Source organism: Drosophila subobscura, chromosome O (genome assembly GCF_008121235.1).
Source record: "Drosophila subobscura isolate 14011-0131.10 chromosome O, UCBerk_Dsub_1.0, whole genome shotgun sequence".
NCBI classification, from domain to species: Eukaryota; Metazoa; Arthropoda; class Insecta; order Diptera; family Drosophilidae; genus Drosophila; species Drosophila subobscura.
This window is the reverse complement of record NC_048533.1, coordinates 7,460,317-7,582,212: the sequence shown is the minus strand read 5'-3', so window position 1 is coordinate 7,582,212 and position 121,896 is coordinate 7,460,317. Positions and strand designations below refer to the sequence as shown.

Sequence of the window (121,896 nt, the reverse complement as noted above, 5' to 3'; positions counted from 1 at the left end):
CTGTAAAAGTCCCAAGCGAACAGTTTATTACCCATATATTTGGCTGTACATGATAGTGATTACAGCTGGAGGAATTTCTTTACTTGGAGTTTTGAATGTCACAAACTGCAGTTCAATTGAAGATAAAGTTTCCTATTTCTTGGCTATCAATCAACTGTTTTGTTTACTTAAGTATGTGATAGCTGCAATGGGAAATAAAGATATTTATGATGGGCAAAGACATTGATTTTTATGGCTGGGGATCTTCCAGGCATTGCTAATGAGTAGATTTTACGATATTTAATTATGGAATTACCTGAAAGAAAATGGGAGTTTTCACAATCATGAAGAAAAGTGCTTTTTTAATTTGATATTGGTGTTGTTCTTATACTTATATAGCTTATAGTTCGTATATCTTATGAAGAGAACAAGAATTTAGAAAACAAGAAGATCCTAATTAGTTTAAATAGCACCCTCATAAATAGCAATCAAATTCTGAACAGTTCATCAGAATTCCGCTTAAAACTATCTTTTGGCTCGCAAAATTAAGCATACGACATGCCCATTAACGCACTCTTGCCTCAAGGGCAGGCCATTAAAACTTTAATGATTTATGTATACATCCCCGCAGAGAAGGCGCCACTGCTAATGACTTCAATGACTTCATTCACACCAACAGGAACCGCAGCAGTAGCACCCTCAACATCCAACCACATTTGAAACCCCAGAGCAACATGCAGCAGCAAAACTTCAGTTCAATTATGCGCGCAATCAAAGCAACTTAATTAGCCGCCAGCTGTCACAAGAGTCCTCAAGCAATCAGGGAGACAGAGAGATAGGCAAACTGAGTGAAGTTGGATGAGAAATTGGAGAAGGAAACCACAGTTCCAGCTCAAACTTATAGACACTAAGGAAGGACTATGCAAATGAGCTCATTCAAGGCGGCTCATAGGCAATTGGGATTACATCATGACACAGCAGACGAGCACCATTGTTGCAAATCATTTGATTTGATTAGAATCCCAGCCTCAGTCCTCCCCACGACAGGTGCAACCAATACCCCAATGGGCGGGTGCCAGTTCCTCTTCCTACTGGGGCTGCTCTGCCTGTGCCTTACCCTGGAGAGCTGTCAGGCCGAGTGTCGGGTTGAGCCGGCCCGTGACTGTGAATCCATATGCAATGCAAACGGGAAAAATTGCACCATTCGCGCTTTGGTCCTGCTGCCGGATGACAACATGTATCAGGCCTCATTGCCGCGAGTGCTACCCATCCTAAAGGTGGCCGAGCAGCAGATACGCTCCAAGGCACTGATTCCACCGCACATTGACTTTGAGTGGCTGGCCCATGACACCAAGTGCGATGCCTCGTTGGGCGTGATCAAGGCCATGGATGGGATCATCAAGCAATGTGCCCAGGTGATCTTTGGCCCTGTTTGTGACTACTCCCTGGGTGAGAGACATCTAAATTCTAACCCGAACTTTAGCTAATCTGAATCTCAAACTATTTGCAGCTGCTGTCAGTCGGATTACAAAATACTTTAATAGCCAGGGCACACCCCTGATCTCTGTGGGTGGATCCACTTACGACTTTGAGCAGAAGAAAACCGATTGCAACGACGAGTTCTATATGCTACTGCGCACGGGAATGGTCAGCTTTGAGACCATCTCTGAGCTAACTATAAATGTAATGAAACGGTAAGTTGTAAAAGCAAACAGAAAAGTAAAAGAGCTCCGAGCTTATCCCTTTAACGCTGCTTGTGACTCATTTTCCTTTTAATTTTCACACCATTTTCCAGGCACAACTGGTCCCACTCCATATTCTACTACGAACGCGATGGCCAGCGGAGTGTGGCTGGGATGCACACATGTTTCCTCATGATGAAATCCCTGGGCAAACAGATGCGCAACGAAAACATGACATTCGCACAGTTTCCACTGGAGCCCCATTTGAAAAATCGCACGGAGGAAATGCGGCGGGAAATTGGCAATAAACATTCAAGTGAGTAAGATAGCAACAGTGAATTTCCATGTTATTTGCAGTCTGCAATCTGCCATGTTAATGTAAGCGTTGCGAACAGAGTTATGTTAAGACTTTCAACAACAAATCGGCATAGCCGAGACAGCAACCAATGCGAGTGCAGCTAGGAGTTCCACCCAAAAATGTTGCTACATTTTAGCAAGCTTTCAAAGCCGTGCAGGACGAGGGTACCATTCCGTATACGTGTTATTTAAATACAGGAATAAATGGGAAAATGTTTAGAGCTAAAATGCGGTTCTGATCTCATTTGATAAATCTAATGCATCAGGAGCTGTGTAATCTAAAAAAAACAATCTTTTGACTCTGAAATTGTCATTATCTGCGCCTTGAAACTTTATAACCGTCTCTCTCCGCAAGTCTAAAAAGATAAACAAACCCACTCCACATTCCCCTAGGACCAGCCACCCCACTGGCAAGAGCTTTATGACGATGCCACGTGCAGCTTGCCACAGCTGTTTGGCTGGCCGAAAATGCCGGTTGCATATCGATATCGGTATCGAAACGAGGACCAAAACTCATTCGTGTCGGTCCCCTCTGTTGAAATGGCGCCAGAAGCCGGCGATAAACCGTTAAGTGAACAACAGTCAAGACGGAAAACTGCGGAAAAGTGCAATCAAGTGAAAGTGTGGGAGAGACTCAAGTTGTCGCGAATCCAGTGGAAATTAAAGTGGCCAAGTGAATGTAATGATTGATGGATTTATAGAGCATTACAAATTGCAAATACAAAATGTAGAATACAAGAAAAATATTGAATAATTCGCTGCATGCGGCATGTGGCATACGTATACCTCGAAGCAATTGCTTGATTGCATCCAACTTTGACAAGGAAAAGCTGCGATTTTGATAAATGATCAGTGGATGTGTGGACACAATGGAATAAAGGCAGCAAAAGAAATATTCTTTCACTGATGCAATTTTGCAGTATATTTATTTGATTCTCATTTTTTACTTAGTCGATTTATCAGTGAATTATGGCAAAAGATTTCGAATTACCCAGGGATTTACCATGATGCAATGGGAGAATGCAAACTATATTGCCAGCCATAAAAATGATTTAAAACTACAATTGGGAACCCCCTAGGGTCTTTTCCTTCCTTGTTTTCTTATCATTTATTGGGAAATTCATTTAAAAAGCATAGTATGTTATGTCATTATTGATGACATAATACAAAATATGGTTTTAATACCATCTTTAAAGCATCCTCAATCAGCTGTAAAAAAACTGTTGGCTGCTTTACTCATTGCCATGCAAGCATCGTCGCCATCTTTTCCGCTCTTAGCAGCCATTTCAGGCTGATTCCTTCCTTGGCACTCGACTGTAGCAAGGCGTCACAGCAGCTTTCAGGGGGTCATATATAAGAAAAACAGCAGCATCAGCAGCCTGCAACAACAATTAAAATGTGACTTGCCTTTGAAAGTAGCTCGTATTTTTCTCGTTAGTTGAACCTCAACAGAAAGCGGAAAACTAGCGAAACTTTAAAGAGCATTTCACAATAGATGCAAATCACTTAGCAATGCATGGCTCATAAATCACTCTCCTTGGAATTGCATTGTTTCAAAAATTGCAGTTCGCTTAGATAAGCTCTCAGAGCAGCACTAGCAGGTCCTTTTTAAATGGTTTGGATCCTGTCTGCAAAGAAGGCTACTTCATCACAACAAAAGCCATTTAACTAACTTATTTTTTGGGACAGCCAAAAGTGAGTCATAAATTTACATAAGTTGGCAGTTAGCCTCGGCAGTACGGAGCACAAGTGCACGATTAATGCCCCAATGTTTGGGCAATTTATTTTGGTTGCAAACCGCAACTTTGGTGCCACAAAACACTTGAGATCTTAATTAAACGCACACAAAAATAAAAGGAGTGCAAATTTATTTTTTGGGTAGACTAGAGTAAGAATTTAATTTTTCCAGCTCCATAAGAATCTCTAGCTCGTGAAATCTATTCTTTGCTATAGATTGTCATGGGAAGACATTGCGACAACCCCTTTGGGGTTTTCTTATTCATAACAACATTCTAAAATTGATTTTTGAATATTTATTACCCTTCAAAAAATGAACTGTATGCCTCCCCCTGCATTAGAAATCCAAACAAAAGGCCAAAGTTTACCCTGAACTAAATACAAAAAAACAAAAAGAAAGGCACAACTTTGGGCAACGATTGTTGGAGAGTTTTCGCTAAATTTCGTTTAGTTATTCGCAAGCAGGAAATGCAAACAAAGTGGCTTGGCTGAGTATTGGATTGGCTTTCAGTGGGAACACATGAGGCACTAGATTGCCATTGCAGTCTGGGTGGAGCTCCGGAGCCGAAGATCCCCTACTCAAAGCAAAGTTGCTCAATCAGAGTCGAATGTTGTAGGCCATGTTGCAGAAGGCACTGCGAGTGCCCAAGTACTATCAGCATGCAAATGAGCATATATCGGATTGTACGTTTCTGCATTCGTTTCTGCATCTGAACTCGTATTTTGGGTGCTAAGTGCATTTGCAATTAGCCATTATTTGCCTGACTGGGCCTCAGATGGCAGCCCCAAACGGAATCGAAATTGAAAATATAATCGAATCGAATTGGAAATAAAATTGAATTCGTTCGTAATTAAATCAGCAGGCACACACATTTCAATATTCCAAAAGCAATCTAATTACATTTTACTTTGGCATATTGTGATAATTGGAAATTTCAGCAAAACATTTTCCACTTGTTTTCGTGTTTGACTTTTTCCTTCATGCCTTGGGATTTAAAAGTTTCTACTGTTGTTGCGAGTTGTTCAACATTTTTTGGCTTCCAGGGAACACCCGCAAAAAGTAAAGTGCATATGTGGCTAACCCACACACAGACGGACGGACAGCCAGACGGACGTGGACCAGGACCGATTCTCACCACTATTTGGCCAACGTCACGTGCTCACTGGTGCTGCCCTAAAAGCCAAAAGCTGTTAACAGTTAAGAACACCAGAATACCAAATTGCTTTTTGCATTTTGCTGTGATTAATAGGGATTTCTCAAGCTCTCAGCCATCATTTAAGGCTTTCTCGTTGCCTCCCTCTCTCTCTACTGAGCGTGTTCTTATCACCAACTTGCCTGATTAGGAAGGACAACTTTTGCCCGCCTTATGACATAAACTTTCGTAACAAGTTGTCTGCGTGAAATGTTGGAAAAACAATTAGTCAAGGGAACATTTTGTGGAGGATGATGATGGTGACTATTTTGGGCAGCAGTCTCAGCTGCTGAATGCAAACAAATTTCTCCATTACAAGACTCTGTCACTTCTTCAAGTATTTGCATTGAAATTGATGTTGCAATTTTACACACTGATTCAAAATGCATGCGACGAGTTGAATCCCCTAATTGTTCCCACAAGTATGAGCAAACTTGGAGCTTAAGAGACCCCAAGACATCTTCATGCGACAAACGAGTACAGCAAGCAGCTTTAAGGCATCTGAGTCTGACAGCAAAGTGAGCACCAGAAAAAAATGTGTGAAAGAAAGGATAGCTGAAGCGAAACGTTGGGCAAAGGGTAAAACAAATGTTTGCATATAAGACTTGATAGAGAGATACGATAGTGAGATAGAGACAGCAAGACGGAGTGGAGGGAAAAAAACGGAGACCTTGTCACTGCGTTTGACGAACAAACAATGTTTTAGACTGTGCTACGGATATGTTCAATGTGCCGTGGAAAATCCCTTAGACTTCCCAGACCTACATTCGAGAGCAATATGTAAGCAGACATGTTTTTCATTTGCAAAATGGTTCGTCCCACCATCAGCGGAAATACGAGGGCGGAGTGTCCATGTTATTCCATGCAGAACCCAAGACAAAAACTGTTGCATACTTTCGGGAAGTGCGGGGGATAAGTGACAGTCGATTATGAATACAACTTCTCGTAAGAGGAAAATGGGTGGGTTTTGTTTTTACGGTGGCACTAAAAATGGCAGAGAAAGCTAAATGTCTAAATATAATTGTAGCAATGCAGGAGCGATTAACTGTAGAAAGGTGTGGGCTAAAGAAGGTGACGAATAGGTCCACACTTGGATTTAATTACAGACAATTACACAAGGAAAAACGACATGAAATTTTTTTAAATACATATCTCTCAAATGAGCACTTTGAATCCAATTGGTCTTCCATTTAAAAAACAAAGTGTGCACACAAAATAATTTACTTGACTTGGATAAAGTTTTTACCTCCTAGGATTGCCCACTGGCATATATCTGCCATATCGACGGCCAGAGAATAAAAAAAAAACTTAAACTCTTCAGCAAAAAACAAAAATAAAACTACGCCTCTTAAGGCCTAATTAGAAAAAGAAAATCTCAGTCATAGCTGCAAAGAAGAAACTTTGAAGCACACAAACAAATTTGAAAGGAAGAAAAAGTTGCAGCTTTGCAGTTAGTCAGTGAATTGAATGTAGGCGATTATAAATCTTCTTAGAGCACAAGAAGAGGACCAAAAGAGAAATCGTTTTGGTAATGCCTTGAAAGACATTAAATAAATAAAATAAATAAATAAATTTTGCATTTTCCAAGGACCACGCCTTCGGCTTGGCAGCAATATTTGTTGCAAGTCTGCATGTTTCCCTATCTTTTTATTTGTTGGATATAAATATGTACAATTCAGAGCCAGGAGCTTTGAAAAATAATTCCAAAAGAGTTTAGCTTGGCAAAATAAAACAACAAAGCAATTTTAGCTGAGCTTAACAATACCCACACTAAAATTGGGAATAAGTATTGGCAAAATTTAAAATTTTGGGAGGTTTAATTAGTTTTTCTGGTTTCATTAGGCGAATGCAGTCATAGTCGATTTTTTTGCTTAAACAAATTGAGAGTCGAATCGAGCCACATACAAATTAAAATTAAACTGGGCTACTCCCTGTTTTAGTGTAATGAATACAATTCTTGAGTGCATGATATCTGTTGGTGAAACATAACTTTATTGTTTCCATTGCCATTTATTTGTTGAAACGTCCTCTCCTGAAACAAGCAGACTAAAGATACCTTAGCTATAATTAATAGTTGTTTATTTTTTAATAATTTATATGATTTTAACATCTCACATTTTTTTACACACTTTGATAACTTGTCACAAATTCGAGTTAAATTATAATGTTTTTACATTAACTGCAAATACGCATAAATAAATCAAAACCTGGAGCGAAAATCATTGGTAAATTCCGCACCACCGGCGCACACGCAATTAATTTAGCATGAGCCGTGGCTAACCGCAGAAAAACCAGGAAAAAGTTAGTTCAGACAGACCTCCACCTTTTGCCGTCTGCTAATGTGCGAAGGGTAAACACATTTCATTCTCCTTTTCACAAATGAAAATTGCACTCAGTTGTAAATAAACAATAAAGACCGCTGCGTGTCACGTAGCACGAATTTTCTGTTTGCTCACTGTGTAATTTGTGGAATGGGCTTTTGGCGATTACGAATGCGCCAGGCGAATCAACAAAATCGAAAGCGATCTAGTGAAACGTGACGAAAATGATCCTTTAAATAGAAAGCAGTAATTTATTGGTACTTTAAATATGTACCAAAAAATTGATATACCATACTGATAAATCAGGCTCTTACCCATTACTAATCTCTACAATTTATAAGCCGACATCTGTTGGAAAAATCCATAGTTTTCGGTGTCCGTTGGACAATTCTTGAGTGAAGGTAGTTAGGCATGTTGCGCAAACACATTCACATTAGTCAATTGCTCCATTTATTTTAGTGTGTGCCTTGGCACTGTACAAATATGAAAATTGCCATGCTGGCCATGCAATTAAATAAAATAACAAGCTTTCGATTTTAGGTCTGTACCCTCTTCCTCTAGCCGGAAAGCAGAGGGCTTGTTAACCCTATTTAGTTTCCGTTCGTCTACTCTTTTTTGTTTTCTTTTATTTTGTTTACCGGCTTTTGCGCTTTTGCCTTGCATTGTCCGTGGCACTTTCCATGTATGGTACACTCGCATGTATCTGTTTTCCCCCTCTGTGTATCTATCGCTATCCCCAATCGCACTCCTATCCCTAGCCCCATCCTGTCCGCACGCCTGTCGTTAACATTGTGCTCAGGTCCACGACGAAGCACCTCCTGGAGGCGGGCCCCAAAGGAGTGGCCGGGCAGTCATGCTTGAAAAAAATTGTGGCCACAACTTGACGTTGGCCATAAAATGTTTTTTTTTTGCGCTGAGGTTTTCGTTGGCGCTCCGTTGAGTTTGCAAATTATTTGGAAAAGGAAAGTTCCATAAAAAATATGTTTAACAGCCTTAAAGCAAAGTAAAAAAATATATAAAAGATTCGTCTCACCAAAAATATGGTTCCCCATGGAATTCCCTAAAAAGTATGAACTCTTTCATACAGAAAAGAATTGTTTGGCATATATCCTAATTGTTGGTTAAAGGAACAAAGAGATTTATAGGATTAGATATCCCTTACACAGTTTGGATAATCTTTGCCCGCAAAATTAGATAATTTTTCTTTGTGCATAATGTCTAATTTTACTCACTTTACCCTAAATTGCCTTTTCCATCTGAGACTCTCTCTTTCATCCTTCATGTTTGCGAAAGTGAATGCAAATTATTTTTTAATTGCCTTGGCCAGCAGCCTCTTACCACGCTTTCCTTGCTGCATTCCCAGCAGCAATCTTCGCCCCCATCTTCTTTCTTGCGGAAACCATAGAAAGTGATTGCATGACCACTTCATTACTTTCGGCGAGAGGCGAGAGAACCCCCAAACTCAATTAACACACCGCACAAAAGTTCAGAATGCTTTTCTCGTCGTCTTTTCAGGCTTTAAATTTACCCAACTAGTGGAAAAAAAAACAATCAACTTGTGTATAAACATTGTTGGCGCTGACACTTATCACCGAACAGAGAGACTCTTTCGACTTTAGCAGGACCCTGTCTGACTGTCTGCGGCTGTTGTGAATGAGTGTGAGAAATTTATATGCCACCTAAATGCATTTTTCTGTTCAGAGTGCCATGAAATGCGTTGTATTTCCGCTTCCATTCTTCGGGGGTTTTCCTATTCGTTTCGTTTTGCTGTATTGCCTTTATTTGCCTTGGCTTTAGCGTCAGCTTGCAGAAAAGTCGTACACAGAGTCACACAAAAGCACACACAAATGCAGGGAAATCCCACACTACCCCTGCAAGCATGCAGTAAAACTGCGTTCAACATAATTTATTATTTTGGGGGCCATGTGCTTGCCCTCCGATTTCGTTCGACTTTGTCCCTTTCTCGTAGCTCAATGCCTTTTAAATTCTTTAGCGCTTTCAAGTGGTCTCCATTTAACACATTCTTTTTCCATTTTAGTAATTTTTTATACGCTCGTTGAAACAAAACGACAGTTTTTCGCACCATTTCACGTGTCAATTATATATGTACGCGTAGTTTTTAGCACTGGCACCTGCATCTGTCAGCGCGTGTGGAAAGCTGTCGCCCGTCAGCCAGCGGAAAATTGTATTTCCCCGTGCGAAAAATTGCTTGGCCAAAATCCCAGAAAATCGTGACTGCAAAATCCATAAAAAAAAATCAAATGATTTTTCTGCCTTTCAATTTCTGAAACAATCAAACCATCAAATGAAATTCTTATCAGTGCGGACACCCGGAAAACTTTTGTTGGTTCAGGGTGAAATACTTTTGACTCCAAGGAAAATGTAAGATATTTCTCGACTAATTGTGTTTGCAAGCACTTTGCCGACTGGAAAATAGGATTAAGTTCTCCAAATATTTGTCGGAAATTTGCAACTTGAACGGTGCTTCATTTTCATCCCTAATTGAATTCGTTCATTTTCGCTGCTATTGTAATTTTCCCTATTCAATTTTTTGGCACTCTGAAAAAGGTCTAAAATAACTAATTTGTTCCAAATGATTTGTCGCTTAAGGTGGAAACTTTTAGATAAGCCCCACCCAACAGTAAGAGGGGGGACAAAGCGTGTGAAAATAGGAAAAAGTTTCATTTTAATGCATACAATTAGAATCCCTGAGTGAAAAGTCATGTTTGCAGTTGATTATCCGTTGGTGCCGTCAGAAAGTTGCAAATTTTCATTCAATTTTCACTCAACTGAAAATGAGCTTAGTGCAAATTGCACTTCATATCCTTTAAGGAAATTCTTTCAATAAAAAAACGGAAATTTTGTACATTTATTTGCTGAGTTTTGAGTTATGAAATAGTACACAGTGTACCAGACCGCCAAGTTGTGGCAACAAAAGTACGCAGAATTAAATGCAACTGCCTGTAGCATGGAGCTGCAGAGGGAGCACGGTAAACCTCATTAACTGGCAGCACAATAGACCACAATGCCGGAGGACCCACTCCTGATGGCAGTAACCAACCTTTTCCATCTCTTTCTGGGCAAACAGAGACTGCCTGCCATGTATGCAAATTAGTTTTGCCAGCCACGCCATCGTTTTAATAATTTTTTATGAGACAGAATTAAACTCCAATTGTAACATTTTCTGACAAGGTGCGAGAAGTTTTAGATAACAGATATGTGTACATACACACACACAATAATGTAACTATAACATTTAGATAGCAGGCGGCAAAAGTTTTGTGGTCCAGTTTAGTAAACATTTGTGGACATCTGACTTTAATTAAACCATACAATTCCTTTATATTTATTTGAATGCATATTTAACAAGCATAAAAAGTAGATTAAATCTGAATAAAAATGAAAATATTTTGTTTGCCAGAGATGTTCTTTGGGGTGCTTTAAACTTTAATTATTTCACATTTTCGGAAAAAAGAAATCGATTTCAAACGAGCCTAGAAACATTGTTTCAATTTTCGCAATACACTTTCACAGTTTCCAGGATTGTCTGCTGTGGCCTTATGTGGTTTTCAAAGAGAAGACTGTATATAAGTAGATATAATCTTGTTTGCCACAAACCAAAATCCCAATGTCATCTTTGGAATTTTTCATTATGCGGCTGTCAGGCCTTTGCGTCCCACAGAGGCTGCAGCCACCAAGATAGATAAATGGTGGCATATGGGAAGACAAAAGAAGTGAGCCATGGTATGGGTTTGTTTGGGGTAGAACGCCTCCACTTTCCTTTCCACCACTAAGCCATAGTCAACCGTTCAGCTGGGGCACACAAAAGTTAAGCATAAATTCAATTAAATTTAACCCCAATTTGTACTCTGGCAGGGCCCAAATGGTTCCCTTTATGCATCTGTGACACTTAATATGTCTGCATAACTGCGCTGTTTTGGTTTAATTCAGAATAAATGGATATTTACCTAAAAAACAAGACTATCAATATGACAAACGAGCAGCTCTTGACCGGTTTGAACCCCAGTTACTAATCAATTATTTAAATTTGGAAAATCACACACTAAAGCTGTCTTCAGGAAAATGTGAGACAAGTTTTTCTGTGTTTTTGTTGACAGCCCCACCCCAGACCGTAACCTATTTAAAGGGCCTGCAACTCCACCCCTTAAAAGAGCTTAAGTTAGAAGGAGTAGCAGAGTCTCCTTAACCTATTCATCCATTTCAATAATTCCATAAAATATGGGCAACATTTCACCTAATTTCTTACCTACTCCCCCACTAGATTCCTGCGCACCGAAATTTATCAAATTAAAACGAAATCGGCGCACAAATTGCTCATCAATTATATAATTATTTTTTGTTAGCAGATGCACATTTCCACAATCAAAGGCAGCCGCCACAAAATGTACAACAAAGTCGGGCAAAAAGTGTAGCAGACATTTTGGCTCTCCGCGTTGTTTTTTGTGCACCTTTAATTGGCGACCGGAATTCACTTTTTTAGTTGTTCCGCCATAAGGTCATACAGCTTGAAAAATATTGAATTTTCTCATTGATTTTGCTAATATTGCAATTGAATTTAAAATTGCTAAAAAATATATTTAAATGTGCATACAATACACGTACATATGAATGTACGTACATATGTACATATACATACATATGTACATATGTATGCATACTGTAGCAAATATTTCTTTTGCACTCGATCTGCCTGATATAAAAATTTAAAATTTACTGGAATTTTTAGCCAATTTTTTGCCAGGTCAAATTTTTCTGCCGAATTTATCCCAAAGACATCGAGAAATTTTTGCAGCCACCGCAAGCTATGGAAAATATTTTTGCAACCGTAGCAGCCTTGTTCAATTTTCTTGACTAATTAATTGGCTGACCAAATGGTGTAGGCATATTGGCCAAAAAGAAATCCATAATGCCACAGAGTAGATGACTTTTTCAATTATTTGCATGCGGCTGATGCTGCTGCTGCTGTTTCTCCTGGGGCCACAGCAGTGCGGTTTAAATCGTTAAAGTGCCAAAACTATAAATTTCACAAAGCTCTCATCCATGTGGGAGAGACAGAGAAGCAGAAGGGAAGAACTGTTGCAGAGGGATATTTTGGGATGAGGGGGTGCAAAGGGAGACCGACGTATCACGGTGTGGTTGGTGTCATGGCCAAACTGCCTGTCAGACCGCCGCAGTGCATCATTAACAGGACTGAGAGCTGGGTAATAATGCCGACACCAGATGTGGCCATTGCTCAGCACTGCTCAGCTGGTGAAACACAAAAACCAGTGGAGCTGGCAATCAAATTTGGTCGAAACTAACGAACTGTAAATTCACTTGAAAGAAATTTAGACTTATCTCAGTGGGAAGCTGTAAAAAGGAAGGATTTTATTTTTAGAAATCATTTTTACTTTATTCTTATTCTTATTATAAATACTCAAGAGACTTACTTATTTCTGAGTATAATCTTTATTTGGCTCCACTGCATAGACAATATACCCTAACAGAGCATTCCCCTATGCCCTTGCAGTGTATTAAAGAGTCATATTTTGCAACCATTTTGGGGCTTTCGTATTAGTTTGTGATGTTCTGATGCGGTTCGCACAGTGGGAACTGTGATAAGCCACAGTGCCATTGCCAAGCTGCCACAACTGACACGAACACACCTAAGCGGGGGCACAGAGATACACAGAGAGAAGGAGACAGAGATGCAGTGATGGAAAATGCTGCCTAAAGGTTGCACCAAATTTTTCTCAAGCATAGAACTAAAAGTTTTGATAGACTATACCCCAAGACCCAAGACCCCAGCCGACTGGAAAAGTGTGCTCAGCACATTAGGTTAGTGCGGAAAGAAAAGTTTTGTGGAAAACTTTTCGTGAAAGACGAGGCAGAAGCAACCTTTTGATTAAGCATGCAAATAGAATTAATTATAAAATTCTGCCATTGTTCCGCCTTTTACCCCATATAGATTCTTCTCGCCAACTTGTTGAAAAGTTATTTGCTTTAATTACGTTGAAAAGTTGCACAGCAATCTCTGGCAGAGTACTAATAGGGTAAAATGAAACCTAAGAAAATCCTGAAAATCAAGTTCCAATCTGACAGCAGGCGATGCTGTTGAGTCATTTATCCATCCAGAGCTCAAGTTAATTACACAGCACGTACAAACAAATTGAACAATAAAGTCCACAACACATCCAAGCGATGTCCTGTCCTTTCTGTCATATGCAACTCCTTAAATCTCTCTTTCTATCTCTATCTCTGCATATAAGTACAACAATTGTTCAGACAGAAGCATGTAGTCTGATAAAAATGTCTGCTAGACAACGAGTTGTAAACGAGTTGGTTGTGAGATTTTATAGTTGGTGTTCTCCCTTCTCCCCGGAACACGCTGTGGAATCCCTTTGAAGTGGCATATTGCCAGACTAAAGCCGGAGATAACTTGACAGAGAATATGTAAGTCAGTTTGGGGTGTAAGTGGAAGATTTACAAATTGTTAGGCACAAGAAATGTTCATGTTCATGTTCTAAAACTATTTTAATATAAGCTTTTGCAGTTCAATTTGAATAAATTTATCAATTTTTAAGGTGAGTATTCATCGTGTGATTAAATTGTGGAGCGTATGCAGTTCTTTGGAGAAAACATTCACTGGTGTTACTTTCTGTGCAGAATAAATAGAGTATTCCCTATTCCACTGATTGCTCTCCCACTTGCAATAATAAAGATTCTGTTTTCCTTGTTTGCTATTTTCATTTACAGTTATTGCTTGGAGCTATGCTCACCCATACACCCATACTCATCCACAGCCATAGGGAGCTAAAGAGCAATGGGAAATATTGAATTCAGACAACGTTGCGTATGGGCAATGCAATATAAGGGAAGAGGAAAACCTCTGTCTGCAGACAGACAGAGAGGGAGGTGGAGGAAGCATTAACAGTCTTTTATGCAGTGTCTTTTATTTATTAATTTCAATAAGAACGATACTTAAGGAAATGATTTAAATGCGTTTACATTTCGCTCACTCAGACAGAGGGAAAAGGGCAAGCAACGGTGGCGTATGCGTGATGTGCCACAGTGTCTGTGGCCAGTCATTGTGCTGGTTCCGGCTGATGTCCTTGCCCGGTGCAATCAACATTGTCATTCATCAGCTTTCTCTCTCTATCTTTCTGTCTTCGATGGCATTCCCTTAGTGCTTTTTTCATCTGATGCCATTTCCAGTCCTCCGGAAGGAGGGAAAATCGGAACGGATAAGGAAAGGGACAGAGAGGATGCTTAACATTTTTACCAGACAACTTCATTTGAGTCATTTGCTCCTTTATTGACAATTTATATGGATTTCAGGGCAGAGCACTGTAAGCCAGAATCGACTGAATAAAATGTTAATGTAAATGTCCGCGCTGCATATAAAGATGAGTGGCAAAAGTGGCTGGGCGGCAAAGGAATAGGAATTTAATTTCAATTTCAAAAGGAAATGCTCTCCGTCTCCTTCAATAACAAACTGAAGCAACTTCTAAGGCCTTCCTTACTGCAGCCAGAAGTCAAACTGGGTAGATTTCCCTATGATTGCCATCTGCCACGGCCCTCAGCTATTTAGCTATCCATCCATCCATTTAACTATCTATCCATTTAGCTGTGTGAATGCCATGCCAGCCTCAAACAGGAAATTGCAGAAATGGCTGGCATTGAATACGATGCGTGGCAGGAAGAATCTAATTTATGGCTATCACACATACACAGAGAGAGACACACACAGAACGAGACCCAGACAGAAGGACAGACTGGTCTGACACTGTCTGAGTGTTCCAATTGTTGATGCACAAAGTGAACAGATGTACTCCTGATGCTAATCCTCTTGAAGGACTAGGCACCAGTCGGTTTAATTTCAAAATTTCTGACACAACAAACACGAAAACCTGAAAGGATTGCAAACAGTTATGAAAAAAAAAACAACATGCAGTTACAGCAACTCAAACATGTACCAACCCACAGATGCACACACTCTGACATGTAGAAATGAAACGCAAGGAACGCAAGTGATGGCAACAAGTGCATCTCATTCCGCTCCACACTCATTGCTCTCATTCTCTTAACCCAAAAAACTCGGTCTCATCCATGTGATTTATTAAGTTCAAGTGCTATGAAAAAGGAAGAAAGAAACATAGATAGAACGAAAGTGAGAATAAAACTGAAATATGAAAGCATGGGGCCAACAAGGAAATGGAGTGAACAGGCATGGGTGCACCACACGCACACTGAGCCAAACACTTTATGCGTGTCACGCTGGGGATGCGTATTATCTGCCTCCCATTTGTATGCATGTGTGTTTGCATCTGTGTAGTCTAAGCAGGAGCGCAGCTCTTGGACCAGCCCCGGCTGCGAATGTACTATCTCCAGCGTAGTTGAAATTCAAATTGGATTTGGCCATGTGAGAACGTAATGGACAACAGGCATATAAAATGCCAAAAGAGAACCAAAGAAAATCTGAGCACATGCGTGTTCTGCCCCAGGGTCTGGATTCTTTTTGTTGATTATAATTTCATTCATTTCCGATTGCAAAAATGCAATTGAATTGTTTGCCATGAAAATCAATAATTTGGTCTCTCTTCCATGGGAAAAAACTTGAATAAAGAAAAAGAAATAATTTTTGCCGAAGATGAATTAAAAATCAAATTAACAGAATGTTCGGTGTCTTAGCCAATGATCCTCACATGGAAATGAGATTTCACATAAATTAATCATTTCCCTCTCAGGATCCTCTACTTATTTTACATCTTCCTGTCTCCATTTCTCCCTTTGCGGATCACCTACGCAGCAGCTGACAGCGCATTCGCCGTTTAGCGCTGACGTCGTCGCCGACAAAGCTTTAGCGTCGCTGCCAAAGCTTCGGCATCGGCATCGCCATCGTCGTGTCGCATGCGGCTGCTTTCGATTCCTCAGTTCGGTTTTACGATTCGAGCGCGTTCGAAGCGCTGAGAAAATCGCGCACGAAACGCATCGAAAAAAAGAAAAGAAAAAACTCAATTAAAAGTACGCGGGTTTTTTCTAAAATTTGAAATATAAATTATTAAAATGCGACGGCTTTTTGTGTTTTTCACGTTGTATGCTCAATGATATGGCTTATCAATAGTAGCAACCGCACAGAAAAAAAGAGTGATAAGATAAAAAGCGCATAATTAAAAGTAAATAGAATTGAGATCTTGGCACAATGTGCAGGCCATAGAAATAAATCTATAAATAAATAAATATCATGAGAAAAAGAGAAATTAGAAAGGAAAATAATGAATGTTTTTATCGAGTGTAATGGAAGTGCTTAACCCTTGCGGACAATTAACACTTGTGCGACAATGGTGCCGAACCATAACGAAATTAATGTTAATCAATAAGCGACAAATCTGCCAGATACCCAGAAGCCAAAAAGATTCACAAATCATTTCGCGCTGACCACAAAATTGGATTTGTTTGCAAAATATTTGTGGCGTTTGCCATCGTTTATTTATCATTTCCGATTGTTTTGTAATTTGATGGGATCGCTGTAAACAATTAATTTTAATTTATGGCGCTAGTTTTGCCATAATTAATGTTGGTGGTCATATTTGGAACCACTAATTATATACACTGGACATAAATAACTAATTATAATCAGATTTTGTGTGTTGGGAACTTGATTCCATGACTAATTGCATATAGACAAATAATAAATAAAAGTGTCTACTAAAAATCGCAAACTGAAATATGAGCAAACATTTTTTGTTAAATGAACTCTGCTAAAGAATATTATAAGATCTGTGGCCCCGAAAACACACAACAATGTACGTTTTTTAAGCCTTTGCAAATTTAATTCTCAGATTATTTATTTGCCTCTTTCTTCATATTTATAATTGTCGCAAAAGCAAACAAATTGCTGGAGAGCCAGTATCCAGTAGCCAGTTTACAGTCGCAGTAGCCAGAAGAACGTGTTTGCTCCTTCAAACACACAACTTTTGGTTTTCTTTCTTTTGTGGGGCTCCGTTTTTGGGGCCCGTTTAATTGCTTTTAAACCGAAATATTTCACATCCATGCAAAGGGAGAAGGGTCACTGAAATCGGACATCGGAGAGAACTGCTAGAACAGACAGTGCACAATATTGTTCATATGTATATTGTTTCGATGCGGAGTGGACAGTAGTCCCCAGGGGAACTGAACTGAACAGAACAGAACAGAAAAAAAACGGCAGCAGTAGCGTGGGGTCAGTGCTGACAGACGTGTTGAACTTGAAATACAATTTGTAAAATTTTGCACTGTTGCTATTCAGCTATTTGAAAATGTTTCCGTTGGAAAACTTGTCGAGGGTACAGCAGCTTAGTTGAGCGGAAAAAATTAATGGAAAATTAAAGGGGATAAATACTAATACATTTAATGGAAAATTTATATGTGAAAATGTGTAAAGCTGTATCAAAACTCATAAAACTTTCATAGGGCAGGTGGCTAAAAATTTAACCATATGCTATTGAATGGAAACTCAACTCTTTAACAGTGCTTCCACCTTCATGGTATATGCTTGTCCATTGTATACTTAAAAATCTCTAAATATTCATTAGAGTATCTGAACTGCGACTTCTAAACAATTGTTTTCCATTCAAATCCCCCAATGGAATATTCAGCATCGCTTGCCTTGCATTTTTGGTTCCATTTTCGCATTTTTGTTTTGTTTTTCTATATTTTTGTTGTCGCTGTTTTTTTGTTGTTGTTTGTTGATTTTTCACAGCATAAAGAGTGCAATGTGCAAATAAATGTTTTCCCGTAAACATTTATGCATAAAGTTTCCACGGAAAGGGGAGGTGGCGGAATGAGTGTCACTCTGACGAGTGAATGAGCAATGAGTGTAATTAAAACGCCCACGAATAGATAGATGCATAGTGTAACTTTATGAATGCTTACACAGGCAGCTCATAGTCACACCTGTCTAGGGTGTCTCTGAGCGGATCAACAGCGACTGTGAGTGCCAGAGATGAATCAAGATATGCTAATGGCTAATTGAATTGATTCATGATTATAGTACGTGATGCAAATGAGTGCCTTGCGAGAGCAATGATTGATATGAGTTCATTAAGTCGATCTGCAGAGATCGTATATCTAACTAATGATCTTAACTCTGTGTACTGGCAGTGAGAGTACTTTAGAAATATTAATGGCCGATTCTGGAAAATGCTTTGATACTGTTTCCCGCTTTTTACCAATTACCTAACTCTCAGTATTACGCGCCATACGACTGTGTTTTTATTGTGTTCAGGTAGTGCTAAAAATAACAACAGAGCACTCTACAAAAAAAATGCAGCTCATATTTCGCTCTAGCTGAAATCTGCTTGAACAGCACCTACGAATAAGTCGAAAAGAAACAATTGAAAATAAACCATAACAAAAATATTAGCCCACAAATAAAGAGTAGTAAGTAGTAATGACCGTAAAGAAGGCTACATAATATGTCCAAAAAGATTAACAGCGACACAGGAATACTCTCCAATCTAAGAAATAAAAGGGGAAATTCAGAGAAGAAAGTTATGATAAATATTAAAAATATTTCCTTGGATTATATGATTTGTGTTCAAGGGAAATATCAGAAAGCTTCTTGAGAGTAGACTTGAGTTTTTTGATAGAAATGTTCTTTTGGGTATTCGCTTTAATAGTGGATATTTCTGTTAATCTATCTGTTTTTTTTTTTTTTTTAACCATAAATTATTCTGAAGAGATAAGCATCTTAGAGCAACTTCTTCTCATCTTGGCAGAGCTGAAATGTGTCTGTCTCCATTCTGTACTTTGTACATCTCTCTCTCTGTTCTTTATACATTAAACATTAAACTGTAGCAAAGTGCTCTGCCAGACAAAACCCTATGAATCATATTCTTCTCTTAATGAATTCTCTTTTAATAGTACACATTGCCCCTGCTGAATATGAATGTTTCACTAAGGTGTCTTGTCACACATAAAAATGGCATAAAAATGGAAGCTTAGCTAATTATTTAATTATCCAAATGATAAATCTAACGACTTTTGAACGGTTTTAAGCTGGTTGTTCAAATGGAAAATAAATCAGTTCCATTTTGCTACTTTGCTTAGTCTGTGGGTCTCCGAAAAGTAATTAAACAGCATGAAAAAGTCGATGACAGCAGAATCGCGAAGGGTAAGGAGGCGACAGCTGGACGGGGTAGCTGCTGGTTTGTTGACTGGGGTTTACGCTCTAAAAATAGCCATAAGCCAAAATGACAGGTCTCAAACACAGTGGGAGAGTAAGGTCTAACGGCATCCCATGATACATACCTCCAACCATTGCTACCTGATGGGACACCCCATGGACTGGACCTCCAATAGAGGCCCATAATGAGCTCCGAGGGGGTCTTTAGAGAGAGGTGAAGAAAGGGGGATCTGTTAATCCACGGCACGTGTAAACTCTTAAGACCCGCTTTGGTAAAAAATACTCAAATACACAAAACCGAAAAGCGTAAAAAATTAAAACCATTCAAAAAAACCAAAAAAAAACATCACAATTCAAACAATAATAAAACAAAGCAAAAAACAAAAATTTTCTATCTCTCTCCTTTTATTCATCCCTCTTTCTCGCTCTCTGACTGTCTCTCCTGTCTGGCTTGGTCTCAAGCCTCAAATTGACCCATATTTCTTCTATTTTTTTTGGCATTTGACGAATTGTTTGTCCGACAACCTTGAGAATGGAAGTTGCGCAGCAATGAGGTTTCTGTCTCCTGGCATCAGGCATCAATCAATCTTCAACTGATTGAAAGTGTTGCTAAATGTCAAATACATCGATAATATGTGAATTGTGCATATGTAGGTAAATATTTAACGCTTTCTGAATAGCGGTTTTGTAGGAGGTTCTTTTTTGAATAATATGTTACTAACCGCTAAAACTAATGGAAAAAGTCTAGATTTATGGAGGAATTGAATGGGAAAGATTTACATTTGATATCCAGTTCATTCATAGAACAGACAGCGTATTTCATTCAATCTCTTTTAAAGAATGGAAAGAGTATTTCTGGATCTTTGGGCAGCCAAAGTCCAATATTAATCTTTATGTATGCGCCACTCCAGGAAATTAATGCTCTAGGTGTCTACATTATTTCATGTTCGTTTTTATGCGCCAAACGTCATTTACTGCTAGCCACGATCATAACTGAACATGTTCCTCATATTTTACCGCTCCGAAAATCTTAAGAATGAGATGTGGTTATGAGAAAAAGTTAAACGCCAAAGGGCATCATTATGGTAGCATTATTTTATTTTTTATATAGATCTCTCGAATGGCGAATCCACTTTTTTCTTCATCGCATTGTGTTTATTACCATTGTTTGTTGTGTCTTTTGGCGCTTTAGGCCACATTGGAATGACTTGGAGGGGCAATTTTTTGTCTGCGGTTATTTTTAGATACAAAAGTATATCTTTGTGGCTTTGGGCTTTCGATGTTATTCGGCTTTGGATTTGAGTTTAATGAACGCATAGCCGCGGCATTCTAATGGAGTTGATGATAATGGAGAACGGAAAAATTGGTCAAGAGCTCAGAGTCCAGGAACTACACTGTCCCCAATAATGTGCTTTCGGAATTCTGTTGAATCATTCTTCAGTTCTTCCCCCTATCAAAATGATTCGCCACGTTCTTTACTTACTTTTCTAATTGCCGTTAAATTTGTAACGAATTCGGCAATCTTCTCAAAGATTTATAATATTCTCTCTCTTACTAAATTAATAATGTAAGCCGGCCGAAATACGTGTCAGTACAGAGTAAAACAAAATATTTATTCCCTCGGAGCTCAGGTGAAGGTCAAAAGAATTTTAAATACCTCATTTTGGATTTATTTTTAGCCCTTTTGTTTTAGTCGCATGCGTTGTCAGACATCAAGTGGGTCTTACACAAATTGTACGGGTATTACAATCAATTATTTATTTGTTGTATGTTCCAGAAGTCCAACCACAAAAGCAAAAGATGTCAAGCGGGTTTCTCTCACATCTTAAGTATTACTTCTTAAGAACTGAATCTGTTAAGATCCATTAAGAGTCGATTTGGATACGCCAAACGGTTCGTTTTGGACTGTTCCATTTTATTCGCCTCGCGTCTGGCCCTAACAAACATTTGCATAAATATATCTGTAATTCGAGTCGAAGCTAAAAATAGTCAAGAGTTTGTTTATGAGTTTTGTGGAGCTCTCCGTTGTGTATACCCTTTGCATGGTGAAGGGAAGAGTGCTCATTACATTGAAAGGAATCTTGAACAGTGGTTACCGATTTCAGAGAGCTCGAAGTATCAGTCAAATCCGAATGGGTTTTTCCTAATTTAACAGAGTTCCCTTAAAGCAAAATCTGTTACCTAAATCCCCCTCAAAAGCTTAGAGTATTCAAACTGCGGCTTTGCTTACAGCGAAACTCGATTATTGTTTGTGTGTTTTGGTGTTCATATTCTCCACAAGCAATTTGCCAGCACACACAAGTGTTTTACATGGAATGAAAATTGCAATGCGTCTGTTATTCGCGGCCTGCATTTACGGTACTCGTATTCATATTCGAGCTCGTACGCTTAAATTTATAAATGCGAATAGTAAATATTATTTTGGATTTTTGGCTTATCCTTCAATGGGAATCGGCGGCTGTGCATATTTGTGAATGCTTCAATAAATGGATGACGAAATAAAATAAAACGTTGCCTCCTGTAGGAACACTAATTAAAATTGATGGCAACCAAATAAAGGGAGGAAGAACCAGTTGGCTAATGAAAAGTTTCGCGAGGGGTAATTAAATTTGAACAATCGGCGATCATTAATAAAAATTCGAGGCAAACAAAACAGTGTAATTAATAAACGAAAATTCCAATTTCAATGCAGGTCTTGCTGCAAAAGTTAAATATATTGTAAAATCGAAAATGAATTAAAGAAGAAGCTGTGATAACAATAAAAGCACTCGCATAAATAATGCGATCAAAATCAGTGACAAAGTGCAACGCTTGACACAAACCCAATCGAGTATCCCGAGCCGAACATCTGAGAGAGTGAGAGCGAGAGATTCAGAGAGAAAAACGACACCGTTCCCCAGAGTGGAGGAGAGCTCGGAACAGATCTCATCCGAGATGCCCCCCGTTGGCAGATCGGTCCGGCCAACACTACGGGGACTGAGCCTCGGCCTGAGCCTGTGCCTGCTGCTGGTGGTGCTGCTGCCGAGTCGAGGACCTGCCCGGGCCTGGTTCTACGATGTCGAGGCTGTGGGTGGCGTGGCCACCATGGGATCGAGCTCCGACGAGCACAGCTTCAAGACACCCGAGACCAAGAACTCTCACAAGTCGCAGATCACGGAGCTGGTGCAGCACTTCCCGAGCATTCCCATCCATGCCATGCCCAATCACCACCATGTGGCCCATCGCCAGCTGGTGTTTGTGGCCCTGCTGCCCTCTGTGGAGTCCGACAACAAGAATGACTGCATAATGCCGAAGGTGCTGCCCGTTCTGGAGCTGGGCATTCGGCACATCCAGCGGATGGGATTCGTCGGTGACACCCACTTCGACATCAAGCTGATTTCAAGGGATACATTCTGCTCCTCGAAGTACGGACCGATTGGCTTCTTCGAGATCTACACCCAGTGGCCGGAGGTAAATGCGGTGTTTGGACTTCCTTGCGAGTATGTATTGGCTCCGATCTCCCGCTATGCGGATGTCTGGCAGGTCCCTGTACTCACCACCGGCGGCAATGCCAAGGAGTTCAACAAAAAGTCCGAGAGCTACTCCACACTTACCCGCCTCAAGGGCGCGCAGGTTAATAATCTGGGAAATGTGGTGCGAGCCATTCTAAACAGCTTCAATTGGACGCGCACTGCCCTGATCTACCAGAACGAGAACTCCAAGGTCAAAGGTAACTCTGTGTGCTTCCTGTGCCTGGCCGCCATACACGACACCATCGAAAAGCACTCGGTGTATCAGCTGGGATTCGATACAACCACCTGGACCCAGGCGGATATAACGCGAATGCTCAAGAATGTGGCCATGCAGACGAGAAGTAAGTGTCTAGAAATATTATTGTATAGCAACATGCATTCGTTTCCACTTCCGACACACACATTTTGTGTGCTCATCCCATATATTTTCTCTCTTGACCTCCTTGGCATGCAACAGAGAGACGACCTTGTCGATTTGTTTGCCCATCTGATGCACTTGCCACTTGCTCGTGCATTTAAGCTTACAGCCACCCTGAACTGTTTTAACCTCATTGCGTTCTCTGTCATTGAAAGCGAAAACGATTTAATTATAGACACGCAAAGAGCGCAAAGAGTGTGGCAAAGACAAGTTCAAGAAACCAGTCCAATAGGAATAGATGTTTGCAGTGCAAAGATACATATCTGATCAGGTTCTGCTTTAATTAGTCTCTCTGTCTTATTATAAATAGTCCCCACAGGCAGGCAGTGCTTGTGTGCACAGCGGTGCGTATGAGCAATGTTTGCAGTCGACTATAAGTGAATTCAAATGTGAAATGTGAACTGATTGGGCATGAATATTGGCAACGATTCGCTGTTAATTAAAATATCAAATTAGCAGCGGGCTAGTTATGAAGCCATCAGTTGTCATGGACACAAATGAGTGACAGCAAATAGTCGAATATCAGGCATCCGTGGTGTGTGCCTCTGCCTCTGCTTCTGTGAGTTTGATGCCTGTCTGTCTGCCTGTGTGGCCGGTCTCGTTCCATTTGGATTGCATGAAATTGTTTGATTACAGCTCATTTAATTTCATTTATTGGCAATTAACACAATAAACAATTACAATCGTTATGCATATTTTGTGTGGCATTTCGCGGCATTACGCTTCACACTTCTATGCTAATTGCATTTTAATGGGAGAACAAAAAATTCTTGGAAGTGCCTAGGGATTACAATTAATAAAGAAGTCATTAATTAAGATATGATTCTATTGTTTCCAAAAGTCATTGGAAAGTAAGGGAAATTAATCGGCATCCCAAAAACCAAAAGCTTTATCCAAGAGGACTGTGCTTTGATATATCATTCATCCGACGTACAAAGATTCCTTTATACATACATATATGCACCTTATGGCTGCTGTTAAACTCCATAAATCTTATATCTGTTCCCAAAAAGATTTTGTTTGCCATATAATACATTTTAATTAAAACATAATGATGTCGCCAAACGCTTTGAATGTTAAATGAGTCTGTTTTCTGTGCATTATAATTTTGGGTTTGCCGACAAAGAAAGTTAATTATCTGTTATGGTTGATGTCTAACAATAGAACTGAGTTCAAGGACAGTCCATAGGAGTACTTTCTTCGTCATAAATCTGTACGTGTAATTTTTATTTTATTGATTGTATAATTTATATAAGAAATAACTTAAGTTACTGCTCAGGAAATTCACTTTAAATCTTTTTGTTCTGTGCTTTGATTTATTCAATTTGTTATTTGATATCTTCCTGATGTCAATCTTTACACAATCATTATTTTTTTTATGGCACACAATATATTTTGTATATTGCTTTGGTTATTGATTTATAAGCCGAGGCAAAGTTCAGAGTCCTCGGCCACAACATTTATGCTTGAGAACACCTCCGTCTGACTCAGGGCACAACTTTTAATTACTTATTCATATCATGGCATAAAAATGCACACACTCATGACTTAACTTTATACTCGCAAACAACAGAACAAAAGTTCGAGGGGAGATGTAATATTTAAAAGACAAACAACAAGCAGCAAACAAATAAAGAAAAATAAAAATTGCATAATTAAATCAAGTCAATTGCAAGTTTTTTGCACTGAACTTGAAATTGAACCAAGCCCAGGGCCAGGGCTTGTGCTCTTTTAAATCTTTTAAGTAATTAAATTTCAGCAAAGAAAATTGAAAAGATGACGTTGAAAATTTCATTACTGAGCGGAGTAAGCGACTGAGAAAATTGCACTTGATTGTTCTGTGTTTGAGCTACGCATCATACATACATACATACATACATATGTATACATATGTAAATGTATTTACGTCTCCATATACATCCCTCTCTCTCTCTCTGACGCAGAAGTTTCAGATTAATATAGTTTATGCATTTGTTGGCAACACATTTGACATATAAATACCTTCCTGGGAGCCCCTTGTTTGCATATCATAAGTGCTGCATGTCGTCTGGGCAATTACATTGGCCAGTTTATGATGGCATATGGAGAGTGCCAGCCAGCCGAGACATTTGAATGTGTATTTATGAGTTGGCCTGACATTCAATTTGTAATTGATGAAATTTACATGAACTCTTGAGTGTCTGGGCAATTTCATTTAGGATTTAGTAGGTATTATATTAGCAAAGAAAGTGTGCTGCTCTATGTGGATCAGAAAACAATTATTGCCCACAATGGATACCTAAAATATATGATAAAATGATGTATGATAAAACCTCTGCTTTTTCCCCGAGTTGACATTCAATTTGTGGTTGATGGACTCCATTAGATCTATTGTGCGCGCATTTTAATTGCACATTAGGCAGAAATAATTAGCAGCCGTCAGGTATCTGTAGCTGTTGCTATCAATATTCTTTTAACGTTTCGGACATGAATATATATTGAAAAGTTTGTATATAAAATGTTGCCAGGAATGGATAACTTTTACAACTTATTTCAATAATATTATTCATGAGTTTGAATGGCATTCAATTAGTAATTAATATGCAAAATTCAGATTAGCTTGAACGGAGCTAATTGGAAAATTCTACAGAACCCAAACCCAATACAATAAACATGTATTAAAGGGATAAAATTATTTTTGGATTGCTTAGTTGTATTCTAAAGTTGGCTATAAAACATCATGAAAATGCCTTTCCCTATTCTCTACTCTTGCTCCGAAGACATATCGAAAACGAGTGCGGTATCGAGTGCTGTCAGACTCATATCAACTTGAGTGTGAAGCATCATTAAGATATTTTTGAGTTTTAATTTAAGAAACAATGTGTCTTTGTCTTCCTTACGCCGTTTTTGCATTCACTGACGTCAGAGCCACTGACAATCGTACCAGTCTCGTTTTCAACAGCTTTTAAATAAATTAATACATTTTTAATGACAAGAGAGCCACCAGCTCAGGCCATAAACATGACTATTTGTATTTCATATTTTGGTCTCTTTTCCTTTTGTTTTTGTTTTGCAGTTGTCATTATGTGCGCCGATCCGCAGTCGATACGTCAAATTATGCTGACAGCCGAGGAGTTGAATATGATCGATAGCGGCGAATACGTTTTCATCAATATTGAGTTATTTTCGCGGTGAGTAAATCTTTGAATTACTACACAGACACCAAGACCACAGATACTCGTACACAGATGCCACAGATACAAAAGGTGATCAATTTGTTGCCTTTCACTTTGATCAAACACAATAACACAAAATATTCATATGTACATATATCACAAACCAACGAAAAAGTACACCACGCGCACTCTCGAACAAAAATATTCTTTACAAACTGCGCACGAGGTGCGGGCATACGAATATGTACATACATATGTACATACATACATATGTACATACAATGTACAGACATTAGTCAAGGTTATTAAAATTATGAAATGTTGCAATCGGAGTTGTCCATAAATAGCATCTGCATTTACCCCTCTCTCGGCAGCCACAAAAACAAAAACTATTTTTAAATTGAGGAAATTCCACATTTCGGCACATGGCAGAGGCAAATCGATTAAAGCCATAAATCGACTGTAAGAGCACCTCAGACTGGTACAGGGAACTCGGACTCGGACTCTAGCTCGGGCTCGGACTTGGACTTCGATTCATTATGACTACCCGCAAATATTAATGCTGAGTAATGCTCTCGGGTCGGGTCTCTTTGTCTCCCAACGCATGCCCTCACCACAGCCTCACCCTAACACGATAGCTTTTTTTGTGTGACCCGCTTATAGAATAGATCTACTCTAAATATGGTAAATATTGCCAAAGGAAGTCGAGAATCATAAGAAAGAGCCAAGGGAGCGTTGCTCTTATATAGACTAAATATAAATATAAAAGAAGATCTTTCGATGATTAATTCTACGACCATGTTCCATGCGAAAGTGTAATCTGTACAAGTGATGAAAATGTTCTGGTTGCACTGAAAAGGCAGATGGTTGGACTCCTCCTCCAGCTACATATGCAGTTTCATATTTCTCTCGAAAACTCGTATATTGTTGCAGTCAATTTCTATATTAGCATGTGCATTAAATGCATTCTAATCGCCTTCTGACCTTCATGACACTCGCAATCTATGGAAAAATGTTGCGTTTATATATGTACATCAAGTGTAATCTATATACATACAACTACCCGCACTCGTATGCAAGTGCATTTGTCTGAATGTTAGTCTGAATGCCGGCATATACATTGGGATTAACTAATCAATTTCCTGCTTACAAAAATTATATTTGTTGAGATCTATTTTGAAATAAATAGTCAACAGATTCCCCCATGAAATTCTCGAAATATAAGTTACCATCATTCATTACTTTGTAATAAATTTAAGGGGAGAATGTGGTCTGATAACTGCTCACTCGATTGTGGCACTATACTTACAGATATCAGTACATTTAATAATAGATAGAACCTGAACAAGACTCTGACTTCAAATTTAAGAAATCTCTTCAATGCTTCGTCCTAATCTTTCCATCCCTCAGAGATTGGAATAATCTCTTTATTACTCCAATCGACTGCACCTGCATCTGCATCTCATGCATATAAACTACAGAAACTATGCATAAAGGATACCCAGTCATTGACAGATGTCTCCTACATCTATGTATCTTTTCTTTCCCCCATCTTTCTTTCTCCCAATCTCCTTTATCATGGGCATCTACTGTTTTTGGTTTTTCTGTCCGCAATCGAGTCTTTTACACCCCATTCATAAATGCAAGTCAGACTGAACCTTGAGCGAAACATGGATGTCTTGCAGTCTTCATAATCAATAATTGTGAAATGTATTCGCAACCAGGGACTAGTAGCATTGAAACTAGACCGAAGCACAGATAACGACTGTGTATAGAGAGTGAGGGTTATGTACTTTAAATACATTTACATGGAATCATCTTCGAATGGAAGTATCAGTAGCTGTAGCGGTGTGTGGGTTTTTTGGGTTGAGAGTGTGTGTGTGCTGTTTCCGCACACTTTACAATTACAAATCTATTTATAAACAATTTATGACGCATATCAAAGCTGGCAATAAACCTAACACGACGGCGGATAGGGCACAAAGGCAAATTAAAACTGCATTGATAAGGCAAAATGCTGTGCACATAAGTCAAAAATAAATACGAAATTTGAGGGCAGACTGTACGTAAGAGCAGGAGGGAGATTTGATTGATAATATTTTGCATTCTTTTGAAGGGTTCCCTATCTGACGTCGCAGCCGTGGTACGATAAGAACGATACGGATTTGAATAATGAGCGTGCCCAGAAGGCCTACACCGCCATGCTGACCGTCACCCCTAAGCAGCCCAACGACAATGAGTACACGCGGGTCTCCAATGAGGTGAGTGGGTGCGTGGGTGCTGGGGTGGGTGGATGGTTGATGCTCCATATTTGCATGGAAATGGATGTGGCAGCCAATTTGAACATTTTCTTTTCCCCCAGATTTCTTTTGTTGCTCTTTTGTAGTCACTTCGTTTGTTTCCTTCTCTTTTTTGTGTTTTGCTGTTGCTTTCATCTCCTATCCTCGCTTTTTTGGCCAGCCTCAGCCTCAGCCTCATGCATACTCAATGCCAGTGCACGTTTCCTCTCTTGGCCATAGCCTATTTTGCATAGGATCCTGCAGCGGAGCAGAAGTGGGGGCCAGAGGGGAGGAATCGTAAACATTTTTCTGTTGATACATGGTAAATTTACAACAAACAGAGAAGCTCCGACAACACCTGAGAGCCCATTTGTTGGCCCAACTTCACACTGAAGTGCCCTCGTAAAAGCCAACCCACAGAATCCCCTCAGAGCCAAACCAAAGGAAAGCAAATGAAAATGAGGCTGCAGCTGCTTGCGCTGCTGCATTTGCTGATAAGCAGCCAGTCAGAGAGCCGGACACTTGTCTGCAGATACACGTAGTTAGTCCTTAGAGACACACAAACACACATGAGAGGCGCCTGGCCTAATGAGCTGCCAACATTGACAGAGCCCTGAGCTCTGCCTGGATTTCTCTTTCCACATTTTCCATCAATACTTAGCCGAGAGGAGAGTCTTAAAGCTTAAGACAAGTTAGTTCTTTCTTGGCACCGCAACTCTTGCCAGCCAAATCCCTGTCAAGGTGGAAGGCCAAACCAAATTCCGCTCTTGGCACAACCTGGCCGGCGGTCTGCAATAATTTCCACATGGATTGTGACAAAAAGTCAGACGTTCCAGCGCAATCCTTTGCCATTTCCAAGCGAGCAAACGCGTAATTGAATTTTCACGGAGGAGCTGTTGGCGGCCAAAGCAATTAAAGGAGCCACGAACAACAATTGATGGTGCCCTTTGGCTAGAGTGGGGGAGAAGCGGCAGATATATAAGAGAGAGCGAGTCCGTTGAGATTAATGCTTTTGGTATGGGATTTCGCCTTTTACAGATCAAAGCCATTGCAGCCGACAAATACAATTACACGTTCAGCGACAACGAGCCGATTTCGGCCTTTGTCACGTCCTTCTTCGATGGGGTCCTGCTCTATGCGAACGCCCTGAACGACAGCATCCGCGAGGATCCCAGCATGCTGACCCGCCCCATCAATGGCACGGACATGGTGCGACGCATGTGGAACCGCAGCTTCACGGGCATCACCGGCAACGTGACCATCGATGCCAATGGGGATCGACTGTCGGCGTACTCCCTGCTCGACATGAATCCCAATACGGGCCGCTTTGAGATTGTGGCCCACTTTCTGCACAATCGATTGGAGTTCGAGTCCAACAAAGAGATTCACTGGGCAGGTGATCGCGAGGAGGCGCCATCGGATCGTCCCAGCTGTGGCTACGATGGAGCTCTGTGCCCCGATAATTGTGAGTAGATTCGTAATAAATATAAAACCAGAATACTTCATTCATTTTCGATGATTCTTTCAGCTCTTCCTGGCTATGCCATACTCTCGATTGTTCTGGGCAGCATGGTGATCATCATGGCCGTGTGCTTTTTCTTTGGCTATCGCCACTACATCGCTGAGGCGGAGATCAATTCGATGAGCTGGAAAGTCTCCTTGGAGGATGTCATGTTCCGGGATGCCGCCGAGCGTGGCCTGCGCGGATCCTTCCACTCGCTGGTGAAGCAGAGCTCGCAGCTGACGCTGATGTCCGAGGATATGGTGTCCATAAATGGGGATCGACAGATCTTCATACCCGTGGGCATGTTCCGCAAGAGCAAGGTGGCCATCAAGCCCATCGAGGTGGACAATGTGCAGGCGCTGCTCACGCGCAACCTCATGCTCCAGCTGAAGCGAATGAAGGACCTGCAGCACGATCATTTGGTGAAGTTCTATGGCGCGTGCCTGGACCAGAGACGCAGCTTTCTGCTCACCGAATACTGTCCAAAGGGTTCGCTGCAGGACATCCTGGAGAACGAGCAATTCCAGCTGGACTGGATGTTCAAGCTGTCCCTCATGCACGACATCGTCCGGGGCATGCAGTTCCTGCACAGCTCCGACATTCGCTCGCACGGCAATCTCAAGTCCTCCAACTGCGTGGTGGACTCTCGCTTTGTCCTAAAGATCACAGACTTTGGCCTCCACACGCTGCGACGTTCGCGCTACGACCTGGAGAGCGATGGAGGCAATTGCAACAGCCACGCCTACTGGAGCAGTACGTAACCGCAACCAGCTCTCAGTGCATTTCTCACTCTCACAATAAACATCCCTCGCCCGCATTGCAGACCTCCTTTGGACAGCGCCAGAGCTCTTGAGGCTCGAACACCACCGCGCCCCCGAGGGCACCCAGAAGGGCGATGTCTATGCCTTTGGCGTCATTGTGCACGAGATAACCACACGACAGGGCCCCTTCTTTCTCGGCAAGTGTGCGTATGAGAAATCGCCACAAGGTACGTACGTACGAGTATGCAATGAAATTGTTTCTCCTGCCTCCTCCTGAGTATCCTTTGCACCTCTGTCCTCTGTCCGGGTTAAGTATTTCTCTTCCTTGTTCGTGTTGCGGCTGATTTTGCTTGTGCGGAATTTTAATGCCAGATTTTTGCACATGTTGCGGTTGCTCCGTGGCTCGGTGCTGGACTGTTGCATGTGGCTGTGTGGCATGGCTTCGTACACAAATTAGAGCATGAGTGTCCTGCCTGGAAAATCTCTGACAGTGGACTGAACACCATCAGTCAATTGATGGTTTGCCTCGGGATTGACCTGATATTCAAGAGTGATTAAAGGCTTACCAGAAGTGTACCTTAAAGCTAATCCACAGAGAGATTTTATGCTTTAAAAGAAACGTAACATGATTAATGATTTAAGTCAGAAGTTCAGCTACTTTTTGGGGGTATAATATAGAGGAAGCTTTGAGTTTGTTCAATGAAATCTCCCAAACGATTAAACTAAAAGTAGCACTGACTTTACGCTGCTTAAACCATCTGCCACTTTGCTGCATTCTACCCAGTCTCTCCACCATCACAGCTAAATGCATTGAATGCCTAACCAAGCCTAAAGCGAACTTTAGACCTCGCACCGATTTCAATTGGCGCTCAAAACTTGGTCTACAACTTGCCACAGGCAGAGGGACAGTGCCACTCGTGGCAACCACTTGACAAATTCATCAAATTATGCACTGACTTGGGTTTGGGAATCGAGCGGCGTTCCCTCCTGCCACTTGCCCGCCACCGAGCGTAACTTTTGCAGACCGCTTTTGGAGAGTTCAGAGCTCAGAGTTGTGCCTGGAGAAGACGAATTTAATTGCGGTCTCAGAACACATTCACTCGAAATCGAAATCAAATTGCACGGCTGACCCGAAAAGTTGTCGACGAGCTGTTCCTGCTCCTGCTCCTGTCTCCCCCTGTGGAAGACGTGTCACAAATCACGAACTTGTCTCGCGGCGGCAGTGGGGCACGTCCAGGCTGTCCGTGTCGGAGTCGAGGCCCAGGCCGCAGCTGTGACGAAGCCAGCACCAGCAGCCTGCTGGATGCCGTCTGCCTCTGGTCTTGTTTTTGCTTTTGCTTTGGCCACGGATGTCAGTACTCTTGGCCAGGTCGATGGAGCCGAGCGGCTCTAGCCAGGCTTGAGTCAGCTTTTGCTGTCGCTCCAGCTGCCACAGCCACTCGATGCGTGATCGGCCCCAGCCACAGTGGGGCTCTGGCGGCAATTTCTCGCAGCGGCCAAAGACCACATCGGCATCGGTTGGTTCCGGCTTTGTTTTGTTGTCCATGCCACCGACTCGTCTGAGCACAGACGGCGGAAACTGCGCCCTTGACCTGGACACGGACATCATTAGACCCATAATTTGGCACTCCGTTTGCAGGTCCTGTGTGCTGTAGATGGAGCGCAGCAGTTCCTCCTGATGAAACCAGTTGGGATTCATGCTGTAGGCAAACCAATTGGGCGCTTTGCCCGGCAGAAGATCTGGACAAAACAATTGCAGATACCGATCCTTGGAGCACATGTCTGTGTGTAGCAGGTGTAGCAGCTCCCCAGCCAGAGCAGGACATAAAATGACATTAGACACTAACAATTTACATAGTTCGGGGAGCAATCGAAACTTGAATGAGAGAATGAAGTCTTACACAAAGCCTCTCCATCCATTTCTTCACAGAGATCATCGAGCTGGTGAAGAGCTATCATCCGTCGCGTATGCAGAAGCCATTCCGTCCCGATCTCGAACCCTTTGGCGACACCAAGGCCGACATCAATGGCATCATTCGACGCTGCTGGGCCGAGGATCCCGCCGAGAGGCCAGACTTTAACACACTCAAGTCCATGATACGCAAGTTTAACAAGTGAGTGGGGAGACAGTAGAGGGTAAAGAGGTCTCTAGCTAATCTCTTCTTTTTCCGCTTTCCAGGGATAATGAAACTGGCAACATTGTGGACAATCTGCTGAAGCGCATGGAGCTGTATGCCAATAACCTGGAGGAGCTGGTGGAGGAGCGCACCCAGGACTACCACGAGGAGAAGAAGAAATGCGAGAAGCTGCTGTACCAGCTGCTGCCGCAGAGTGTGGCCGCTCAGCTGATCAGCGGGCAGCCCGTGGTGGCCGAGACCTTCGACCAGGTGACCATCTACTTCAGTGACATTGTGGGCTTTACGGCCATCTCGGCGGAGAGCACGCCCATGCAGGTGGTGCAGTTCCTCAATGATCTGTACACCTGCTTCGACTCGATTGTGGAGAACTTCGATGTGTACAAGGTGGAGACGATCGGGGATGCGTACATGGTGGTCTCCGGCCTGCCCATTCGCAATGGGAATCAGCATGCGAGGGAGATTGCCCGCCTGGCGCTGGCCCTCCTGGAGGCAGTGCACAACTTCAGGATCCACCATCGGCCGGAGGATCGGCTCAAGCTGAGGATCGGCCTGCATACGGGCGCCTGCGTGGCCGGCGTGGTGGGCCTGAAGATGCCCCGCTACTGCCTCTTCGGGGACACCGTGAACACGGCCTCTCGCATGGAGTCCAATGGGGAGGCCCTGAAGATCCACATCAGCGAGACCACAAAGGTGGCCCTGGACGATTTCGGAACATTTGTGACGACCCGCCGCGGCTTTGTGCCCATGAAGGGCAAGGGCGAGATGCTCACCTACTGGCTGGAGGGAGAGGTGCCCAAGCCGAACGACCACCTCTCGCCCAGCAAGCTAATGCTCTCCCGTCGATCCTCCCTCAAGCAGCCACAGCGCCAGATCCACTCACTCCACAAACAATACTCAGAGCTGGCTGTGGCGGCGCCACCGCAGCTGCCAGCGGCCGCCGCCGTGCCGATCATTGCGCTGCCGCCGCCCAAGGAGTGCTCGCCCAACCTCCGGGTGAAGCGCAAGATCAGCTCCAGCTCGCCCAAGCTCAACGGCAGCAGCTTCGACTACCAAAAGACTGAGAACAACTACTATCTGGATGCGGAGGCCACACAGAAACCGTGCGACATCTACAGCAGCCGCTCGCTGCGCGACATGGAGGAGGCCAGCGATAGCTGGGAGCTGGCCCACTTCCGGCTGCCCCTGAGTGGGGCCCTCAAGAACCACAACAACAATCACGGCCATGTCCAGTCCAACTCGAACTCCAATCTGAGCGGCATTCTGCAGCCACCGCCAGCGTCCGGCCGCAGCCGGCTGAAGCCCTCGCCCACGATCTCAACGCTGCTGACGAGCAGTCGCAGCGAAGCCAATGCCAATGCCTCTGGCTTGGACACGGGCAGCCTGGGCAGCTCGCAGAGGATCAAGTTTGCCGACGGCGGCGAGACCTCACTGCTAATCGAGAAGCAGAAGGGTGTGCAGATGCAGCCGTCGGCAGTTGCCAAGCCCCTGGTGATGGGCAGCAGTCCCCAGCGGAGTGCGAGCAGCTGCAGCAGCCAGAACATTCCAACAGCCAACCTGGGCGCAGACGCCACTGCGGTGGTGGGCAGCCACCACTATGGCTACCTGGTGAAGAACTACAAGCAGCTGCTGTGCAAGCCGGTGACGGGCGCCTCGAATAGCCACGGCCATGGCCTGGCTGATCCACAGGTGGCGGGTCGCGGAGCAGGGGCCGGCAGTGCCGTGACACAGCCCCTGCTGGCCAAGATCAACTCGTAGTTGTAAGCGGGGGTAGAGTGCCCGCCCCCAAAGCCGGAGGGCTCTACTCTACTCTACTCGTAATTATATGCATATTATGTACATGTACTTGTTTGTGATAATAAGTTAAACCCAAGTTGAACAACCATCGACCTGGATGGATCGACACGCCTAGTCGATGGAGATTAGTGAGATGAAAATCAAATTCGAAATTTGTATGAGACTCTGCAGTGGAAGTGTTTGGCGTAGCTTTTAGTCCCCCTCTCCTTTCCTTTCCTTACTCGTAAGTAGTGAATTTTATCCATAAATCGTTGTAAATAGGATAGGCCCCCCCACCCCGAAACCGTTTTGATCTGTTCCTTGTGCTTTGAATATTCATTTCTCCAACTCAACTCAGAAGACAAGTAATTTAAAGTGAATGTAATCTAGAATCTAGCAACTAGAAACTAGCTGTTAAGTGTAGACAAAATTGAGACATTTTTTAGTATATGTGTAAAGTATTAAAGGAACATGAATATTTATTTGAGAAATTTACGAATAAAGAGGTTATACCTAAGAAATAGAAGAATTTATGTTGGACTTATAATTTGATTCAAATTCGTTTGCGGACGCCAAACGGTTAACAGCTGTTCCGGAAACGGTTAATGGCACATGTGTAGTTACCATGTAAAAAAGGGGACACTTTTGTTGACCATTTCTGCTTAAAACTTATATTGGAAACCAATCCTATGATAAGGAGTACTTGAAATAAGCCAGTCCTGAAGAAAAATAATACATAAATTTGATAAAATTATGTGTTCAAGGATGAAGATCCTAGCTAGTTATTAATGTTAAACGGAATATCAATATCGGGCATTAAGTTCGGTTACTATTAACGCACTCTGCGGTCACACTCTGACCGTTTAGGAGCAGGAGAGAATTTCCCATCAAATAAAAAATTAAAATCCAAATTTGTAAAATATAAGGTCATACAGTATACAATCCAATAAAAATGAGTATTTACAATAAGACAAATTGATTCTTCAATCGGATTAAATTATTTTTTCTGTGTTAAAAGGCTTTGCAAGCTAGTAATATCAACTAGAACATCAAAATCGAGGAATACAATTTAAAACAACGGTATGTTACGGTATATTTTTGAAATGAGATGGTATATTTTGGTATATTTTCGTGGCTCTGACGGTATATTTTATCGTTTATTGGTTTTTACTTAATAAAATTAATAAATATTAAAAATGTTGCCGCAAACTCTGTTGGATCAGCTGATACACTTCATCAATGGCTACAACAATCCACAGGGCTCCCCCATTGCCGCAAACAAATAAAATCATTGAACCTGGTCAATGGTGATTCAACCATAAAATACAAAAACAAATAATGACGCTACAATGCCGAGTCTGCGGGGGCGTCATCTACAATGCAAAGGCTAAGAATCTATTTCAGAAGGAGAACTTTAAACTGCTGCTGAACGTCGAGTTGGTGGTCGGGACTTTGGTGAGTTCCATCAAGCAAAGCAACGAAATGTCCGCAAACCCCTCCTAAGTCTTTACCTTAATTTGCAGCTCGTTAATGATCCAGAGCTGCCAAGATGCATCTGTGCTTGTTGTTTGCACGAGTTGAATCAGGCAATCGTGTTCCGAAATCTCTGCATCCAGACTCAGGAGAAACTGTTGGAGAAACAACTCCGCAGCAGGACTCCTTTAGAGTTAGCGACTGACTATGATGAGGACACAGAAATAAAGCGTGAGATTCAAGTGGAAGAGCTGTTAGACCCAGAAGAGGACGACAACGATCCACTAAGCAAAAACAATGGTGAAGCGGAGGATACTGCACATTATGCAGACTCTCTTATTACGAGTCTAAAGATAGAGCTGTCCGACTCAAGCAACTCAGACGGTGGATCCTCTCCCGCCGACAAGGTGGCACCAGTGTCGGTTACCCAAACCAGGAGTAGGGATCGACCCAAGAAAGTTGCAGCAGCCACAACGCCAGCTGGCACAGCCAAAAGTACACGCAGAAGATACGTGACTTGGAATAACTTGACAGAGGAGGAGATAGTCGAAAGGAAGCGTCAACAGCGTCGCCGGGATTGTGTCTGCGAGCAGTGCGGCAGGCACTTCACCGATCAGAGCAACTTCAAATTGCACATGCTGAGGCATACGGGAATCAAGAATTTTGCGTGCCCGGACTGTGGCAAAAAGTTCTACACAGAACATTTGCTGTCGCTTCACATAAGGATTGAGCACAGAGGCGAGAAGCCCTATGCCTGTAAATACTGCAAGAAGGCATTTAAAAATAGTACACCCCGCACCATTCACGAGCGGTGAGTAAGACTGAGCTGCTATAATTTTGTTGGTCTAATTGTAACCATAACCTTTCTGTCGCACAGAATTCACTCAAAAGTACGACCGTATCCCTGTTACTATTGCAGTAAAAGTTTCAGCGCGCCACAAATTCGCAAGGAGCATGAATTAAAGCACAATGGCGTGAGGGCATTTTTGTGAGTACAATTGTTTGTTCTTTTTTTGGCATAGGTCTAATTGGTTAATTATTTTTGTTCTTTGCAGCTGCGAAACCTGCGATCTAACTTTCAAGCGAAAAACACACTTAACGGTTCATCTTAAATCCAAGGCGCATGTCATGAGAGCAAAAAATAAAGATATTCCTAGTACGGAGAAAGTTTAAGCAATTATAAGATTAAAGTCATTCAATATTTCGTATGTATATTACTCTTCAACATAGAAAACTGGGTAGTAGCCCAGTCTAGTCTCAGCAATTATCCAAGATTCAAGCTAAATGATTCAACTTGTGAACAAAGCATGATTCCTCATATGAATCTTGGATTATAGCTGAGGGCAGAATGTGAGAAACATAGCTGAAAAACTCCGAGCGCATGACTTTGCCAAATATCTACATAAATCGATTTTATATTCTGTGAATCGTTGAGATTGTTGGCATCACACGTACACATGAATCCGCGATTCAGACTCATCGTCTAAACCCAGCTTAGCTTACGCGTAGTAGACCAAGTTCGTTCGTTCATTTTTATTCAGTAAACTAAGTCGTTCTTTTAGTTCGTTCCTTTTTGTTCTTTCTTTTTCATTAGTTCTTTTTTGGGAGCAGCACTGTTTTCCAACATTTGGCACGGAATACGCAACATTTAGTACCCTTGGAAGAATAGATATCCTCGAATTGAGGAAATTTTGGAAATCTCTGGCTCCAATCAATGCAAAATCAAATCAATCTGTATTGGAGCTCAACGAAATTTTGCAGAATACAGATATCGGGAATGTATCAAGATCAATATTTACATAAGTAAATCTATAGAAGGCATATGATAAGGTTAAAAACATGTCAGTCTAAGATAACGTCATTATTAATATTTGAGAGAAGCGTTGAAATTGTAATTTTATTATTAATTTATGGAAATAGGGTATACAAATGCCCATTCTATACTTACATACCTACTGATTGAAAAGCAACAAATTGTCAAATACGTAACAATCCATTCCCACTCACGTTACGTTTTATGCTATTTTTGTTGGTTGACCTTTTTCGTTTTAACCTTATATTGCAATCAATCAAATAAAGATAAGGTATGAAAATCAGCCAATCTTGTAGAAAATTGAATGATAATTTGGTTAAAATTACAGTTTTACTGCTGAAATTAATAACTAGCTGGTAATATTAAACAGAAGATCAAAGTAGAGAAAAATGATTTTAGATTGACAGTATATTTACAGTACATTTTGAAAATTAAAGGGTATATTTCCGAGGGTCTGTCGGTATTTTTGATCGATAATTCCGCGGTCACACTGGTCTTCTTTGTGTTGTTTTGATTTTAACCCGGAATTAATGCCAATTTCGCCCTTCTTGTCTGTTCATTGAGCAATCAGATCATTTAGCATTAATTATTTAGGCTATACTAGTGCGTGGCGTCAATAGCGGGTAAGCAGTTAAAGCCGTACAAGCGTCTCCAGACAGCATGCGCAACATTGCATAATTTTACATAGCCAATGGGTGGAATGAATTGCAAGTTTCATTGATTGAATATGCTGCTGCTCTCCCCCGTGAAGTGAACTTTGGTGCCGTGCTGGAAAGAGTAGGTGCTAAATGTAGAAGGTTCTACACCCTTTTGCGCGCAACGCACCCATATCCCCGTGTGCAGTGCCGTAGAGGCAAATGTGATTCCCGCTTGGTGCCGCTTCGGCGACTGATAATTTCGGAGATTAATTGTGAAACAGCCGCCCCCATAAAACAAAGGCAATTGGTCATAGAAGCATTCAGTCATTGCTTGCGCTTGATTTTATCTAAACGCACGCCAGTCGTCGGACGTGCTCTGCTATCAGGGCTTATCATAGTAGCCGCCTGCTTCTCGTTGTGTGTCAAATGAGTAAATAGTTCAACCGTTCAACAGGCAAAATGTTGTACTGCCCGCCGAATGTGACGCTCAGCGAAGTGTGGACCAATCATGGCATCTCCCACTGCTTCATGGACACTGTGGGTCCGTCTGTATATGGCGGATTTATACTGCTCTTTGGCTGCATCCAGTTGCTGATGTACCGAAAGTATGCCACTCGCATCACGGATCCCACACAGATCTCCAAGTCTCGGCTGTATGCCCTGCAATTGTTCCTGCTGCTCCTGTTACCCGTGCTGGCTGTCATGCGATTCTTCTTGAATGCTCGCATCTATACAGACAGTGCGGTCTATGGCTATATGGTGAGTAGATTGATGTCTGTCTCTCTTGAAACCATTTGATGACCTCTTTGTGACCTTCCTCTAGATATATTCGACTGCTGTGGTGTGCTTTGCATATCCATTTAGCATTTGTCTGACACTCAAGGAGCGTTTCTATCAACTCCCATCCGTGCCCACGCGTGGGCATGGACTTATATTGCTGCTCTTTTGGACCCTGGCCTTCATCAATGAGTCGCTGGCTTTTATTAACCTACGGCACGAGGATTGGTGGTTCAATCTTAAGAGGTAACCATAAAATACCCTCCCCAATTCTATAAATATTTTCTAATATTTCTTAAACTTCAAGCAACAAGGACCAAATCGAAATGGGTCTATTTGTCACGCGCTTCCTCTGCTCGCTGCTGATCTTTGTGCTGGGTCTAAAGGCCCCTGGCATTATGGCGCCCTACCATCAGCGACTGTTGGACAATGACTCCTCCGGCGAGTCGCAGGCAAACGCACAGTCGGGCTCCGCTTTTAGGAATGGCTGGCGCAAGCTGCGCAAACTCTTCCCCTATCTGTGGCCCAAGAAGGACTTGGCACTGCAGATTGCCGTCCTCATTTGCATCATGATGCTGATTGCCGGACGCGTCATTAAATTGTTTTTGCCGATTTATCGCAAGATGTTGGGTAGGTCATGGTTTTTTATGAGGAATTTCCCAACGTCATTTGGCTAATCTCTCGCCTCGCCTCGCCTTGCCATTTTTAGTGGACAGCCTGACCATCGAGCCGATTATCTTCCGTTGGGACTTTGTGCTGATTTACGTGGCTCTGTCGTTCCTCCAAGGCGGCGGCACTGGCACCATGGGCCTGTTCAACAACCTGCGCACCTTCCTCTGGATTCGAGTGCAGCAGTACACGACCCGTGAGATTGAGATCGATCTGTTCCGTCATCTGCATCAGTTGTCGCTGAGATGGCACCTGCAGCGCAAGACGGGCGAGGTGCTGCGCGTAATGGATCGAGGCACGGACTCTATAAACAATCTGCTCAACTATATTGTGTTTTCCATAACGCCCACAATTTTGGATCTCCTCGTGGCTGTGGCGTTCTTCATCTACGCCTTCAACTGGTGGTTCGGCTTGATTGTTTTCCTCACAATGTTCTTGTACATAGGTAAGAGATCTCATCACTCAGGCTGTGGCTGGTTTCCTCTAAAGTCTTATCCTTGTAGCCTCCACAATTGCCATCACGGAATGGCGCACAAAATACCAAAGACGCATGAATATGGCAGACAATGAGCAGCGTGCCCGCAGCGTGGACTCTTTGCTGAACTTTGAGACTGTCAAATACTACGGAGCGGAGAACTACGAAGTGGATTGCTATAGGGAGGCCATTCTCAAGTACCAGAAGGAGGAGTTCCTGTCGATGCTCACCCTCAACATGCTCAACACCGCACAGAACATAATACTGTGCCTGGGTTTGCTGGCCGGCTCGCTGCTCTGCGTGTATTTGGTGGTCCAGCATCAGACCCTCACCGTGGGTGACTTTGTGCTCTTCTCCACCTACTTGATGGAGCTGTATATGCCTCTGAACTGGTTTGGCACCTACTATCGGGCCATCCAGAAGAACTTTGTGGACATGGAGAACATGTTTGAGCTGCTGCGCGAGGATGAGGAGATTGTCGATGCGCCCGGATGTGCCCCACTGCTCACTGCTGGCGGTGGCATTGAATTCTCAAACGTGACCTTTGGCTACACCCCAGAGAAGATTGTGCTGCGCAACGTGAACTTCACGGTGCCCGCTGGCAAAACTGTGGCAATTGTTGGCCCCTCGGGAGCTGGCAAGAGCACAATCATGCGATTGCTCTTCCGATTCTACGATGTACAGACGGGCGCCATCCTGATCGATGGCCAAAACATAAAGCTCGTGCAGCAGCAGAGCCTGCGCAAGGCCATTGGCGTGGTGCCCCAGGACACGGTGCTGTTCAACAACACAATTTTCTACAACATTGAGTATGCCAAGTTGGGTGCCTCTGACGAGGCCGTCTATGAGGCGGCCCGAGCAGCCGACATTCACGAGAAGATTCTCAGCTTCCCCGATCGCTACGAGACGAAGGTGGGCGAGCGTGGACTGCGCCTAAGTGGCGGCGAGAAGCAGCGAGTGGCCATTGCCCGGACCCTGCTCAAGGCACCCATCATTGTGCTGTTGGACGAGGCCACCTCCGCTTTGGACACGCACACAGAGCGCAACATCCAGGCGGCATTGGCCCGAGTGTGCGCCAATCGAACGACAATTATTGTGGCGCATCGCCTGTCCACCATCATCCATGCGGATGAGATTCTGGTGCTGCAGGAAGGCAGCATTGTGGAGCGGGGCCGGCACGAGCAGTTGGTCCAGCGTGGCGATGGCATCTATGCGGACATGTGGCAGCAGCAGCTCAAAAATCTGGATGCAGAACAGAATGCCGCGGACAGTGGAGAGGCTGAAAAATCTAAGCCCGCCAGCAGTGGTGCGAGTGCGGGTGCTGGTCCAAGTGGTGGTGCACATTTTAGGGCAGGACATGCTCATGGTGGAGCGCGTTAATCGTAGCTTTAAGTAGGCAAATTTGTGTTATTCCTATATAACCCATGTGTGATGTGTGGTACATTTTTTTTGTTACACGTATTTGAGATATGAAAGCAATTTGTCGAAAGTCTAAGTTCGTTTATGCATAAGTAACCTTATACTACGCTACTCTTAAAATAAATAACGTAGATTTGTATAGACCAAGCGACACTTACGTCTGTTCTAGGATACATTTTAAGAGAATCATCATCTGTACATCTGAATTGTAGAGAGGAGAAAAGAGAGACCCTGGAGCGGCTCTTTTGCTTATCAGCCTAGCCACTGAACCTCCGGCAAAGGCCAGCCCTGAATCTTCGCTCTGAGCCTCAGTACGAGAGTGAAACGCGAGCTGAGCGGACGTGAAAATTCCCATAGAAAGACAAGACGCGGCGTTCTGCTGATAAAGGAATAGCGTCGGCTTCGAATCAGATAATACCAAATATATATAGTATACACACCATAAATATATATACAAATATCCAGAGAGATATTTTGGAAGCCTGTGAAAACTGAGCTGTGAAAAAAGAGTGGATCCAAAACGTCGCTGGCCATGAGGCGACTCAAGTGTTCCGTGTTTGTGTGTACGTAGAGTAACCCCTAATTGATAATCCCAAAAAACAAAACCAAAAAAAAACTATATCAGAAATTAATTCAAGAACATGACGTAATGTTTCATTGAAGAAGCTGAGGAATAACATTGATTAAAAGCGTTTCGCGAGCGTCATATGTATATGTGCGAGTAACGTATAAATCATCAGCATATATGCTGCTGCTGCTGCTCCTATATGCTATAAGCTATAAGGCATGCGCATACAATGTATTGTGCGGATGGTATATAAGAAAACGAAATTCAATTGATAATTGAAGAGTTTATTGCCCATCCAACTGCAAGAGAGAGCGAGAGCGAGCAAGCAAAGCAAGATCTCAAATTGAATTTCCATTTCCCCTCCAACCTGTTAGATCTATTCCTGATCTTCGATGCCGGGCATGCCTTCAACATCATTGGCCTCAACAAGCAGATGCTGTACGAGTATGTTGGCAATGTGCTGGTGGGTGCCAAGCCCCAGGACGAAGGACACCCATCGCCACCCACAACAGGCTGGATTGTGCGTGGCAAGCTCACGTTGCAGAGGCAAAGTGAACTAGTCATGGCCGCAGCGGTGAGTATTTCCCCTTGGAAATGTTTCTGTTTCTGTTTTGTGATCCCTCAGGCGACCCCCAGACAAATGTTAATTAGAATTACAAATAATAATTGCAAAAATATTATTGTTTATAAAACAGAAAACAGATTATGCCATATATAAGATTATATTTTGGAATATACTTATGGAAATTCCCCTAAAATGTATATTCATACTTGTACATACATATATGTACATATTTATGTATGTATGTACATATTTATGTATGTATCTGCAAGACAATTGAAAGTGAGTTAAAAATTCAATCAATTTATTGATTTCATTAACAATTCATTCAATCGAGATGTCAGATGAGCGAGATCTGTTGATGTGATGGCATTCCATACATGACATACAGTTTCCCATTCCCAGAGAACACTTCTCTCTGCAGACACAACAAATGGCATTGCAAAAGGAAGAGAATTCGCAGATGAATTAAAAACAATTTAACCTTTCACAGTGGCTCAAGTTTCTCAAGGGTGAGGGAGCAGATGGAGCAATGAAGTGAAGATGGAGAGTGGCCAGAGAGTACACACAATGATCTGAACTCGAGCTGTGAACTTCTTTCATTGTCAGAGATGCTGAGATGCTGCCTGCCAATACATGCATTCAATTCACTTGTTCCCTTCCCTTACATATATAAAATATTTACATATATCTCTGTGTGTGCTTGTTCGTAATCAGTTCTGATTGTTTTGACTGGAGGCAGCGGCTGACTGCTGTCCAATGCCTTATCAGCCACCCCGCCATGCAATCCGATGCGCTGCATTGTGTGTGGCATATGTAAAATGTTTGCTAGATAAACCCACTTATCCCTGTCTAACTCGAGGGGATTTCCCGCGATTAAAACCAAATATTTTGCAGCTGGTCATCGATGATGTAACGCTCAACAATTCGGGAGAGAAGTTCCTGCAGAACAAGGAGATGTATCCACCCTATAAGCCCTTCAAGATTGTGCTCACAGCAAACGGCAGCATATCGCATGTGGTCTTCAAGGAGGGGGATCCCATATGGTCGATGAATTTCAAGCGTGCCATTGCCTCAGTGCTGCAGTTCCAGATGAAGTCCAGCGGTGCTTTTGTCCTAGATGAGGTGAAGTCTTCCCCACCCAATTTATCGATGAACTTTCATTTAAATCAATTCTCTCTTGACAGCTTGGCATTCATGGCACCTGCCGCACAGAGTACTTTGTGTCCAACAAGACCAACTACATATCCATAAGGAAAACGCCCGAACTGAAGACCTGCACACCCTACTCGGAGGCTGTGCACATCACCAGGAGCAATGTGCCACCAAACACCTGCGAGTTTGATCACCAGAAGAGTGTGATCATTGGGAATGAGGCCATCTATGGCATGCTGCCGCACAACGAGACGGGCTACTTCCTGAGCATGGCCCATGCCAAGGGCACGACACTGATACACACCTTCGAGTCCACGGGCGAGGCGCAGTACATCAACTCGGAGCTGCTGTTGAACTTCCAGAACGAGACGCCCATCGATAATCCCATTGACATTGAGACATCGATGGCTGCGGAACCATCCAGCCTGGAGCTGCAGCCGCTGGAGCCCAACGATCCGACGGGCGGACGTAACCCGCAGCAGCAGGAGACGCTGATCGTGCAGGCAGCCGGACTGCTGGACAGCCTGGCCGAGGCTCTGGAGAGCACAGAGTTCAAGTTCGGTGAGCCCTACGACTCGACGCTGTCGGATGTGATCAAATTGCTCAGCGAAGTGGACTTTGAGTCGCTGAAGAAACTCTACCGGGAGGTGGACATCGGCACCTCCTACCGCCAGGAGACCATCCGGAATATCTTCCACGAGATCATACCCCGCATCGGCACCAAGGCCTCGGTGTTCCTCACCCACCATCTGATTGTGCGGAAGATGACCAAGCCGCAGATTGCCGTGCAGCTGCTTATACCCATGCCATTCCACATATTCGAACTGTCCGCGGAGCTGGTGCACGTGTGCGAGGACTTCCTGAAGATTGGACCCGATCGCCCGGATGTGCGACAGGCGGCGATCCTCAGCTTCGCCACGCTCGTGCACAATGTCTATGTGGCTCGGGGCATCGACAAGGATGAGTTCGAGGAGTACGTGCAGAAGTACTTCAATGCGTACTTGAGTGAGTAGCAATTCCATCCATTAAATCGGTGATTCCTCATGCTCATTCCTCCCCAGATGATCGCGACTTTGAGCAGAAGATGTTGTACCTGCAGGGTCTGAACAATCTGCAGCTGGGCAATGTGGCAAACTACTTGGAACCGATTGTGCAGGATCCCAATGAGAATGAGGACCTCAAGTTTATGGCTGCCTGGACCACACTGCCGCTCGCACCCACCCGGCCCGAGCGCATCTACGAGATCTACTGGCCCATCTTTGAGTCGCGCAACGCCAGCCTGGAGCTGCGGGTGGCCGCTGTGACCCTCCTGCTGATCTCCAATCCCACTGCAGCACGATTGATCAGCATCCACCGCATCATTCAGAGCGAAACAGATCCGCATATGATCAACTATTACCGCACGACAGTCACCAGCATATCGGAGACCACTTACCCCTGCTACCAGCATCTGCAAGTGATCCCCTCGCTGCCAGCTCTCAGTTCATCCGATTTGACTTTCCTTTCCTTGTGCTCTCCTCAGACGCCGCCTGCTCTCCTACATGCATCGCCATCTGCCGCAGAAGCCAGAGCCACGCTATTGGGTCACCGGCAATTACATCTTCGACTATCGCGACTCCAAGTTCGGCATCGGGGCCATGCTGCAGGTCTTCCTGGTGGGCGATCCCAAGTCCGATATGCCTGTGGTGGCCTTCTTCAAGTTCGACACGGAAGCTCTAGGGAAATTCACAGGACAACTGGCGGTGAGTGCAGCCCTAACATTCGCTTTGCTGTTCGTCATACCTTATCCATTTCTTCCCTTCAGTTGTACATCAAAGCGCGAGGCCTGCCGGATGCCATACTGAGCACGATGCAGTCGAGAAACAGCAGCGATCCATTCACCTACAAGAGCATCAAGAGTCTGCTGAGTCTGCTGCATGCACCAGCCATCAATTCGAAGAATCTGCATCTGGAGTTCATCCTGCAAATGGAGGGCAAGACGGTCCTGTCTTACTTCCTCAATCAGCGGATGTTTACTCAGTTGACCTACGAGAATCGTAAGTGGCAGGACTTCCGCTTGATTTCTTATTTATTCTAAAAGTGTTCTTCCCTTTAGTGCTGGAACGACTGCAGCAAATCATTCGCACGGATAGCCACATCAACATGCAGACCGTGCGCTGGCCATTTATGAATCGTTATTCGGTGCCCACGGTGCTGGGCACCTCATCGGATGTGCTGCTGCAGACAACGGTGCTCACATCGCTGCGCGGCAACATCACGGAGCAGCGCACGCCGCCAATTTCCAAGCATACGCTGGAGATTGATGCCAGGTACTCCTCGTATGCCTCTGTGCGGAGTCGCAGCTACAATCCGTTCTTGAATCTCGATCACGAGATAAACCGCGAGCAGGGCTTCCTCATCTACGTGCCGTTCAGCAATGAGCTGAACCTCAACATGAGTGGCAGCCCGTGCACTCGGTACTCCTTCTCGCGACCACAGAATCTCACCAGCGGCCTGTCCTTCAAGTCGCGGGCAGTGACCAAGACGCGGGGTCTCATTACGAAGACCGCAACGGCGCCCTTTGAGGAGATTATGCTGCCCGAAAGGAGCAATGATGTGGTATGTCCAGAGAGTTCTTATGATAAATAAAGTTCTACATGTTGTCTTGCAGTTTCAGTTCCTCACGTATTCAATGCCAGATCTGGGCGTCCAGGTGGCCATCAACACGAATCTCAACGAGCTGATCAAGTATCGTGGCATGCTGCTCAAATCAGAGTTCATAGAGAAGTAATTATCCACAAATAATGGAAGAACTAACCTCACAACCATTGATATATTTACCCTTCCAGTGGCTTTTCGCGTAACATGATTGTCAGCCTGCTGATGTACGTCTTTGGCTTTACACAATTGAGTTCCATTCATCTGGGGCACGATCGCAACTTTACGCTTCTGATGTACAATGAAAATGCCACCAAAGTAGGTCTTAGCTCTCCCCAAGCGAATCTCCAATTTATGATTCAAATATTTGCAGCTGGAAGGCAGCTTCTGTGCGGACGATGTGCTGAAAACGGCAGACCTAAAGGGCAGACAGATTGCCCTGACGCTGCAGCACACGGACGAGACACAAAATGTGGATGCGCTGCATAGCTGGAACATCACGCTGGATGTGCAGACTTCGACCAAGTCCAGTTGGTTCAAGGTGATTGGACAGATACAGCGCAACTCCAAGGATGACGAGGAGGACTGGAAGGTGAGTGCTTACCGGACTATTAGAATTATTTATTTGACCAAAAATGATGCATTGTTGAGTGTACTTTTGGGTTCAGCTTTCCTTTCGTGTTTTGTGTGTGTTCGGGGGACTGGGGGTGACATTATTTAACCCTCCTGTCCGGCTGTCTCGAGCTCCTCCTCCGCATTGATTAGGGCCACAATGCCGTCCTGCAGAGACTTGACCAGCTCGAATTCGGTGAAGCCGAGACGACGTCTGTTTGATATGTCCATGACGCCATCCTCGATGGCTGTGTGCTCGCCGCCAGTGCCGCGTATCTGCAGTTGCAGCTCATCGGCCAGAGCGACCAAACGTTCGTTGTCCTTGCTCAGCAGCGGCAGGCGAATGTGCACCGAGGCACGCAGGGTGGTGCCCAGATTAGTGGGGCAGGCACTGAGGAAGCCATAGCGAGGGCTGCGCGCAAAGGTCAGCGTCTTCTCGAGCTCCTGCAGGCCATTGACCAGGCGATTGTAGACATCGCCCAAGTCGCCGCACGGGGCCATTGAAATGATGCGCAAGTGATCCTCCTCGTTGACCCAGATCAGGAAAGTAGCAGCCGGATTGTGGTAGACACCACGGCCCGTGGGCCAGAAGCGATAGCAGCCGGCGGTGGTCAGATATGCGTCGCCGCGATGGAACATTATGTGACGCTTCACCATCTCCTGCTGGGTCTCGGCATCGATGTCGCCCAGGGTCAGGTAGGAGCCGATGTGCTCCCCATCCATGGTCTCGGTGGCGGCACGCACCTTCTCCTCCACCTCGATGAACTGCTTCTCCGTCAGCTTGGGGAAGAACGGGAAGCCCTCGATGTTGCGAGCGATGCGAATGCGCGCCGAGATGATGTACTTGCGCTCCGGATCCAGGTTCTCGATCTCATCCACATTGCCCCAGTCGGTGTCCTTCTGCAGCACATCCGACTCGTTGTCCTGCTGGGCGTGGTAGTCCTTGATAATCGGATCAAAGATCTTTGAGAAGACATCGTAGCTCTCGGGATCCGCGGCATAGATGCCCACCGACGAGTCGTGATGCTCAAAGCCCGAGACGGCGCAATCGTACAGATAGGCATCCACTGGCGCCGATGTCGTGATCAGCATGTACTCCTCCACCAGCTCCGGTGTTAGGTACTTGCGCAGCAGCGAACCAACATGCTCCTCATCGTCTGTGAGGGATTTGTAGCCAGCCAGGGTAAGCGCCTGGTACTCCTCGGGAGACTTTTTGCTGCAAAGATGTCAGTGGAAGGGTCAGTGTCCGAGAGTATCCCCTTTGCTGGCACTTACATTTGTCCACGCAGCCGCTCTAGCTCCTGCTCCAGGCGTGATATGCTCGTCTTGGCCTCCTCCAGATCGTTCTTCATGAGGTCGTACTGGGCATCATCCGGGCAGCTCTCGCACATGAATTTGCGCACAAAGCGTATGGCATCCTCGGGCTTGTTCTGTTCCTCGTACAACTTGATGAGCGCCTTGCTCAAGGCATCAATGACGCCGGCTCGCTCCAGATACTTGCGATATTGCACGCGTTTCGATTCAATCTGTTAATGGAAGGCAAATCTCAGGTTGGCTTCCTTCGTGGTGTGCTGTTCGCTTACCGAAGTCATGATTGCAATCAATTTTGCACACCGAAAACCCAAAATTTATGAACAACGCAAAAGGGAAATTCTCAAAAAAAAAAAATGTAAATTGAAGTTGATATTGAATTTTATGAAATTTTCTATTGGGACGAGAAATGCGTCCGAACTGTAGCGTAGCTGACTGCCTTCTGTTTGGGGCTTTGTTCCCCGTATTGATCAAACGTCGTACAAAGCCCAGGACTACTATGTTCGGTGCCGCACGATTCCGTTTCCGAGCTCCAAACGTCAGTCAAATGTGGGCCAACAATTGTGGCAAGGCAGGCTGGGAGGCAGGGTAGGGCACTCGAGTGGCAAGCATTGTTGTGCTCGTACACGTATAATAAGGTGGCAGGCACGAACGTAGCAGTCAGGTACCCACAGAGAGACAGACAATCAGGAAGCGTGTCAGTGTGTGTTCGTAGGAGCCCGCTAATCGTTGCCGCAGTTGTTGTGGGTTGTCGTTGCCTGTCTACCAGTTTGTCATGGTAATGTGTGGCACACACAAATACACACAGACGAACTGTCTCGTGGCCTTATGCGGATGACCCAAAGCGTCCACATACAGGGTGACAGCACTTGACTCGCTTCAAACACTTGTTTCTTCTTGACTTACATTTATGTGGAATTTTCTTTGGTTCCTCCCGCATGTAGGCCTGCACCAAGTTGACCTATGAACCGCTGGTCTTCACCAAGCGACCTCACACACTCAATGGCAACGTGGTGTTCGGCCTGGCCAGCGAGGCAGGCGCCTGTCCTGAGAACGGATCCACAGTGCAGTTCGCAGCACGTGCTGGTGTAAGTACATCAAATGTTAGCCTGCTGCCCACAGAGAGTGTTAAGTTCATTCCCATTGCAGCCATCGGAGCATGCACGGGCCTTTCTGCGCTCGGACAAGATCTCGCTAACGGACACCGACTTCTGTCCCAAGGAGGTGCTCAAGTTCTCGCCCATACCCACATCCAAGTATTGCAAGCGCAGCAATTTCGAGAACTTTACCTCGATAACGCAGTACGACATGGATCTGAAATTTAACAATGTAAGTGGTTTGTCGATAGAGAGTGAAATAATCTACATACCCTTATGATTTGATAGATGCCCGCGTGGTTTGAGCTGTGGTCGAATCGCTTGGATCATCTTGTCTCGGCATTGTCTGCCCACAAGGTGGACAGCCTGCACATGAGCCAGGAGATAAATATCACAATGCACACGCCCAACGACTACTTCTGGCTGACGGTGGAGGTGAATGGCGTCAACTGGCGCATCTACCACATACCCTTCCTGTACAAGCTGGACTCCAAGTTCGATGCCTCGCACGAGCTGACCTATGACTCTGGGCTGAAACGTTCGTGTTCGGTGATAAATGGAATGATCAACACCTTCGACGATTATCTGATCAATCTGGGGGAGATTGTCACGCAGCCCGAGTGTCTGACGCTGCTGGTGGCCGATTGTTCGCCGCTGCCCAAGATGGCTGTGTTCCTGACGCCCTCACCGGCCCATGGACTGGCCAGCAATTACGGCTTGCGCATCCACATTGGCCAGAACTACTTTAATCTGCACTCTCGGACGGACAACAGCAGTCAGCCGAACGATCAGCCCGTGTTCATTTATGTCAACCAGGAACAGACGCCGCACGATGTACGCCTAAAGCCCTACCAATGGCCACTCGAGGACAGTGACTACGATTTTCGGTTAGTTTTTTGTTTGCAGTCTTTACTTTGGATCAAAGTTCTTAAAGTCCTTCCTCTTGCAGTGTGGAACTCAATGAACAAAACATTCTGATTGTCGAGTGCGTGCAGATAAGTGCCACCATCCAGTTCGATCTGTTCAACATTCTCAACTTTGAGATCTACGGCGTCTACAAGCATCAGATGTGCGGTTTGTGCAGCAAGCCATTGAACCGTATGCAGAATTATACGCTCTGCGAGCCCGAACCGATCACCAGCAGCAGCAGCAGCAGCAGCACTCCTCCAGCAGCGCCACAACAGCATGAAAATTCCACCGAAAAAGTCGTAGTTGTATAAGCAAGATCTGTGTGTATGTGGTGTATGTGTGAGTGTCTCTAAAATAAAATAAATCGAAAAGAGTAGCCCCATTGGAGGAGCTTGAATCCTATTTAACATCAATCCAAATTGATAATTTTTATAAACAAAATTTAATGGGTTTAGTGACGATGGAGAATTACAACTGTCAAAACTTAGCATCGGTGTTTCTCATCTATCGATTTTACTTCATCAAGATAATCTTATTTCGAAAAGCTATCAATTAATTGATGTTTCTTTTAGCAGCAATTGATTTTTGATAGAATTTTTCGTTTTGCCATCTGTGCGGGAAGACTGTATTGTATGTTCCTGAACTCTTTAGTTCCTGAAAGTTAACTAACTCATCTCAACTTTCTATCTTATATTTCTGTTAACCTGTTGTCAAATGTTATCAAATAAATTCCTCGATTTTTCCAATCGAAACATGAATTACGTTCAGCAATGCACCCCTCGAAAGATACATTTCAAATTAATATTCCTGAGAATTCTTTAGTTAATCCTACATTATCCTGAACTAACTCATATCAGTTATCTGTCTTAGATTTCTATTAATCTGTAGTCAAATAAATGCATCTATTTTTCCTATCGAAATGTGAATGTTTCCAGTCGAAAAATACATTTTAAATTGAATTTTAAATGTGAAAAAAACTAAAAATAATAATACTAATCCATAGGACTAGAGACCATATTCATTTATGGAAAAATAATAGCTTCTGCTGCCTATAAAGTCAAAATAGAATGTGTCAAATGTTGGATAAATGTGAAAATGTTTGTCCCTTAGTCCATGCGGAAGCCGATCTGTTGCTCACGATCAAGATGCAGCTGGGTGAGCAGATGCATACGAAGCTCTGGCACCGTTTCCAGTGACTGCTTGCACAGCCTGCAGGTCATCGGATCGAAGGTGCCTTCACTGTAATTACAAGAGAGAAAATAGAGTTCGATATAGGGCACTCCTAATGTCACAGGAGACACTTACAAATTCCGATAATTGTGCAACTCCTTGCAGTTCTCAATCAGTGGAACGATAGTGTCATTGGTCTCATTGCGCAGCTCGAGAATGGTTTGGTGTGTGGGGAATATGGAACGTTTTCCATAGGGCTGACGATCCGGCACACGTTGCTCCTCCATCTTTTGCCACTCAAAGTCTGAATTACTCGAATGTGACTCAATGAAGCTTCGATTTTTGTTCAAAAGTCTGTAAAAGATGAACAACTCAATCGATAAAGATTTTATCAGCACACATAATTGTCAAAACATACCGATTGAGTGCGGAATACAGTTTATTATATATTAAAATGCGATCGGTAAAACCCGCAGATGGATATAAGGCACCATCAAGGTTGAAGAACGTGCTGTCAATGTAGTAGCGAATTTCATTGATCTGAAAGATTGAATATCAGAGAAGAGCTCCCCTTCAGTTTCAACTAAAAATCTTACCAGGGTAACATCATCCTCATCGATCTTGACATCCAAGTTAATAACCATATCATGATCTTCGTAGAAAGGTTGCATTGTTTCCGAATGATGCCCGAGCCCGGCTAATATTGCCACATAGCGGCTGTGTGTCTTGTTGGCTTTAAGCTGTGCACATGGGCAGAATATCATGGTCATAATTGCTGCAAAGCCGGGTATGTTGGGCATTAAGCTGGTGCCCCGCAGATTCAAAATGCGTCCGTTTGGGCCAGCCTCGTTCATGGTAGCGGCCACAATCATCTTGTCGTGTTGATCTTGGGGTTCAGAGTCCAGAAGCACAAAATTCACCGAGCCAGGATCCACTTTTATCGTCTTGCTGAGACCCGAACGCATGGTGCAGTATATGGTCGATTCTAGGGTGCTGAAGGGACCCTTGAGTTTCAGCAGTTTGGTGCACTCCTGTGGCGGTGGCGGAGCCAAGTCCATATCCTGCGGCAGCTGCTTCGAGCGCAGATACTCTTCATGCACCTGCTGCCTCTCTTGATGTGATATGTAGCCGCGGGACTCCTGTTTGCGCAACCGAAAATCATGATCCATGCGGGACATGTAGTCCTCATCGGTGCGACGTGCGAATTTCTGCTCAACCAACAGATCGTTGAGGTATCCCTCCTGCAATTGTATCTTGACTGCAGCCACATTCTGCACCAGCGAGTAGATCTCGAGTTGAACGCGTCCGCGTTTGGCCATGGCATGGAGCATATCGTCAGCCTGTTGGGGCCAGGCATTAAATGTGCTGGCCATCGATGAGGGTTGCACCAGGGCCAGCCGACACTCGAACACGCGCGGTGGCAAATCTCTGTACTGCTGCAACAATTCCGGGGACATCAGACGCAGCTGTTCCATGGGCAGCTTTTCAATATCTCCGTAGTCAACGAAGCGAACACAAAACAGCAAATGACGACTGTTCAGGGTATCCACACGAATCACAGTGGCTCGCTGGTACACGCCCTGACGCCTGGCCAGCAGCAGCAGCCCCTTGGTGATGGTGCCCGCATTTTTTACATGATTTTGCAGCTGCCGCGGATCATTGAAATGTTCCGACATGTTGGCAATGCAGTCACCAAAGGATTCCGGCTGGAAGTAGAACTTGCCACAGCTCACAATCTGCCGAAAATCAAAGAAACAGTAGTAAGCATTATTTAGTGGCAATCCCACTTGGCACTCACTTTTGTAATCCTTCCGACTATATTCTTGTCGAAGACAGACGGCAGAGCCAGCAGCTCCACAGCCACAGGCTTGGATGGGGGAATCCAACGACCCTCAATGACCTGCCCTATCTTGTTGTTCTGCACATACTTCAGGGCACTTCTTGGTCTGAAAAGGACAAAAAAAATCAAACAGATAGAACCAGGTATGGGACCGCCAACTCACTCCATTACAAGAATTGAGCGCTGAGCGATCAATGTTCGCAGTCTTAGTGCTTTGTAGACCTCCGTTTTGATGCGCCCAGGGACATGGATATATGTGGAGCCTTCGGGCTTGCAGCCATCATTCTTGAAGGTGACAAAAACCTTCTCCGAGCCTGTGCCAAAGGTAACCTCAATGTTTTCGGGCGGTATCTTTGCCTCGAGGAACAGTTCCTTGATTTTGCGCGTGTACAGCTCCCCCATGGTGCGGTCCGTGAACGAGGTGAAGTACACGGTGCGGCATGGATCCAATCCAGCGATCACCGAATACATACCCCGTTCAGCGCCTGGCGTTGACTTCGATTGCACAAAGTAGTTGGGATAGAAGGCACCAGCAATGACCACCTTGAGCATTAGAGCTTTCTCGCGATCATCGGAGATGTGGCGGGTGGGGTAGGTAATCGGCACCAGGGAAAGTTTACTGCAGCGACTGCGCAGCTCCTGCACCAGCAAATGCATCTCGCTCAACGCTCGCACCGAGAGATGGAAGCGATTGGCCCACTGCTTAGACGCATCCTTCACCATTCCATTCTCGCACATGTTCAGGTAGGTCTAAAATAATTCAAACATAAATGGAGCATGTGCTGTAGTGAGCAGGAGAGGGAGCGTCTTACCAAGTACATGCGCCAAATGCCCACCAAATCGGAGCCAGAGCCGTCGGCAAAGACATAATGCATCCAGTAGGTGTCGGCCTTCATAGATGTCCGGCCATCTACGTAAACGCCATGCACGCTCAAGCCAGCGGCGATGATGATCGTTTCCTCAAGGAGATTGAATACATAGCCCAAAATTATCATCCTACTGAGGTGCGTATCTAGCGGCAGCTTGGACATAATTCTGCCCCAAGAGGTGATGTCACCATCCATGGGATCGTAATCGCCATCGACGGTGGGGTACATGGCACCCACTTCCTTGAGCATCAGCACGGTGTTGCAAATATCCGACAGATTGGGCGGGGACAGGGCCAGGGCCAGCAGCTCCACCGGTGTGCCCATCTTCAGCTCTTTGGCCCTGAGCACACAGTTCTGCAATGGCTTGCGCAGCATCTCCGGCACGCTATACTCCGAGAGCTCTCGATTGTAGAATGATTTGGTGACCATGCGATAAACGCGACCATTCCGCAGACGACCAACGCGTCCGGCGCGCTGGCGACAATTGGTCTTCGAGGCCCACGCCAGCCGCAGGCTGCTGAAATTTGTGGACGTATCGGTGACCAGCACCTTCTCGAGGCAAAAATCAATAATATATGACACATCCGGCACGGTAATGGAACTCTCGGCAATGTTGGTGGACATTATGATCTTGCGATAGCCCGGCGGTGCTGGATCAAAGATGTCCCGCTGATCGTCGGGCGTCATCAGGGAATGGCAGCGCACCATATTGAGCTTCATGTTGGGACTGCAATGATGTTTGCAAATCTGAGTATTAATGTATCTATAAGAGTTGAATTGAAATCATTTTCTTACTCATGTTTCAGCATTTCCTTGAGCGTATCGCACATGGAGTTGATTTCCCCAATGCCTGGCAGAAAGATGAGAACGGAACCCTCGCGCAAGGCCTGCTGGTAGGTCTTGCCGGTAACTTTGTCGTTGCGCTCCATGTTGTCGATGACCAAAATGATTTTAATCGCTGATCTGTAGCCTTGATGGCTAATGCCTGGACTGTCTATATCCTCCATGTGGCCCTCCCAGTTAACGGCGTGCAATTGATCGCGATAGTATTTGTTCACAGTGTAGTTGCGTCCAGGGCTGGCGGAGATAATGGGCGGCACGGAGCTCTTGGTGGCAAAGTAATCGGATAGCTCGCGTGGATCAATGGTCGCCGACATCAGAATGATCTTTACGTGACGCGAGTTTGTGGCCAGAAGGCGGCGTATCACGATCAACAGGAAGTCCATGTCTTGGTCACGCTCGTGCACCTCGTCCAACACAATGTGGGTGTAGTGAGTGAGAGTCTTGTAGGTAATAAGATTGTTCAGCAGCACTCCCGTGGTACAGTATAGAAGTCGTGTGTCTTCCATGGCGCTGCGCTGTCGATGAAGGCCCACCTGGTAGCTGCACACGGTGCCCGGCTGCCACTGGCGCTCTTGGGATACACGATTCGCTATGGACATGGCGGCAATGCGGCGAGGCTGTGTTACAACAATGTTGCAGTATTGTTTGCTCTTGAAACCCTCATCCAAAATATATTGTGGCACCTGGGCGGGAGAATTACAGTACAGTGCTGAATAACGGGTGTATTTGAATATTAGGAACAGAAGAACCAGTTCCAGCAAAAAAACAGTGCTCGAAAATACTTTAACCGGCCATTTGGCTTCTTGTTTACATTTTGTATTGTGGAATGTGTGAATAAATCAACTGAGCTCGCTGTTCGATGGAAGTGAATGTGTACGACGACTGCTGGCTGCTGGTGCAACGTTTCAACCAAGCAGCCAACGACGAGCAGAACGGCGAGTTTCAGCTATTCTGCCGCTGCTGGCAGGAGCTGCAACTGCAGCATCTTTTCTCAGCGCAGACGAACCACATCGAGATAATTGCCACCACACTGGCCGCCCTGCACGTGGGCAAGCGTGTGGCCTGCGGCCGTCGCACCAATGGGCAACCACATCCAGCCGCTTCCCGCTACCAGCGCATTGCAGGATTCTATTTACTGTACGTGATCTACAACAAGCAGCCGACACAGAATTTTGTCAAGATCGAGGTGTCGCCAGACACCTGGCAGAGCCTGTGCGACTACGCGCTGCAGCTGCGACGTGACAGCCCGGACCAGAAGGACACTCAGCAAGTTAGCTACTTCTTCTGGCGCCTGGTCCAGCAGCAAGCTTTCCGCTTCACGGCCTTGGACTATTGCCAGGGCCTGGACGCCTTGGTCAACTATGACAACGTGGAGAGTGTTGCGGGAGCCAGCAAGCAAAGGAAGAGCGAAATGCTTCTAAAGCAGCACAAACCCAATAAGGTCAGCCTTATTTACGAACTGGAGGACCTTCGGAACTTGGACCTCGCCAGCGATCCGCTCTGTAAGCTGGAGACGGCCTATAACAAGCAAAAGGAGCAGCTGCTCGGGCAAGAACAGACTCTGCCGCCCACTCGTGTCTTCAGTCACCTTCAGGAGATCTTCAGTGACATACAAAGCATTTTAGGAGTTCAAAAGAGTCAGCAGAATGCTGATATACAGCCCACAACCTCCAGGAACCACCAACTGGAGCTGCGTGAGCGGGTGCGCTACAAAGCCATGTATGGCAAAGAAAAGGATGAGCCGCCAAAGACGGAGGAAGCGGAGGAGCCGGAGCAGGAGCAGGAAGCCCAAGATCCGTACCAACGACGCACATCGTCGGCCACTGTGTTCCTCCCGCAACTGCCCAAAGAAGTGGCGCGAGAGTACGAGCTGGAGGATTACACCGAGGATGAGGATGAGGAAGAGGAAGACTGTGAAGAGCTTACGGACAGACCAAAGAGAAAGCGAGGCTTAAATAAATAAGTTCAGATTCTCAATAAAAAATAACTGTAAAAAAAGAACTAGTACTGACTTCACACCTAACTGAACAAACTAGTTCGTTTGTGTTTCTTAGCTCACCTGCGTTGTCTTGCCGCAACCCGTCTCACCCTTCAATATCACAACGGGATTCTCATTAATGGCATTGATGATCTCCTCACGTTTTGCGTAGATCGGCAGACCCTTGTCACGATTCAGGTTGAAATTGTACTTGTCGTAAAACTCTTCATCGGTGCGAATGTCGGGAAACGCTTCGTTCTCATCATCGCTGTCAATGTCGTCGAGTGTCTTATTACGCTTTGCCGCCATTTCATCACAACTTAACAACTGTAAAACAAACATACGCAAAAAAGAGTTTACAGAAACGCAAATGTAGCATTTTTAAGGATCCGCCTCCCCCCTCTTACCCCATCCATACGCTCCTTCTCTTTTTCGACATATTTGTTCACATAGTCTTTGCCGATAATCTCGCGTTTGATGGGCTTTTTTGATTCGTGAGAATCTGTCTCAAAAGCGTGTACATCGCCCGAAACATGGCCGCGCGGGGCTTCTTCTCGCACGAAATCCTTGGAAAAGTCGAAGAAGTTCTTCAATTGTTCATCCATTTTGATTTAGGCACGCTTTCTTAAACTCGAAATTCTAAAAATATCACGCAATATCAGCGGGCTAGCCGCGGCGGAATCAAACGGTAAAAAAGTATGACTGTGCAAGTGAAACCGCGGAATAGTAAACAAATATACCAAAATATACCTACTTATTTTTAAAATATACCGTAAATGTATTCGTATTTCTCAATTTTGTTATTCTAATTAATATTAAATAGGACTCTCAACTACACACCAATTACCGAATTTCTATGGTCCAATCGACTAATTTTGTGTGAGCACCAAAAATACCCCAGAAATATTAATATATCAAATATTAAACATACCGATACTTTTCCGCGATATTCGTCTCTCAGTGCTAGTTTCGATAGCTGTTTGGGTTATCGGGGAAATAAATATCAAACAAAATCTTGAAATTTCAGCTGAATTGGGCCTCAGACATGTCGCTTACTATGCGAATTTTCACAGCATCGCGCAATGGTTAGTGGTTGGCAGTAAGCTTGCCTTGGACTCAAAGCGCGACATGCGAAATACCCGAATATTCCATCGCATTGAGTGAGGTTATATAAGCTTATGTCATAGCAAAACAAAGGACCAAAGCGGCCACACAAGTGCACAGAAATAACGAAATGTCTCCCCACAGGTCAGCGCATGTTTGGCACCAACGGTGCCCGCTTGCTGGCCGCCAAGCGGACCGAGCCCAAAGACATTGTTGAGGTGGCCAAGGGCTATGTGTACGTGAACAACAAGGAGCTGAGCATGGAGTTTGAGGACATCACCGACCGAGCGGCTACAACGATGTTCTTTGGCGAACTCTTCCGCGGCTTTGGCGTCACACTGGCCCACATCTTCAAGGAGCCGGCCACCATCAACTATCCGTTCGAAAAGGGGCCGCTGAGTCCCCGCTTCCGTGGCGAGCACGCCCTGCGTCGCTACCCCAGCGGCGAGGAACGCTGCATCGCATGCAAGCTGTGCGAGGCCATCTGCCCCGCCCAGGCCATCACCATTGAGGCCGAGGAGCGTGCCGATGGCAGCAGACGTACAACGCGCTACGACATCGACATGACCAAGTGCATCTACTGTGGTTTCTGTCAGGTGAGTTGCAATTGGCGCATCTTGCAGTCCCAGGTCATTGACTTTTTGCTTGCAGGAGGCGTGCCCCGTGGATGCCATTGTCGAGGGACCCAATTTCGAATTCTCCACAGAGACGCACGAGGAGCTGCTGTACAACAAGGAGAAGCTGCTCTGCAACGGCGACAAATGGGAGTCTGAGATTGCGTCCAATCTGCAGGCGGATCATCTCTATCGTTAGTGTCCGCTGTACATATTAGAATGTTTTGTTTAGAACGATTTTCCAATTAAAATATCGTTGCCGTGGCTGCGTCTCAATAGACATTTTGTTATTGTACAGTGAACACTACTGCAAAAAGGAGCGGGCGGAACGATATTAAATAATTTACGTGTATTAAATTTCTTTATAGAAGTGAAACTTTTCACCAGCAATGCTAAAGTGTTTGCAATTCGATATTGGAATGGATCGGGGCACGATGCTCTACTGTCCCGGGCCAGCCAGGCTCTTCTCCATGAACTTCTTCTTGGCAAAGCTCGTCCACCACTTGTTTGGCTTGCCATCCTCCGTGTTAAAGACCTTCTCCACCACACGATTGCCGGTCTCGTGGCGCAGCTGCAGCAGATACTGACGCATTAGGTCAGAGTCCTGGGCCGTTTGAGGCTTGGCATAGACCGCGTTCAACGGGAAGCCAGCGTCGCCGGGTATGTCGAACTTGGAAATGGCCAGGCTGTACATCTCCTGCTGTCCCTGGCCCTTGTTGGTGCATCGATTGAGCCGCTTCAGGCATTCGGTGATGAACAGCGTAACATAGATGAGAACGCGGTCTACCTCCGACTGCAATTGTTGGAGAATAAAGTCATATATTTATGTACATGTATATCTATGGAGCTAATATTCGTACCTTGATTTCGTATGTGCGAAAGAATACATTGGCTTTGAAAAAGTAAAGTGACTCATCAATGATGTCGTTGTCCACATTGGCACTGGGCGCTGGTCCGCGCACCTGGGTACGCAGCGGCAGGATGGCCATGTTTCCCACCTGTGTGGGGAACTCCTTGATCTGGGAGTGGTAGGCCTAACAAGCAAATTAAATCATTAAATGTATGTAAATAACATTTTTGCTGTGCAGGGGGGCGGCCCCTAAGAGTATCGACGCAAAACACACAAATCCTGAATCAGGGAAGACTTGTGACAGCTCAACGTACTCACCGGCATGGTATTTATATGGAAAACAGCAGGCTTTGTTATTAGAATTAAATTTGTATTGATATTTTTCAGAAAAAAAAAACAAGTCAGTGTGACCTCGGTTTAGATTAAATATACCGTCTGAAATCCACCGAAACATACCATTTAATTTGTAAAATATCGATATTTCTTTTGAAAAACGCCCATCCCTGCTTCGCTGTGATTGGTATTTGTAACGTCGCATGTATCGGAAGGCGCCCACCGTCACTTTGATATTTTGTTCGTGTGAGTCGGCGCGGCCGAACTTGGGTTTTAATTTTTGTTTTATTCGTTGAATTTGTGGTCAAAACGAAATATTTTGAGTCTGTGCGTGTTCGCGTAGTTGGGGCAATGAACATGATGAGTATTGAAAATGAAATTGTGGCATACAACCGCTTAAGCAAGGAGCCGCAGATTAAGAATGAAACTGAAAAGTTGCGGCGACTTGCAGGTGATCAAGACAATTTCATTGAACAGGTTGCAATGCTCCGTGATCAAGAGATAAACGAGGACGATAAAGAGATTGATGAAGGAGAAGACGAGTGCGACGAAGAAGATCACTATGAAGCTACGAATGAAGAAGATGGCGACGTGAATAACGACGAAACCGAAGAACAAGGAGACGATGAGAATGACGATGGCGAAAATGAGGAAGAAGAGGAGGACAATTATGAAGAAGAGGAGGAAATCGCTGTAAGTATTAATGGCCGCTAAGACTTTCTCGTCTAAATGTAAATTCTGAATATAAATGTGTCCCTTAGGAACTTCCACGTCACTATATCGACGGGCAGCGACTCAACCCCTATTCGTTTAGCTTCAGAGTGAACATGTTTGCATCCCAACAGCCACTGGCCGGCATGGACTCGCCGAGATGTGTCATTCAGAGACATTATCCAACATTTGACACCTCATTTGCTGATTGGTATTACAACAGAGGCCTCTTGGGTGAGGAGGGGAATGTTTTGATGGAAAATGCAGTTCAAAATTGTTACCCAAACACCCCTGGCGAGAATGAACTCATCGATCCAGCGTTTATACTCTGGGACAGAATGCGACGAGCAGGATATCTGAATGTGCCGAGCAGACCGCAACCCAGCGATCCGTTGGATCAGTTGAGGCCCAGGGCGCCGCCTCCACAATATTTATCTGCAGCCAGTTATCCATCTGCCGGAGCTACCTATAACCCTGTCGGAGGAAGTGGCGCAAATACGATGGTAAATCCCCACCACGGAATGATGTCTTTGGGGTATCGACCCACCTATCCGATTGCAAGTCCCAACGGAGAGCGCCACCCAGCTTTACCGCATCCAAACACCGCCGCATATCCAACAGCAAATCATTATAGAGACAATGTGTCCAATGCTCAAGGAGGGTATCCGGCATCTGAGCCGTTATCCACTTCGGTTTCTGGACCCGTTCTGCCTCAATCAGAGCCATCACCAAATGTACCTTGGCGGATCTATGATAGCTTGCCGGTACCCGGCCAACCTGTACCTTGTCGCGAGTGTGAAGTACCCGTAGAGAGGCATAGCACTCCAAGTCCTGGCAGCCTTTATGAAAGTCATGGAAGCACAGATCTTTGCCCGCGTTGTGAATATCGACTCGCTGCTGAGGCTGCGGCTGAGGCGGAGGCGGAGGCTGAGGCGGAGGCTGCCGATGGCAGAGACTTTGCCACTATGTCTCCCTCGGGCCACATTGTACCTCGATCCTGGTTAATGCAAGTGTTTGCGGTCTGGCAACATAATGAGCATTTGCATGGGCGGATGCAGGCAAGCCCAACGGAGCTACCCCACGAGCTGGGTCCACTATCACCAAGAGCACCCAGAGACCTGGAAAATGGTCAGCCACACTTTCGAGGTCCCTACGCGCCATTGCTGGCCCACCGCCTGGCCAATGCCGTGGAATACGGCCTCTTCACTGCCGCCGACTATGGACCGAACTCCGCGATGATGAACGATGTGCTGGATCAGATAATAAGACTGCGTCCCAATTTCATGGACCCCAACAATGACAGCGAACAGAATCAAATCACTCATTCGCGCGTGTCCCCATTGGACCAGCGTGAATTGAACATCAGAGAGGAGCAGAAGATATTCTGGGACGCGTCTCAGCGTCGCCGCACTAACAAGTAATCCAAAGGCTAGAACTAGACATTACGAATGTACAAAACAGTTTTTAAAACTACTTAGATGTACGGAAAGTTTCCTTATTTATATCAATCAGAATTCGAATTCAATTTTGATTTTCGAGTCAGTAACTTTTGTTTGTCGACAGAAAAATGGCGAAGAATAATAAAAAGAAATCGAAATCAATGCAAAGGCAGAAGAAGGTACAGCTGTGGTTTATGTTTAAAAGAATTTAATTATTGTGTTGCCTTTTAGTCGGTGCCCAAGGACGCCGTGGAAGGAAAAGCTGTCCAGGCAGAGGCCGTTGAGGCAACAGCAGCTGACGCTGTGGAAGGCAAGGCTGTCAAGCCACGTGTGGAGGAGAACGAAGAGCTAGCTTTGGCCGAGAAGCTTACTGCCGTCACTCTCGATGTTAAAGAAATTGCCGCCAAGCAAACGGATGATTCCATGCACTTGGGGGACATGTCGGCCGTTGCCACCATGTCGCTGTTGATTCACCAGCAAATTCAGCACATCCGTGTGGTCAGGGAGCAAATGTCTGAGCTGCACACCCAACAGGATGTACTGCTCCAGGGCCTAACCCTTTATCTGAACAAATTGCGTACCGCTGAGAACACCACAGTCGCAGACGGACAAATAGTTGCCAAGACATTTGAGACTGTGAATGCGCAATTGTTGGATATATTCAGTGACTGTTTGCCAAAACTTTCGCTGGTGGAAGAGGCTGCATTCGATGCACCTAAGTAGGCGCAGTTCCCGGAAAATAATAAATATTTAAAATTAGCTGAAATAAATGTGCAGCGCCATCTAGCTCCTTTTTTGTCGCAACTCTGTAACGATAGTATCGATATTCTTATCGAAAAACGACCATCGAATTCCAACTGCGGCTTTAATAATTTATAAATTTAACACATTAATCACTCAATTCTTGGACTTCCACATCGCTGTCCACATCGGGCCCATCATCGCTCAGATCCTCCTCTTCGTTGTCCTGCAACTCCTCGGGTACGCCCAGCAGGAGACGCTTCCGCTGCAGCAGGGCGGACCAACTGAGGCGGGTCTCGCACAGCGGACAATCGCCGGCAATGGGAATGTATTGACCGGGCTCATCGCCCAGCAGATAGCTGGCGAGGCACAGCATGTGGCAGGTCAGGCGGCAAGTGGGATTGGTGCAGCCCAAGCGGGAACGTTCCGGCTGATCGATGCGCTGCATGCATAGGTGACACTCGGGAGCCCAGGCCACAGGCGGGGCAGCGGATGCCTCCTCAAGTTTGCGCTGCGAGGCGGTGATGGACACCTTTCCGCTGACAATCTCCATGTGGCAGGGTATCGGGAGCTCAAACGCTCGCTCATAGTCAGCTTCCAGCCAGCGGATGGTGAGTGCCAGACGATGCCACGGTCCCACGCCCAGCATGCGATTGAGGATCCTAAAGTTGTAATCGAAGTGCGTCTCCTTGGGCTTCTTGCGCTTCAGGTCGGGGAAGAGCTTCAGGCGGGTGGACAGCGTGGGCTGCTGCCACGCCCACTCGAACTGCAGGGCCACAATATTGTTGGGGAAGCCATGGACAATCATGACCATCTGCCAGGGCCCCTTCTTGCTGGTCTTCTTGGCACCACCGAAATCGCAGCCGCGATTGTGCTGCCTGATCCGTCGCTTGGGGTTGACGGTGAAGCCCACATAGCACTTGCCACGATAGCGCGAATCGAGGCTCTGGCTGCACAGCAAGTAGACGCCATAGAAGTGTCCCTTGTGGGCGATGGCTCCATCCTCATCATGCGGCATCATGCGTGTGTGGCTGTGAATGCAGTTTAAAATGGGAATTACTAAGGCGATTCTTGGCAGTACCAACAAAAGGAGACGACTAGACGGAGGACAGACGAGGAAGGCTAAAAACGACTCTTAGAAGACTTAGGACTAATTTATTTTGTTAACTTTCAATTGCCATCGTTAGTTTAAATCTAATTTGATGTTCGACGCTGTGGCCAGGCCATTGATTTGTTGCTGTTGCTGCTGTTGTGGAATCACTGCCTGCGGCTGGCCAGGCTCCGCTCCCCCTCGCTGCACGGAGGCGCCCGATGGCTGGGCCTCTGCAGCGGATGCCGTGCCATTGCCGTTCGCTGTGGCCATCATACCGCCCGTGGCTGCCGCCTCGCCAGCTGTGGCGGCATCGCCTCCATTGCTTTGTTGTAGTTGTTGCTGCTGCTGCTGTTGTTGCTGCTGTTGCTGCTGCTGTTGCACTGCCGTGGCACTCTCCATGAGTTTGATACGCTTCCTGGTGTAGTGCTGCCACTGCAGTATGGCCTGCTCATCGATGAACTTGCAGCACTGCGAGTTGACAATCTCGCGGCGAAAGTGTTCGTACTGCAGGAGGTCCAGGAAGTACAGGCACATCGGGTACATGAGGTATTTGGCGTAGTCCGGCTCCTTCCAGTACTGCAAGTACTTTAGATAGTTGATGAACGATTGGTCCTTGAAGTAGCCACGTTGGGCCAGGACTAGAAAGCGATAAACATTAAGAAATGGAAGGTTTCTCCTCTGAGCTCTCAGCTTGACTTACAGTTGAGATAATTTGGATTGGAGAGGCACTGCACAAACTCGAGTTCTATTTGCCATCGTCGTTTCTGCTGCTCTTCGGACTCTATGGCCGCTGTGGAAAAAAGAATCGGAGCCATTAGACAGGACACAGGAATTGCTTTAGTTTAAATAATTTACTTTAGAGAGAGAGAGCATGCCTGCGGAATCGAATCGAAAAGCTTGTCAGTAGATGTTAGTTAACATTTAGTTGGGTATATTTATGTTAGAATTAATGTGGTGTTCTCTTGGCGTGTACTTACTCTTACCCTTTCCGTACATTTTGGCCATTTTGATTGTGGAAAGGGTCGTGGTCGTCTCGTTGTCGGTGTTTTTGCGTTTATTCTGTTTCAGTCTCAGTTTGGTACTGTTTCTGTGTGCTACTATATGGATGTGGCTGTGGCTGTATGTTTATGTGCTTCATCGAAATTGAAACGAAAATGTACAATAAACAATAACACACGAAATATAAGACACAAAAAAATGTATGATGGCAGAGGAGGCGGGCATACAAAGGAGAAACAGAAATTGTGAAACAAAAGCGAACCGAACACAGGGGCGGCACTCAAAAATATCAACTCGTCTACGGGGCACTGGTGGTATGGCTGTCGCTCCTTTTGTGTTGGTGATTTCTTGTGGTAAAGCAGTTTAAATTAATTTTGTAATTTCGTCTACAAACCGTAAGAGTTCATTTGGATTAGAATCAGTGTGCCCGCAGAATTTATCGATCAGATATCCTGCGTGACCCTCAAAAATATACCGTAGATATACATACTCATTTTCGAAGTTACGATATCCCGAAAACTATATAATACAAAATAATGGTAACTCTGAATGGAATACCGGAAAAGCACTGGTTTCAGACACCCAAGCGCCGCCAGCCAAGGACTCCACTGGCTCTTCATTTTTTCAATTTATAATTCGTATTAAATTGTTGGCATTAATTAAGCGATAAAGGGTTTTCAAATTTAGTTTGCTCCTTAGTATTTAGTGTAAGCAAGGAAGGAAATATTCTTAATTTTAGCGCTGTTTAGGTATAATATAGCGTGAAAAGGATATGAAATACAAGATACATTTATTTTCAGCGGTTTACCCAAGGTGGTCACATATCTCGATGTGTGTAGTGGGTTGAGTTTCTTTCCTAGGTGTTTTTGGTATATTTTGGTATTTTTCTGAGGGTTAGACCGTCACACTGGTTGTCTGTACACTATCGTTGATTTTGTAGCGTCAAGAAAACTCAGATTTCATCAGAATAAACATATCTTATCGCATTCAAACAACTGTACGAGCCAAATTCTACAAACAAATAGTTACTTGGAAAAGTAATCAAACCGAAACAGACTACATTTCTATCTGGAAAAAGTGCGTGTAAATTGAGACTTTATCGGAGATTATTTGCGCCTGTGTTGGTAATATTCACGCATCAGCGTGGGACATTGCCATTTAACGCTTCAGCAAGGAACTGGAAACGCCAAACGGAGTCGCAAGTGTAAGTAAAAATTGAAATTGAAATATTCTGAAGAATATATATGTATGTATACATATATGTGCATAAGAAAAGGCGTGACCCCATTTAATGGAATGAATCAGCCTCCCACGAATGTGTGTTTGTTGTAGTTGTTGTGAAAACTATAAATACAATACAGTGGAGACTCATAAAACGCCACCCCCTAACGCCTGATAATACAATTTCGATTGCGCACCCTAAAATATCGAGTGTACACTGTTTTGTCTGAATAACCCAATGCACGGCTGCAATTTGAAAATTCGTGACCAGCTGCATATTTATTGGTGGATTGAGAGACTGCCGGCTCGCGTGAGCTTAGCGTTTATGACCGTCAGCTGTCTTTTGCAATTTGTCTACCTGTAATCGAATCCTTTGCCTTTTACGTCGCTTTCTACCTGTCATAGTATAAATTAGATTTCTATTCGTTATTTAATTTCAGTTGCAAACCAAGTTTCAACCTCAACGCACACACAGTCTAACTGTTAACGGAAATCAGTGATCGATAAACCAACCAAGTTGCAGATTTATTAATTAAACACAAAATACTACAAAGAACAAACTGAAAATGGTTCAGACCGGAATATCGTTAAACGAACGCTTCACCCAGATGCAATCCAGACAGAAGCTGGAGCAGCAGGCAGTTAATGCACGTGGACGTCGGAGCCGCTCTCAGAGCCGCAGCCGCAGGATTGTGGACAGCAATGCGGCCATTCCAGTCGTTTCGGCGGCCAATTCCCGCCTGCTGCAGGAGTTCAAGCGGAAGCACACCGTGCAGACGGCCCTCAAACTGAAGCGCGTACGTTTCCCCAAAACCAAAATACAAACAGACAAGCCATGACAGATCAGATCCACAAGATATCATATAACTCTGGGACTGTACTCCATGAGGCAGCATTCGCAGTAGGAGCAGCAGCAGCACCAGCTTGATAAATAACTGACTTGGCCAGCAGAAGGAGAGTCGGACAATGGACGGCAATCATAGACAAATGGGAGCGGAACGCCTTCTGCGTTGTTCCAGGCCACACAGTCGACACGGGTTTTGAGTGTCCTGTGTGTGTGCGATGTGTCTCTGTCGGTTAGTCCCTCCTGTGGTCCAGCCAACACCAACGCAGACTCCCAAAACTAGACTCTCTAGAGAGACTTTCCAAGTCAAACTTGAACTCGAACACGCTCGCTGTAGAACTCCCACACAGATGCTGCGCGCTCCTTCAACTCCGATTGTAATCAAACAAAAAATCCATCCACAAACCTTATGCATCCTTACAGAGAAGCTTACGGAACACTGGCGGCGGCGTACGCGGAGCACGCGTGGGCGGCATCAAATCGGTGCGCCTGGCCCCCAATGGAAAGCCCATGCGGTCGAACAATGTGACCCGGGTAGCAACGTAAGAATCCTCGACTCTAACCAATGGCCAGACACCCACTGCAATGAAACATCTCTGTACATCTTCTGCTTCTACATATCCGCTAACTGTGCAGGATGCGTGCCGATCTCATCGCCAACAGCAATCTGACACGTCGTCGCAGCGGCAGCAGCACACGTCGCTCCTCCTCGGCAGTGGGCGGCCTTCGCCAGCGTCTGGGCAACCGTCGGCCCTCTGTGGGTGGCGCCTCCGAGCGTGTGGAGCGACATCAGCGACAGCTGATTAAACAGCAGCAGCAGCAGCAGTATCATATTCAGCAGGCCAGTGGACGCTCACGCAGCCGTTCCCGTTCTCGCCTTCCCCAAGTAAACGCTCGCAATGACCGCTCTCGCTCGCAGAGTCGCGGACGCAGCGCCGGCCCTCAGTTTAATCGCACACGCTCGCAGAGTCGCACTCGTGGAGGACGCGATCGTCGCCAGCAGTCGGGTACTAGGGCTGGACAACAAGCACCCCGTGTTTCGGTCAAGCAGCGTCTGGGTGTGCGGCCAGGCCAGGGCAGGGGCGGTGCTGGAGCTGGAGCTAGAACCAGAGCGGGAGCTAACCAGGCCAAGAATCAACGCCGTGCACCGAGCAAACTTCGTGGCGTAGCCGGCGGGCGGGTGGAGAAGCGTCGCAATGCCAATCCACCGCAGAAGGGAGTTTCAGCTTCCCTCGCCGGACGACGAGGACGTCCACGTGGAAGGTAAGTTCACTTGCAGCAAAATCATGAGAAATCAAACCGATACTAATGCAATTCTTGCCTTTATAGATCTGCTGCTAGGACCGCCGCTGCTGCTGGGGGAGGTGCTGCTTCGGGCTCCAATGGAGCCTCCACACGTCGCTCGCGCTCACGCAATCGCCCTGCTGCCGCTGCTGTCGCTGCTGCCGCCGCTACCCCGGGAAGGGCCAACAACACACGCAACCGCCGAGGCCGCAGCGCTGGCGCTGCCAAAGGTCCGGGTGCCAAGGGGGCCGCCGCCAACAAAAATGGTAACAGAAACAATAGCAAAAGCAATGCCAGCAAAGGCAAGACCAACAAGGGCCGCGCAGGAGGTGTTGGAAAGCCAGGGCCACAACAGCAACAGGCTCGTCGGGGACGCAGTCGTACTCGTGCTGGTCGTCAGGCTGCAGGTAAAAGCGTTACAAGTCATGAGGCGCACAGCTAAATGGACACCGAACTGGAACCGGAGGCTCTGCTGCAGCTGAACTTGGAATTTCTCTCTATACTTTTTATTCCCAATTCTCTCGAATCCCATTCTAATCTCATGTATTTTCTTGTACTCCTAGGTAAAGGCAAGGGAGTCCCACGGGAAGAGGTTAAACGCGAGGATCTGGACAAAGAGCTGGATCAGTACATGTCCACCACCAAATCCGAAATGGATTATTTGCTAAAGTAAACTCGACTCGTCGTTCTACCAAAGAAGTAGGGAGGCAGAATCAAAGGATTCAATGATAGAATAAAAGCAGCAACCACCGGCTTAAGCAGTTTATGTTTCTCTTAGTTTAATAAGTTACCAACTAGTTTATAATTATTTTTAATCCGATATACTAAAAAAGAAGCGCTGCCAGATGCACGCAGACATTTATGTTCTCTAAAGGAAAGCTAAGTTTTGTAAGTTTTTCGTGTAAATATACTATGACATAACTATGACTGTAAGTTAATCAAACTATTGAACTATTGAATGCTTGTTCGATGTTAATGTTAAACGCATTTCCCCGAAATACAAACTAATTCATTGCTCAACTAGAAACAACGACAAGTTTTAAGGGTTTTCCTTTTGTTTGTGCTTCCTGGAATCAACAATCGCATGTGTGCACGCCCCCATCGACGCCCCCAACCACTTCACACATTCCAATCAATTCCCTTCTTGTGGAACTCGAAGATAAATCTATTTATTTTGAAGTCACTTTTTTGTCTGTTGGTTTTTATTGCCCTCCTTTTTAGCTCAGGGATTTTTCTTTTGTCTTATCTTTCTTAACCCCCACGTTTTTTTCCTAGAACTTGAGTGAATATTTTTAATTTCTGTGATTGATTGCAGTTTGTGGCCGGGTGGGTTTAAAGGTAGTCGGAGGTATCTGTGGATTGGATTTGGCATTTTAATTAAATTTTCACAGCTCTCCCCAGTGGCTGACTCCCACTGTGTCTCTCTGTCTGCAGATCTTTTCGTTGGGTGCAGAAGTGCACAACTTTGTTGGTGAAAATGCATTTAGTTGGTTTGCTCAAGCCATTAATTGAATCTCAATCAGCTTTCCAAGCCACCCTGCTCAATCTTAATCAGAGCCTCAAGCCACAAACTCAATCTTAATCAGACACGAAGAAAATCTTAAGCATTCCCTTTTGCAAACCACTAACTAAATCGTAAGCAGAGCTTGCAAGCGATTAAGTGGCGAAACATGCTTAAACAACTAGACAATCCGATTAGTTGTCAATGCTAATCAACCGCAACACCCTCCCAAAATGGCCATTACTCCACACGTCCATCCAAAATTAAGCCCAAACCCAAACCATACCCAAACTGAACCCAACCATCCGAAAATGGAAGGCAATCCGCTAATTAACACTAAATGGACATTTGTTTCGTCTGCTAATTGCCCTGCCCTGCTCTGCTCTGTCCAGGATGTGCATATTACACCTCCCGGGATTCTGGATGCTATGCTGGTAGCCTCTCCGTCATTAACCCTTTGTCGCTGCCTGTCAGCTGTTTTGGCCAGCATTTAACAATTTATAAGCAATTAGCAAATGTTGCTTTAGCAGCGCCTAATTAGACAATTCAATTCCCGGTTTCGTAGAATTTATGAGGGAGCATACCACCCACCAACACTTTTTCTCCTATTTTATTTATTTTAGGGATCTACTTTTTATACCCGGTACTCGAAGAGTAAATAGGGTATATTGTATTTGTGCACAAAGTGAATGTATGTAACGCACAGAAGGAAACGTTTCCGACCCCATAAAGTATATATATTCTTGATCAGCATCAATAGCCGAGTCGATTGAGCCATGTCTGTCTGTCCGTCCGTCCGTCTGTCCGTCTGTCCGTCTTGTTTGTCGGCTAGTTCTCAGAGACTATAAGAGCTAGAGCCACCAAATTTTGGCTCCAGACTGCTGTATGCTCACACTGAAACCAGTGTATTTCAAAATGAGCCACGCCCCTTCCGCCTCCGCAAAGGGCGGAAACCTCCCAAATCGACAATTTTGAAGATAGCAGAAAACTAAAAACGCCATTCCGTAGGGAATGACCATATCTATCAGATCACCAATTGGGATCCGATTGGACCATTATAGCCAGAATGATTAATTTGCAGTAGCTAAACCCAGCAGCGCATCTTCTTCATCACCCCCCTTTTTACTGACAATTCCACAGACCGATAATCAAAGTGCTAGACACAATAAATGTACATCCGATTTGCAAGTAGGAGAGCGAGTCATAATCCACCAACACCAAGAATCCAATTGTCTTTCCTATTCACTCATATAAGGAAAGAAGAACGAGAGAGCTCAGTCTTGTGTTGTTTTTACAGTTACTTTGCTATCTCACTCTCACACGAAAACCAGAGAAAAGCAAAAAGAAGAAACGGCGCATTATGATGGTTTCTGTATAACAAATCTTAAATGTAACTCCCTTTACAATTTCCGAGTCAAAAGTAGGAGAGCGAGCCAAAAGCCACCAACACCAAGAATCCAATTGTCTTTCCTATTCACTCATACAAGGCAAGAAGAACGCCAGAGTTCAGTCTCGCATTGTTTCGCCGTTACTATGCTCTCTCGCTCTCACACGAAAACCAGAAACAACCAAAAAAGAAGAAACGGCGCATTATGATGGCTTCTGTATAACAAATCTTAAATGTAACTCTATTCAAAATTTCCACATTTTTCTAAGCATTTTCCGAACGAGATCACGTGAAAGAAATCTTTTCCGGGACGATTTATTTCATTTTGATTCAAGCCTGCACTCCAGCAGCGCATCTTCTTCTTCTCTCTCCTTTTTACTGACAATTAGTCAAAAGCAAAGAGAGTTTCGGCTTGCACCAAATTCCAGAAACGGAAGGTCAAACTGCTCTCTACAATAAATGTGCATTCGATTTGCAAGTAGGAGAGCGAGTCAAAAGCCACCAACAACAAGAATCCAATTGTCTTTCCTATTCACTCACACAAAAAAAGAAGAACGAGAGGGCCCAGTCTTGTGTTGTTTTTACAGTTACTTTTCTATCTTACTCTCACTCGAAAACCAGAGAAAACCAAAAAGAAGAAACGGCGCATTATGATGGTTTCTGTATAACAAATCTTAAATGTAACTCCCTTTACAATTTCCGAGTCAAAAGTAGGAGAGCGACTCATAATCCACCAACACCAAGAATCCAAGTGTATCTCCTATTCACTCATACAAGGCAAAAAGAACGACAGCTCAGTCTCGCAATCTTTCGCCGTTACTTTGCTCTCTCGCTCTCAATGTTTTCTTATTCTTTCTCCTCTTCACTTCCTCATTAGCTAAATGTAAAGAGAGCGCGTAGATTCACCCTACACTGATCTGGTCTGGTCGGCTAGCTCAAAAACCGAGAGAGCAGTAGGCCCAAGTGCACGTCACAATGTATGTGCATTAGATTTGAGAGTAGGGGAGCGCGGCCCAAGCCACCAACACCTACGCAGTTTACTTTTTTTGCAGCTTCCTCATCCCCACTCAGTACTACTGAGTCAGTAGTTAAAAATTTGTCAGCGCGTTCGGTCCGGTACGGATTCGGTCCGCGAAAAATCGAAAAAATCGGGTATAATCGGGAAATTAAGGGAAAAATCGGGAAACTAAACGGGAAAAAGTATCGTGCAGTTTGTGCAGTGTACAACAACAAGTGTGTGTTAGTGAAATCAATAAAAAATCAAGATCATTTGCGGAGGAGCACAGCAGCGAGGCTAGAAGCAGATCGTCGATGGAAATATGCGGCAATATGTGAAAGTGAAGTGTGTGTTAGTGAAGTGAAATAAAATGTGGTGCAATGGTTGAACATTTTGTGGACAAAAAATGCGAGATCATATGCGAAATCTACGACAATATGTGAAAGTGAAGTGTGTGTTAGTGAAGTGCAGTGAAATATGGTGAAATGTTTGAACATTTTGTGGACAAAAAATGCGAGATCAATTGTGAAATATGTGAAAGTGAAGTGTGTGTTAGTGAAATATGGTGAAATCGTTGAGCATTTAATGGGCAAAAAATGCGAGATCAATTGCGGAGGAGCACAACAAGGCTAAAAGCAGATCGGCGTTGGAAATATGCGGCAATATGTGAAAGTGAAGTGTTAAATGTGTTTTTTTTTTTTCGAACAAATGTACATACATGCGTACAAAGAGCTAAAATGTTCTAAATTTGCACCAAGGGCTTGCAATGTGTGTGTGTGAAAATGTGCCAAAAAAGGCGTGAAGTTGTCCCCTCCCTTTACCGTGCAGTCATCATAAAAGCGCAAGAAAAAAAAAAAGAGGCGCAAAAGCAAAGAGAAGAGCGAGTGTCAGCGCTCTCATTTCAAGTGTCCCCTAATAGGGTGAGGCAACCCAATTCGTGCAAGTCTGACTCTCTCTCGTTGAGTGTGTGCGTACGAACATCCGTCCCAATGCCTCACCCTAAATTAATGTGCCCAAAATCTGTGCTCTTATTAGAATCTCTCGCTCGATCCCGTTACATTTATTTCGTTTCGTTCGTTTCGTCGTATCGTCGCGCGGGTTACGTATGCATGTGTGTAAAGAGGACAATAAGTGCTTCACGGCACATGCGAAAAGAAGAAGCGCAATGAGGAAAAGAAGAATGTAAAAGGCATGTGAAAATTGATGTTTTATGTTTGCTTTACAGTTTATACTTTGTTTTCGCAAATGCTCGTATATTTTTCTCAGTGACGATCATTTTTTTTCCTTTACTTATTTTTTTGTTTTTTTTATTGCCGTACCCTATGGCTTTACGCTCTCGAAATTAACCAAAAACAATTCTCCTTACACTTGCACCTCTCGATAAGTGAGTGTGGGTGCACGCAAAGGCAGTTTTTCTCTCCTTGCATAATTTTTATACCCGGTACTCGAAGAGTAAATAGGGTATTTTGTATTTGTGCACAAAGTGGATATACATATGTAACGAAGGACACGTTTCCGATCCCATAAAGTATATATATTCTTGATCAGCATCAATAGCCGCGTCGATTGAACCATGTCTGTCTGTCCGTCCGTCCGTATTGTTGAGCGCCTTGATCTCAGTGACCATAAAAGCTAGAGCCACTAAATGTTGCATCCAGCCTTCTGTATGCTCACACTGTTATAAGTGTATATCAAAAATGAGCCCCGCCTCCTTAACAAAAAACGCCATTCCGTAGGGAATGACCATATCTATCAGATCACCAAAATGGGATCCGATTGGATCATTATTATAGCCACAATGGAGAAATTAATTTTCAGTGGCCAAACCCACCCCGTCCCGCAGCATTCACACTCTGTTTCGCGCTGTTTATGGCCTCTGCCCCTGACACATCTCTGCCGCTGCCTCTGCCGCTGCCTCTGCCGCTGCCGCTGCCTCTGCCGCTGCCGCTGCCTCTGCCTAAACTCTGCAGTGTGTGTCTATAGGGGAGGGTGGCGAGCTAAAGGAGCGTGTTGTCGTGAGCAGTGTTGTTGATGTAGATGACAGATGAAGAAAAAATGTAAAATTTGACAAATAACCGCTAAAGTGCAGATGTAGTACTGAGTGCCGGGTATAAAAGTTGTGACGCGTAAGAAGCGTCTCACACGTCCCTTCTCGTTGTTCTTACCTTAGGGTTAATCAGGGTTCAACGTCCCACCCCACCCACTGCCTTTCGGCAACATGTTGCAAAAAGGTATGCTATTCTTTTTCAGTGCCTCATGTTGCCAGTTGCCAAACCCCATACCATCCAATCCTGGTCGCCGCGCCGTTCACTTTGTTGCCATCAAAGTGAAGCCCTCAATTTGTCAGCGTTGGCAGCTGTGAATGGCTCTCGGGCGCTCCTGGCTGGCTAAGTAAGTAAATAACCTGGCCATCAGCGGGGGCCCCAAGTTGAGGCTGTCGCGGACTTGAATTTGTGGGTGGTGCCGGGGCTCTTCTTAGCAACGTCTCCCCAGGCAAAAACCAATTTGACTAATCCGCGCAGAGCACACGAAAAAGGTGGCAAAGCCATGGATGGTCTTCGAGTACCTGCATCCTTGTCCTTTTTCGGATTACAAGATGGGTCGGCCGGGGGAGCGTAAAAACCCATTTTGCGGTAGTTAATTCGTTTACTGAATGCCCAAGTTAAAACTGCACAGTTGAGTGGTCCCATAACCTTTGCTCTACCGCTTTATACATAAATTCCAACCAGATTTGAGGCAAATATTTACATTTGCCTGACTAATGATTGCAAAAAGAGAAGGTGTACGAACAGCTCCTCAATAGGGGGCTTACAAGCCAAATCCTTTTATCAATTACATACATGAGTGGGAATACCGTGGGTGAGAGTCATGGGTTTGGGCCACACGTGCAGCACTGACAGCAAACAACAAACAATGAGTGCAAGAAAAACACAAGAACCGTGCCAAAATAAACAAAGCAAACAAAAAAGAAGCCAAGTCAACCCGCTGTCCATCACACATACGCCCTGTTGCCGATGTTTTGTTGATGTTTGGCTGCTTCCTGTGCTGCTGCTGCTTCTGCTACTTTTGTTTGTACTACTTAGAGGCACACACGCCCAAAATCAGCCTTCACTTTGAAGTTTATGTTTAAATACAGGGTATCTGTGTGGATAGATGGGGGTATGCGTTTTCAATGGTTTGTAAGTGTAAACACAAAGATATTGAAAGCCATGGAAGAAAAGCATTAGTTAGGTATTCCAAGTATAAGTACTTTAATATATCTTTGCTTGAATTTATTACCTTGGGTTTTCCCCGAGAAAATAAACCAAATTGCTCTGCAGCAATTTGTGCTTTTTCAGGCCGAAGTTTCTGCCTCGAACACAAAATAACATTTACCCCAAATGACATTTGTATTGTAATCAGCCTTCGCTCAGCCTCTGCCACACTTGGTTACGGCTAATGAAGCGGCAAAGTGTTGAATGGCAGTCTGTCTGTGGCACACACCATATTACGAGTATGCCTGACTGAGTGTGTGTGTTGTGTGGCATAATAAATAAGCAGAATGTCTTTCTTATGAAAATGTGCTCGTATGGGCGAACAATTGAGCGATCTCAGCATTTTTGCCTGTGATTTGTGTTGAAAAGCAGACAATAAAACAGGCAAAAATTTGAATAAATTGTGATAAGCAGAGGGAGCGAACAGCAACGAATTGCCAACCTTAAGATGTTAATCAACGCACTTAAAGCGGAGAAAAGGAAAGCCAAGTGCATGCGGCCACGAGCCAGGAGCCACGAGTCAGGAGCTCTCTTTTCTCTAAGGAGGTAAAATGCCGGCGGTGCAATCAATTTCACGGTGAACCACAGACCTGCTCTGCCTCTATCTTTTAACTCTCAACTCTTGTGGCTATATCTGCTCTAAGCCATAAACAACCGTCAGTCAGTGGCAACTTAATTGTAAAAACACAACTTTGTTGTTGTCAGGCTCTGCTCTGCCACTCGCTGCTGGCCTTGGCGACTGGCTTTGGCGTATCGCCTTAGTGGTCTTAGCTGCCGTCTGCTCGTGCTGGTTCCCAGTAAGAGATATGCAACAGAGGGAATTTGTCAGGGCACTGGCAACTGCAACTTAAAGCAGTCTTTGGCACTCAGTTTCAGTTCCAGTGCTTTCTCCATCTCCGATTTCCGCTTCAGTTCACTTGAAAAACCAACAGCAGCAGCAACGAAAAAAAGACACCATAAAATGGGGTAAGGAAAATCAAAAGAAAATTATTTTTGGGGTTTGCCAAACTCTCATCCTCGAAAAGCATTCGAATTGCATTAAATTCATGGCAATAATGCAATTTTCATGGCATTTATGACAGAAGACAGAGCACCCAACCCCATCTACCATGTACCCCGCATGCGATTATTGCAGTTTCATCCAAAGTTTTGGCAGAGCTGTCAAGCATACCGATGTTCCATGTATGGGTTTTATCTCGAACTGCTGTACAAGAGCGTGTGGGTGTAAAGAGCAAAGACGGGAGAGAGATAGAGAGAGAGAGAGTGACAGAAGTTGGTGGGAGTTAGTGCTCTTGTGACGTAAAGCACTTAAGTCCGCATAACACTCACATATCTTGATTAGATACGCCCCAGGCAGGCCTGTGCTGGTGCTGTGCCACATTGTCGTTTACTCACTCTCTCCGTGTATGTTTTGTCTCTGTCTCTTGGTTTGCGGCTCTGCAAATGCAACCGACGGCATTGTCATTCCGGAACTCTAAGCTCTGCCCTCTGTCAACGGAGCCAAGGGAATTGTGTGCCGGAATTGTTGCTGAAAGTAAACACATCCTGGAGTACAATATTAAGTGCATATTTGTTTGTCATTTCGTGTGGTGTTTTGGTGGTGCGAAACTTCGAAAAGGCCAAAGCCTTTGTTTCGATATCCTGCAGCAAGTTTATCGGATGATCGGGCTAAGCTCTTGAATACGAAATATGAAGGAATCTAATAATCAGGAATGCACGATTTAAAAATTAAGCTTAATCCATCAAAGCATCTTCAGCTGCTCATCCTAGAAAATAAACCCATAAGAATAATATTTTGAGGAAACACAAAAGGTAACTTATAATTTCCGGACATGTTTTCCAAGAAGCTCAACATCAAACACTACCAAAATAAGCTTCTTATTTAACACCCCAAAAATGCTTCATGGAACAAGGATTTCCACTCCACAACATCATTACCATTTCAGCACTGGCAACAATTTAAGTTATGTGAAAGAAAAGAGGGGCACAGCTTACAGAGAAATAGTATATTTCCATTTAGTATATAATGTATATCAAGTATTGCATTTAACATTAAACTTATGCACTAAATAGACATACGCAGACATACTCGTACACAGGAAGAGGGAACTAAGGGGAGAACAGCAAGGCTGTCTGGACACTGGAATAGGCATCGAATGAGTGGGTGGGGTGGGGGCATGAAATTAAATTCCCTACTAATCGAACTATCAACTAATTCAACTATTTAGAGGCTTAGCATTCTAATGACTAACAAACACAGCTGCTACACAGGTAATTTCAAAAGGTTTCTCAATGCTTTTTCAACTCACTTAAGTTATACATTAAATTTAGTATTCTTTTCCTTTAATGATTTATATTTAAATGTAGTTTAGTTTAGGCTTAACTTTACAAATACAGTGTGTGTTGTTGTTTTTTTTTTAAAGCTAGAAAATGTTTGGCATGGAAATGAAAACACAGGTACAGTCACTTGATCATAAAGCACACACTATCTTTCTCTCACTCTCTCACGCTCTCTCACTCTCTATTCCTGTTGGTCTTTCCTCTATCTATCTATATCTTTCCCTCTGTCATACAATGATATGATGAGTTTACGTTTAAGTTTTGGTTTGCTCTTGCTGTAGGTACAAAAGCCATCAATTGTTGTCGCATTGATTGTGTTTGGAGTTTTGTTTAGTTTTGCATGCATCACCCTGTAGTTCTTTGTTTAATTAGCAGCTAATAAGTACAGTTGCCTCAAGTACGAGCTAAGATTTTGTGTCGCAGCTTCTTTGCTTCATTATAAATTCGTAAAATTTTTGTATGGTGAGAGAATGCTGGTGGGGTTCTCGTCCTCCTTAGCATTCGTCATCGTCGATTGTATAGCTGCCCTGAAAGTCACTCAGCGGCGTCGCATTCGCGGTGGATGGCGTCATGAGTGGTGCGCCCTGAAAGGAGATGGCCAGCGGCAGAGCGGATGGGGCGCACAGGCTGAGGGCGCCGCGTCCTTCGGTCACTGAGCGATAGCGCAACGGTCGACCGGAACTGTAAGGGATTGCAATAAAAATCGAATGAGTTTTTTTTCGGATTTTTAGAATCGGTTTTTTATACAGGGTATTTGAGGATATGAAGGTACATATATAAGAAGCAATCTAACGATCCTTAGAAAGTAGTCGAGTTGTGGCAAAATTCCATTATTCGTAATATCTGAAAGGGTATCCATTCTCAAATATTTGAATAAAAATATTCCATATTAAATCTCTCCTGCTCTCTCTCCTTTATTTTCCAGGCAAGTCCACCCCGCAATCCTGCTGGACAATGCTCAATAATCCTTCTTCCTAATGGCTGGTCATTCATCTGGCATCCCCTGTTCACTCCTCTCCAATCAAGAGAATACAAATACCCGAAAATCAATCATACGTCACGTTGCACATAAATTCCCAGCACAATACACTCTGCACAGCAATAAATTATGCCACAATGCCAAAATCAAACTTACCGCTCGCAATTGCATTTGAGCAGACGTATGAAGGCAGCCCGAAAGGTCCGATTGAAGATGGTATAGATGATGGGGTTGATCGTGGAGGATACATAGCCCAGCCAGAGGCAGGTGTTGACCACATGCTCGGGCACCTGGCACTCCGGGCAAGCGGCAAAAATTATGTTCAGTATGAAGAACGGGGACCAGCACAGCACAAAGGTGAAGAACACCAGGCCCAGGACCTTGGTGGCCTTCTGTTCGGTGGCTACTGCATTGGCAGACAAACTGTTTCGTTTGTTGCGATTGTTGAGGAATCTAAGAGATGGAGAGACAGATACCGTCATTGTTTTGGGGATTTTCTATTTTCCGGAGAATGTAATTATTGTTTCACTCACCGCAAATTGAGTGTGGGCGTGGCGACACGATTTAAAGCAAACTTAAAGGGACGCAATTTGTGTCGCTGCTGTCGTTCGTCAGCAGGCGTCGCTGTGGGCATGCCCCTCACCTGCTCCAGGTGGTGATTGCTTTCTCCGCATCCGCCTCCGCCTCCGCTCTGGTTGTGGTTCTGTCCATGTCCCTGTATGGTGGATATGCTCACCATGCTGGAGCCATTTCCACCGCCTCCAGGAGTTGTGCAGCTCGTTGTCGCAGCTGCTGTGCCATTGCCTCCGCCTCCCGCTCCATTGCCATTTGTTGGGTAACCCAATTGTGGCTGGGAGATACTCACACGCACAGAGGCTCGACGATTCGGATGGCTATGAGAAAGAGGAGAAGTGAGAGGTGAGAAGGTTTTCGGAGCATAACATTTGGGGGCAGGCAAGTCGCATATTTAGATTGTATTTTTTGTTTCTTTTAGCGAGTGTTTGATATTAGATTTGAGTCTTTTGATTGCTGGGGAGCCACCCGTTCCGACACCGAGCTCAACAGTTGATAAAATTGACTTTTAATGTAATGAAGCAGCAGGAGGGAAGGGAGCAAGTAGCGGCAGAGAAGCAGAGCACAGGAGTTGGTAGCCTTAGGAGCCAAATGTAATGACTTTCACTTTACTCTCGGGGTGTTGAAGAAGCTCCTGAACCGACCCTGAACCGCCAGCATGGATCTCCTCTCCATCTGCCGGAGCTTAGGATCTGGCACTTTAGCTAAATGCTTTGTTTTTCGGCAGATGGGCGAATGGAAATGGGTTTTCGTGAAACTGCACAGCGGAGTGATATATTAAAGTGAGTTAATGTTTGTGGCACAAACAGACAAATAAACGAATAAGAGGAATAGAGAGTTTTTAAGGAGGATTTAAGTGAATGAATAAACCTTAGACTCCGAATACAACAGAAATTGAAATGGAAATGCTATTGATAGACCAACTAACGAGCGTTTCCTTGTCCAAATGTGGCAGAACGAAACTGGAAACTGTGAAAAATAAATATTTATGCAACCGAGAATGAACAACATAACTTAATGAAACGTAAAACTTTCTTAGTTCTTCTTGTTCCTCTTTCCAACTAAACTTGCTGCAGGACACAGCGCAGAATGCATCTAAAAACGTTTGCCAGCAAACTTGGCCCTTAGCTCTCAGCACTCAACCCTCAGTCCATTCTTTCGAACATCCCCAATGATGAATTTGTAATTTTTACTTTCATGGGGCAACTTTGTCTCATTTGGATGACAGAAGTCAGGACATCGGAATAAGTGATCTCAACTCTCGGTGGGGGGCCAACAAATGCAAAGTGCAACTTTTTTGGAGGCCAACTATAATGTGGCAGCAGTCGCCTGCCTTGTAACTGTTGCTGCCTCAGCGAATAAAATGTAAAGTTTTTCAATTTCTGCCAGCAGAAACAGCAGAAGCATTTAAATAGGCAGCGCCCAAGTGGCGTCAAATGTCCAACTAATAATTTGCAAGCGAAAGCAAAAAGTTTTTACTCTAACGAAAAGTTGTCCAGTGTCCCAGGTACTCGGGGCTCTACCTGCGGGCTCACGGGGGCACGGGGCTCATTAGGAATTCATATATTTATGCGCCAACTTGTTCATCACATAATGCCAAAAAAGCGAGGCGCATAAACGTGACATTCGTCAGTGGCGGCGGGCTGACTGAAGCCCCATTCACAGCCACGGGGCGTGCTTAAGTCGAGGACTTACTTGGGTCTTGACTTTGGCTGTCCGTAATTCCCATGCTCCTCTTCATCCCCCTTCGTGCTTTGGGATCCCTATCTTTATGCTAAAATTCAGCTGACAACCGGCAAGCAAATGTCATTTGCAAATTTTTCTGCCATTTTCGGTTGCACTTTACTTCCATCTTTTGGTTATTTCTTTTTGTAGAGTGGAGTTCTGGGCTACATTGTCGGATGTGACATTCGTTTCTGGCGCTTTGTGTGGCTTCCCTTTTTGCATTTTATGTGCTATTTATTGCAGCAGCAACAGCAAACACCAACAATGTGGCAAGCAGGGAGCAGCCCGGGGACCATGCTGAAGTGCAAGGGCGACAAACCGTTTCGTGTTTCGTGTTTGCATGTTTTCCTTTTTGTGTTTTTTGTTGCTGTTTGCCTCGCTGCACCGCATGACGTGTGAGTGATTTATGTTCAGGGCAAGGCTGGTGCACATTATGTATACGCCATGTTGTGCGACAGCTTTTGAATGCGCATTTAATTGCAAGAAGATGATTGTAATTGATTGTTTGGAAGGGGCGGCTACTTAGGGCAGGGAACGGCCGCGGGTTCATCCTCTTTAAGCCCAAAACTAATGGCCACAAAGAAACGCTATAGAGGAAATAAACATAATATCGCTTCAGACCACAAGCAAAGTCAAACAACAAGGAGCGAAAACCGCTTGGCACTTACAATGTATTGTAAATTATGTAAATTTCCTCAAGGAAAGTAGTCGGAAAAACTTGGTCCAAATGGCGCCCTAAACCATTTATCCGGAAGGAGAAGTGGTGTAAAACAAATGTAATAAATATAAAAGCTTTTGTATGCTCGGGAGATAATAATCATGTTTTTATACCCGGTACTCGAAGAGTAAATAGGGTATATTGTATTTGTGCACATAACGGTTGTATGTAACGCACAGAAGGAAACGTTTCCGACCCCATAAAGTATATATATTCTTGATCAGCATCAATAGCCGAGTCTATGTCTGTCTGTCTGTCTGTCCGTCTGTCCGTCTGTCCGTCTGTCCGTCTGTCCGTCCGTCTTGTTGAGCGCCTGGATCTCAGACACCATTAAAGCTAGAGCCACCAAATTTTGCATCCATACTTCTGTATGCTCACACTGTTACAAGTGTATTTCAAAATGAGCCACGCCCCTTCCGCCGCCGCAAAAGGGCGAAAACCTCCCAAATCTACAATTTTGAAGATAGCAGAAAACTAAAAACGCCATTCCGTAGGGAATGACCATATCTATCAGATCACCAAATTGGGATACGATTGGATCATTATTATAGCCACAATGAAGAAATTAATTTGCAGTAGCCAAACCCACCCCGTCCCGCAGCATTCACACTCTGCTTCGCGCTGTTTATGGCCTGGCCCCTGACACGTCACTGCCTCTGCCGCTGCCTCTGCCTCTGCCGCTGCCTCTGCCTCTGCCGCTGACTCTGCCGCGACTCTGCAGTGTGTGTTTCTAGGGGAGGGTGGCGAGCTAAAGGAGCGTGTTGGCGTGAGTAGTGTTGTTGATGTAGATGACAGATGAAGAAAAAATGTAAAATTTGACAAATAACCGCTAAAGTGCAGATGTAGTACTGAGTGCCGGGTATAAAAGTTGTGACGCGTAAGAAGCGTCTCACACGTCCCTTCTCGTTCTAGTTCCCTTTTCGTTCTGTGGGGAGGAAGCTCTGGGCATTGATTGGGGAATTTCGGGTTTTTGTGGCTGAGATTTGTCATTGCCGATGGGTTTTGTCCGGTTAGACCGCAATGACTTTTAATTTCATGGATGATTTCGATTTGTGGTCGAGTCAGCATCGGACAGTGCTTCACCATAACTGTAGGACAACAGCAAATCCAATTAAATGGTAAATGGCCATTTGCAAAAGGCGTCACCGCAAATCAATGCTGAGGAGTCGAGATGGCTCTTCTAGTTCTAAGGGGGATGGGGGGAGTTCTCACTCTAATTAATGCTATGTTGTGGTAAGAACTTACCTGTCCATTAGATTGGGATTGCCGCCGTGTTTGCGCCAGAAGCTATTCGAGTGGGGTCGACTGGCACGAATTGAGGAGCCGGCGGAGGTGCTGCCCGAGGCGGGTGTTGACGAATGACGCAAGATGCCACCTCCAGAAAAACGGAAACTGTTGCGACCACTTAGTCCACCTCTGGTGGCGACTCCTCCTCCAGTTCCGCTGCTACTGCCACCACCACCTCCACCATTGGCCACATTGCGAAAGCTGACAGTGCCGATGCTGCGGCTGCTTGTCGTTCTTTGCTGCATCAATGGACGTTCGGTGGCATCCATGCTGTGGTTGCCTCTTGTTCCACCCACAGAATCTGAGCCGGCACCTGCACCTCCAGCATTGTTAAAATTTCGATTGCTGTCACTCATGGGCAGGAATTTGTTATTGCTGCTGCTGAAGCTGCTGTGCATCTGCAACTGTTGCTGGCTATGCTGCGGCCTTATGGTGAAGCGTCCACCCAGCCTATAAAGGAGAGACACGAGACAAACGAAAGAAAGGTGAATCGATGAAGCCTGATTGAGTTAAGGCTAATTTGCAGCGCTTGGCCCGGCTTTGATTGCCCCTCTGTCAGACAATCAGTGAATGAAAATTGCAACGTTTAAGGGAAGCACGGTTAAAAAAACGTTGACGGAAATTTGGTTCCGCACAAGGAAAAGTTCAGCTAGAGAAGGATTCCCATCTCCTATCTTCATGTGGAATAATTGATGGATATCGATTGGCTGGACACCAAAAGGGAGTTTGATAATTAACATGAAAGTTGGTTTTCATTTCCTTTTACATCTGCATCGGGTTCCGATTGTGTTGCAATGTCCCCGTGGACATGGCATTGGCATTTGGAGCACTTCTTCCTACTCACCTTCGAAACAATTCACTCTCTGGATGTTCGGCTGCAAATCGAGCCTTCTTGCGGAGCAATGGTATGGTCAGGGCATACGTAGTGACCATCATCAGCATGGGTATGTAGAAGGCCACCAGCGAGCCAAACACAAAGAACGCCCGATTGTTGATGACACAGATATTCGGCTCTGGCATAATGTTCTTCTCATTGACCAAACCTGTACACACACAAAAGATGGTCGTTATTAACTACTTAGCAGTAGCAAGGGGTAGCAAGGGGAATGTGCCGAATACTTACCCAAAACTGTTATCGAACTGGAGACCATCATGGCCATCAGCCAGACAATGGCTATCTTTATGCCAGCCAAACGTTTTGTAGATCTATGCCGGGACCCAAGCGGATTACGTATGCCCAGATATCGCCCCAGGCTGATGAAGCACATGTGCAGGATGCTCGATGAACAGGCCAGCACATCGCAGGTCACATAAATGTTGCACCAGGTAAAACCAAGTGGCCAATAGCCTACACAACAGAGAGAAAACAGGCGGAAAAACAGAGTTCAATTAAGGAGCAAAATGCAATGGGCAATGGCAGTCAGTGGAAAACCTTTCGTCATCAAACTGCCAGCACAAATCAAAGTTAATTGAAATGGCAGAGCTCCGAAAAACTCGTTAGAGAAACCATGAATGAAATGTTGAAAATGGAATTGTTTATTGCGGTTTATGTGCATCCAAAGACCCGAGCCCACAATCGTGGTCGTCAGGACAACTGCTAGAGGTTGCGCAGCAAGTTTGTTACGCTTGGATATGTCAATTTGATGGGCCTAGCCTGGCAAATGAAAGTCAAAGGGAAACTGAGTGATTTACTACATGAACGAATAGTCAGATGGAACTTCTCTTTGACTTTCAACCGAACTTTTTGAGTGAAAGTCTCTTTAATTGAAGGTTCGGATGATTAAACCAAAAGCAAAGCTTTAACTTGTTTTTTGAAATATCCAATATATCCAATATATTATCTGTCTAACCACTTTCCACCTTAATTCAACAACATTCTTATGTCAGCGATTCGTTTCCATTTCATTTTATTTCAGAGTCCGTTACAGACCACTCGACTGACTCATTCACCTTGACATCGATGGAGCTGGGCGACAATCCGGGCAGCTCGAGCACTCATTGGGGGGAATAACAGAACACAGAGCAAACTCGATTGCCGCAGCGCAGTCGGGGATCTATTTACGAGTAGCTCTCTCTCCCTCTTTCTCTCCACTCGATGGCAAATTCCGTATTAATTAGTACAAATTGCGCTTAAATGCGTTGGGCGTTGGTGAGCGTTGGGCTGGTTTTTACACGCTATTTGGCCAGAGACACAGACACATGAGGGTCCTTGCCACACAACAAAAGCATATAAGTAGAATAGAAGCTGCAGGAAGGAAGAAGGGCAGCGGTAGACCATCATGTCGTATTTAGTTTTATATGCTTGTCACTGACACAAACAGACCAACGAACAGAGAGACAGACAAACAAAAGTGTGTAAGGAAGTGTGAGGGCTTTGTCAATGTATTTATTACGCATAGGACATGTGGTACATTCGCTCAACCCCTGAAGTTGTAGAAGGGCAGACATAAGTGCCTTAAATAAATGTTAGAATAGCTTGAAACTGCAAATGGAAAAGGTCTGCCTCAGTTGTTGATTAAATCTATTGGAAAATATGGAAATTACTCGTATGAGCGAAGGAAATAATTTGCCATCAAACGGAAATGTATAACTGTATAACTTTGAAGAGCTTAAAAATTCTCCAAGATATCCTAGATACTGATAATTCCAACTACCGCGTATTTTATGGTCGCTACGGAACCTGAATCTGATTTTATTTTTATCCAAAAGCCACTCTCTTTTTAAATATAATATCTATAAAATAATTTTTAATGGCTTTGGACTCCCCAAAAAAACAAAAGTTAATGTGGCAATGGAAACTCAGACGGTGCAGAAGGCCAGACCGCAAGTCTGGCCGGAGTTTTCCACAAAAGTTCAAATTGTTTGGCAGTGGGGTGGGTGGGGTTCTAAGCCAACTACGATAGCACCGGCTACACAATAAGCAATGTTGATACAAACTAAAATCCACACAGAAGAATGCTGGCTGGCTGGCTGACTGGATGACTGGCCCCATTTTCAGCTTAATTGTTGGGCCAGGCACTTGGCCAGGCTAAAAACACACTTAAGGCTTTTAGTTACATTTAGTTTATTGTTGTCGTCTACTTTGCAGCCAGGCACACGAAAAAATACTCGCCAAAAAAATACAAACACAGAAAACTATGACAGATTTTCCTCAGCCCTGAGCCATGCAAAGTGGCACAATAAAAGGACAACATAACAAAAAACTGTTGCATAAAATGTGGCGTGGCCAAAGTGCAACCAAAAACCAACACTAAGAAACATGAATAATAAAAGATTAAGACCAGAAGCAATATGGAAGGAAAATATTTAAGTTAGGTGCTTTTATTTCGATTGCATTTTGGTCAATATAAACTGTAACTGGACTTGGAATAAACCCATTTAAAATCCCCTAAAGTCATAGAGCTATAACTTTGAGAATACATTGAATTATTTGTACTATTTATAGACGACTCCTTCTGTAATTTTAATAATGATTTAAATATGTTTCCCATTCGAAGTGTGCATCATCTTCTACCAGGACTAAAGCAGCTTTTGGAATAGCTCTCTCTCTATCTCTCTTTCCCGCTCTGCCTGCTACATAAATATGTACATACATACATTTATTCTCGTATATCTGCTGGCAACTCCCCCCCGTATAATGGCCAGAACCTAAAAGTAGACTTTACATAAATAAAATGTCAGCACACAGTGACTAAACTAATGCGCTCTATGAGCAAAATGAAATTTTCCCCTAATGTTGTTAATGTGCTTGGACTGGCACTCAATCCATTTACATGCGATGGGTTCTGGTTTTGGTTCTGGTTCTGGCTCTGATGGTGCTTCTGGTTCTCGTTCTGGTTCTGGTTCTGGTTGTGGGTTTGGGTTTTGGTTTCTGGTTGGGGATCTGTGCGATGAATGTACTTTGCATACGTTTAATTTATGCAAACGTTTGATCTGTTTATGCTACGTTGGGTTCGTTCCCTTCCCTGTGTTGGCTGCTGCTGTGGGTAAGGACTTTGTTTTGAGGTTTTATCAGTGTCATATGCAAATTACCCTGAGTTAGAATATGTTTACCGAACATTTTACATATTTAACAGGCCATGAGTAGGGATTTTTTTGCTCTATTTTCAATCAACAGACAAGATTTTTTCTCTTTATTAGAAAAAAAGATTTCATTGAAAGCTAAACGGGAAACAAATAAATTAAAATCTGTTGGCCATGTAGGAAAATATATTAAATGGCTGAAGTGATCTTTGGGGAAATGAATTCGTATTTTCTCAATCAAGTTTTTGCAGCTGCTGCTCGGGAATAATAAAATCCGCGTAAAAGGAAACAAATAAATTCCTAATTCATACGTCAGCCAACGGAAGTCACGCGTTTGTCAGCCTAGTTTGTTGATTCTGCCAGCGGTTCTGGGCTCTTTGCATTTGCCACTGCTGCATTTTGCTGTAAGTGAGCCAAAGCGGAAACAGCCAACGAGGCTAACAACTCATGACAACGGCTCTGAGTGGGTGGAGTGGGTCGAAATAATTCATGTGCAAATGCATTAGCCGCTGACTTGCATTGCCACTTGATTGCTGAAGTACACTCGAAGAATAGGGATGATTGAGTAGAAAGATATGTACTTGAGTAGAGGAAAGCATTGGGAGGGAGGACTAGCAAAAGCAAACACAAGAATATTTAAAGAATGGTAAGAGAAATCAAACAGGAGAGAGGAAAGTTCCGTATACTCACCCAAGAACGCTGGTATCGCTCCCATGGGCATCACAAAGAGACTGACCAACAGATCGGCTATGGCCAGCGAGAAGAGAAAATAGTTGGTAACATTCTGAAGCTTGCGATCCAAAGCGACGGCCAGGCACACCAGAATGTTGCCCAGGCCCCCGGCAAAGATGAAGAATACCACAAACAGGAAGAGCCAATCGTAGCCATGTGGACTATAGTCCAGAAAGCTCTTTGAGATTACAATGTCAGTGGAAGTGGTGCTGGCTGTTGTGGTTGTGGTCAGCGCGGTGTAGTTGGAGAGAATCATATCCAGGCTGGTGCTGCTGCTGCCATTGATGAGGCTGAATGTGTCGTTGGCAGCGCCCATTACATCGCTTAGGTTGAGAAAGGACCACAGACCGTCCACCTGTCTGTTGCCCAGCTCAATTTGAAAGTCACCGCTGGTGAAGGCATCCAATAGACTTTCGCCTGAGCCCTGTTCTTCCTCCATCCACTCCCTTTGCTGCATGTGGCATAGAAATGTGTCCTGCTCCTGGCCCACTTCACAGAGGAGCTCATCCGCATGCCCAACCCCATCCCCATCCTCACTGTTCCTGCTGCAGTTCGAACTATAACTAACTGTATCACTCGCATTATCACTGAGGGCCTCGTTGATTGCCAGTCGAAATTGCTCATATGCCTCGTGGACCACTCGCAACAGTCGTGCATTTAGCCTCGACGTGCAGGCCTCCGCCTCTGGCTCCCATCCCATGCCCTGGCATCTATAGAATGCTGTATGCTCGGCCCGATTAAATGTCTGCTTGGTGCACTGGAATGTATGGCTGCTGTTGCTGATGCTGTTGCTGATGCTGTTGATGAGGATGTTGCTGCCGTCGCTGCTGCTACTGCTGTTGGTGGGTGGGATATCTGGATAGCTAGTAGCATGATACGCTTTGCAGTTAATAAACGGCTGCCAGACCTCAGGCCAAGCCGCCTCTTCCAGGCGACAATTGAAAGTGTTCGGTGTGAATGCTGCTCCTCCTGTGGTTGCCGCTGTTGATGGTGTCGTTGGTCCATGACCAGAGTCGCTTTGCATCTCCATTTCATTCTAAAGCTGTGCGGCACACTTGACTACAACAACAACTCTCTCTGGAATTGCTGTTGTTTTCCCTCCCACGGCTGTTGTTTGCTGTTGCTAAAGGATTGCCTGCAACAAGAATTGAAGCCTTTTATTAATTCACATTTACAGAGGGGCTAACAGCCTTACACTTAAACTAAAGTAAGCCTTTAATAAAAGGACTTATACGGCCTGTAAAATACAAGAATTTTTCTCTTCACAAAGTGGCCCAAGGCCTGACAGCAAAAGCGTAAGAAAGTAAGAGCAAATATTTACACTTGCAGTTAAGTAAAGAAAATGTATGAGAACAACTCACAAGAACATGTTTTAATGCAAGCTTAAAGTACAAATATTTGCATATGCAGCTAAGTAAAGAAACTGTCTCGGAAACAACAGAGGCTGTACTTGTACTCTGGCAAAGCTGGACGATAATAATTTAAAACCCATACCTAAGCCACTTTCGAAAAAACATGTATGGGAATTAAATGTGTTTTACTCCAATTATAATATCTGTTTTTAAAACTTATAAAAATCAATGACTTTTTTTGAGAGCTTTAATAACTTTGTTAGTGATATTTTTCACAGGGAATTAGTGGCCAACTTTTCACAGAGTTGCTTAATTAGTCACACAAGCAAAAAAAAGTGGAGAAAAAAAACGAACGAAATGAAAATGCGCCCACAGAGAACAGAGAGAGCCATATTTTCAAATATGTTTTTGTTTGGCCTGTCAATAGCCGACAGCTGAAGAGTTGAGCTCAATGGAATGCATCGTGGGATGACCCTCCCACTGCCTTCCCTAATTCTGAGTCTGATGATGATGATGATGTTGATGACTGTGACTATAACGATGGCAGTGTCAACATGGCGATGCTGCTGACTCGAATTTGAATTCGCTTGAAATGCCACGGCCAACAAAAGGTCCCACGCTCGCCATCACGCTACGCTGTCTGCCTTTCAGACACCCACTTCTACAGTGTGTCAGGCGTCAGCCTTCACTAGAACTTTTGTAAGAGCGTCACTCCCACGCCTAAAATGGCTTTTCTTTCCCTGCGTACTCTGGTCGCCATTCACTAGAAAAAATACGCGTATGCTGCTGTCTCTGCTGTCCTGGTAATGAGTCTCACACTCGTGAAAAGTTAATTAAAAATGCACTGGAGCTCAAAGATTGAGCTGCATTTGGTTAACTTTTTACATGGTCAAACTAATTTAAATTATGCCCCAAAACTTTGACAACAAATTGCTTGCAAATTTTGTCACGCGGCATGAATACAAGGCCCTGTTCCATAGAATAAAGTTCAATCAAAATCACTATATTTTTTGTGCAAACGTGTTGCCAAGGGAACAGGAGATCGTGGCCTGAAAAAGTGCAAAAATCGCAGGCAAGTGATTTGGCCAATCAACCACAACAGTGGGGGATTTTATAGTGTAGTGGCATTACAGCCACCGACGGACCTTCACCCACAAAACCACACACACACAAACGCATCCGCAATGCTGCCGCCATTTGCAATTTTTGGTGTATGGTGAAAATGAGAATTTTTTTCTTTGCCTAACAAAAATGAAAATAAATGGGTTGCATTCGCCTTGTTGTGGCTCTTAAGCAGGTAATGCGATTTCAGATGGGATATGAAATATTTATATAATTATTTATGGGTTTATTTCAATGCCTTTTGGTTCAGGGAGTTGCAGAAAAGTGTCCCATTGTGTTAGAAGCTGATTTATTCATACGAAATTTGCTCTTTTGCAGTACTTCCCCTTAGAATGCCTCTCCTTTCGCTTGGGCAACCCTAAATGATCTTTATACCCACAAAACGCTATGAAACCTCTTCCTTTTTTCGCTTCATCCATGAGAACATATCTCTAGTGGATGTCTGTTATGCCCCGACACTCATTGCATCCTTTGACTTAACTCCTCGGACACTCTACACACCCTCAGGGCACTCGTTCTTCGGTCTGCTGAGGATGGCACTAGAAGCGCGTACCATCGCAGGTTTTTTTTTTTTTGGTTTTTTGAAAAGCGCAGAAATTTTACAATTTTGGTTTTGGTTTCCTTTATGATTTCCCTGTCAGCGTGAGAGGTATGTTTTGAATTGGATTTGTCGCCTGGGTAACGTCAACCGATCCAGGCCCCAAACTGGGCCATCCACCACACACACAGAGAGAGGGAGAGAGAGAGAGACTATGGCAAAAAGAGGAGATATATGTAAGGTAGGAGCAGGAGTCCCTTATGCATATGAAACGCGCTTTGACAGTGCACTTTGCCGACTTAATTTGAGTGGTGACTCACACAGCGGCATCACTCTCTACCGCTGTTCCATATCCATATCCACCTTTTGCATTCTCATGCCGAGAGAGGCTTTAATGATGTCGCTGCAATTTAAAGTCGAGTCCCAGCTCCGGCTCGCGGGTACGGTGAAGTCCCTATAATGACAGTCAACACTTTTTTCCTTTACATTTGTGTGTGTGTGTTTCTGTGTTGGGAAGGGCGCGTAGGACCTGGCGGAGTGCCATAATTAAAGTCTCTGTTTGCAAAAAAAATAATGACTTCGTTCTGTGGACCGCGACCAAAACAAATCTTTACACAATCTCAAGCACCAAAGAGAGGTAAAAGTCTGTAAGAAATTGACAGAACTGAACGGGATGTCTAACAAAGTAAAATACGTATCTCTAAATTGTGAGAACTGGTTTGAAGTAGAAGAAAGAACTCATAATAATTAATATTACAGTTCACAAAAAATGTAATTTTGTCACTTTAAATACCCTTTTTGCAGCACTGCATATCGTCATTATTTGATATTCGACAAAACTCAAATTAAAGCCACAAACAAGCAAGCAAGGCACGGAAAAACTTGCTCAAGTGCCAACTTTATTGGACCATGACTGCCACGAGCAAACATTGAATGCAAAACTACAATAAAAGCAGGAAAAATAATATTTACTTGTAATTCAATATTTGTCTTACGGCTTATGTGTCTCAACCACACCACAGCACCGCACTGCACCGCTCAACTGATGAGCAGAGTATTGATTAAAAGTGGAATGCTACTCGGACTCGTACTGCCCTCAGTGATCTGTGACTAACAACCTGGTCTCTATTTCTTATTGCTTCTAGTATTCTATTTTTACGAGTGATTGACCAACTGTATTAACATTGTTTCCTTCGACTGATGTCTATTGTTCGAGTTACTGTTTCTGTCGGCACTCGTGGGTGTGGTTTAACTTGCGGTTAATTATGCAATTAATTATTAACAGGCCGTTGCATTTTGCTGCATCTCTTTCACACTTTTTCTCTGGTTTAAAATTTCACTTAATTTATAGAGAAATACAACATTTAAGGGTTATGTTTACTGAATTTTAATACTCTTTCTTGTGGATGGGGGTATGGCCAAGTGGGCGCATCGTATGGTATTACAAATAAATTAATTGCAACACATTTCTGTTGACTCTGGCTGTAACAAAACACTTTTTCGCACCCGCTAGCACACACAAAAGATGATCCAGAAAAGATGTCAACTTAATTGGAAGTAGTTCTGGTCTGAGTGATTTGTCAAAAGTGTCGTTGCTCCAGTCGTTCTTAGAACCTAGCCTACTGAGCCACCACTCCACGCATCCCTCATCATCAATTACAGCATGTCGGACAATCGAGTGGCCGACAAGAATTTTCGGCGAGAAAACTTCATTAAGCGGTTTCTTCGTTGGCCTACGGCTACAGTACTCACTCCCCAGATACACAAAGGAACAGCGAAATCCTAGCAGATGAGTACGAGTGCAAAGGGGGCAGGAAAATGGTTAAGGACGAGCTCCTCGCACTGCTGGCTGACTCGCCTGGTATGCAGTTAATGAAGAGAAATGGCCAAAAGTGTTTTATAAATGTTTGCCCTTCAAATTGTTTTGGCTATGCTTTGAGAGTATCAAGACTATGGGTTGGCGTTTGGCCAACTAATAAAAATCGAACTCTAATTTAATCGATTTCTAAAAAAAAACAGAGCTCCCTGCGATTGTTTATCAAACTTTCTATATTGATGTTTGGATTAGAGTATCAGCCATTCCTCTATAGAACTTTCAGTGAATTTTTAATGTTGTTCTTTTGCTATTGCTCCAGCACATGGCTTCCTGTTGTTGTTGCTGCTACTGCCGCTGCTCTTTGGTGTCGGGCTGGCTGGCTTTTGCGGTTGTGTTTTGCGGAAGTGTGCATCAATAAATTTTCGTTTTTTACGTGTTGGTATTTTCGGTATTTTGGGTATTTTTTTTCGGTACATCGCACCACACGCATTTTCCTAATAACTTGTGGGCTTTAATGGCGATGCCAGCACTAAGATATGGAACAAGTCCCCTTCTCCCCAAACAAGTATATAGAAGGAGATGAATGCTAGGCTATTAATCTGGCTGTCTGGCGACGGCTCGACCAACCCCCGAAATGTAAATGAACCGAAAGAGTGCACTAAAGTTGAACGGTAGATATTCACCCTGGAAACATGCCAGGCACGTTGCAAACCAACAACGAAATCGAAAGAAATGAACCCAAAACTGCGGCGAAAAATAAGTGGCGCAGATATAAAAGATTTGAATTGTGCAACGAGCATTGAACCTGCCACAGAGCTCTGTTATGGCAATGCGGGATTATGACAATGAAAACAATACGTGGATTTTCGACTGAATATTTTAACAAATGAAATCAATTTTTTGGCATTGTACCCTGTGGTGAAGAGCTAGAGGGTGTTTTGGATTCAAGCCAATGGAACTAAGCATTTGCAGCCATATAAAGCACTAAATGTTGGTGTATTAATTTCTGACATCGCCGTAGAGCTGCAAATTTCACAGCAACTCTTTACCAATTGGCATATCAATTATTTAATAGACAATAGAATGTGTGTAGAGGGAAACTCATACTCGTAAGACCCGTTTGCTTTGCTTTTATCTGCATTCAACAACTAAAAGCTGTCCATGCATTAGTCACAGATCAAGTAAATTAAAATAAACATATTTGATTCGCTAATATTTCAATTGGTTTCAGTTCTTCCCAATAAATTTCCACAAACTGTGGAAACTGCTGTCAATGAGCCAGACATACATACATACATATGTATGTACATACATACATATGTACATATGTACGAGTAGGTGAATATAAAAAATCTACATGGAAATTGCATTTAAAATGCGAATGCTGGACGACACTGACAGCTCTCAACTATTTGCCTGGTTTATCCAATAGCTCAATCAAAAACGCATCAGATATCGCTTGGCAAACGATTCTGTCATTGGGCGCTAATAGCTGGCTGCCACTTGACCTCTCAGCCACTTAACTCTAGAGGGAACGATGAGGTTTGTGTGTCATCGAGAGATTCAGGCGAAAGCTTCTCGTATTCACTTTTCTTGGCTTGAATTTAATTTGCATAAATAATTTCAAAACTGTTCTGTTTGCTTTAGGTGTGGTATGCTAATTTAATGTTCAAAATCCAATTTCCCAAAAACGGGAAACAACATCATTAACAACTTCTGGCATTCCAGCTATGCGATATGAGAACATTTGTTCAGCAGATTTATGGCGGCATGTGTAAGGCCCAAATATTATAACATGCACTGGTACGAGAATGTGTGTGGAAAATCAGTAAAAGGAAAGCACAAGCAACTATGGCCTCCCGCAAGAAGTTGGAAGATGATTTAGGTCCTTGGCATTGCATATGGAATGTGTTTTTGTGTTTACAAAAGTTTCTGGGATAAACGGAAGAGGGAATACTCTTACAGGATTTTGGGAGTCTGTAAACACTTGTAAGTATATTCCAATGGAGACCATGGAGACAATGCAATGGAGATGCAATTGTCATGCAATAGTAGATTAAGAGGCTAACCAAATCTGCACCACCTTTTTCACTTTATGATGCACTAAGCATTCATATCTCTATTCTATTTTTCTATTACAAATCTTGATTTTATCCGAAGCCGTTAAATTGAGGCGAGACACTTGCATACATATGTATAATAAAAACTGGACTGATACTCATAATAAGGCTTAACTGACTAACACATATAATATTCAAAACGAAAGTAAACTTAACTTTCAGCTTAAGTACATTCAAAAGGTGGCTTTCATCCACTGAGAGTTTAGATCCCTATATCCTATGGCCACAGAGAAAGAGCCTCCGTCCTGTTTGTGTCCTTAGCCGTGTCATTTGGTAGGTGGCAAGTGCAAGTTGCACTAATGCACATTGAGCCAGACATTGTGGCGCAAAGTAGTTCAAGGCTCGCCGCAGCCGCAGAGCCAAGTCTCGTTCTCTGCCAAAACCTGGTACTGCACTTTTCGCCTCCCCATGCACCACCTCCACCCTTACAGCGGCCGGGCCACTCACTTAGGAGAGCATTCTCACCTGAGATGTGTTTAAAATGCCAGGTATGAAAAGCTGCAAGCTGCTTCTGTACTGTAACATTGCCCATACGTCACATTGTGCACAGAAATAGTTGTTCATAAGCAAACAGCCAGACAGCAAGAGTCAGAGAGGGGGAAGAGTGAAAGAAACGCGCGTTGGTTTTTATACCCGGTACTGGAAGAGTAAAGGGGTATATAAGATATTATATTTGTGGCCGAAGTGATGTGCGTAGCGCACACAAGGAACCGTATCCTACCCCACATTCTTGATCAATATTAGTAGCCGCGTAGATACATAAGTATAGACGAAAGTCAGTGCAATTCGCAATTTTAAAGATACGAGACAAAAGGTACATACCAAAACAGTAGTATCGTAGAGAATGACCATATCTATCTGACTGCCGAAGCTGAATACGATCGAATCTTTATTATAGCCAGAAGGAAGAAAATAATTTGCAACTACTAACCCAATCCCACACACTGCCAGGAATGCAACGGAAACTAACTCGCTCTCTCGCTCATGCACTTTGCCTTATGCAGTGCGCGCCTTCTGGAGGAGGATAAAGGAGCGCTCATGTGGGAAGTGACGTAGATGTAGATGACAGGCCTAGCAAACAAATGTAAGCAAATAAAATATTTTATAATTCGAAAACTAAACATAAACTCAAAAATATACTGTCTGAGTACCGGGTAGATGCGCGGCCAAGACGTTCCTCACAACGTTTCCTCTCGTTTATTTATGCATATTTCACGTTCTGGCTTTCATTTCAGCCATGTTGTTGTCATTCAGTTGTTTGACAACGTTTTGTGTTTGCTGGCAGTCAGCCAAGGCTAATAAAAGAACAGCCTATACGTCGGACATAAGCCAAATAAAATCATTCTCACCCGACTGCAACTAATTTTCGTTGAATTAAGTCAATTGCTGGTGTTTAACGCATTTTATTTATAATTAAGTAGAACTGATGCGAGTAAAATTGAAGCCTTGTGGGGAATGTGGCATTTGTTTGCTCAAATAGCTTATATTTATGTGATTGGACAGTCTCTTGGCTTCGATTGTCAGATTATGACAAGGACTCGCATCGCATCGTTCTTGGTCAGTTCTCTATATCCAAAATAGGCTCAGAGCTGTTCTACTTATTGGCTCCGATCTGGACGAGCTCTTTGGGCACTCGAGACATCTTTGGTCTCGGCTCTTTTGGTTCCAGCTTGGAGATGGCTTTGAAATGGTTAGTAAAAATAAATGAATGATACTGCTTGGCCAGTGCTTCACACTGAAGGGTCTCGTAGGGATTCTCCCTGTAGCAAGTGGTCAATTCTTTCTCCATCTCTTTGACTTCGCCGTCGATGTCCTGGGACCACTTCACCGGAGTGCCAAAGATCTCCTTTACACGCTTCACAGATTCTTCAAAATGGTCCTCCTCCAACTCCATTGCGCGCTTCTTCCAGGACCAGGCCACTGTTTCAGCCTCCGGAATTGCCTTCGACTGGTGTTCCAAGGTGGATGGAGCATCACCCGAACTGGAAACAGACTGGCACTGCTTCTTACACTGCTCGCAAGTGTTAGATCTTTCTAAAGTCTTAGCCTTTTGCTCCTGGGCCTGTTCAAGGCGCTCCACCACCTCACGAGTGATTTGAAATGGGTGGGAATTAACTATTTCTGCGGAGTGGGGCTTACTGTTGGTAGCACCCATTTTTTTGATATTGTTTTGTAAGACTTTTCTGTTATAATTTCTACGAATGTTAGGTATTTGATTAAAAACACTAAGGGGGAAAGACTAACTACATTTTAGGGTAGTTATGATAAATAAACTCAGAATGGACTGATTGTTTGCCTCCCGTGAGAGCTGTCCCCTCATTAGTGACTTGTAGCTTTTCTAAGAAGATGTTAGCAGCTGCTTTATGGGAGTGCCATTGCAAATTGAATGCAGTTTTCTGTCAAAGAAAGTTTATGCATGCCAAAAAGTTTGAATACTCTTAAGGGTTATGGAAATAGTCTAAACTTGTCCGCGAAAGTTTTGTCTCCAAAGTTTATCTGAACAAGACTTGAAAGTGTGTTGCTGGAAGTAAAGGATTCCTTACTAAAAAGTGTATTCAAAAAGTATAGCCATCATGGCTCTTAGCTGGGCAGTTCTTGATTTTCAGTTCCGCATCTCATGAAGCTTTTAATCTTTCGTCGTTAAAGAGCATCCAATCTTCGTTGCAATATAAACCGTTTTCATTTCAAATTAAGCATCCATTGTCTAATGTTACATATGTTCTGTGACGCGTTTAAATAATGAAAACTTTTGCAGCCATATAAGGTTGCAGCGTGCCCCTGTCTCTGCCTCTGCCTCTGCCTCATGCCTCGTGCCCCATGCTCTTACCCAGACAAACTCCCTCGTTGGCGGTGTCTTAATTGTGCTGTCAATCATTTTGCATATTTGCACAAATCCAACAGAGAAAAAAAGGAAACAAAAATGAGCGCGAAAAAAAGTGAAATAAAATAAAATGAAAATGTTTGATGGCCATCGGAAGCATACAACAAATTCTGATGGGAATTTCATTTAAATACAGTAAATGGAAAATAAGGAGGCTGAACGAAATGACAAATCATGGGAAACCTGCTGACGGGCAGCAGCAAGAGGTCACACTTATTGAATAATTTATTAATAATATTTATTGATTGCTGATGCTCGATTGGTCGAGCATCCAATTAAATGATAAGCCATCAATTAGCCAAAAGGCAGGCATACATACTCGTATATCTTTCAACTACCAGTTTGGCATAAGAATGTTTGCACAATTGCTCAAAGTCAGCAGTAGGCAAGACGATTAATTGCTGGCGTCAGTTCATCGATCTAACGGATAGATAGATGTCGGAGGCATAGACCCAGACCGGGACCCCAACACTTAAACCAACCCACAGACAACTTGTTGTTTGGCATTTCGAGAATGCCCAACTAAAACAAATTTTTGCTGTTAAACAAATTAACAAGAGGATGGAATCAGTGGAGGAAAATGTTTTATAAAAAACCATCAAACCATCTATGCATGTACATATGTATGAATAACAATTTCAATATAATAAAAACTATATTCAAAAATATTTCATAAGTATAACTAGCATAGAAAAAGGTACTTGTTAAATATTGAAGATGATTGATTTTTGCCTTTCTCATTGCGGTCCTCCAGAAAGAAACAAAATTCGAATTCGATTTTAAGGATTATGTACTTTGGTGTGCCTTTGTAAATCAGCCTATTAATATCAATAGATAACTTTGAAGTAGAATAAAGTTAGAATGAACCACTTTAAACAACAGGGTACACCACACTTCCAATCTCCAGGCCTTAGTTTTCACATTTGTTTGTTCTGAATTTATGCATCACATTTTTGATTGGATCTAACTCAAAAGTTGGTAAAAAAGTTGTTTGGGGCATTAAATTTTTTGCACCGCCGGAGAACAGTCATAAAATATACCACTTTACTTTAAGGCGATTATATAGTCAAATCATATGGCTATAGGTATGGGAAGGGATTGTGGGGGATAGCCATGAATGAATTTAAATTGAAGGCAATATCCACGCTCTGGGCTCAAAAATGTGCTTATTTTTTTTGTTCAATTGTTTCAGATTGCGCACATACAAATAGGCACACATAAATCTATAACGAGTACAAGTATCTTTCGATAAATAGAATGGAATGAGGCCCCCGAGAGAGATAAATGCTGATACTTGTGCTTGAATTTATTTATTTTTGCCTGCCGCACGCCCCAGTCTAGCATGAAGACGATGATGGGATGGTCAAAATATTTAAGAAATTTGATTGCCATATAAAATATGGTTTGTGTTGATTGAATCTTGATACATGTATGTATAAGTAAGTCCATGCGGATATGCCTGATCGATAGCCATACGAGCAATGTAAATTTGCAGTTGAAAGACATGAATATATCCATCAGTATATTGTGGAAAGTGTTTTTGTAAATCAGTTTTGCATTTGTGTATCGGCGATAAACAAAAGTAGATAATAAATGGAATCAAATCTGCTGAAGTGCATAAAAAATACAAACATTTGGAATAAAATGAATGAAACAATTTAATGGGAAATTTCAAGAATTTTTTGAATTACGAATATAAATGTAGAAATCTTGAATTTGCGGCACATTTAGTCCTATCATTTAAGGCAAGACATAAAGGGTATGCTTGAAAATTAGACCCATCTCCCACCCATCTTTCGCAGCAATTTCATTGCCAAAGTCCTTACCTACGACCAAACCTCTATGGCAATGTCCTGCACTTGAGTCAAAAGTGTCATAACTTTGCTGCCTGTTGCTGACAGACCTCAAATGCGGGCACAAAACAGGCTTAAAGATGACTCAAACAGTCTCACACGGGGAGTAAAACACCTCAGAAGAACTAGAAAAGCGACAAAACAAAATAGAATTACAGTCAGGTAATCTGCGGCAGTTTATGTTCATTTGGTCCACTAAACTTTTACGGCCGTTTCACTTATCTGGCCGAATTTGTCTACGGGACCCACAGAAAATGGCATTCGCTTCATCTTAATGACAGCTGTGATCCTGATAGCAGGATCTGTCCCTGGATCTAGGCATAATTTCGTCCGTGTTCTTTATGTCTCATTAAAAGTTTACGCACATCAGCTGGAACTGGTGCTGCTGCTGATGTCCGGGCAACTGTAGCAAAAAAGCCTAATAGTTTAATTTCCTGACAAGCGACCAAAAAAAAAAAAAAGCAAATGAGCATGAAAAGGTGGAAAGATGCAATAAGAAAGCCCTAGGTCCTAGAGGGGAAAACAAAAGGTAACCGAAAACAAAGAGAGATGGCAAACATTTGGTTTTCGGTTTCTTGGCAATAAATCTTCTTTTTCCCTTTTGCTGACATGTGAGTAATCATGTGTGAGTCGTCGGTCCACAAAAGGTTTCGGGGGCTAGATCTGAGATACGGGATACGGAAAAGGACGGACGGATACCGTTGAGGTAGGAACCTAACTTTAAGTTAATTTTCTTCGTTTCGCTTTGATCCCTCACAAAATACGGTTTCCTTGGGCAGTTTTCCACATTTGTCATTTCGCTGTGTGACTTACTGGAAATTGTTCCTGTTCATGCTATTTGCTTTTCGTTACTAATCGTTCTCGAGGGTGACTCATGGTGAGACGGATACAACCAGCGTGAAAATTTACATTTAATTACATAATGAGAGGGTTGGTGGGGGAAGGGAGTACTTTTTTCTACACGAATTTAGCTTTGCTTTGATTTCCGGCGGTTCTTCCTTCCACACACTGTTTTCGTTTTCCATTTGGTAATGCTAGTGAACAAAACGCACACAGAAACACCTATATCTTACACCTGCAAAAGCCCTTGTAGCTATTTTTTTAAATTAATTTGCATTTGAAACCATTGCGTGCCCTGTTTTCTTTGTATTTAACTTATTGTTTCGCTTTAGCTTGATTAAACTAGCACGAAACGTGTCGGGCTTTTAGCTTTAACAATTGAAATCTAGGGAGCACCTAAAGAAAACAACGAAAACTAGTACGGTTTTTTGGGGAAATGAAACTTCCTTTGAGGAGGTTCTAGGAAGTTCGAGGCAGCCAGCCAACTGCATTCAAATTGGTCACAATAGAACATTTTGTGAAAGAATTGTAACAAAAAAATCTTGACAAAAATTTGATAAATTTAAAACGAAAAGTACTCTGAAAAGAAATTCTGAACGAAGGTGTTCCACTTTCTTTCTCTACTATCACTTCTGAGGAAGTCATAAAATATCATAAAAAGGTTTTGATCTACCAAAACCACAACCTACCGTTTTATAGATTCCAAAGATTCCAATTTCTGGCATTTAAGAACTTCTTACAAAAAAAAAATATATTCACTTTAATAAATGTTGATGGGAATATGTGTGATGTTTATTAATCATTAACTTTAGCCTAAAAAATCACAAACACTAATGGCACACGTGTTTGAAAATATTTTCTCATTATTTGTGAATTTGCATTTTGTTTTTATTCATTCATTTATATTTTCATTTTTCTTTTGTGTTTGTTTTAGCAGTAACTTTTAGTGGTTGATTTTAATTTATTTACGGAAAGAACTGCAGTTGACAGGTGCCGCTGAATTGCAAACAAACATTTTGCACATTTGAACATGTGTGTTTCTCCATCGCATTATTAAGTTTTGCGCACAAAAAAACATATTTGTTATAATTTTATATCAACCATGAAAGGTGTGGATAATCGGTTAGACTATTTTGCACAAAGCGATCGATCAGCTTATTTAATCATAATTTTTATATTTTTGTTGTAATATATATTTTATTTTTATTTATTTGATAATTAGAACGAACTTTGATATTTGTTCGAATTATTTTTTATTTTTTTGCGGGAGGAGCACGCTTTTGGTGGCGAACGCAACGCGGCAAAATTTCAAAACAAACTGATTGTGCGAATTTTCCAAACTGGTCCATTGGGCCTGAAAAGCAAGTGGAAAACAGTCGCAGTCGAAGCTGCTGTCGGCGTTGGCGTCAGCCAGCTCACGCTCTCTGGACGTGTCTCTCACTCTCTGGTGTGCTCTCTGTTTGGAAAACAGTGGGAAATTCTCCTGACTTTGTTTGGGAAATTTTGTATAAAGAGTGACGCCGCTTTTCCTGTCTTCCTCGAGGGTGTCCGAGGGGAATGGTGCGGTTCCGTTGCCGGGTTAGATGATGTCCACGTGCTTTGGCTCCATGGCTGTCAACATTCGGTACGTGGCGCTGCCATTGCTCCCTTCCTCTCTTTCCCATGAATTCGTGCGTATTTTATGAATGAATTATATCCAGAATGTCAGAAAAATAATCATTAGTTGTCAGATGGGAGAACCTATGGCAGAGGTCTCTCTAGGAGTGACTTTAGTTAAGTTAGGACTCAATTGAATTTGTTTAAGATTTGTTTTTAATGAGCTTTTACTAGACATATCGATTTTCTTGGCACTAGTTCGAGCTTAGAGCAGCACCATTTTCGTTTCCCCTTTTCTGCCTATTCTTCGTTTTATTCGTCTTATTTTGCTCTTTTTTATACATATATTTTAAATGTAATTTATGGAAACGTGCACTGGTTTCTCTATATGTGGCAAATGGTAGAAGTTTCTGTGTGTCAACGAAAAATAAACATACACTCCCACATAAAAGTATCCACATAAATGTACACATATATATTGTATGTTGGACGTGTTTCGAATGTTTCATGTTCATGTTCGTGGGTCGCTCACCACTTTGCCATTGCTCCTGGGTACCAAAAGATGTAAACATATTCGTATGGCTGCTTTACAATGTCGATATTTAATAGATGGCACTGATTTTCTCTGCTGACTGAGCGGTACACGCCTGGAAAATGTGTCCATGTGGTCCAGGTGGAAAGGAAAACTTGGCCATAGCTTTTGTTTGTCTATTGATATAGAGATGGAAATGGAAATGGGGAGAGAGCGTTTATGCTATTGATTGTTGAGCCCTAAGATCCCATCGAAGACTACAACTTATCCGCTTCATCATGCACGTCAGTTTAACGTGCCTGCCATTTATTTACTGGTTTATATAGAGCCCTCTCTCTCTATCTCTCTCTGTCGTTCCCTCTCTCTCGCTCTGTTGGCAAAAACTTCGCTATATGGAGGTTAACTGTGCTTACTCTTGGCTGCACATTCTCCTTGCATTGCATTGGCAGTGCGACACGTTTCCCGCTGGGTACCATAAAAAACGGTGTAGTGAAACAAAGCTGAAAAGTTGTTCAAACGTGCCACCGCGGAGTATGCGTAATGTGAGATGCATTTCCACTGTCTTTCCCTATCGGTCTCTGCCTGTCTCTGTTTGCCACACTCTCATTCTCTGTTTGCCACACTCTCAGTATCTTTCTCTGTCATTTGAAGACACATTTCAATGCCAGGGCTGGCAACCGCAGAGCCAACAACAGCGACGACCATTTGATGCGGTCGAGAGCAAGTCTTATTTAATTGTTTCTATCTTGCCTGAATTGCCTGCACACAAACATTGACACCTCGACAACTGTTTGCACAACCAGCTAACAGATGGGGGTAAACAGAGGGAGGTTTTGGCCACTTTAGTTATTTATTTCGCCATACCGCCATTTGATGCTAGTCTCGTAATAAATTTGAAGCCCGCCAATTCAAATTACTTTTGAAATAGCCAGTTTTGCCATTCCTTTTTGTAATATTTAAGGGTATGGTGGTGGTTAAGGGTGAAAGTAGATGGTTAGGTCGGTGGTTTGGGATTCCTGTAACTTCTGTTTTCGATGTCTTTGGTTTTGTTTTATTTTGCCAACAAATGAACCAAGCAGCTGCTGGTCTAATGGTCGAGAGGAGACCAATTTAAATGCAGCAAGGGATGGCTTAATGACGTCAGATGTCTGATAAATGGATGGAGAGGGAGAAGGCGCCTATAAGTTAATGTCGGAAAGATGATTTCGAAATCTCTAAGAAATTACCTGGTAAAGGAACTTTATAATAACTTTCCTGGCAATGGGCATTTCAAATTCACTTATATTTATAACCATTCCTAAGCACTTTTTGTCAACCAATTTAGACTTAAATCAGAACTCAACAATAGATATTAACGCATTCTCAGAAGCATCGCAAGTCCCCCTACTATACTTATAACTTTCAGTGTCAATTGAGAACTTTTTATGGCGCCATTGAATAATTTTGGCTTCATACTTTCCGTTCATGCCTGTGAGCTTCCCCAATCTTTACCTAGAAGTCCATCAAAGCTTACAGAAAAGTTCTACCAAATATTTATTTAATAGACAATCTGGCATTGGAGAAACAGCAGCAAGCAATACAAGCAGAATCAGTAGCAACGGCAAATAACTTGGACAACTTTCTACGGGAAAATTTAATAAAAAAGTTAAAATACTAAATAGAATACAGTGAGATGAGCGTCGGAAGAAGTTTTACTAAGTGAAAATATAACTTTATTGGAGGCACCAGAGTGAGCGGGTATTCAAAAAATAGAATCTGAAATAGGAAAAAAAACTGAACTGAATGCGTAGGCATTAATTTGATAATTCAAAACACCGCACGTTACTCATACGCCCCATTAAACAATCTGTGAGCCATTTCTGTGTCTCCTCTTCACTCTGTGAGCCCTCTTTTCGAGTGCTGCTTGTTGGTTAAATGGCCTAAAAGTAGACAACAAAAGCAACAATGCCAGACTGTGTGTAAGTAGCTCCCTTTAAGCATCCTAATCATCGACATTAAAAGCAATTGCTTGTCTGCTCGTCTCTTTTCAGTAGATTTCTTGTTTCCACTGCCACTTTATCTGTGTTCGTTTTTCAGCGCTTCAACCTGTAGGCTATTTCTCGGCAATATCGTCAAAGTTAGTGTGAAAATAAATATTTGCATATTTGTTGTGATTTTACTTTATACTCAAACTTATCGCTAATCGCACAGGAAAACAGCTAATTTGTTTGAGACCGGAATTAGACAAGACAAACAGCTTTTAAATTTACGTTTGAACAGAACATTTAGAAGAAATTGGCTGAAAACATGTATATTTTTAATTTTGAATCTGTCACGATTTGTAGAGGCAGCTGTACTCATGAGGCATATTCATGAGCACTTTTGTTACTGATTGCATTTTGCAGTTACTGATTTTGTGCATTTTTTTAGCTCTGCTCATGAAAGAAGCCTAGAACCTGATCCTGATTGAAATGAAATGATTCTGAAATGCTTCAGAATATTTTGTTTATTCTCAATATTTGTTATGTTAATATGTCTAAGGGATTTTCCCATGTAATGAATAATCCAGTTTTTAATTTTAACTTTCAGGACTTCCATCATCAAATGTAAAGCTCTTGCCAACTTCTCAATTAACCTTTCAGCCGCTCAGTCCACCTTATTGAATCGGATTCTCCCTGCCTTCGGAAATAATTTCCACTGCCTTATCCATTGGCTTACTTCCTTTGACGGAATAAACTAATGCATCATTATTGTTTGCATTCGTCTCAAATTGTCCATGGTTAATTAGCAAAGTTTTCGATTGCAAAAATCCAAAAGTGAAGGAAAAAGTTTTCATTGGGTCTCTCCCGCTGTTTTAGTCAATTTGAAAGTTTAAATGAATTTTCCCAGTGAAGGCAATTAGTTGCACTGTCTACATACGGAGATAATTATTTTTTATTGCCAGTTTTTTAATTATTCACATTTCCATGGCAGATGCCAGCATGCTTTATTTATATTTTTGTCGCGTTGTCAAAAAATAGGCAAAAATGCTATTAAATGGAAAAGATAACAATGGGGAAAGCCGATACTTTTTGTATTTGTCTTCATTTGCATGAAAGGCACAAAGGCGACCACAAACACACATGCAAATAAACTCACACATGAGCTTAAATATGTATGTGAATACGTGTAAGAGCCACAGACAAATCCCCAGGCGCAACAGGACGACACTGAAACCAAAATCCAATGCGACACACCAGAAGCAGGAACAGAAGCAGCCAACCTGAACAAAAACAAATTAGGCTTAATGGAATATGTATTAAATTAAATTGTTTTATAAAAAAATGAAAGAAAAAACCTCGAGTCGTGTAGAATGGGGTTGAGCAGGAAGCCACCATCTCTGGAGTCTGCTCTGGACAGAAGTATCAAATTGAAATCGATTTTGTATTTTGTATTAATGATGCAAATTGAAATGAAGTACAACATATAAGGGTGGCACATATGTACATTATGCACAATGATATATTGATATGGAGATTTCATTGAAGCCGAAGGGCTAATCTTTATTGAATGGATTTACGCGGTTTGCGAAATATATTTACATAAGTTCATATGTGTCAACAGGAATGAGAACAAATTTTTCAGAGTTTGAAAAAATCTTTGAAAATGATTTGTTCATTTTGTAAGATCAGTGTACAGAGAAATATTTTATTAACCTTTTAAAATTCCGTGAAAATGAACAAGGTAACTCCGTTTGCTTAACTCCCAATCAAAAAAATAATATGAATAAAATAAAAATATAAAAAAAAATCCCTTAATATAGTTGTCAGCGAAGAGTTTTCCTTTATATTTCTGCAGCATTGTCACATGCAATAATTTCCGGTTGGCAATTTCCGTTGACAAGTGGGAAATTTGCCTGGCAAATGGCCTATAAACGATGGAAAACTCAAGCCCTGCCTCGGATTTTTACGGTTTATTAAGGTCACAAAAAAGCTCCTACCAATCCCGCCAGAATATGGTGGCTCATAAAAAAATTGTAAGAATATTGTTTGCTATTTCCGCTTTTGGGGGAAAATAAGAACACAACAAGTAAAGGTTGACACTACAAGGACAAGTCATGTCCTGGGCGAAACGGAGCCTGCAACTTATCGCTTTGAGATGGGTCATGTGTTGCTTTCGGTTCAAGGACTCGCGATACAATTAAGGGGGAGAAAAGGTGGAAACACAAAGATATTGCGCATACGCCTAGTGGCTACTTGTCCTCAGGGCCCGTCAGCCAGATGAAATGAAACGTAATGCGCTTAACAAAAAGTTGAGAGCAGATCCAAAAGGTAACTTTATTTTACATGTTTTATTCTTATTTTTTTGGTTTCCTTATGTGGCTTTGCCTGAGGTCCCAATTAGCAGCTTGGATTTCACTTGAGCCAACCAGATAAGCCACAAACGTATAAGTAGTTGGCTTAAATCCCGACACGTGGCGAAAATGTGAAAAGTTTAATGAAAGTAACACAGTTACTGAAAATTTGAGTTTCACTTGCTTAAAATATCAATCTCAGTTACTGCAAATATGAGTTCCAGTAACAGAAAATCAAAGTAAGCTTCTGGAAGATAACCAACAGATGAGTCACTTAAATCTGATTTACTTTGAATCAAATGTATTTGGTTGAAGCTAAGCCTAATTAATGTCACACTTAGATTTAAGAGAAATGTGGTTTGTGAGAGTTTAGAACACGATTTGTCACACAGATTCCACTGACAGATTGCAGACCCTGTTCATATATCACGTCAAGAGTGAATCAAGGTCCACAGATCCCAAACTATTTCTAACTACAATCCTCTTATCGTACAAGTGTTCAGGCGTCTGTCTAGGGAAATACTCTCAATGAAAAAAAAAAACTAAACCAAATTTCACATTATTTAATAGCTTTGTGATATGAGAGCACAGGGCGAAGGAGCCAAGAGTTGGCGAGCTTTTGTCCCAGAATTTATGAGCTCGTTAATATTATATAAAAAATCAGTGTATATATGATATTAAGTTTTTCTTTTGGCTGCACTTTCAGGGCGGACTTTTAGTGGGTTGTAAAATTTAAAGCCAAATTATATCTCATCAGAATTTTTTCGAAGGCAGCTTTAACAAGCGAATTATGTAAGAAAGGTAATCATTTACAGTTGATTTAATAAATAATGAAAGAAGGTAATAAGAGGTTGATAAAGGAAAAAAGATGGAAAGATATGAAGAATCAGTAGGAGAAAGTGTGGGAGCAGGACTGCCGCAAGGGCAACGCTCTTGAGCGTCCAACCAGCTGAACATTGGAGAGCACCCCTCTCTGTTTAGAAGATGACTGCCAACAATTTCCGCTACATTTAGTTGCTTGAATGGCTCTCGTTGTGTTGCTGCTCCTTTGGACAAACAATCCATGTTCGCACTCAGCTGCCCCATGTCACTCTCTCTCGCTGACACGGGCTTAAAGCCTTTTGCTCTGCTTGACTTGGCTCGACGACCTGCAGCTGAGCTCTTGAATTATGGAAGCGCATTAAGCATACGCCGCGTGTGACGAAACTAGCTTTCTGACCCTCTCCTGCTGGTCGGCCTCCGCATGCGACCGCCATAAATAATAATGGCTCATTCTCTTTTTATCCTTCAACTATGTGGCAGCACTTCCGCTTCCGCTTAAAGGCCAAACAGTTTCTGGGTTAATCGCTTGATTGTTAATGTTGTTCTTTATGGGTAGTTTAATTGTGGAAAGTGGTACAAAATGTATATTAATGTATGTACATATGTACATATATGCAGGTGTAATTCAGTATATTTTTATGAATAAAGATGACTCAAACTCTTTCCTATTTGCATCTCATCTGAGTAAAGATCAGTGTGGAAACTACATTAGATATTCCCACTTCAGTTGAATCCCCATTTTCCCAGTTCGGTTTGTTTAATTCCATGAATTAAACAAATACAGACATGTACAGATATAGCTTACTGACCGTCTTTCACGGACAATTAATGGGTTGTTAATGTAAATTAATTGTATACCACCGCAAATTCATGATTCTTGTGGGGAATGTTGATGATGAAAGTATATCATTAACCTCATTCATTGTTAATGTTATAACGATTGTTAGTGTTATTGTTGGTGCTGTTTGTGTCGGTGCAAATTAAATTTCATAATTGAAAATTTATAATGCCAAAGATGAGACGTTTTACACCCTTTTGATGCCGCCTCTCACATTGCATTCGCTTTTCATTAAAAGCTTAAGCGGAAATGTGCTTAAAAGCACACCTACACACACCAATACATGTACCTTTTTTAATAACTTCATGTGTGCGGGGACATAAAAATGATTATTGTTAATTTTGCAGCTTGGAGGCGATAATGAAAAGTAAAATGCCGCAAATTGAATCACTGTGCGGTGTACTTGTATTCATTTTTAATGCTCTTTATTATCTTTTGCATGTGTGTGAGTGTTGGAACGCGTGAGATGTATCCGTGTATGTCTTGTTGTATCTGCAAGGTAATAAAGTAAACCAGCGACAGGATATGTTGTACATTGTTGTCTGGCATCCAGATGCCCCTGAGGCCCAGTCAAAGAAAGAGAGAGAGAGAGACAAAGAGAGGTTCTAAAGTAGATTTATTCAGACTGAAAGGCAGTTCCACCTTCATTTCATAATCATTATCCCTGGCTGTATGCAAATGGTAACTGAATACGAGCCCCATTGTTCCCCTAAATATCAGTGTAAAATCCAAAAAAATATACACATTTATTTACATAAAGTACACACAACAAAATATCCTGCTGCATTGAGGAGAGTGTGTGTGGCAGGATAATAATGTCTGTGCCGCATGATCCCAACAATAATTTAGCTGATAGCCGAATTCCAAAAGCTGCTGACACTGCGGCTCAGCAGTTGCGCGTAAAATTAAAAGCCAATATGGGGCATAAAATCCGCAAACGTGGCGCAAAAACCTCATGCGGGGCACAGAAGATGAGTCTCGGGCCATATACGAGTCTGGGTATACAGTGGAGACAGCATTATTGTATCGTTACAATGTATGAGCAGGAGTGTTAGGAGTAGCAGGAGGAGTAGGAGTATCACGTTTGATTGCCTCCTGCCACTTGATATCCTGGAGAAATAGTAGGAGGCCCTTACCGCGTGTGCTAGCATTCCCACGGGTTCTTTGACAATATTTGCCTAGCCCATACACCTGTCGTACACATCCATACCACCCACTAAAGCCATCTACCGGAATCCTGGAAGTTCAAAGACATATACACGGCGCTGTATCAAATATTTGCACATCGTGCCCGCGCTTTCCCCCGTCACGTACTGCCTAACAAGTTTAGTTATGGGTATTCATACTTATTTATATTCATATGGATCGCATGCTTAGGCATCTCCTTTGCAAAATAAGTGCGTTTTATTGACATTTGTTCTTATGCTTTTATTGGGGCATATCTTTGGGGAAATAAAATTCTATTGGATTGTCCAACAGACAGCTGGGGAGATAAAAGGTCAAGCGTGAAGTGCCTCAAAAATATTCATAACAATCATTATTGTATGCTTTGTACCGGGAGAATCCAATCAAAATATATTCAAAAACGAATAATATTTGTGGCTTAGGCATATGCTTCAGAGTTTCTTTCAGTTATTGCAAGATGGTGGGGTTGTTTTGGTGAAAAATGTAATACTCGGAATACCGTACGGCTACCGTGAAAATACCTCATACCTATGTATGCCACATACTCTTTTCCGAATAGTGTCAAATGGAAGTACAATCTCTTTTTATCTGTACGGAAGTTTCAGTGAAATGGATAAATCATTATACTCAGTAGATAATTTCAAACTACAACTTACAGCCGTAGCAGCCCCAAAACATCAATTGGCTTCCACGCAAGTTATTACATTTGCCCCCACGTGTCCCCCTCGAGGTTTGCTGCACAGAATTGGTAGCATACTTTCCAGCTCAATGACTGCCTTATGGATCACTCTCTTACCTTGATTGATTTTCACTCATTTGCAGTTTATCTTGCGTGCGGCGGCATCTGTGATGAAAGCTGCTTTCCAGCAGCTCAAGGGAAACCTCCATTTGGGCCAATCCCTCGCTCCCGATTAACGTATCTCGCACAGAATGCCAGGCAATTTGCGAGCACCGTTTGGTAAAACTTCGGGGGAAAACTCGACGCGGAAACCCAAACCGCGACCACCTTTTAAATACTGTGAATAAGTCGGTAGTAAGGCGGGATGATGTTCTGTATTGTGCTATACTGTTGCTGTAGGTTTTGTTCTGTCCTGGTGCTGTTGCTGTTGCGGCTGTTGGCGGCAGCTGGCTGACAGGCTCAGATTTATTACCTGGCACGAGGCTGGCTAACGTTAATAGCCGGGGGCTTCGTTGAGGTGCCTGTTTCAGAGCTGCTTCTCGTGTCTCGTTATTGTTTTAAATGCTTAAAAAATTCTAGGGAATTTAGCACGTGTCCTCGTCCTCCTCGAGGAGGACCATGTAACAGCTGCCAGGGCCAGAGTGTTATTTCTCTGGCATCATGTGACGACGCCGCTCCGTCTAACCCCATTCCCCGTTACCGTTCTCCTCCGGTTTTCTTTTCTTTTTTTGCCGCCTTGGCATTAATTAAATTTCGTGTTGACTTTAAGAAGTCCTTGAGGATGACAAACAAATGATAAGAGTTGCCTTTGATAGACACCCGACCCGAACTGAACTCGGGATCCTCTTGCCTGATTGACATCTTGCATTGTGCGGCTCCTGCCGCATTGTGTGGCATCAGCCAGCTATTGTCTGTCATGCATTGTCAATGTTTTACAACTGCTGTTCCTCTCTATATCTACTCTCGCATGTCTTGCCGTCATTGTCCCTTGCCTTCCCTTCCCTATCCTTTCCCACAATCAAATCATGTCCTGGTTGCGTTGCCAGTCAAATTCCATTAACGAAATTCCTTTAAATATTTGCATACGCATGACAGCGATTACAACGGCAGGGAGTTCCTGAATATATGGGGGAAAAAGTCTCTCTCTGTCTCAGCCTGTCGCCCTATCTGCATCTTCATTTTCATAATTTTGCATGCCATATGTGGCAGGACCGGAACGCCGGACGCACGACTCAGGAGCAGGAGGCCAGACTCGGGTCCAAATCAAAGCAACAGAAACTTCCACTTATGTAAATTTCTGAGCGATGGCGACGACATATGCAACTATAAATTGTGCAAGCAGTGGAACAAAAGTGCATATTTTCATACATAAAACGCTTCTAAAATAAATCGGAATATTTTCATAACAATCCTAGATTATTTTTCCACTGTTTTCAAGATATTTCCCTTCGGTTTGGGCATGAAATATGTGCACCATGCATTCAGGCGCATTTGCAACTTGTCTCTCCCTTGGCTGCTGAGAGACAAATGTAATTTAAATTGTAGAAAAACATATAACTAAAATGACACAGAAAAAAGGTCATACATGAGAGAGAGGTATATAGAGAATACGAAAGGAGATAGAGATGAAGATAGTTGACATGCATGAAGCTGCTTGGCAGGGGATTATTGATTGAAAACTGTTGGCAGGAATAAATGTACGAGTAATGAAATGACATGTTTGTGTTGCACATGAGATGGATCTTAACTAAAGTGCAATGGAAACTGGGGCTTAGGCTTAGGCTTTGCATCAGGAAAATGGTAAAGGAAACACTTTTATGTACATATCTCTCAAGAATACTCCCATCACTGCCAAAAACTTAATGCAATTCATTATTAAAACGCACAAGTGGCAATCATTTAAATATAATGGAAGAAGTCCTCAGCAGAGCTAGCATCGCCTCTATCTCCCCCGTAATTCCCCCGAAAATTGTTCATTTAATTAAGTCAAATAGAAACAGTAGCAAAACACGAATCACTTTTGAATTTAATTGGCCACAATTCCAGTCCATGCACTGGGAGGCAGAAACACTTTTCATTTAAATTCTAATTGACAATGTCATGTTGATTGCAACAGCAGAACCAGCACCAGCAGCACTCGGAAAATAAAACAATTTTGAACATTTCCTTCCGCTTATGGGAATTTCTCATTTTAGCTGTGGGTTTTCAATTATTTCCCCTATTTTTTTTAGTATTTCGTAACTGTTGGAAATCGTGTTTCGGGCCTGCTGGCAATCATTTGCACTAAATCTCACTCTGGAATGTGGACAATGAGGTGCGGACCTGCGGGCACAAGCAGACAGTGGGGCAGGAAAGGACAGGGAACGGGAATTTTCCCTCCCACGGCAATTGCGTGGATTTGCATAATCAGTTTGAACATACTGCAATTAAGCAACTTAATTCGAGCGGAGTGAAATAAAGAATCGAAAAATGAACTAATGCCAGAAATCGGAAATGAAATGGAATGTAATATGCGTAACAAAGAGCTGGTCCCGTGGGGTGCTCCTGAATTCTAAACAGGCGGCAACCGGGCAGAACAAAACTGCAATGAATTTTAATTGGGGCATAGGTTGTGTGGAGAGGTGAGAAAAGATTGCAAATGCAATGGCAATGCCAGACAGTAAAAAGCTATTCGTAATTTTTAAAACCACTTTTGAGGCCCTTTCCTGACCATTCAACGTTTTTAATCATTCTCAGAAAAGTTCAGCTTCAACATTGAAACGATTTTACATTTCATTTAACTTCCCGCCAAGAAATCAATTTCATGCAATACTTTTTAATACACAGATCTTTTGTTATGATTGCAACAATGGCATGGGGTATGGTATCAAAGAACTGTTTTGTGATATTTAAAAGACCATTAGGCTAAAAGCTTTGAATTAGAAAAACCAATCAGATGATGAGTGGACAAGTGGCGGAAGGGGAATGATAGAGACGGAATGGAAAAAATTATAAATCAAAACTGAACAATATTTAGCAGACTTTAAGGCGCCCAACAGTTGATTTATTTGCTTAGCATTAAAGAAGGAATCTTGGAGTTTTGCACCATTTCCCCTACCCTGTCGGACTCCTCATGGATGCTTCGTTGGGCTCGAGTGGCCATGTGGCCGAGCACATTCGAAGCATTCATGCAGCTCGATTGGGTTCATACCGGAAACGGTTTGTATTCTGTTGTAAAATGAGAGGAAAATGGAAAAATTTAAGATCTTTAAGGAACAAACATATGGCTAGAGTAGGGGTCTGTGGTCATTAGCATTCTTGAGCAACTGCAGCATACATAAAATGCACTTAATTGTGCCTGGCCATCAACGTGCTGGCACTTGATGAAGGCTGTGTAGCCAACACACACACACAAAGCACAGAAAAAATATGTTGAAAAAACAGCAGTCAGCCCACATTCTACCCTTAACAAGGCCACACAAAAACATACACACAGACAACCAACCAACCCACCCATTCATAGAGCGACAGACAACCGAGAGCTTTAAATGTTTCATGACGGGGCTTAGGAGGCACACAACAATGGTCTAGCGCCATTTTCATGGGGAATATAAACAGTATAAACAGCAAATTAAAACCTTAAATATGCATGCGACACGGAAAAACAGGCAATTCCATTATTCAGGACAATAGCCAGCTCTTTAAAGTCAGCGCCACAGTCACAGTCAGTCAGCATCATCATTTTTAGGGCAACTCATTGGGCACACAAAATGTAATGCACTCAAATAAAGGGGCATAACGATTTTGGTTAACAATTTCATTTGCATAAATCACTCATACGCCAAGGTAAACGCAGGGTGTTGAAGGGTGAGTGTGTGAATGTTGGCTGGAAGGATGCGGGAGGATGAAGAGTTGTTCCGGATCCGGCGGCTGCGGCTGCTACTGACTGGCAGCCATTTTGACTGGAACACGCAACGAGCAAAACATGACACGACCAAAATTATGATTTATGAATATTCTTTCAAGGCGTCTAAGGATTGCATGGTAGTGGAGACGGTAAATTGGCTTAATCTGAGGGTGGATTACGTATAAATACAATTTAAAGTTCCCTGAAAAAAACTTCAAAAAAGTAAACCTGAAAAGAGCTATTTTCCTGCTGAATACAAAGTCTGCTTTGAGTATTCTATTATACCTGTAATTCCCCTGCACAGTTGCTAAGAAAGAGATTCCATCAACTTCCCACAAATGTCTGAAACAGAAGGAGATTTAAGTTATTACAATGACAATATAACATGACAAAGATAACAAAAGCATTAGGGACTCTAAGAATACACCCCATCTGTAAGAAACAGTCTAGCAATATCCAGAGTTGGACCACAACTCACTCTATTCCATATAAAACAGACAGCAGCCTCTACTGTAATTAAAGCTAGTTGAGTGAATGTTTTGTCTTGGACATTTCAATTTGACCCAGACAGAGAGCCAAAGCCAGACCCAACTTATAATTCACCGCACGTGAGCTGAGGCCCACACGTCCAGGGTGCAGGATCCTTGGGCTTGGGTCCCAGGATTGAGGTTGGGGCTTTCTGGCCACAAACAACTTTTCCTGCAGCGCGAGAGATCGAAAAAGTTTTAAGCTTTTCTCCTGAATGTTGCTCTTGATTATTCGGGGGGTAGTTTTGCCTTTTAGTTTTTTTGGGACAGTGGTAAGTCCGCTCTCCACACCATCCCCTACTCTGTCCCTGTATTATTTTAATGTGAAAAGTTTAATGAGTATGTAAATATTTATTGTTGTGCAGTTTGCAGGAATCCGGAAACGTGTCGAAAAAAATTGTGGACAACTTAGAGTAGATTCCATTTTTTGCTTTGTCTCTTGTGTCAACAATTAATTAAGCTGATGCCAAAGGGGAAATATTTACCAATTTGTGCGTGGGTTAATTGTATTCACAGGAAAATAATCCAACACTGAGAAAAAAAGGGAGAAATTGTTTGTTAAACCGACTATAATTGACACCTATACCATTCCCCTTGGAAATGCTGACCCAACAGAATTTCAGTTGACATTTTGGTTGCTTTTTTTTTGACAATTTACTCAACACAATTACAAGGAAACTCCTCTGTTGGCCAAAGATAAACCTCTCGAAACGGAACAAAAGCCAAACAATGGACCTTCTTGGGGATGCCAAGCACATAGCTTTGGCAATGGACACAATTGGTAGCACTCTCTGGTCAGCAAATTTGAAATTGAGTGACCTGGTACAGCAGTTACCTTTTAGGCAAATTACAAAAGCAAAGAAATGTTGCATTTGCATGAGGATTGGAACTTGCCGGAGAGGATTAGGCTACCCCGGACCCTGCCACAGATACGTGATTCAGGTTCAGAGTAAAAGGGGTTTCCAGTGGTTTTTGGGGAATTGATTTAATGGGCCTGTGCATCCGGCAGTGCTTTGGGTTTGAAGAACTTTATGTGTGGGCGATTTTCCTACAATTTTTCGTAAGCTTCCATGGCTCATGCCTCCCACCCAACAACTGACCAGAGAGAAAACACACCCAAAGTTTGGAAAACCAAAATGCAGCCAAACTAAGCACGTAACAGATTTACTTACTCGTTTACAGTCGAACACTCACAGCGACAGGGAGGGGAAACTCTCTCAGAGAAATGTCGCTACTCGTTCAGACACTCTCCATTGGAATCGGGTGGCCACATCTTGCCGCAATAAACATTGACATGCACTTAGAAACTTTGTCGACAAACTGCATAAATAAAACCACCAAAAGGCAGGGAGAGGCCGTCTCCTTCGAATGGGAAAATCACATGCACACATTAGCCACAAGATTTACGAGTTGTAGAATGTGTTCGTGTTTGTAGGAAAATGCAATTTAGCAATGTTTTGGAAAAATGGTTGCAAAATTACAATTACGAGTGTCGACATTTACCAAAAAGGATCTCAGCCAAAACGAGACACGCACCTGTGCGGGGAAGGTCGAGTGCCAACGAAGAGCACACAAAAAGTTTATTAGCTACTAAAATGGGTGTAAAAGTGGCTCGGAAAATTGTCAAGACCGCAGTGGTTTACATAATTTCGTCGGCAAGGAGGGGATGCGGGGGGTTTAATTGTAAGTTATTTATACACTTGAAGGCGTTTCCTGTACACGCGGCGTATACGCAGTAATTGTATAGCCTTCGGACGTTGTTCTCTTTTGTTTTTGCTGTTGTTTCTGCTGCTGCTTGGCTGCCTGTAACAAGCTGTTGGTGGCTGATAATGCAGCTTATTACGCAGTATGCAACGGAAGAGCATCAATGCAATTAAGTAAAGCCTCCGCACACACACACGCACAAAGGAGCCGCAATTTGGCCTGTAATTGAATCACTTGTACCCTTCGTAAGTATTGGGCTCACACAAACAGAGGGACAACAAAGACCTGGCTCAGCCAATTAAGTAGATAACTTGTTGCCCTCGGGTACAGAATTTAATCTAAGCGGAGGCGTAAGACGAAATTTATTTATTAGTCATAAAGTTGTTAAACTTTCGACAGTTTCGTGGTACCTTATCGTTGGGAAAAAAAAGAAGGGCCCAAATGGCTTATACGAGTATAATCCTTGAGCCTAACGGTCACAGCCGTTGGGAATTTTTAACTAAATTTCTTTAAATCTATGCTTGGAGTGTATTTCCCCTATTTGTAGCAACGGACCGTCCACAAGTGTTAGTTGCAACAGCTGCCACATATTGCCCCCAAAGACATGCCTGTTGCAAGTCTCCTCACACATTGGTTGTTACATGCAAAGGATTTGCATAAGTTTTGACTTGCTGAGACTCGGTCTAAATCATGGCCAATGGCCATTTATCCAGAGAGCCACACAGATTATGTTTTGTTGACACTACACATCCTGTTAGGCACTCTATTTTCAAAGCAGTAAATAATTTACAAATTGATATTGTAAACTCTTAAATGATGGCGAGGCTGAGGCTTTATTTGAAATCATAATTCCTAGAAGCAATATTCAACAATATTTGAAGAATTATTACCGAGAATGAAACGCTTTTCTTGGTTTTCATTGGTAAAGATTTAAACTAACAAAACATTTCTTTCATGGAATTGTTAGAGAAATGTCCATTCCCCTTTTAGTATTGTTGAGAAAATCAGAATTCCAGTTAATCTCTCAGCCTGTAAATAAAAATTACATTTTTCCTTGAATCTCGCTTTTTGGATAACTGTGTAGCGAACAGCTGCGTGCTTGTGTGAAATTTTGTAAGTTCGTTAGGCTTATTGCATACGATAATTTTTGTTGACAGAGTACTACTCTCCTGAGGGCACTTCAGCCTTCTGAATTGAATTGATTGAATTTTGTGTAAATTTTGAACAAATAATTGAATTTGCCTTTGTCCACAATAACTTTATGCTCTCTGCATAATTAGTTTAGTTGTTAGACAATGTTTGACATTGTCAATTGACAAAAGGTACTCGGTGTTCAGACCAAGACCAAACTATATTTTAAAATTAACTTTTGGCCACAAATGGGATATCAAGCCAATAGGAAAAACATCAACCGAAAAATACAAATTCGAAAGCCAAAATTATAGCTACTCTTAGAGATAGATTTTAAAAAGGTCTTACGCACAATTTTGATTTGAAATGGAGACTTAAACTGCAACACTTTATGAATGATATTTTATGTTCCTCAACATGCGTCCCCATTAGTTTACCAACACCAGTGGATAATCATTGTACCCTCTTTTAGTGTATAAAAAACTGTGGCAGAGAGATAATAAGCCATAACAGGACATCGAACAGAGTCTAACCGACTATGGGCCCATAAACCGTCAGGCTAGCGTCGCAACTGTCATGTGGAAATCTGTTGAAAAGTGCACAAAAAAGCATTGGGGCTGGGTGGCAAAAGCCCGTTGAAGGACAACTGCAAAATTGTCAAGGGTGCAAAAACACACGCACCCACACACACACAAACAACAGCTGCTAGGGAGCAGAAAAAGTTGGCAGTGAAATGAATAATGTATGTGTGGGTGTGAGGAAAGCCTCCCACTGACTCATGCCTCCGCCATATACACGCTTTTATGCACAAATTACCTGTCACTTGTGCTTACGTAGGTTTGTAGTAGTGTACACATACGAGTATGCCACTTGGGTGAAAGTTACTTTTTTTCCGTTGCAGAGGTGCGAAAGTGGCGAAGTGTAGGACGACGCCAGAGACCGGATAGGACAGACACTTGTGGCAGCTGCTCTGCCATAAATCTGCACTAACGGAGGAGGATAAATTTATGGCCCACATTTGCCTGGGTACTTCATCCCCCGAAAAACCCTCTCCTATAAAAACGAAACACCTCTCTCCGGGGTGTGCAACTGTGCGTGCAAACGCTTAATTAACACGCAATCATCAAAATGCCAGAGCAATGGCACAGCATCTACATATGTAGATATAGATGGAGGGGCACACACACACACTCATGCATATGTTGATATAGAAGGGAGTCACACTCACTCCAGATATAGTCAGCGGCATACACACATATTTTAACTATAGTTAGAGGTAGGTAGCTCCCCATTCTACGGCAGGTCTGTAAAAATCCATATAAATATAAGCCAATTAACTCAGAGGAGAGTGTGCGCAAATGGTGAAGCTTTCGGGCCAATTGATATGAGTAATGAATGGCCATATGCCCTTACAGCCTTCCTGTGGCCTGCTTATGACCCTCTTTTGCATCCCACTCTCTGAATTGTTTGTGGGCGTGTCCAGCAGTTGAAAGATGCCATCAAGTGGTTTGTCGATGCCATAAATAATGCTCAAGTTGTGGCCAGCCCACATATTGCAAGTCTATATATATACCTAATCAAACAGAAGCGACACCTGGACAACCCATATTGAGAGCTCTTAACGTGGTCAAGAGGGTGGCTGGGGGTCTTTTAATGCATTGGCGGAAGAGAGTGGGTATTTGTTATGTCCATAAATAATATAAAAACATTCAACAGCTGTGCTGAGGCTGTCCTTATTTCTTTAAGGGTTTGGTAGTCTGGCATCCTTCAAGAGAGTCAGAAAATAAAAAACTTTTGCGTACAACTTTTTTAAAGGTATCCCTAGAATTAAGGTAGAAAATAAAGGTACCAGCTCTGTGTATATCCAACATTAACTATCGGAGAATAGGCTGTGCTGCCATTTTTAACCATTTACTATGAGAAAACTATTTTCTATTGATCTTTTATTCTGGTCCATCAGAAACACTCCATACTCCATCTATCGATGCCATTGTATACATGCATCAAGTGGGTGTTGCACAGACATTTTCCATTATATTAACATTTCACAGCATATCAAAAACAGTTTCAAAACTTTTTCCAGGACCCTCTACGCGCTTCACCCGCATTGCTATACATTTTAATTTGGAATTTTTCCATTTAGAGAGTTGGGTGGCGGAAAGTTTTCACCCCTGGCAGCGTATGCACCACTTTTCAGCAGGGAACTTTGTGCAGCATGCAATTACATAACTCAATTAAAAAGTTGACAATGTAAACGGGTTGCCCCCGCATTGGCATCGGCTGCGACAAAGCAAAATGTCAATGAACAATTCAATTAAACGTTACGCATACGCAGCGTTGTCAGCAATAGAGAAAAAGAATATATACAGAAAAAAGTATGAAAAGGTTCCCGGAGTAAGACTCAAAGGGATGGGGAAAGTATTTCCGTTAAGGGAATCAATATGAAAGGATATAAATGATGGATCCCAACGGAAAAGTGGTCGTACACAAATCAGGAAACACAAATGAATGTAATTAATTATGTGAGCAATTATTTGGGCAAGGACCTCTTTCGGGCACGTGCCTCAACCACCTGACAGGATTTGTACTGATGACAAATTAATGCCAGCACCCGAAATTGAATGCAAGCAATTTATATAACACCCTGCCTAAGTCGGTCAATGGCCATCAACATTAATTATGCTGACCTTTTCTCCACCAGTTTTTTCCCAATCTTGATTCCACTCTCAGTTCGCTACTCATTGTCATGGTCGTATCTCAGGCTCAGGCTCAGCTGCTGCCTGATCCCCCGTCTGGAGGCATTTCAATTCAACTAAAAGCTATGGAAATCCCTTCGAAATCAAAGACTTTATCTTTTTGTGCTGACGGACAAAAACTTTTCTTCAAAACTGTGACTACGACTGCGAGTATGTGTCTCTGGGATTGTCGACAACTTTTTGTGTGCCTTGTCCTTGCCTTGGCTTGGCATTGGCGTAATGAAAGTCTCCGAGAATGAAAATATGTCCTGCAATTGGAAATAAGCCAACGACAATTTTAATAGCAAAAAATTTTTATAAATGCAATCAGCCAAGTGACAGTGAAAACTTTATGGCTAAATGAGAACTGCGCCCGCACGATATTGCTGCTCCTTTTCAGGATCTGTCTGTGGGTTTGGTTTCAGGCAATTGCCAAAACCCTCTGGCCTCATGGCCGTTCAATGGCATCCTTATATATGCATGGAAATGGTAAAAATTCTACAAAGAAATTGTTGCGCATTTATTTTCATGGCAAACGGAAGAAAAACACGACGAACGTGAAGTCTGTTAATACTAGCAACGATATGGAAATACCCTTTAAGGTAAATGTCGAAGGAATTTTAAGGAATTTCAGTGGAGAAAACTGCAAATGAAAGGCTTAAAATGTCTGCCCCTATGTGATAATTTGATCGTTCACTCACATTAAGATTCTATAACTTTATTGCTCCCAAAAACCAAAAAGTTTACCATAAAGTTATATATTAGCGATGCTCTTTAAGAAAATCAAAGTACCCATTGACCATTGCACACAAAATGTAGATTTCAAAACTAAAAAAACGTAAATGTGAAAGATTCTTTATGCAGACATTAAAACATTTGTTCCGCTGC

The 121,896-nt window shown here is 43.3% G+C and overlaps 18 protein-coding genes across 20 annotated transcripts; 10 read left to right on the top strand and 8 right to left on the bottom strand.

Moving 5' to 3' along the window:
• The first annotated feature begins 611 nt into the window (after positions 1–611).
• LOC117896419 (atrial natriuretic peptide receptor 3) lies at positions 612–1,985 on the top strand. Its single transcript, XM_034804736.1, has 3 exons — positions 612–1,428; positions 1,490–1,673; positions 1,775–1,985. Exons 1-3 carry the CDS (start codon positions 900–902, stop codon positions 1,983–1,985), a joined length of 924 nt encoding a protein of 307 aa, XP_034660627.1. The 5' UTR covers positions 612–899.
• Positions 1,986–16,205: 14,220 nt separating this feature from the next.
• On the top strand, positions 16,206–35,501 carry LOC117896418 (atrial natriuretic peptide receptor 1). Its single transcript, XM_034804735.1, has 9 exons — positions 16,206–16,445; positions 22,128–23,288; positions 26,421–26,535; positions 28,637–28,781; positions 29,838–30,264; positions 30,328–31,056; positions 31,127–31,291; positions 32,995–33,178; positions 33,244–35,501. Exons 2-9 carry the CDS (start codon positions 22,370–22,372, stop codon positions 34,955–34,957), a joined length of 4,398 nt encoding a protein of 1,465 aa, XP_034660626.1. The 5' UTR covers positions 16,206–16,445; positions 22,128–22,369; the 3' UTR covers positions 34,958–35,501.
• LOC117896420 lies at positions 32,117–32,956 on the bottom strand. The gene has a single exon (XM_034804737.1). The coding sequence runs from the start codon at positions 32,842–32,844 to the stop codon at positions 32,263–32,265; it is 582 nt and encodes a 193-aa protein (XP_034660628.1). The 5' UTR covers positions 32,845–32,956; the 3' UTR covers positions 32,117–32,262.
• A 673-nt stretch (positions 35,502–36,174) lies between the features above and the next one.
• Positions 36,175–37,638, top strand: LOC117896580 (transcription factor Ouib-like). Its single transcript, XM_034804985.1, has 4 exons — positions 36,175–36,430; positions 36,499–37,259; positions 37,326–37,436; positions 37,504–37,638. Exons 1-4 carry the CDS (start codon positions 36,314–36,316, stop codon positions 37,619–37,621), a joined length of 1,107 nt encoding a protein of 368 aa, XP_034660876.1. The 5' UTR covers positions 36,175–36,313; the 3' UTR covers positions 37,622–37,638.
• A 1,094-nt stretch (positions 37,639–38,732) lies between these two features.
• LOC117898974 (ATP-binding cassette sub-family B member 6, mitochondrial) lies at positions 38,733–42,386 on the top strand. The gene is made up of 6 exons (XM_034808715.1): positions 38,733–38,884; positions 39,354–39,658; positions 39,723–39,922; positions 39,984–40,306; positions 40,386–40,790; positions 40,849–42,386. Exons 2-6 carry the CDS (start codon positions 39,359–39,361, stop codon positions 42,198–42,200), a joined length of 2,580 nt encoding a protein of 859 aa, XP_034664606.1. The 5' UTR covers positions 38,733–38,884; positions 39,354–39,358; the 3' UTR covers positions 42,201–42,386.
• A 122-nt stretch (positions 42,387–42,508) lies between these two features.
• LOC117898972 lies at positions 42,509–51,493 on the top strand. Its single transcript, XM_034808713.1, has 15 exons — positions 42,509–42,802; positions 43,182–43,381; positions 44,267–44,494; positions 44,557–45,529; positions 45,586–45,976; positions 46,047–46,266; positions 46,329–46,560; positions 46,620–47,122; positions 47,175–47,290; positions 47,353–47,479; positions 47,535–47,753; positions 50,029–50,172; positions 50,234–50,413; positions 50,470–51,068; positions 51,131–51,493. Exons 1-15 carry the CDS (start codon positions 42,772–42,774, stop codon positions 51,399–51,401), a joined length of 4,434 nt encoding a protein of 1,477 aa, XP_034664604.1. The 5' UTR covers positions 42,509–42,771; the 3' UTR covers positions 51,402–51,493.
• On the bottom strand, positions 47,759–49,528 carry LOC117898975 (arginine kinase). The gene is made up of 3 exons (XM_034808716.1): positions 49,357–49,528; positions 49,049–49,299; positions 47,759–48,989 (listed from the first exon to the last, which is right to left on the bottom strand). Exons 1-3 carry the CDS (start codon positions 49,363–49,365, stop codon positions 47,879–47,881), a joined length of 1,371 nt encoding a protein of 456 aa, XP_034664607.1. The 5' UTR covers positions 49,366–49,528; the 3' UTR covers positions 47,759–47,878.
• Positions 51,494–51,678: 185 nt separating the features above from the next.
• LOC117898973 (probable ATP-dependent RNA helicase spindle-E) lies at positions 51,679–58,486 on the bottom strand. Its single transcript, XM_034808714.1, has 10 exons — positions 58,198–58,486; positions 57,872–58,117; positions 55,765–56,495; positions 54,913–55,696; positions 54,264–54,850; positions 54,059–54,206; positions 52,857–53,996; positions 52,679–52,800; positions 52,396–52,614; positions 51,679–52,329 (listed from the first exon to the last, which is right to left on the bottom strand). Exons 1-10 carry the CDS (start codon positions 58,393–58,395, stop codon positions 52,197–52,199), a joined length of 4,308 nt encoding a protein of 1,435 aa, XP_034664605.1. The 5' UTR covers positions 58,396–58,486; the 3' UTR covers positions 51,679–52,196.
• On the top strand, positions 56,640–57,782 carry LOC117898976. The gene has a single exon (XM_034808717.1). The coding sequence runs from the start codon at positions 56,672–56,674 to the stop codon at positions 57,773–57,775; it is 1,104 nt and encodes a 367-aa protein (XP_034664608.1). The 5' UTR covers positions 56,640–56,671; the 3' UTR covers positions 57,776–57,782.
• A 243-nt stretch (positions 58,487–58,729) lies between the features above and the next one.
• Positions 58,730–59,789, top strand: LOC117897497 (NADH-ubiquinone oxidoreductase subunit 8). The gene is made up of 3 exons (XM_034806386.1): positions 58,730–58,875; positions 59,039–59,490; positions 59,546–59,789. Exons 1-3 carry the CDS (start codon positions 58,836–58,838, stop codon positions 59,705–59,707), a joined length of 654 nt encoding a protein of 217 aa, XP_034662277.1. The 5' UTR covers positions 58,730–58,835; the 3' UTR covers positions 59,708–59,789.
• A 53-nt stretch (positions 59,790–59,842) lies between these two features.
• On the bottom strand, positions 59,843–60,806 carry LOC117897499 (actin-related protein 2/3 complex subunit 3). Its single transcript, XM_034806389.1, has 3 exons — positions 60,677–60,806; positions 60,369–60,542; positions 59,843–60,301 (listed from the first exon to the last, which is right to left on the bottom strand). Exons 1-3 carry the CDS (start codon positions 60,680–60,682, stop codon positions 59,948–59,950), a joined length of 534 nt encoding a protein of 177 aa, XP_034662280.1. The 5' UTR covers positions 60,683–60,806; the 3' UTR covers positions 59,843–59,947.
• A 100-nt stretch (positions 60,807–60,906) lies between these two features.
• LOC117897496 lies at positions 60,907–62,886 on the top strand. Its single transcript, XM_034806385.1, has 2 exons — positions 60,907–61,384; positions 61,453–62,886. Exons 1-2 carry the CDS (start codon positions 61,043–61,045, stop codon positions 62,821–62,823), a joined length of 1,713 nt encoding a protein of 570 aa, XP_034662276.1. The 5' UTR covers positions 60,907–61,042; the 3' UTR covers positions 62,824–62,886.
• A 20-nt stretch (positions 62,887–62,906) lies between these two features.
• LOC117897498 lies at positions 62,907–63,569 on the top strand. Its single transcript, XM_034806388.1, has 2 exons — positions 62,907–63,020; positions 63,073–63,569. The coding sequence occupies exons 1-2, from the start codon at positions 62,970–62,972 to the stop codon at positions 63,562–63,564; spliced, it is 543 nt and encodes a 180-aa protein (XP_034662279.1). The 5' UTR covers positions 62,907–62,969; the 3' UTR covers positions 63,565–63,569.
• A 108-nt stretch (positions 63,570–63,677) lies between these two features.
• LOC117897776 (structure-specific endonuclease subunit SLX1 homolog) lies at positions 63,678–66,121 on the bottom strand. Its single transcript, XM_034806821.1, has 2 exons — positions 66,069–66,121; positions 63,678–64,613 (listed from the first exon to the last, which is right to left on the bottom strand). Exon 2 carries the CDS (start codon positions 64,601–64,603, stop codon positions 63,731–63,733), a length of 873 nt encoding a protein of 290 aa, XP_034662712.1. The 5' UTR covers positions 64,604–64,613; positions 66,069–66,121; the 3' UTR covers positions 63,678–63,730.
• Positions 64,718–66,180, bottom strand: LOC117897777 (mediator of RNA polymerase II transcription subunit 31). 3 transcript variants are annotated; one of them, XM_034806823.1, is made up of 4 exons: positions 66,069–66,180; positions 65,653–65,807; positions 65,376–65,465; positions 64,718–65,313 (listed from the first exon to the last, which is right to left on the bottom strand). In XM_034806823.1, the coding sequence occupies exons 2-4, from the start codon at positions 65,678–65,680 to the stop codon at positions 64,766–64,768; spliced, it is 666 nt and encodes a 221-aa protein (XP_034662714.1). In that variant the 5' UTR covers positions 65,681–65,807; positions 66,069–66,180; the 3' UTR covers positions 64,718–64,765. The 3 variants fall into 3 exon arrangements, with proteins under 3 accessions (XP_034662714.1, XP_034662716.1, XP_034662715.1); XM_034806825.1 differs by lacking the exon at positions 65,653–65,807 and having other exon boundaries at positions 66,069–66,142; XM_034806824.1 differs by lacking the exon at positions 66,069–66,180 and having other exon boundaries at positions 65,653–66,058.
• Positions 66,181–66,597: 417 nt separating this feature from the next.
• LOC117897314 (serine/arginine repetitive matrix protein 2) lies at positions 66,598–69,961 on the top strand. Its single transcript, XM_034806065.1, has 6 exons — positions 66,598–66,878; positions 67,336–67,692; positions 68,163–68,281; positions 68,376–69,002; positions 69,069–69,430; positions 69,587–69,961. The coding sequence occupies exons 2-6, from the start codon at positions 67,462–67,464 to the stop codon at positions 69,694–69,696; spliced, it is 1,449 nt and encodes a 482-aa protein (XP_034661956.1). The 5' UTR covers positions 66,598–66,878; positions 67,336–67,461; the 3' UTR covers positions 69,697–69,961.
• Positions 69,962–78,749: 8,788 nt separating this feature from the next.
• On the bottom strand, positions 78,750–89,674 carry LOC117897444 (5-hydroxytryptamine receptor 2B). Its single transcript, XM_034806286.1, has 7 exons — positions 88,498–89,674; positions 84,908–85,132; positions 84,629–84,827; positions 83,743–84,234; positions 80,015–80,374; positions 79,638–79,934; positions 78,750–79,183 (listed from the first exon to the last, which is right to left on the bottom strand). Exons 1-7 carry the CDS (start codon positions 89,567–89,569, stop codon positions 78,997–78,999), a joined length of 2,832 nt encoding a protein of 943 aa, XP_034662177.1. The 5' UTR covers positions 89,570–89,674; the 3' UTR covers positions 78,750–78,996.
• Positions 89,675–96,978: 7,304 nt separating this feature from the next.
• LOC117897445 lies at positions 96,979–97,727 on the bottom strand. Its single transcript, XM_034806287.1, has one exon. The coding sequence runs from the start codon at positions 97,640–97,642 to the stop codon at positions 97,082–97,084; it is 561 nt and encodes a 186-aa protein (XP_034662178.1). The 5' UTR covers positions 97,643–97,727; the 3' UTR covers positions 96,979–97,081.
• Positions 97,728–121,896: the final 24,169 nt, after the last annotated feature.

What these genes read in the sequence shown, in the direction of transcription:
- LOC117896419 (XM_034804736.1), top strand. Translation starts at nt 900, where the DNA reads ATGCAAATGAGCTCATTCAAGGCGGCTCATAGGCAATTGGGATTACAT. An exon ending in TGTTTGTGACTACTCCCTGG is followed by an intron (nt 1,429 to 1,489) that starts GTGAGAGACATC and finishes AACTATTTGCAG; the next exon opens with CTGCTGTCAGTCGGATTACA. An exon ending in ACTATAAATGTAATGAAACG is followed by an intron (nt 1,674 to 1,774) that starts GTAAGTTGTAAA and finishes ACCATTTTCCAG; the next exon opens with GCACAACTGGTCCCACTCCA.
- LOC117896418 (XM_034804735.1), top strand. Translation starts at nt 22,370, where the DNA reads ATGCCCCCCGTTGGCAGATCGGTCCGGCCAACACTACGGGGACTGAGC. An exon ending in CAGCCACGCCTACTGGAGCA is followed by an intron (nt 31,057 to 31,126) that starts GTACGTAACCGC and finishes CCCGCATTGCAG; the next exon opens with ACCTCCTTTGGACAGCGCCA. An exon ending in ATGATACGCAAGTTTAACAA is followed by an intron (nt 33,179 to 33,243) that starts GTGAGTGGGGAG and finishes TCCGCTTTCCAG; the next exon opens with GGATAATGAAACTGGCAACA.
- LOC117896420 (XM_034804737.1), bottom strand. Translation starts at nt 32,844, where the DNA reads ATGTGCTCCAAGGATCGGTATCTGCAATTGTTTTGTCCAGATCTTCTG.
- LOC117896580 (XM_034804985.1), top strand. Translation starts at nt 36,314, where the DNA reads ATGACGCTACAATGCCGAGTCTGCGGGGGCGTCATCTACAATGCAAAG. An exon ending in AGTTGGTGGTCGGGACTTTG is followed by an intron (nt 36,431 to 36,498) that starts GTGAGTTCCATC and finishes CTTAATTTGCAG; the next exon opens with CTCGTTAATGATCCAGAGCT. An exon ending in AATGGCGTGAGGGCATTTTT is followed by an intron (nt 37,437 to 37,503) that starts GTGAGTACAATT and finishes TGTTCTTTGCAG; the next exon opens with CTGCGAAACCTGCGATCTAA.
- LOC117898974 (XM_034808715.1), top strand. Translation starts at nt 39,359, where the DNA reads ATGTTGTACTGCCCGCCGAATGTGACGCTCAGCGAAGTGTGGACCAAT. An exon ending in TGGTGGTTCAATCTTAAGAG is followed by an intron (nt 39,923 to 39,983) that starts GTAACCATAAAA and finishes TTAAACTTCAAG; the next exon opens with CAACAAGGACCAAATCGAAA. An exon ending in GATTTATCGCAAGATGTTGG is followed by an intron (nt 40,307 to 40,385) that starts GTAGGTCATGGT and finishes TGCCATTTTTAG; the next exon opens with TGGACAGCCTGACCATCGAG.
- LOC117898972 (XM_034808713.1), top strand. Translation starts at nt 42,772, where the DNA reads ATGAGGCGACTCAAGTGTTCCGTGTTTGTGT. An exon ending in AACTAGTCATGGCCGCAGCG is followed by an intron (nt 43,382 to 44,266) that starts GTGAGTATTTCC and finishes AATATTTTGCAG; the next exon opens with CTGGTCATCGATGATGTAAC. An exon ending in GTGCTTTTGTCCTAGATGAG is followed by an intron (nt 44,495 to 44,556) that starts GTGAAGTCTTCC and finishes CTCTCTTGACAG; the next exon opens with CTTGGCATTCATGGCACCTG.
- LOC117898975 (XM_034808716.1), bottom strand. An exon ending in GAGCGGCTGCGTGGACAAAT is followed by an intron (nt 48,990 to 49,048) that starts GTAAGTGCCAGC and finishes ACATCTTTGCAG; the next exon opens with CAAAAAGTCTCCCGAGGAGT.
- LOC117898976 (XM_034808717.1), top strand. Translation starts at nt 56,672, where the DNA reads ATGGAAGTGAATGTGTACGACGACTGCTGGCTGCTGGTGCAACGTTTC.
- LOC117898973 (XM_034808714.1), bottom strand. Translation starts at nt 58,395, where the DNA reads ATGGATGAACAATTGAAGAACTTCTTCGACTTTTCCAAGGATTTCGTG. An exon ending in CGCTCAATTCTTGTAATGGA is followed by an intron (nt 54,207 to 54,263) that starts GTGAGTTGGCGG and finishes TGTCCTTTTCAG; the next exon opens with ACCAAGAAGTGCCCTGAAGT. An exon ending in TTGCACAATTATCGGAATTT is followed by an intron (nt 52,330 to 52,395) that starts GTAAGTGTCTCC and finishes TTGTAATTACAG; the next exon opens with TGAAGGCACCTTCGATCCGA.
- LOC117897497 (XM_034806386.1), top strand. Translation starts at nt 58,836, where the DNA reads ATGTCGCTTACTATGCGAATTTTCACAGCATCGCGCAATG. An exon ending in TTTCACAGCATCGCGCAATG is followed by an intron (nt 58,876 to 59,038) that starts GTTAGTGGTTGG and finishes GTCTCCCCACAG; the next exon opens with GTCAGCGCATGTTTGGCACC. An exon ending in TCTACTGTGGTTTCTGTCAG is followed by an intron (nt 59,491 to 59,545) that starts GTGAGTTGCAAT and finishes TTTTGCTTGCAG; the next exon opens with GAGGCGTGCCCCGTGGATGC.
- LOC117897499 (XM_034806389.1), bottom strand. An exon ending in TTCGCACATACGAAATCAAG is followed by an intron (nt 60,302 to 60,368) that starts GTACGAATATTA and finishes CAACAATTGCAG; the next exon opens with TCGGAGGTAGACCGCGTTCT.
- LOC117897496 (XM_034806385.1), top strand. Translation starts at nt 61,043, where the DNA reads ATGAACATGATGAGTATTGAAAATGAAATTGTGGCATACAACCGCTTA. An exon ending in AAGAAGAGGAGGAAATCGCT is followed by an intron (nt 61,385 to 61,452) that starts GTAAGTATTAAT and finishes TGTGTCCCTTAG; the next exon opens with GAACTTCCACGTCACTATAT.
- LOC117897498 (XM_034806388.1), top strand. Translation starts at nt 62,970, where the DNA reads ATGGCGAAGAATAATAAAAAGAAATCGAAATCAATGCAAAGGCAGAAG. An exon ending in CAATGCAAAGGCAGAAGAAG is followed by an intron (nt 63,021 to 63,072) that starts GTACAGCTGTGG and finishes GTTGCCTTTTAG; the next exon opens with TCGGTGCCCAAGGACGCCGT.
- LOC117897776 (XM_034806821.1), bottom strand. Translation starts at nt 64,603, where the DNA reads ATGATGCCGCATGATGAGGATGGAGCCATCGCCCACAAGGGACACTTC.
- LOC117897777 (XM_034806823.1), bottom strand. Translation starts at nt 65,680, where the DNA reads ATGGCCAAAATGTACGGAAAGGGTAAGA. An exon ending in AATGTACGGAAAGGGTAAGA is followed by an intron (nt 65,466 to 65,652) that starts GTAAGTACACGC and finishes TTTTTTCCACAG; the next exon opens with CGGCCATAGAGTCCGAAGAG. An exon ending in CAATCCAAATTATCTCAACT is followed by an intron (nt 65,314 to 65,375) that starts GTAAGTCAAGCT and finishes ATCGCTTTCTAG; the next exon opens with TCCTGGCCCAACGTGGCTAC.
- LOC117897314 (XM_034806065.1), top strand. Translation starts at nt 67,462, where the DNA reads ATGGTTCAGACCGGAATATCGTTAAACGAACGCTTCACCCAGATGCAA. An exon ending in CGGCCCTCAAACTGAAGCGC is followed by an intron (nt 67,693 to 68,162) that starts GTACGTTTCCCC and finishes GCATCCTTACAG; the next exon opens with AGAAGCTTACGGAACACTGG. An exon ending in AATGTGACCCGGGTAGCAAC is followed by an intron (nt 68,282 to 68,375) that starts GTAAGAATCCTC and finishes CTAACTGTGCAG; the next exon opens with GATGCGTGCCGATCTCATCG.
- LOC117897444 (XM_034806286.1), bottom strand. Translation starts at nt 89,569, where the DNA reads ATGGAGATGCAAAGCGACTCTGGTCATGGACCAACGACACCATCAACA. An exon ending in GAGAGTGAATTGTTTCGAAG is followed by an intron (nt 84,235 to 84,628) that starts GTGAGTAGGAAG and finishes TCTCCTTTATAG; the next exon opens with GCTGGGTGGACGCTTCACCA. An exon ending in CTCAAATGCAATTGCGAGCG is followed by an intron (nt 79,184 to 79,637) that starts GTAAGTTTGATT and finishes AATCCCTTACAG; the next exon opens with TTCCGGTCGACCGTTGCGCT.
- LOC117897445 (XM_034806287.1), bottom strand. Translation starts at nt 97,642, where the DNA reads ATGGGTGCTACCAACAGTAAGCCCCACTCCGCAGAAATAGTTAATTCC.